Below are 144,179 nucleotides of genomic sequence, written 5' to 3' on the forward strand. Positions count from 1 at the left end.
GATGCTAGTTGTGCGAGGTACCCTCCACCACGCACCGTATGGTGGTTTGCGGAACATGTATGTAGATGCAGATGTAGAATTGCTTCTATGTCCTCCATCAACCGACCTGATAGGCATCCCAAACGCTAGAGCAGTACTCAAGATTATGTCGTATTAGTGTTTTATATGCGGTCTCCTTTACAGATGAACCACAATCTTCCCAAAATTCTAACAATGAACCGAAGACGACTATCCGCCTTCCCCACAACTGCCATTACATGCTTGTCCCACTTCATATCGCTCTGCAATGTTACGCCCAAATATTTAATCGACGTCACTGTGCCAAGCGCTACACTGCTAATGGAGTATTCAAACATTACAGGATTCTTTTTCCTATTCATCTGCATTAATTTACATTTATCTATAAGTAGAGTTAGCTGCCATTCTTTACAACAATCACAAATCCTGTCCAAGTCGTCTTGTATCCTCCTACAGTCACTCAACGACGACACATTCCCGTACACCACAGCATCATCAGCAAACAGCCGCACATTGCTATCCACTCTATCCAAAAGATCATTTATGTAGATAGAAAACAACAGCGCACCTACCACACTTCCCTGGGGCACTCTAGATGATACCCTCACCTCCGATGAACACGCACCATCGAGGACAACCTACTGGGTTCTATTACTTAAGGAGTCTTCGAGCCACTCACATATTTGGGAACCAATCCCATATGCTCGTAACTTAGTTAGGAGTCTGCAGAGGGGGACCGAATCAAACGCTTTCCGGAAGTCAAGGAATATGGCATCCGTCTGACACCCTTCATCCATGGTTCTCATTCCTGTTGCGCACTTCATTCTTAACTGCTGACGATAGACTAGCCATTGTGTTGTGCGACATACTAATTTCTTACTTTTCTCAATAACAACTATTTTATTCTCGCATCACACACTGTCAGTTTGGCAAACTGTAGGAGAGTAACCAGCAACTGGCATGTGCGTGTCATTCTACATCTACATCCATACTCCACAAGCCACCTGACGGTATGTGGTGGAGGGTACCCTGAGTACCTCTATCGGTTCTCCCTTCTATTCCAGTCTCGTATTGTTCGTGAAAAGGAGGATTGTCGGTATGCTTCTGTGTGGGCTCTACTCTCTCTGATTTTATCACCATGGTCTCTTCGCGAGATATACGTAGGAGGGAACAATATACTGCTTGACTCTTCGGTGAAGGTGTGTTCTCGAAACTTTAACAAATGCCCATACCGAGCTACTGAGCGTCTCTCCTGCAGAGTCTTCCACTGGAGTTTATCTATCATCTCCGTAACGCTTTCGCGATTACTAAATGATCCTGTAACGAAGCACGTTGCTCTCCGTTGGATCTTCTCTATCTCTTCTATCAACCCTATCTGGTACGGATCCCACACTGCTGAGCAGTATTCAAGCAGTGGGCGAACAAGCGTACTGTAACCTACTTCCTTTGTTTTTGGATTGCATTTCCGTACGATTCTTCCAATGAATCCGAGTCTGGCATCTGCTTTACCAACGATCAACTTTATATGATCACTCCATTTTAAATCACTCCTACTGTGTACTCCCAGATAATTTATGGAATTAACTACTTCCAGTAGCTGACCTGCTGTTTTGTAGCTAAATGATAAGGGATCTATCTTTCTATATATTCGCAGCACATTACACTTGTCTACATTGAGATTCAATTGCCATTCCCTCTACCTTGCGTCAATTCGCTGCAAAAAATGGCTCTGAGCACTATGGGACTTAACAGCTATGGTCATCAGTCCCCTAGAACTTAGAACTACTTAAACCGAACTAACCTTATCACAGAACACCCAGCCATCACGAGGCAGAGAAAATCCCTGACCCCACCGGGAATCGAACCCGGGCATGGGAAGCGAGGACGCTACCGCACGACCACGAGATGCGGGCTAATTCGCTGCAGATCCTCCTGCATTTCAGTACAATTTTCCATTGTTACAACCTCTCGATACACCACAGCATCATCTGCAAAAAGCCTCAGTGAACTTCCGATGTCATCCACAAGGTCATTTATGTATATTGTGAATAGCAACGGTCCTACGACACACCCCTGCGGCACACCTGAAATTACTCTTACTTCGGAAGACTTCTCCCCATTGAGAATGACATGCTGCATTCTGTTATCTAGGAACTCTTCAATCCAATTACAAACTTGGTCTAATAGTCCATATGCTCTTAGTTTGTTCATTAAACGACTGTGGGGAATTGTATGGAACGCCTTGCGGAAGTCAAGAAACACGGTATCTACCTGTGAACCCGTGTCTAGGGCCCTCTGAGTCTCGTGGACGAATAGCGCGAGCTGGGTTTCACACGACCGTCTCTTTCTAAACCCATGCTGATTCCTACAGAGTAGATTTCTAGTCTCCAGAAAAGTCATTATATTCGAACATAATACGTGTTCCAAAATTCTACAACTGATCGACGTTAGAGATATAGGTCTATAGTTCTGCACATCTGTTCGACGTTCCTTCTTGAAAACAGGGATGACTTATGCCCTTTTCCAATCCTTTGGAACGCTACGCTCTTCTAGAGACCTACGGTACACCGCTGCAAGGAGGAGCGCAAGTTCCTTCGCGTACTCTGTGTAAAATCGAACTGGTATCCCATCAGGTCCAGCGGCCTTTCCTCTTTTGAGCGATTTTAATTGTTTCTCTATCCCTCTGTTGTCTATTTCGATGTCTCCCATTTTGTCATCTGTGCGACAATCTAGAGAAGGAACTACAGTGCAGTCTTCCTCTGTGAAACAGCTTTGAAAAAAGACATTTAGTATTTCGGCCTATAGTCTGTCATCCTCTGTTTCAGTACCATTTTGGTCACAGAGTGTTTGGACATTTTGTTTTAATCCACCTGCCGCTTTGACATAAAACCAAAACTTCTTAGGTTCCTCTGCCAAGTCAGCACATAGAACTTTACTTTCGAATCCGTTGAACGCCTCTCGCATAGCCCTCCTCACACTACATTTCGCTTCGCGTAATTTTTGTTTGTCTGCAAGGCTTTGGCTATATTTATGTTTGCTGTGAAGTTCCCTTTGCTTCCGCAGCAGTTTTCTAAATCGGTTCTTGTACCACGGTGGCTCTTTTCCATCTCTTACGATCTTGCTTTGCACATACTCATCTAAGGCATATTGTACGATGGTTTTCAACTTTGTCCAGTGATCCTCAACACTATCTGTGCTTGAGACAAAACTTTTGTGTTGAGCCGTCAGGTACTCTGTAATCTGCATTTTTTCACGTTTGCTAAACAGAAAAATCTTCCTACCTTTCTTAATATTTCTATTTACGGCTGAAATCTTCGATGCCGTAACCGCTTTATGATCGCTGATTCCCTGTTCTGCGTTAACTGTTTCAAATAGTTCGGGTCTGTTTGCCATCAGAAGGTCTAATATGTTATCGCCACGAGTCGGTTCTCTGTTTAACTGCTCAAGGTAGTTTTCAGATAAAGCACTTATAATAATTTCACTGGATTCTTTGTCCCTGCCATCCGTTATGAACGTTTGAGTCTCCCAGTCTATATCCGGCAATTTAAAATCTCCACCCAGGACTATAACATGGTGGGGAAATCTACTCGAAATATTTTCTAAATTATCCTTCAGGTGCTCAACCATAACAGTTGCTGTTGCCAGGGGGCCTAAAGAGACATCCAATTACCATGTCTGAGCCTGCTTTAACCGTGACCTTCACCCAAAGTATTTCACATTTCGGATCTCCGTCAATTTCCTTCGATACTATTGCACTTCTTATCGCTATAAACACGCCTCCCCCTTCACTGTCCAGCCTCTCTCTGCGGTATACATTCCAATCTGAGTTTAGGATTTCATTACTGTTTACGTCTGGTTTCAGCCAACTTTCTGTCCCTAGTACTTTACGGGCGTTGTGGCCGTTTATTAATGAGAGCAGTTCTGGGACCTTTCTATAGACGCTCCTGCAGTTTACTATTAGCTCATTAATATTGTTATTCCCTGTTGCAATTTGCCTACTCTTACCTTGCCACGCCTCAGGAGGCGTCTTGTTGGGCCTAGGGAGGGAATTCTCTAACCTAAAAAACTCCCATGTGCACTCCACACGTACTCCGCTACCCTTGTAGCCGCTTCCGGCGTGAAGTGAACGCGTGACCTATTCAGAGGGACCCTACATTTCTCCACCCGATATGGAGGTCGAGAAATTTGCACCCCAGATCTCCGCAGAATCGTCTGAGCCTCTGGATTAAGCCTTCCACTCGGCTCCAAACAAGAGGACCACGATCGGTTCTGGGAACGATACTACAAATAGTTAGCTCTGATTCCACCCCGCGAGTGAGGCTTTCCGCCTTCACCAATTCCGCCAACCGCCTGTACGAACTGAGGATGACCTCTGAACCCAGTCGGCAGGACTCATTGGTGCCGACATGAGCAACAATTTGCAGTCGGGTGCACCCAGTGCTCTCTATCGCCGCCGGCAGGGCCTCCTCCACATCTCGGATGAGACCCCCCGACAAGCAGACAGAGTGAACACTGGCCTTATTCCCCGACCTCTCCGCTATTTCCCTAAGGGGCTCCATCACCCGCCTAACGTTGGAGCTCATAATAACTAATAAACCCTTCCCCCCGTGTGCCTGCTGGGACCTTGCTGAAGGAGCGGCCACATGTCCACTCACAGGCAGAGCGGGAGATGCCACACGGCTAGCCTCCAGATTTACCCTGTGCCTCGTGCGCCGCGAACGCCGTTGAACCCGCCACTCCCCTTGGGGAGAGGGTGGCCCAACCGCGCCCGGTACCCGCGAAGATGTCTCGACAGCAGGGACAGTGGGTGAGTCATGTAACACCTGAGGTGTACCATGCGACTCACCAGACTCCCCACTGCCGCTACACTCCGAGGCAGCAGCCTGAACACGGCTGACCGCGGCCATCAACACGCTCAGCTGTTCGTGAACAGTGGCCAGCTCCTCAGGCGTCCGTACACAGCAGTCACACATCCTATCAATTTACTGTAGAGAGTTAATCAACTTTTAACTAGACTGCTAATTCACTAAAGGCGGCTGATTGTTGACGAAACTGTGGTTGCTAGCCACTTCTTGTAGAAAACAATGAAAATAGCTTTACCTGTCTCTGGACTGTATTGAAAACAAACACTAGCACTACTGGCACTATGGTTGTCTAAAGGGACTCTCTCTGACTGTATTCAAAACAAACACGAAATCTATGGAACACTATTACTAGCACTCGACAATTAAAGCTTCCTAAAAGTAAAAACACACGGAAGAAGAAGTGACAAGTAAGAAAAATACAGTTAGTACTTAAATTAAGGTAGCTCGGTGCACAGCAGACGTGAAGCAGACGGCAGTTACGACGACATTTAAGGGTACGCTTGTCATTATTTTAATACTGCTCAGATGAAGAAAAGGAATAAAATCCTTTGGTAAGTTTCCATTCCAGTCATTCAGTGTTAAAAATACGATGGGTTATGGGGACTCGACCAAAATTCCAACAGAATTGGCGATTTATTTTTGTGTCAATTGTTAACCTTTATCCGGCCGCTGTGACGAGTGGTTCTAGGCGCTTCAGTTTGGAACCGCGCGAGCGCTACTGTCACAGGTTCGAAACCTGCCTCGGGCATGGGTGTGTGTGATGTCCTTAGGTTAGATAGGTTTAAGTAGTTCTAAGTTCTAGGGGGCTGATAACCTCAGATGTTAAGTCTCATAGTGGTCAGTGCCATTTGAATCATTTTGTTAACCTTTCCTCATTCGAAGAAGCATCACCATTTATGAGTATCGGCCACATTTCTCTTGTTGACAGGTTTATTGAACCTCTTTTGCCAAAATACAGTCCAATTTGCAGAAACTCAGTTTTGCAGCAGCTATCGTGACAGAATTCCGAAGCAGAATGTCCTATTAAACAAGAATTGGAGGCCAGAGAGCTCAAAAGCTTACGAAAAACTTAATTGTATCGGTTTGCGGCACCATAAGAGAAGAAATTTCATGTTTATTTTCATACTAGGAAACTATTGTTTCACTAGCTGTCTATAACTCTTAAAAATTACGGTCACTGTAGTCAAAAAAAATAAAGTAGGAAGTACAACTTCTGATATATCGCCATAGATAGGAAAGTTCCATGTGTTTACGATTTGGCAAAATACTCTCCTCCTTGTGTGCTATCATTTGCCAAAAACTCGTTTCGATATCTCGAGCAGTTTAGGAGATATGAGGGACGTTGTGAATATTTCATTCTCTCGGGCGTGAGATCGGGAGTGAACGCGCTACATAGGACCAATTTTCTCAAGATCGGGGACAGATAGAGACCTCCTCCCAAGTCTAAAGGAAAATACAGTATGTTAGCTAAATTAATACGCAGCAACATATGATGTAACACGCACCAAATGCGAACTCGTAGCAACCCCTATTTTTCATTGCAAACTTTTCGAATTTTGCGTAGTGTCTTACTAAAATGTGTATATCACAATAAATATGATTATTAGCGAAATGATGAGCACTTCACCACGAAGCTGACATATAACGTTACACGCACCTCGATTTGCGTTTAGCCTTTAGGACACATAATCTGCAAGCAGTACGGCATGCTGCTTAGGAAATCTCGAGAAAATCGCAAGAGAAGTTCTACGCGTAGAACATGTACCGTGTGTTCTGACTTTGAGCACGAGGGACGGTGGTCACGTGGTTAGCGTTCAAGCTCCGTAATAGGTAGATCGTTGGATCGCGTAGCTTTTAATGTATATATTTTTTCCAACACTGGTCATTTTATTTAATATATTTGACATTTAAAAGGTAATGCAGAGAAGAAACACGTATACTTACATGAATCTTTACTTAACTGTTATAAGAAATATTATATTTATAATTATCGACAAGCAGACGACAAAATGCATAAATGTTTTCTGAATACACACATCAGAAAAAGTTTTGCATCACCCCGGTTCCCAGAACTCCTGAAGATAGATGTTGACTGTGGATATTGTATCACAGACACAGTCCCTTTGACTGTTCAGAGGAGTCACTAAACCCGCCCAAAGATTTAAACAAACACGCATGAGCAGCGCCTATTACACGGAGGGAGTCCGATAGCCTATCAGTTCCAGTCATTCCACCAGGAAGGAGGTACATAGCTCATGTTGTCTGTAGTTCAACCATGTCTGGATGGCCAATACCGCGTTCGATCGCGTCCGAATTGTTACTCTGTACCAGGAAGGGCTCTCAACAAGGGAAGTGTCCAGGCGTCTTAGAGTGAACCAAAGCGATGTTGTTCGGAGATACAGAGAGACAGGAACTGTCGATCACATGCCTCGCTCAGGCCGCCCAAGGGCTACTACTGCAGTGGATGACAGCTACCTACGGATCATGGCTCGGCGGAACCCTGACAGCAACCCCACCATGTTGAATTATGTTTTTTGTGCAGCCACAGGACGTCGTATTACTACTCAAACTGTGCGCAATAGGTTGCATGATGCGCAACTTCACTCCAGACGTCCATAGCGAGATCCATCTTTGCAATCACGACACCATGCAGCGCGGTACAGATGGGCCCAACAACATGCTGAATGGACTGCTCAGGATTGGCATCATGTTCTCTTCACCAATGAGTGTCACATATGCCTTCAACCAGACAATAGTCAGAGTCGTGTTGGAAGGCAACCCGGTCAGGTCGAACACCTTAGACACACTGTCCAGCGAGTGCAGCAAAGTGGAGGTTTCCTGCTGTTTTGGGATGGCATTATGTGGGGCCGACATACGGCGCTGGTGGTCGTGAAAGGCGCCGTAACGGCTGTCCGATACGTGAAGGCCATCCTCCGACTGATAGTGCAACCATATCGGCAGCGCATCGCTCGACTAGAGTGGCCAGCATGTGCTCCAGACATGAGCCCTATAGAACACAACTGAGATAGATTGGAAAGGGCTGTTTATGGACTACGTGACCCACCAACCACTCTGAGGGATCAACGCCGAATCGGCATTGAGTAGTGGGACAAGCTGGACCAACAGTGCCTAGATGAACTTGTGCATAGTAAGCCACGACGAACACAGGCATGTATCAATGCAAGAGGACGTGGTACTGGGTATTATAGGTACCGGCGTGTACAGCAATCTGGCCCACCACCTCTGAAGGTCTCGCTCTATGGTGGTACAACATGCAATGTGTGGTTTTCATGAGCAATAAAAAGAGTGGAAATGATTTTTATGTTGATCTCTAATCCCAATTTTCTGTGCTGGTTCCGGAACTCTCCGAACCTAGGTGATGCTAAACTTTTTTTGATGTGCGTATATATGCCTGTCGCGATTTACGAAATCCGTTATATCTGCAGTAGGGTACCCAGAATTGCTTTGCACCCATACGCTTCGACTTGCAGACACAGAGACCCCCATTCGGCAGTAAACTTGCGTAGCGCTGAGACCTTGCTTATGTTCCAAGAACGAATAATATGAGTGCAAATTTTTCGAAAATCATAACTTTGTTATATTACCTTTCAAATGGCATGGATACGAAATGATATGACCAGTACTGAAAAAAATATATATTTAAAAAACAAAAAACTTTATAGTACTCAATCTAGCGATCCACCGATTATGGAGCTCGAATTTAACCACTTTTTGTGTGCGCGAGTGGTTTCCACAAAACGCAAGGGCTCGTCCGGTTTATGAACCCGAGACCTCCTGAATTCCAAGCAGGAGTCACCAATTGACCGCCGCCACCACGAGTCGCAAAGCACCGGTACATGTTCGACATGAAAAACTTCTGTTGCGATTTTCTCGAAATTGCCTAAGTAGTACGGCTTACTACTTGCACATTACGCTGTATTAATGACAACTAAAAGTACACCAAGTTTGAAGTAAATCCGTGATCCAAATGTCGTGAGCTCCCCTTGTGAAATAGAAGTCCAGCTCCTCGTTACCTCATGTGTCTGAAACGTCTATCCGGGAGGAAGAACCGTCATAGCCCCAACGTATGGACAACACATACGCATTTGTTGGCCGTAACTGTCGCAAAATGACCTACGCGAGATAGATAAATAAGGAATCACCGATCGGTCGTTAACGGTCAAGCATCACATACACCAATGCGAAGCCTTTTCGGGACAACACTCGCCCCGCTTCTTAAAGATACCAACCCGGCAACACCAACCATGCACAGAGATTAGACTGGCGTCCGTGCTGTCACAAGCAACGAACAGGCACAATATGCCGGCGAGCTGAATTATTTTTATTACACAACTAATGTATGCTGTTGAGGGCATCTGTGAGCTGCTGGATTTGCCCATACAGTCTTATTAACACAGTACGATATGCTGCATTAAACAATTTCAGCAATGCATTATATACAAATACACTCCTACTTGTAGACATGCTTCCTCACCACTTGAATCAAATCATCAGGTGTAAAGAGTTAGACGTTACAATTTATCATGAATCCTTTTCTCCCGTTTCTTCATGTGTCGTTTTTGTATCGTTAGAGCAGTAAGAGATCCAAGGACATCACGTCTATGACAGTGTCACTGAAAACGAAGCACAATTCGGCTAATACGGGAGTCAAACTCAGTAGCCCTGATGATTATGCCTGATGGCGCTGAGAGGAGATGCTTTTCTCGTTGTCTTGTAAGGTTGTAAAAGCTTCAAATTTCATCTGATAGGCGCCCGTAATCCTTGCATGTGATGATTTTCTGTCGTAGTTTGCAATCGGCTGGACATTTATTTAAGGGAACATACTTTTACGATAGGCTGCGTGATAATTATACCTCACACCACCTAGCTAGAAATCCAGCCTTACAAGAGTTTCAGTCTGATGAGCAAATCGCATCACCTTATGTATTTTATCGTAACATTTGACGAAAAATGCACTTGAAAATCAGAAGCATATCCGAAACGTGTTATACAAGTGATAAATAATTCCAGATTATTTCGATCATGACGCTTAATCTTAGATATTTTATGGCAGCTTACTGACATTAGGGCAGTGTGGTGGACCTCTAACACACAGGGGAAAAATTAATTACAGATCGCGAAACGAACTTAGAAGAATTCTTATCAGTAGTGGGATCGATAGATTTTATACAAGACGACGCGATAGCTGTGCTCAACAGTGGGAGATTCAGAGGCAACGAAAGAGGGAAAAAATATTTCAAGTCACGATGATCGCATAGGTCACAACAACGGTCGAAATAATGTTCTACAGGACCGGAACAATGGAAAAGCGAATTGTGCGCAAAACTAAAGTAACGCCTTTAATAATAATAGGGAGCAAAGACGGCATGATAACCGGTAGAACCCAGGTTATACGAATAACAATAACCACAAGCAGTGCGAGAAACTGCCCCAAGATGGCCAAGGTAACCCGAACTGACAAAATTCAACTCAAATACGAGAAGTGGAAGAGAGTAGAAGTTTTCCATCCACGTATTCACCAGTAAAGTAATCTCGACCAGTTAAGGCTACAAACGACGGTCGACGGATGGGATAGGGGCGAGAAGCCAATCAATTCAGCTGGTTAGACACAAGGATGGGCATGATATCAGGGATCAACTTTATTCGAGTGGTGGAAAATGTGACAGTCGGCACAATGCCGTGCCGCAATCAACAGTCACTAGGCCCTATATATGTAGGCGATGTATTAACTAAATTAGTGCTGGACCCAGTTGCCGCCGTGAATCCCCTACTAACGGAACAGAATTTGTGAAAGAGTGCGTGTGCCCACCTTTCTTGTTACTGATTGCAAGATTCTTGGATCGAAAGACACCATATCTCAAAATGTCGAGTGTCTGGTCTGAGTACAGCTTAGACTAGGAAATGTAGAGATATTGTGCACGTTCTTAGTAGTGGATTTTCTGGTTTTGGACTGTGCATTCGGGATGGAGTTTCTACGTGAAAGAGACGCAAGGGCTGCTGCTTGAATATTGTCGATGTAGGGGTAGAGGTAGAACTGCACAAGACAACCGAAATACATGGTAAATATTGCCAGGGGGTATAGATCGAGATAATAAGTTGTAGAATGGATGATTCAAAAAGGTAGCTACCTGTATCAGTTTCTGTGACTGATATTAAGGAGCAGATAACCGGAAAATCAACGTAGTCCACATACTTAACTGATACATAATGCAAAGATTTGAAATGTGTGTTGCTGAAATATTAAAAGGTATTTCACGGAAAACTCGATTTGATTCGAGGTATTAAATATCACCTGAATGTCATATCGATAGCTGTATCCTGCCCCATTCCACAAGTAATAGGCCTGTCGCCATTAAGGGAACCATAAAATATAATATTACCTGACCTAAATCCTAACCTGTTAAATAAAGAGAATAAAAAGTTAAACAAAAACAATAAAATGTGGCAGATGTTGTACATAGGTCCATTCTAATTACCTAACATAACCCAAGTTCGAGCATACCTACTGGTGTACCCTGCAACACATAAAATTAAGGTCATTGACCCACACCAGGACTTAAAGAAGTGCTTCGAGTAAGGAAAGTTAAACGTATATATCTGCACAAGTTACAAAAAGCTAGAAGTCAATGAAAACTAACCTCTAGACACCTATGATGAGGTTTTTTTTATGTATCATGATTGAAGAAATGAGAATCGCTTTCACGGAAATGTGCACTCTTCACTAGCACAAAGATGCATATAGACAAAAGTACATACACCACCGGAAAAAATCGCAACGCTAAAAATAATTAATGTAGAGTAATGAACAGTTCGGAATACGTTTATCTAGGCGATATACTTCAGTGGTTAACGTTACAATACCACAGGTTAATTTGAGCGCGAGATAAGCCATTGCAAATGTGAAATGCTGGTACATTAATAACCGGTAAATCCCAATTTTTTCACGGCCCAATGTTTTACACAGTCCAATCTAGCCACTGTCACGAATGATGATGATGATGATGATGATGAAATGATGAGGACAAACAAACACCCAGTCCTCGGGCAAAGAAAATCCCTAATCCCGCCCGGTTGTCTGAAGGAGGTATAACGTGAGAATGCGATATGGTCTGATTGATCTGTATGTGCAAATTGATAATATGAGAAAAATCATTAGATAATCTAACCACACACACGGATGCACTGGTGCTACGCTATGGACGTAGTGGAAAACTTGTAGAGTCCATCTGAACGAGAAAAAGACTGTGAACAAAACATCTTTGTAAGCAGCGACTTCAGTACTGAAGAGCTCGCTACTGATGTACAATGAGGGAAGTACTGCAGTCCCTGAGTACATATCGTGTGTGCTGAGAAGAGACATTCTGCATGACGTATGTGAATTTGAAGTACGGTGTCACTAGCCCTGAGTAACTGCCGCAGGGCGACAAAAAGGCTGCATGTCGACATTGTTGAGAAATAAACTGTGTGCTTCGTTCACTTGAAAAACTGTGTAACCTAAGCAAACAGTGATAGAACTGGAAGTGGCGAGATACATGGAAGTCCTGCGTATATATGTACAACAGTGCAAAACACCTGAAATGTAAGTAGTGAACAGACAGTCACTGTGTAACAAAAGGATAACTTCGGTTATAAAAAACTGTCTTATGACTGTCGTTCCCTAATCCACAGGATTATAAATTAACACGAATTAAATGTTTTAAAATTGAGAGTACACCTCTGGCTCATGTTTTTTCTGGTCAGGAAGCTGTAGTTTATTGTTGTAAATTTTACAAAAGTCGTAGAATAATCATGTAATTGTCAGTAAGGTACTGTGCATGAAAATTCTGTGTGAATGAAACTTCACATCGGATATGTGTATATATCTATTCAATTCAAAAAACTTTTAAATCATTCTTTGAGAATATGCAAGTGAAACAGCCTAACATGTACTTCGAGACAAAAAAATGCTTATTAGAAACGATTAGAGAAAAAAACGTGCTTAACAAAGAATAATATATTGTTTGGTAATTGTAAAATAATTATTGTTTGCTGTTTCCAAAAGTACTGAAAGTATTCAGGTAGACGAAAACAGTTCTACACAAAAGTGCTTACCAAATAGTAATATATTCCAGCTTATTGTAAAATAATCATTGTTTGTTGTTTTCAAAAGTAATGAGAAATACTCAGTGTAACAAAAGCAGTTGTAACGGTAGGTCGAAAGCCTCGTTCGTGGTTTCTCCCGATTTTTCCAGCGAACGTGAAAGTAATGATGAGGCTAAGTTAAAATTTATCCGGAACGAAAAAGAAGTTCTACTTTATGGCGCATAAAATACGTCGACAAGGATGGAGAACGCCAAAAAGCAGTATCTAAAACAAAAACCTCTTCAAAAAATAACAAAAGTGATGTAAACTGTCAAGTTCAGTTTAATCAAAATAAAACGTAAACAGGAAAGAACAATGTGGAAACCTATCCCCATATCACAGAACTGAAGATCATAAAAGTTCGTCATACAGCAGAGCAAAGCTTAACCTGATCATTCTGATTATTTCAGAGAACCAGAGTTATGTCAGAATGGCTTCAGTCTTGTTTATTGCACAAATGAAGTCTTCCGGCATTAGGGGCGATGTAACATATATCTTACCAAATATTACGAAATTCGCTTTACCTCTGGTGCTCGCCAGAGATTACGTAGCATTCAAAGGAATCGTAAGCGCGTAATATGAATCTTTGCCAATACTGACACGATTAGCTGGTCACTAAAAATTATTATAAAATTAATTACGGCCGTGTATAACGCCATTCATTTACAGTTTTTCAAGGAGTACAATCGAATTAGGAAAAAGGTATCTGTATACTTTACTGCAATAAAAATGATTGACTATTCAAATAAAAATAGCGTATGTGTCATTACATTCCTTTCAATCAAGGGAATTTGAATAAATGAATGAATTCACGGTTCCTGACGAGCTTTCATAATACTTTAAGAAATAATGTTATATAATCGAAATAGACTTGATCTGGAACGCTGTTACATGAAACAAGAATAGCGAATGAAGAATCTGCTGCATTATTCATTTATTTCAAAGATTAACTTGTTGTGATTATACGCTATGGAATTGAATTCCCAATTAGCCTTGTGCCAACAGGTACTGAGAGTGAAAGTAATGTCAGTCCTTTCGCAAAAGCGAAGATTTAAAAATATTTGATTATAGTTGGTGGAGGGCTCTAAATAACTGTTGGATGAGACAGAAACTAGGTATTGTATTCAGTGAGAAGATAAATACTCTTGTGCATTTACACATATAAAAAATACCATCCGAGCAAGCTTTGAAAGCCCAACGGTACCGACCGGTCGCCATGTTATCCTCACACCTAAGGCGTCACCGGATGTGGATATGGACTGGCAAGTGGACAGCACACCGCTCTCGCGGCCGTCGTCAGTTTTCGTAAACGCCGCCACTACTTTGTCAGTCAACTAGCTCCTCACTTATAAGGGCTGAGTGCAACCCGCTTGCCAACAGTACTCGGCAGATCCGGACGGTGACCCATCCAAGTGCTAGCCAAGCCCGATAGCACTTCACTTCGGTTGTCGGACGGGAACCGGTGTTACCACTTCGGCAACGCCGTTGATAAATTTATGCATATAATATGTATAAAAAAACAGAAATATGAAAATATATGGAAAACATGAAAAAATGTGAAAAATGTGGAATAAATGGGAAAAATATGGAAAAATATTAGAAAAGTGGACACGAAATGTGAATACAGGATATTCTGTATCTATACACAGGAAGTAAGCGAAATAGGAGATGAGTGGCACCACACATACACTTAGAAAAAGCGCTGTATAGAGAGGATAATCTGAATTTGCTGCATGACTTTTAATGTAACCCCTATATAGACATATAGCATGGATGGAACCACATATTGTTTTTAATAGCAGGAATATGTCACATTCTAAAGACATAAGATGTTAAGGCGAAACTACTGTATTCCCCTAGAAGTGGATCATACTTTTTTTTCATTTTTTCATGATATATCACGCACATGAAACCGCTGTTGACAAAGTCATGTTCTCTTTGATTGATATTCGAGAATATTGACGGCACATACAATTTTCCAGCCCTTCCGATTAACCAGCACAGCTGCTCGAAATTTAGCACTGACATGTCTTCTGCTCAATACTGGATGGCGCTGTTCTTTGTCGATATTGTTTCAGTTCGTATTGTGCTGAGGCCAAAAACCGTATAATAATCAACAATGAAATCGGTTTTTAACTGTCGTGAGACTGGCGCAAAACATGTTCAGTATGCTGTCCACCATTTCCGGCCGCAAGGCGAAATCGAGAAAAAGCATGTTCAACAAGAGATCGGAATGTCTCAGTTGCCATGTTCAGAATGTTTTGCACAATGCGTGCCTTCAGTTAAGCCACGTTTGCAATCGAAGCACTGGACACAGAATCTTTCAGACAACCCCACAGCCAGAAGTCAGGCAGAGTAATATCAAGTGATCTGGACAGTCATGCTGTAGGGAACTGGCAGCTGATTATTCTAGCATTTCTAAAATGCCTCTGCACGAGCTGATTCACTGGCTATGCCATGTGATTAGGAGCCTCATCTTGCATAAAAGTGATCCTACTCATACATCCATGCTGTTGAAGCTATGGGATGAAGTTGGTGTGCAAAAGACTCTCATAGCGTTTAAAAGTGACGATACAGGTAACAGGAACCGTGGACCCACCTCCTCAAAAATATTGCTCTGAGATAAACGATGCGGTCAACCCGCACCACACAGTTACCTATAGGATGTGCGAGCGAATTTTAGGTTGCCCGTAATCTGCAATTTTGTGTATTGACATGTCCTTGGAGATGGAAATGGTTTTCATCTGTCCGCAGAATGTTCCACAGCCATTCATTGTCCACTTCCATGCGAGCAAGAAACTCTAATGGCTCTAAGCACTATGTCATCCGTCCCCTAGATTGATAACTACTTAAACATAACTAACCTAAGGACATCACACACATCCATGACCGTGGCAGGATTCGAACCTGCGACCCTAGCAGCAGCGCGGTTCCGGAATGAAGCGGCTAGAACCGCTCGGCCACAACGGCCGGCTAAGAAATTATAGAGCAAGTGTTTGTCTCACGGGCAGGTCAGCAAGTAGCAAGTCCTAAACATGGCTAATTTTTAATGCTTAGCAACGGAGGATGTTTCGTAGAATTTTATACACCACGCTCGTAGGAATGTCCGAAGTTCGAGTAATTCCCGATGTAATGCATGTTTGTACACTCCCCTCGGCTCCTTCTGCAGTGTTGTGGCCACATCTTCTACTGTCTCCCTCTGCCACATTGCACTTACAAAGAACTTTTCTTTTCCAGTTTCGAAACATTTTTCTTTTCCATACCCTTGGCAGACATGAGACCAACGTCTTCTTTCATACCCTTGAGTGTCAGGAACTTCTGCAGAGCTACTGGAGCACAGTCATCGCTCTTGTAAGGGAGCTTTACCAGACGCTTGCGATACAGCATTGAGAGTCATGCCGAACGTCTTAGATGCCAGTAGAGGAACAATCGTGTATCTCTTGTCTTTTATTTTGCATATTCTGCCTCTTCCAGCGCTATCTAGCGGAAAAATTCAAATTTGGCGTCATTCTGAGCTAAAAAGATTCTAAACCAAGATCGCATAAATATTCCTGTATTCAAAACAACCGGTTTCGACAGACTTTGCTGTCATCTTCAGTTCTTAAAATATCTTTTTAAACGCGTTCATTTTAAATTGGACCTCTCGCCAAGATTTTTATGTCCTGAAGTGACAGCGAAGTCTTTCGAAACCGGTTGATTTAAATAAAGAAATACTTATGCGATCTTCGTTTTAGAATGCTCGTAGAGTGTACGGACGCAAGGTAAGAAGACGGCCACGTGTCACTACCGAGAGGGAAGACCATAGTGTTCGGCATAGGGCTCTGGCGCATCATACTGCATCTGCAGCAGCAATTTGAGCAGCAGTGGCATCAAAGTGACACAAAGAACTGATAAAAATCGGTTACTTCAAGAACAGCTCCGAGCCAGATGCTCTGTAGCGCACATTGCACTGACCACAAACCATCGCCACTTGCGACTTCCGTGATGACAAACGAGAGCTCATTGGAGAGCTGGATGGAGGCCTGTCCCGTCTGATGAAAGCTTGTTCTGCCTCGGTGCCAGTGAGGGCTGTGTATTGGTCAGAAGGAGGCCAGTTCAGGACCTGCAACCAGCCTCTCTGTATGCGAGACATATTGACCCTACACCTCGAGTTATTGCCACGAATGCGATTTCTCCTGGTTATCACACCCAATATAACTGCAAATTTGCACATCAGGCTGGTGATTCGACTTGCTGTGCTGGCATTCATAAACAGAACTCCAGGGAGTGTTTTCCAACAAGATACCTCTCGTCCACATACCGCTGTTGTAACCCAAAATGCTCTACAGAGTGTCAACATGTCCCTAGGCCTGCTTTATCATCAGAGCTGTCTAGAAACGGGCACATGTGCTACGCCATCGGACGACATCTACAGCGTCATCCACAACCAGCATTAACCGTCCCTGTAGAAACCGACCAAGTGGAACAGGCATGAAACTCCATACCGCAGTTTGACGTCTGGTGCATGTACAACAAAATTCATGCGCGTTTACACGCTTGCACGCTTGCATCCAACATTATGGCGGTTATAAAGATTATTAACGTACCAGCATTTCACATTTGCAATGAATTATCTCGCGCTTACATTAACTGTGGTCTTGCAATGTTAATCACGTAAATATGTTACCTAGACAAATGTATTCCCGAAATTTCGTTACTCTGCATTAATTATTTTTCGGCGTTACGATTTTTTTCCGTCAGTGTATTGTCCCTGTGAACACCGTGGACGCATCGTACGCTACTGCAGATGGAGGAAACGAAAGTTCTTCGTCCACCGTCACAACAGTCCTATTCATGCCAGTGAACTGTAGGAAATTAAAGTCTACCTTTGGGTTGAGGCCCATAGTCGTACCCTGAACGAGGGCACTCCGTAACACACCGTAGCCGTTCCCTGTCACCATACAGAGCTACAGCCGTTTGTCTAGCCGCCGAACTCATAACTAAGCGAGGCTACCAAATATGCAGCTGCGGTCACCACGGATCAACATCTTCCATGGACAACAGTTACCAAAATGTCAGGAAATGTCATCGAGGTCATCATCGACGGTCAACCTGTCCAGGCGCTAGTCCACTCAGTGGCTTACTTTCTCTGTAATGTTAGATGCTTGTCGTCGTCATCTAAAGAGGATTATGTTCCGAGATACGACGGTGATTGTGCTGAAAGTTGCAAATGGGAATTACGTCCAGCTGACAGGGACTTGTATTGCAAAAATAACTGTCAATGGTAAAACACGTATTTACGAATTTGTCGTTTTAACAGAATAAAATCTTTGTGTTATATTTCGGTAGAACTTCTTGCAGGCATCACAAGCGGACATAGACTATGGAAGATCAGAATTCCAGACTAATGAAGCTAAGCGAGCAAGCACACATAAAAAAATTGCTTCAGGCTGTTGTTTGCCGTTGAAGACGTTGTTATGCGCCATCATCAGCAAGAAAAATTCCATTCGTTATCTGAGATGTTCAGTTAAACTGTGAAGCTTTTATCGATTGCTAAAAAGCTATTCAGTTTTTCAAAAGAAATCTACATGTCACCGACGATCATAAGCACTATAGGTGGTCAAGGAGCAATTTGGATAATTGACTGTCATGTGCAGCCACAACTCATATTTAAAGTTATGTGCATAGGGACAGCTGAGCCAGTTTGGGAGGGCAGTTTAGCGTTATCGACGAAGAATCGTGCTCCGCTACCACTAGCAACATATGAAAAAAAACTACTTTAGAATTACCGATATGATGTGACCTGGCCAAGGAAGAACGTCAGGGTGCGATAGTCATTCTACGTAAATTTTCAAATCCGAAGTGGAGAAACGATAGACCAAGCGGCCCATTGTAAAATATAGAATCAACATTGAGAATCATTTAACAATTAGCCAGCACTCATACAGAGTGTCGCCTGCTGAACAGCGGATGGTGCTGGAGGAAGCGGAGAAGATGCTACAGGATGGCATCATCGAACATTCAGAGAATCCTTGGTCCTCTCCTGTTGTCCATGTGAAATAAAACATGGTACACTGCATTTTTGCATTGACGAATGACGACTGAAAAAAACCACGAAGAAAGATGTCCATCCATTACCGCACATTGATGACACTCTACACTGCTTGAAAGGAGCAAAGTATTTCTCAACTACCAACATGCAGACAGCTACTGGCAAATCAAGTTTGTTGAGGCTGACTGAGGAAAATTGCTTTCATAAACTTGATGGCCAATGTGAGTTTAAAGCTGTGCCATTTGCAGCCACCTTCGAACGAATGATGGACAACCTGCTTCGACACCTTAAAAGAACGACGTGTCTTTGCTATCTGGATGACACTCCTGGTTTTTAAAGACATTTGAAGAACAGCTAAGCCACGTAACGGCGGTGTTGAAGTGTGTTCACACTGCAGGCGTCTGCCTGAATGCGAAAACTTTCCTCATCGTCGCACCTAATGCATGGCGATTGAGTCTGTCCCAGTAGAGAGAAAATAATGGTGGTCACAGATTATTCGACTCCTTGGCGCTTATTTCATGCGTGAATTGTGCGCTGAATGTGCGTGTATACCGGAGGGTGGCAAAGGACTTTGTACCAAGCGCGTCCCTTGCAAGAACTGTCGCTGAGTGACGCTAAATTTTCCTGGAACGAGGTGCAGGGAGGATCTTTACTTGTCATTAAGGAGGCGCTGATATCTTCTGCAGTCCTAGCGTTGTATGAAGAGCTTGCTGAGACAAAACTTTAGACTGACGCTAGCAGTTACAGCATAGGTACAGTCTTAGTGAAAATTCAGGAAGACGTTGAAAAGCTGATGGATCATGTTTCCAAATACTCTCCAAGACCGAGTTGAACTACTTTAAACTGAGAAAAAGTGTCTTGCAGTGTTTTTGGTCCATCAGTAAGTGAATAATAAAATCAAGATGATAGATCATCCATAAAGTAAATTCAAAGTCAGCGATTTTGTTAGAATTAGTAAATATGAATGAATGTTCAAGAAATGATACGCCCTCAACTGGTCTACTAAGACATTCAAAACATTCGAGCAGCTCAGGTGACGAATTGAATAATGTATCTCCAGCAAGATTATATGTCACGATGTAGGAGATACATACAGCACATAAAAAAGAAAAAAACAGATATCCATCCACATATCTACTTGAAGAAATCATTCAGAAAGAGGAAAACAAAGCTTTTTCAAAATGGCTGTTTTCTGGTAAAATAGCTAAATGCTGGATAAATTTGTAAGAGAGGGCGGCAAGGAGGGATTTTCATTTGTGTAATGACTTCTATCCCTGCAGGACTATAAGAAGAAGTAGCTACAGTGGCTGACAACTGGACCAAGGTCTCTCTCTCTCTCTCTCTCTCTCTCTCTCTCTCTCTCTCTCTCTTTCTGTGTGTGTGTGTGTGTGGGAAGGGGGGCGGGCTTAACGTTAGTGGAATCACAAGGTTCAATATGACATTTAAGTGCTAAATGCACCAGAGTCACTATAGATAAAGTAATTGTTTGTAATAACCGAAGATAACCATCTTACACGAATTATTAAAGACTCCTTCAAAACAGAACGTTTTTAGTAGAATTTGAAGGTCAATACAGCCGATGGAGAGACCAGTTACCAGAGAGCTGTGTTTTTGCTCCTGTGTTATTTAACATTTATACCAACGTTCAGTCCCTGCCTAAGGACACACGAAGTTTCTTCTGTGCTGATGATCTCGCCCTCTCTTCCTGAAGTGAAACATTTGAAGAGGTGGAATTAAACCATAACGCTGCTTTGGAGGAGTTAAACAAACACTGATGTAAGGAATAGAACAGTTTCAACTAAATTTCAGCGAAACACAGATGTGCGCATTCCATCTGAGGTAGTAATAGGCCTGAAGAGGAATGCCTTTGGGCTTAGAAAACATCGTTCTTGTGAAACACAACTAGCTCTTTATTCACACCTCGTGATGATTGGGTGTTGTGTGATGTCCTTAGGTTAGTTAGGTTTAAGTAGTTCTAAGTTCTAGGGGACTGATGACCATAGCTGTTAAGTCCCATACTGCTCAGATATTAAAATCTTTATTCACATGAAGTGCGAGTTCTATTGACAAGGGATTTCAGACCGATTCCGTACTTCTGTATTTCCAGAAGGCTTTTGACACTGTACCACACAAGCGGCTCGTAGTGAAATTGCGTGCTTATGGTATATCGTCTCAGTTATGTGACTGGATCTGTAATTTCCTGTCAGAGAGGTCACAGTTCGTAGTAATTGACGGAAAGTCATCGAGTAAAACAAAAGTGCTTTCCGGCGCTCCCCAAGGTAGTTTTATAGGCCCTTTGCTGTTCCTTATCTATATAAACGATTTGGGAGACAATCTGAGCAGCCGTCTTCGGTTGTTTGCAGATGACGCTGTCGTTTATCGACTAATAAAATCATCAGAAGATCAAAACAAATTGCAGAACGATTTAGAAAATATATCTGAATGATGCGAAAATTGGCAGTTGACCCTAAATAACGAAAAGTGTAAGGTCATTCACATGAGTGCTAAAAGGAATTCGTTAAACTTCGGTTACAAGATAAATCAGTCTAATCTAAAAGCCGTAAATTCAACTAAATATCTAGGTATTACAATTACGAACAACTTATCTTGGTAGGAACACATAGAAAATGTTATGGGGAAGGCTAACCAAAGACTGCGTTTTATTGGCAGGACACTTAGAAAATGTAACAGACGTACTAAGGAGACTGCCTACACTACGCTTGTCCGTCCTCTATTAGAATACTGCTGCGCGGTGTGGGATCCTTACCAGATAAGACTGACGGAGTACATTGAAAAAGTTCAAAGAAAGGCAGCACGTTTTGTATTATCGCTAAATATTGGAGAGAGTGTCATAGAAATGATACAGGATTTGGGAGGGACATCATTAAAAGAAAGGCGCTTTTCGTTGCGACGGAATCTTCTCACGAAATTCCAATCACCGATCTACATAGAGAGGAACGATCACCACGATAAAATAAGGGAAATCAGAACTCGTACGGAAACATATGTGTTCATTCTTTCCGCTCGCTGTACGAGATTGGAATAACAGAGAATTGTGAAGGTGGTTCGATCAACCCTCTGCCAGGCAAATGTGATTTGCAGAGTATCCATGTAGATGTATATGTAGATGGAACACAGCTTCCAGCCCAAGTCTCTTGGGGTCACACTTAATCGTACACTGACTTTCAAGCAGTACTGTCTGACTGAAAAACAAAAAGCACCTGCAAGAAACCATCTGCGCACAATTACATCTACGTCTACATGGTTACTCTACAATTCACACTTAAGTGCCTGTCAGAGGGTTCATCGAACCATTTTCATACTACTTCTCTCCCATTCCACTCTCTAATGGCGCGCCGGAAAAAGGAACACCTAAATCTTTCCGTTCGAGCTCTCATTTCTCTTATTTTATTGTGATGATCATTTCTCCCTACTTAGGTGGGTGTCAACAAAATATTTTCGCATCCGGAAGAGAAAGCTGGTGATTCAAATTCCGTAAATAGATCTCGCCGCAAAGAAAACCGCCTTTGCTTCAGTGACTTCCACCCCAACTCGCGTATCATATCAGTGACACTCTCACCACTATTGCGCGATAACACAAACGGGCTGCCCTTCTTTGAATTTTTTTGATGTCTTCCGTCATTCCTACCTGGTAAGGATCCCACACCGCGCAGCAATATTACAGCAGAGGTCGGACAAGTGTAATGTAGGCTGTCTCTTTAGTGTGTTTGTCGCATCTTCTAAGTGTTCTGCCAACAAAGCGCAGTCTTTGTTTCGCCTTCCCCACAATATTATCTATTATGTGGTCTTTCCAATTTAAGTTGCTCGTAATTGTAATTCCTAGGTATTTAGTTTAATTGACAGCTCTTGTATTTGTGCGATCTATCATATACCCAAAATTTATAGGATTTCTTTTAGTACCCATGTGGATGACCTCGCACTTTTCTTTGTTTAGTGCGAATTGCCACTTTTCGCAACATACAGAAATTCTCTCTAGATCATTTTGTAACTGGAATTGATCGTCTGATGATTTTACTAGACGGTAAATTACAGCATCATCTGCAAACAATCTAAGGGGGCTGTTCAGATTATCACCTAGATCATTTATGGAAATCAGTAACAGCAGAGGGCCTATGACACAACCTTGCGGAACGCCAGATATCACTTTTGTTCTACTCGATGATTTACCGTCTATCACTACGAACTGTGACCTCTATGAGAGGAAATCACGAATCCCGTCACACAACTGAGACGATACTCCATATGCACGCAGTTTGATTAACAGGAAGGGGAACTTCTAGGAGTGTAGCAAAAACAGTTGAAACTACAGCTTTATGTTCGTGGTACTCAGCAGGAGAACATGATAGCTCTGTTTGGTATAATTCTGTCCATGACAAAGAAGTCGATATCGATTTTAATGAGTTGTATAGACTCGTTACTGAATGCCTGAAACTTACACCGCGAGATAAATTCCACTATTTATCTGGTATTGCCTTTCCAGACATCAGGAGTGAGGTAGCTGTATGTAGTACAGGTCACCATCCTCCTCCTTCAAGACCGACACACAGGAAAAGTTTCATACGGCACTGTTTCCGATAACACTGACAAACAGACGAGTTCCCTATTAGCTTTGTGGAACAGAATTACATGACACACTCGCAAAGTTCAGCTGCTGGTTTCACAGAGGAATGACCGTGTGGGAAATTCTGAACAGACTCAGAACAGAAGGTGCAAGGTGAAAAGACAATTTGTAGAAATGCGTTTATTCCACGCCACCAATCCCTTGTGCCCCTGGAGTTCAACGAACTACGGAGTACGTACACCAATATAGACTATGTTCTGCAAGATGTACCATTGGTGACCTGATATAGGCATGCTCTGAAGCCGTATTGATTGTCAAATACTAGGCTAAAGTTGCTTACATTGTCATCTTTGTCTTTATTTCTTTTGTTTCAACAGTTCTTCAATGTATTCTTTAATATACGAATTAGCATTAGTTCATAAGCGACTGTGGCTGCGGAATTCAATGCCCTATACCGATGTTTCTCCTGAGAAACAAAACTGACGTTCTGCGGGTCGGAACGCGGAATGTTGGATCCATTGATCAGGCAGGTAGGTTAGAAAATTTAAAAAGGAAAATGCAAAGGTTACAATTACATATTGTGGTCATTAATCAAGTTCTGTGGCAAGTGTAACAGAACTTCTGGTCAGGTGAAGGGGTTACAAATATAAAAACAATAGGGGTAATTCAGGGGTAGGTTTAATAATGAATAAGAAAACAGGAATGCGGGTAAGTTACTACGAACGACATAGTGAACGCATTATTGTACCTAAGATAGACGCGAAGCCCACGCGCACCACTGCAGTACAAGCTTATATGCCAACTAGCTCCACAGATGATGAAGAGATTAAGGAAATGTATGATGACATAAAATAAATTATCCAGATAGTTAAGAGAGACGAAAATTTAAAGTCATGGATGACTGGAATTCGATAGTAATAAAATTGAGAGAAGGAAAAATTATAAGTGAATATGGACTTGGGGAAAGGAATGAAAGAGGAAACCGCCTGGTAGAATTTTACAAAGAGCACAGTTTAATTATCGCTAACACCTGATTTAAGAATCTTGAAAGAAGGTTGTACATATGGAAGAGACCTGGAGACACCAGAAGGTTTCAAATTGATTATATAACGATAAGACAGAGATTTAGGAGCCAGACTTTAAATTGTAAGATATTTCCAGGAACAGGTGTGGTCTTTGACCACAATTTATTGGTTATGACCTGTAGAGTAGAACTGAAGAAATTACAAAGAGGTAGGAAATTAAGGAGATGACACCTGAATAAGTTGAAAGAACCAGAGGTTACTAAGAGTTTCACAGTGGGCATTAGGCCACGATCTCCGAGAACAGGGGAAAGGAGTACAGTAGAAGACGAGTGGGTAGCTTTGAGAGATGAAATAGTGAAGGCATCAGATGAGCAAATAGATAAAATGACAAGGCCAAAAAGAAATCGGTGGATAACACAGGAGATACTGAATTTAACTGATGGAAGGAGAAATCATAGAAATGCAGTAATTGAAGGAGGTCAAAGGGAATACAAACGCCTGAAAATTGAGACTGACAGGAGGTACTAAATGGCTGAGCAGGAATGGCTAGAGGACAGATGTAAGGGTTTAGAAGTATGTATCACTAGGGGAGAGATGGAGACAGCTTACAGGAAAACTAAAGAGACCTTTGGAGAAAAGAGAAGCAGCTCCAAGAACAGCAAGAGCTCACACGGAAAATCAGTCCTTCGTTAAGGTGGGAAAACTGAAAGATGGGGATATATAGAGGGTCCATACAAGGCAGGTAAATTTGTAGGCAATATTACAGAAACAGAAGAGGACTTGGATGAAGAAGAGATGGGTGACATGATACTGCGAGAAGAATTTGACAGAGCACTTAAAGCCCTAAGTCGAAACAATGCACCTGGAGCAGACGATATTCCGTCAGAACTGCTTATAACCTTGTGAGAACCGGCCTAAACAAAACCATTTCACCTAGTTTGCAAGATGTATGAGACAGGTGAAATACCCTCAGACTTCAAGAAGAATATGATAATTCCAATTCCAAAGAAAGCATGTGCTGACAGGTGTGAATATTACCAGCTTATCAGTTTCATAAGTCACGTTTATAATGCTGTACATAAGAATGGAAAAACTGCTAGAAGCCGACCTCAGTGAAGAACAATTTGGATTCTGGAGAAATGAAGAACCACGTGATGGAGTGCTGACCCTACCGCTTATGGTAGAAGGCAGATTGAGGAAACGCAAGCCGAGGTTTATTGCGGTTGTAGACTTAGAGAAAGCTTTTGATAATACATACTGAAATATTCTCTTTGAAATTTTGAAGGTGCCAGGAGTAAAATACAGAGAACGAAAGGCTATTTACAACGAAAGGTTTGCACAGGATAGAGTAGCATGGAGAGCTGCATCAAACCAGTCTTCGCACTGAAGACCATAACAACAAACAAAATACCGATGCAAAGTACGCACTGAGGTGACAGAAGTCATAGGATGGCGATATGCACATATACAGATGGCGGTGGCATCGCGTACACAACGTATAAAAGAGGGGGGGGGGGGGGGAATTGGTGGAGCTGTCATTTGTTCTTAGGTGATTCATGTAAAAAGGTTTCCTATGTGATCATGGCCGCACGGCGGGAATTAACAGACTATGAACGTGGAGGGGTAGCTGGAGGTTGGCTCGTGGGACATTCTATTTCCGAAAACGTTAGGGAATTTAATATTCCGAGATCCACAGAGTCAAGAGTGTGCCGAAAATGCGACATTTCAAGTATTACCTCTCACAACAGACAACACAGTGGCCGAAGGACTTCACGAAAAAGAGCAGCGGCGTTTGCGTAGAGTTGTAAGTGCTGCAACACATCCTGAAATAACTGATGTGGGATGCACGACGAACGTATCCGTTAGGACAGTGCATTGAAATTTAGCGCTGGTGGGTTATAGGCAAAAGAGGATTGACGTGAATGCCTTTGCTAAAAGTACGACATAACGTGCAGCGCCTCTCCTGGGCTCGCCACCATGTCGGGTGTACCCTAGACGACTGGAGAATCGTGGCCTGGTCAGACAAGTCCCGATCTCGGTTGGTAAGAGTTGACGGTATTGTTCGAGTGTGACGCAGACCTCGGGAAGCCATGGACCAAAGTCGACTTGCGCCATAGAGTGGTGGGGTTTCGGGTTCCGCTGGATAGATCAGGAGTCCACTACACGCAGCAAGCGGCTACAAGGGTAGCCGGGGTTGTGTGGCGTGGACTGGGCGGTTTTTTAGGTTAGATGGCCTCGGGCAAGTACCGAAAGGGCAACAGCCTCAAAGGGTGCAGGGCAAAGTCAGGACATGCGGGGACCAAGCAGCAATCGGTATTGTAATTGTAAAATGTCGAAGCTGCATTGGTAAAGCACCGGAACTTCAAGCGCTGATAGAAAGCACTGAAGCTGAAATCGTTATAGGTACAGAAAGCGGGCTGAAGACAGAGATAAATTCTGCCGAAATTTTTACAAAGCCGCAGGCGGTGTTTAGAAAGGATAGATTGAATGCTACCGGTGATGGCGTGTTTGTCGCTGTTAGTAGTAGTTTATCCTGTAGTGAAGTAGAAGTGGATAGTTCCTGTGAATTATTATGGGTGGCGGTTACACTCAACAACCGAGCTAGGTCAATAATTGGCTCCTTTTACCGACCTCCCGACTCAGTAGCATTAGTGGCAGAACAACTGAGAGAAAATTGGAATACATTTCACATAAATTTTCTCAGCATGTTATAGTCTTAGGTTAAGATTTCAGTTTACCAGATATAGACTGGGACACTCAGATGTTTAGGACGGGTGGTAGGGACAGAGCATCGAGTGACATTATACTGAGTGCACTATCCGAAAATTACCTCGAGAGCCCGCACCTCGTGGTCGTGCGGTAGCGTTCTCGCTTCCCGCGCCCGGGTTCCCGGGTTCGATTCCCGGCGGGGTCAGGGATTTTCTCTGCCTCGTGATGGCTGGGTGTTGTGTGTTGTCCTTAGGTTAGTTAGGTTTAAGTAGTTCTAAGTTCTAGGGGACTGATGACCATAGATGTTAAGTCCCATAGTGCTCAGAGCCATTTGAACCAATTAGCTTGAGCAATTAAACAGAGAACCGACTCGTGGAGATAATATCTTGGACCCACTGATAACAAACAGACGCGAACTTTTCGACTCTGTAAGTGCAGAACAGGGAATTAGTGATCATAAGGCCGTTGCAGCAAGCCCTGAATATGGTAGTTAATAGGAATATAAAAAAGGGAGGAAGGTTTATCTGTTTAGCAAGAGTAATAGAAGGCACATTTCAGACTACGTAACAGATCAAAACGAAAATTTCCGTTCCAACACTGACAATGTTGAGTGTTTATGGAAAAAGTTCAAGGCAATCGTAAAATGCGTTTTAGACAGGTACGTGTCGAGTAACACTGTGAGGGACGGGAAAAACCCACCGTGGTTCAACAACAAAGTTAGGAAACTACTGCGAAAGCAAAGAGAGCTTCACTACAAGTTTAAACGCAGACAAACAGAACCTAAACGATGTCAAAGTTAGCGTAAGGAGGACTATGCGTGAAGCGTTCAGTGAATTCGAAAGTAAAATTCTATGTACCGACTTGACAGAAAATCCTAGGAAGTTCTGGTCTTACTTTAAATCAGTAAGTGGCTCGAAACAGCATATCCAGACTCTCCGGGATGACGATGGCATTGAAACAGAGGATGACACGCGTAAAGCTGAAATACTAAACACCTTTTTCCAAACCTCTTTCACAGAGGAACACCACACTGCAGTTCCTGCTCTAAATCCTCGTGAGAACGAAAAAATGGCTGACATCGAAATAAGTGTCCAAGGAATAGAAAAGCAACTGGAATCACTCAACAGAAGAAAGTCCACTGGAGCTGACGGGATACCAATTCGATTCTACACATAGTACGCGAAAGAACTTGCCCCCCTTCTAACAGCCGTGTACCGCAAGTCTCTAGAGGAACGGAAGGTTCCAAATGTTTGGAAAAGAGCACAGGTAGTCCCAGTCTTCAAGAAGGGTTGTCGAGCAGATTCGCGAAGCTATAGACCAATATCTCTGACGTCGATCTCTTGTAGAATTTTAGAACATGTTTTTTGGTCGAGTATCATGTCGTTTTTGGAAACCCAGAATCTACTGTATAGGAATCAACATGGATTCCGGAAACAGCGATCGTGTGAGACCCAACTCGCTTCATTTGCTCATGAGACCCAGAAAATATCAGATAAAGGCTCCCAGGTAGATGCTATTTTCTTTGACTTCCGGAAGGCATTCGACACTGTTCCGCACTGTCACCTGATAAATAAAGTAAGAGCCTAAGGAATGTCAGACCAGCTGTGTGGCTGGATGGAAGAGTTTTTAGCAAACAGAACACAGCATGTTGTTATCAATGGAGAGACGTCTACAGACGTTAAAGTAACCTCTGGCGTGCCACAGGGAGTGTTATGGGACCATTGCTTTCCACAATATATGTAAATGACCTAGTGTATAGTGTCGGAAGTTCCATGCGGCTTTTCGCGGATGATGCTGTAGTATACAGAGAAGTCGCAGCATTAGAAAATTGTAGCGAAATGCAGGAAGATCTGCAGCGGATAGGCACTTGGTGCAGGCAGTGGCAACTGACCCTTGACATAGACAAATGTAATGTATTGCGAATACATGGACAGAAGGATCCTTTATTGTATGATTATATGATAGGGGAACAAACGCTGGTAGCAGTTACTTCTGTAAAATATCTGGGATTGTGTGTGCGGAACGATTTGAAGTGGAATGATCATATAAAATTAATTGTTGGTAAGGCGGGTACCAGGTTGAGACTCATTGGGAGAGTCCCTAGAAAATGTAGTCCATCAACAAAGGAGGTGGCTTACAAAACACTCGTTCAACCTATACTTGAGTTTTGCTCATCAGTGTGGGATCCGTACCAGGTCGGGTTGACAGAGGAGATAGACAAGATCCAAAGAAGAGCGGCGCGTTTAGTCACAGGGTTATTTGGTAAGCGTGGTAGCGTTACGGAGATGTTTAGCAAACTCAAGTGGCAGACTCTGCAAGAGAGTCGCTCTACATCGCGGCGTAGCTTCCTGTCCAGGTTTCGAGAGGGTGCGTTTCTGGATGAGGTATCGAATATATTGCTTCCCCCTACTTATACCTCCCGAGGAGATCACGAATGTAAAATTAGAGAGATTCGAGCGAGCACGGAGGCTTTCCGGCAGTCGTTCTTCCCGCGAACCGTACGCGACTGGAACAGAAAAGGGAGGTAATGACAGTGGCACGTAAAGTGCCCTCCGCCACACACTGTTGGGTGGCTTGCGGAGTATAAATGTAGATGTAGATGTAGAAGGCTCTGTGCAAGCTGGTAGTGGCTCTACAATGGTGTGGACACTCTTTAGATGGCTTGAATTGGATCCCCTGGCCCAACTGAACTGATTACTGACTGGAAATTGTTTATGTTCGACTACATGGATACCATTTGAAGTAAAAAAACGATGGAATTATTATAGATGACATGTCAGCGGACCACAATTATTCGCAATTTGTTTGAAGAAAATTCCGGTCAGGTCAAGCGAATGATTCGGCGACACAGATAGCACGACATGAATCCCATCAAATATTAATGGGACATAATCGAGAGGTCAGTTCGTGCACACAATCCTGCAACGCAACACTTTTGCATGGCTCAATATGTGTGCAGGGGACTTCCAACGACTTGTTGAGTCCATGCCAGATCGAGTTACTGCACTACGCCGGACAAAAGGAGGTCATACACGAGACTGGGAGGTATCCCATGACTTTTGTCAGCTCAGTGTATAAGCAATGAGGCATGGATTGGAACTTTGTGGGTAGTCACACGAATCTCAATGCAGAATCGAGAGAAAATGAAATCGTCCTAAATGATATGGGGACAGTAAGGTTATTATGTAACACTCGCCAGACTGTCATGTAATTAACATTAAATTTCTTGCGCTGATACGATGGTCGTCATCAACTACACGAAGAATTGCTCCCTCCAGTTGCGTTGTGCTTGCCGCAACCAGTCACAAACGGCAGTCTTAAACATTCCATAATTCGTAAGTCGATAACCAACTGACCTCTCGCGGAAATCTCTCTCGATGCATACGCTGAACGACATGTCCATTAGCGTTTCGTAATACATACATGAAATGGGCATCTGCCACATCAGTGTTTTGGTACACTTTCAGTTCTCTGTATCGGGAACTAAATTCATAATGAACTCTTATGTGATATCTGAGACTGTAATAATCACTTAAACATTTGATATTTCGCGTAAGTAAGACAATGAACAAGTTTGTATGGTTAACGTTACCTTCGGTGAAACTGAACATTAAACACTCTTGGTGAACCGAAGATCCACAGTTTTGAACAAAATAGTTTTGAGTATTAGGCCACATCAGAATAAAACACGTAGTTTCGATCGATTTTGCGGTGGTCCTCTTCAGGGCGGTTAACTGTTGGAGAATGGTGGATTTCTCCCCGTAAGTACAGTCTATTTTGATTATATAGTGGCTACCGACGTCACATATCTGGTCTGTCACTGGACAATTTGAAGAGAGGTTGCTATTGTGGGGGTCAGTGGTAATACCGGTTCTCATTAGATCACCGAAATTTAGCGCTGTCATGCTAAACTAGCCCTTGGGTGGGTCATCGTATGGGTCTACCAAGTGCTATTGGCAAGCGGGGTGCAAACAGCCCATGTGAGGCCAATTGAGGAACTACTTGTTGAGAAGTAGTGGCGCTGGTCACGAAATCTGACGACGGCGGGGAGAGTCGGGTGCTGATCACATGCCCCTCCATATCCACATTCGGTGACGCCCTAGGGGGTGAGGTTGACACGGCGGCCGGTCGGTTCCGTTGGGCCTTCAAAGCCAGTTAGGGTGGTGTTTGTTTCTTTGCCATGGAGGGGGAGGGCTGTATCGTAGGCTGTTGCCTGTGTTCCTCTAGTTAGTGACTGGAAGCCAACTCTAGTACTCTAGTAAAGGATTCGTAGGCAATACTATACTGGCCGCGGAAGTCTTTACGAACTTCTGTGAAGATGTAAAAGTTAACCAGATGCTACCAAGTGGCTATTTTGTACATTTCATGTAAGAAGGAGTTTTATGTGGTATACTGGGAGTTTACGTTCTGTTGCTGTATATTTACTATTATTTGTTTATTACAAAGTCGAAAATGAGATTTATAGTGGAAATGAAGCGAATCAGGACCTATTTCTATATGACAGTCTTTACCCTTCTGTTCGTGAGGAAGTCTAGTAGTAACAATTCATTATACCCTTTATATTGCACCTTTGCGGCTGTTTCATACGCTATATTCGCCACTTTCAGGAACATGTCTTCCACAAATGTTACGACGGCAAGATGACAAAACCTTGATTTGGCGGTGAAATACTGAAGTTTGAGTAAAACATGTGCTTATTTTTCGATGTAGCACCCTTTTAGTCACCTACACTTTTCCCAACGTTTTTGTGGCTAATAGCTCCCAAGATGTTGCAGCCACAAAAAGAATAATTGAATTTTCAGCAAAAAAAAAAAAAAACATATTTTCGACGTAGTACGCTTTAAGGTCAATAAACTTTGTCCACATATTTTGTAACAAGCAGTTTCCAACATTTTACAGTCTCTAATTTCTGCAGTTGTGGGAGCAATTGGATGTTAGAGGGTGCCACATATGGTGTACAGAATGAATGTTACAACATAGCCAATGAGCAGATGTCAGCAGACGAAGAACTCTGGTGAACTGTTTTTTCCATTTTGCAGTCCACGCCGCCTCTAATTTTTCAACCAGTTTGTCCAGAATGTTTGCCGGCCGCGGTAGCCGTGCGGTTCTAGGCGCTCCAGCCCGGAGCCGCGCTGCTGCTACGGTCGCAGGTTCGAATCCTGCCTCGGGCATGGGTGTGTGATGTCCTTAGGTTAGTTAGGTTTAAGTAGTTCTAAGTTCTAGGGGACTAATGACCACAGCAGTTGAGTCCCATAGTGCTCAGAGCCATTTGAACCACTTGTCCAGAATGTTTACCGTTTGCAAGGTAGTCAGTCAATATGAATACGTATTACATCCGATAAAACAACGAAAATAGCTTTCTCGGCAGTTTAAATCTATGGGTGTCGTTCAATAATTATTTTTTTTCTGAAAGTTGGTCGGTTTCATTCGGGAATCTAACGCTATACTATTCTCCAGCATTTTGGTTAAAAAAAAACGCTATTTTTGAATCAATGCGACGACCGAACGCCACCTTACTGGGAGGGTCTGTACGCCCACGTGGCACCACCTACTAGTCGAGTCGGAGCCAACGTCTTCCCTGATCAATCACCTCCTCATCATCCACGTACTGCTGCAGCGGAGTGCGTCCTTCATTGGGTAAAACAGTTGGGAATCGGGAGGTACGAGATAAGGGCTATAGGACAAATGAGGAAGAACATTACAGTGGAGGTTTGGTGCGCAGACTTGTGTGAGGCCTTGTGTTGTCACGGAGAAGGGAAAGTTCGTTTACATTTTTGTGGCAACGATCACACTCCAGGAGTCACAGCCGTGTGCGGCTGCCCAGCACGCGACACATCGGACGACAGACGTCTCGCCCAGTGACTCACCGTGCTTTAGTGCACTGCTAGGTCTCCGTAAACATTCTGAAGGCGCATACGAATATCTGGGATGCTGTGGCTTTCCGCCAGAAGAAGCTCAACGACAGTCCGCCTGCAATACACCTCCGTTGCAGATGCCATTTGAAGGCTACGTAGAGGGCTCTCACCTATCGGAGCTTCATTTAACTATAGGGGCTGAATTAATAATATTACGCAATATCCCACAAAAAATTTCGCATTTTTTCAATCGAAAGTGGCCGAGAAAAAAAAACTGTTACGCATTGAATGGCCGTCGTTCTCCAACTCCACTAGTGTAGCTACCACCGCTGTTTGAAGAGTTTTTTGTTTCTTGTTAGCACGTTCGCCTGTAAGATACGATCGCAGACTTCTCGCAGGTACCTAAGAACTTGATCAAATTATTCTTGATACTATCGGATATGTATCATCGTAATCACGTTAAGGCCTTATGAATCTGGAAATTCTACCTATGGCCAATGAGCAGAGTGTTTTCAGGAGCTTATGTAGCAAGCATAGTTGTAATTCTCACAATCACACTTTGATGAAGAAACAACAGGCTTGAAGGAGGGAATGTAACTATATATTACCTGCGATCCCACCTTCGCCACTGTGTCTAGCGATGGAGTGCTATAGTTAAGATAATTTGTCAGTAATTAGGAGCGAAGTTCATACGCTACACTGAGCCACGTTTTCTGCGTTTTCTTTATATCACTTACACAAAGTCGTTATGGATTCCTCAGCATGACCACGGCTGAATCCTCCATTACTTGCTCTATACACTGAGGTGACAAAAGTCGTGGGATAGCGATTTGTACATACGGAACTGGAGGATGAGATTACTGGTTAACGTCCCGTCGATAACGAAGTCATTAGAGACGAAGCAGAAGCTAGGATTTGGAAAGGATGGGTAAGGAAATCGGCCGTGCCCTTTCAAAGGAACCATTCCGGTAGTCGCCCTAAACGATTTAGGGAAAGCACGGAGAACCTAAATCAGGATGTCCGGACGCGGGTTTGAACCGTCGCCCTCCCAAATGCGAGACCAGTGTGTTAATCAGTGCGCCACATCAGTGGATACAGAGTAGGCTATCGCATCGTGTACATGACGCATAACAGGGGAGTAAGTTGGCGTAGCTGTTATTTGTACGCAGATGATTCATGCGGAAAGCTTTCCGACGGGTATTAACAGAATCTGAACGCGGAGAGGTAGTTGGAGCGAGACGCGTGAGACATTCCTTTTCGGTAAAATTTTGGGAGTTTAGTATCGGAGATCCATCGTGTCAACAGTGTGCCAAGAATACCACATTCCAGGCATTATCTCTCACCACAGACAACACAGTGGCCAACAGCCTATCACTTAACGACCGAGAGCAGCGGCGTTCGCGTAGAGCTATCAACATGGCACTGTGCAAGCTGGTGGCTCTCCCATGATGATGTGGGCTGTGTTTATACGGAATGGACTGAGTCCCCTGGCCCAACTGAGCCGATCATTGATTGTAAACGATTATGTTCGGCTATTTGTAGACTATTTGCAGCCAATCATTGACGTAATGACAATGTGCTGTGTTACCCGGCCACAATTGTTCGCGAATGGTATGAAGAACTTTTTGAACATTTCGAGCGAATGATTTGGCCACCCAGATCGCCAGAAATGAGTCCCTTCGAACATTTATGGGACATAATTTGTAGGTCAGTTCGTGTACAAAATCCTGCACTGGCAATACTTTCGTAATTATGGACGGCTATAGAGGCAGCATGGATACATATTTGTGCAGGGGACTGCCAACGGCTTGTTAAATCCGTGTGACGTCGATTTGCTGGACTACGCTGGGAAAAAGGAAGTCCGACACGATAATAGGAACATCTCATGTCTTTTGTTACCTCAGAGTAATTGGTGAACAAAAGCAGTTAGCCGTGAGTAACGACTTAGGTGTTCATGGGACATTAAATTCCAACAGAATGTTCTTAGCACAGGAATGAGTAGTCAGAATGATCTGCAGTGCCGGTTCATGCTAACTCTGCCTCACCTCTTCATATATTTCATCCTAGAATATGTTGTTGGCTATATTGACTGATTCAGAGGAACATTTATCCAGTGACCACTAGAAAAAATGATCTGCACTTGCATAAAATTTTCTTAAGCATTGCGCAGAAGGGTGTGCACTACACAGTAGTTTTCGTTTTCGATACGCTACCAGATGAACTGAAAGAACTGAATAATAAACTCAGATATTCAAATTCAAGTTGGAAGTTTTCCTGATGACAAACTCCTGATCTGTATAGGAGTTCCTCGCAGTAGTTCTGATCTTTTCTTTCTAATTTGTTGTTTATTCGTATAAATTCTATTTCTTTCGTTTTCACTAATTTTTGTTAATAAATTTTCTAATCAGCGTTCACAACAAGTAGCTTTGGCTCGGATGGTCATACGGAATTTCATAAATAAATAATTAGGTAAATAAATATCTCCCTTCTCCTTGCTATTACTATCACCGACAACGTCTGTCATAGGGAGGTTGAAATGTTTGAGAATCTACCTCTCTTCACTTACCTAACAGCACGGTATTCGAAAAGGCAATGCTCATGTTCATGTTTCCTGGAATGGAGTAAGTTCTCCACAAGATAGTGAGAAGTGCTTCGTTACTGGTGTTGTTACGACAAATTTAATAATTGCTTTACATAGACACATAAATTACATGCTGCTCTAGCGGTTACTTCGTCGTGAAACTATTTTTACGGGTATGAGGAACTTCTTATTTGTCAATTGGGAATAAGGGTGTGAGAATAAATTACAAATAACATTGGACATGTATACATGCACTGCTTAGTTTGTATAAAGGAACGACGATATGCGTTAATTACCTACCACTTTTTATTTCGTTAAATTGTACAAAGACCACACCGATAAAAAACGATACCTGTAGTCACACCACGGGGGAAACACACACAACACTTCATAATACTTAGTTCAGATATAATTTAATATCCTGCCAACGAAGTTTTCCTCCAGGACAGATTTAAGTAAGAACTCGACCTTTCAACGACTTTCAGTATTATCATCGTTTTCGTCACGAGCAAATGACTTTCGTGGCTGATATCATGTGTCGTTTTATAACCTATGGTGAGTGTGTGTGTGTGTGACTGGCGGACATACGAGGAGCGCTCAGTAAGTAATGAAAAACATTTTTTCTAAAATAAGGTTGATTTTATTCAGGATTACATTACACCATATTATTCCCCACTATTTTGGCTACGAAATCCCGTTTTTCAGCATTATCTCCGTTCAGTGAGACGACCTTACGCCACCTTACTGGGAGGATCTGAATGGCCGCACGGAATCACTGCACTGGTCGACGTCGGAGCTAACGTCTTGCTGCATCGACAACCTACCCATCATCCACACGCTGCTTCCCGCGGAATGCAACCTTCATTGCGCTAAACAAATACTCTATACGGTCTTGTGTTAGGTGTCGAGGAACCCAGCGGGCACATACCTTTGAGTACCCCATCTGCAAGACGAGTGTGTCAGCACTATCAACGAGAGGTCCCTTTAAGCAGCGACATGTTTGACTGTGTACGTCGATCACCTTGAATGAGAGTGTCTGGACGTGCAAATATTGCAGGAACCACAGCTGTGTACAGCCAGTCGGCACGAGGGAGACCGAACTGGTTTGCGCTACCGTTTTACGATGGTGACAGACACCTCGCTCAACGACTCACCGTGCTTTTGTTGACAGCCAGATCTCTCTAGACATTCTACAAGAGCAACTGAATATATGCGATGCTATGGTTTCCCGCTAAAAGAAACTCAGTGACAGCTCTCTTCTTGGAATGCACCCCAGTCAGAGAGGCCATTTTGATGGCTACATGTAGCTCCGCCTACAGCAGGAACGTCATGAAGCTGCAGGGGCTGAAGTGGGAATTTTCCACAATGTCCTACAAAACTTTTGAACTTTTTTCAACCTAAATTCTCCAAGAAAAAGGTGTTGCGGTACTTACTGAGTGCCCCTCGTACATGGGAATGTGGGAATTGCAGTTTGTGTGACACTCGCGCGCTCACTAAATGCAGAACGCAGCCCTTCTTACATCTTCTCTGTATCCTCCATTAACTGAACTCGACGAAAGTCCTAGATCTTACAATAACACTGAAGGGTTCGTTAGATGACTCAACAACGCTTCCTGAAGATTCTACGTGTAAGTTTAAGTCATATATTTGCCTTCCAGTTTTGTAGATTTTGTGGTCTTCCTACCGCTTCTGCCTAATTTCAGTGAATGTTCGCTGGTTACATAGTCAAATAGTATCGGCCCCTCAAAATTCCTTACGCGTAGTATGTTACATGTTGACGGTAACTTTCATTCTTTGCACCAGATACTGACAATAGGCAAGTTCCACAGCATTTCACATTTGCAAATGATGCCACATAACTATACATAACTGCGTCATATGCGAGGATTTATTTACGCTGACGCGAAGAAATCACAACGCCAAAAAATAATTAATATAGAGTAATGAAATTTCGAGAATAATTTTTTCTAGGTAACATATTTAAGTGATTAATATTACAAATTCACAGGTTAATGTTAGCGCTAGATATGCTATTGCAAAGCGCTGGTAGATTAATAACCGGTGTAACGGTCAGAATGTTGAATGTAAGCATGTAAACGTGCGTGCATTATGTTGTACATATGCCGGATGTCAGCTTGTGGGATGGAGTTCCATGCCTGTTGCACTTGGTTGGTCAATACAGGGACGATTAATGTTGTTCGTGGATGACGCCGGAGTTCTCGTCCGATGATGTCCCCTATGTGCTTGATTGCAGACAGATCTGGTCACCTGCCGCGCGGGATTAGCCGAGCGGTCTGAGGCGCTGCAGTCATGGACTGGGCGGCTGGTCCCGGCCAGGGTACGAGTCCTCTCTCGGGCATGGATGTGTGTGTTTGTCCTTAGGATAATTCAGGTTAAGTAGTCTGTAGGCTTAGGTGCTGATGACCTTAGCAGTTAACTCTCATAAGGTTTCACACACATTTGAACATTTTTTTTTTAGATCTGGTCACCGAGCAGGCCAAGGCAACATGTTGGCGCTCAGAAGAGCATCTTGAGTTACAACAGCGGTATGTGGGTGTGCGTTATCTCTTTGGAAAACACCCCTCGGGCTGCTGTTCATAAACAGCAGCACAACAGGCCGAATAAACAGACTGACGTCAAATCTGCATTTAGGATGCATGGGATAAGGAGGAGAAAGCTTCTCAGACCAGAACTCCAGATGTAGATCCAATGTGTCTAGCACGCAGTCAGGTTCGTCGCAGGCTCTCAACTGGCCTCCTTCTAGCCAGCACATTACTGGCGCCGAGGCAGAATCGGCTGTCATCAGAAATCGCAATAGCCCTTCTATGAGCACTCACTCGACACTACTGAAGTCGCAAATAGCGGTGGTTTGGGATTAGTGGAATACACGCTGCAGGGCGTCTGACTGTGAACTGTCCTTGAAGTAAGTAATTTGTAACAGTTCATGGTGTCACTGAGGTGCCAACTGCTGCTTAAAGTGCTGCTACAGATGCAGTACGATGCGCTAGAGCCATACGCCGTACACGACGGACGTTCCTTTCGGAAGTGCCACGTGGCCGTCCGTAGCCCAGTCTTCTAGCGACAATACATTCTCGTGACCACTTCTGCCAGCAATCATGTACATGGGCTATATTCCTGCCAACTCTTTCAGCAACATCTCTTCTCGTAGCCCTGTTACACGACTTCATTCGAACTGAGTTACGTGTTAATAGTGGGACCTTTGTCGGCTTAAAGTCATTCTTGACTTACAACAACTCACAACGTCCACTCTCAAACGTGATTAACATTCACGACCGTTACAACGTGTACTTAAAGTAAACCTGATTTTCATCCTCATAGGGCCCCTACTTGCACCACTCTAATGCGACTGGTCCGAAATTTAAATATAAATCATATTTCAGATGCAGAAACACGCCTATCAACTTTCGTTTATGTCGCATGACTCCTCCTTGGTGTTCCCATTTTTTTTGCGTAGCGTCTTTAAACATAGTTATTTATTCGTTCTACGTACACTACTGGCCATTAAAATTGCTACACCAAGAAGAAATGCAGATCATAAACGGGTATTCATTGGACAAACATATTATACTACAACTGACATGAGATTACATTTTCACGCAATCTGGGTGCATAGATCCGAAGAAATCAGTGCCCAGAACAACCACCTCTGGCCGTAATAACGGCCTTGATACGCCTGGGCATTGTGTCAAACAGAGCTTGCATGGCGTGTAGAGGTACAGCTGTCCATGCACCTTCAACACGATACCATAGTTCATTAAGAGTAATGATTGGCGTATTGTGGCGAGCCAGTTGCTCGGCCACCATTGACCAGACGTTTTCAGTTGGAGAGAGATCTGGAGAATGTGCTGGCCAGGCAGCAATCGAAGGTTTTCTGTATCCAGAAAGACCCGTACAGGACCTGCAACATGCGATCGTGCATTATCCTGCTGAAATGTAGGGTTTCGCAATGATCGAATGAAGGGTAGAGCGACGGGTCGTAACACATCTGAAATGTAACGTCCACTGTGCACCCAGGTTCGTCGTTGAGTACACCATCGCAGGCGCTCCTGTCTGTGATGCAGCGTCAAGGGTAACCGCAGCCATGGTCTCTGAGCTGATAGCCCATGCTGCTGCAAACGTCGTCGAACTGTTCGTACAGATGGTTGTTGTCTTGCAAACATCCCCATCTGTTGACTCAGGGATCAAGACGTGGCTGCGCGATCCATTACAGACATGCGGATAAGATACCTGTCATCTCGACTGCTAGTGATACGAGGCCGTTGGGATCCAGCACGGCGTTCCGTATTACCCTCCTGAACCCATCGATTCCATATTCTGCTAACAGTCATTGGATCTCGACCAACGCGAGCAGTAATGTCGCGATACGATAAACCGCAATCGCGATAGGCTACAATCCGACCTTTATCAAAGTCGGAAACGTGATGGTACGCATTTCTCCTCCTTACACGAGGCATCACAACAACGTTTCACCAGCAACGTCAGTCAACTGCTGTTTGAGTATGAGGAATCGGTTGGAAACTTTCCTCATTTCAGCACGTTGTAGGTGTCGCCACCGGTGCCAACCTTGTGTGAATACTCTGAACAGCTAATCATTTGCATATCACAGCATCTTCTTCCTGTCGGTTAAATTTCGCGTCTGTAGCACGTCATCTTCGTGGTGTAGCAATTTTAATGGCCAGTAGTGTATTGACCGTTTAAATAATGTTCTACCGTAGGCCACATTTTGTGACTACGACTTTGCTTTCCACATTGATATTACTTTGTGTAAACACGTCGCTACAGTTCCAAATACAGCAAAACACTACAATCACCGTCGCTGCTAGTATTACTACTACTATATCTGTTAGATTTACAACTCGTATTAGTACTACTGTTAATCACACAAGCTAAGAAAATTTCCTGTCGTGTCATGTAAATATGTCGTGAAGTTCTATCTGTTTGACGCGAAGAGATTAATCCATTCTGCTACCTGATCTAGTTCTCTGCTGCACGTACTTCGTTGTTAAATACTGGTACGGAATTGCATCAAAGGCTTCTTGGAAACATAACCTCAGCCTTCCGGACCCAATGAAGTAACAGATTTTGGGTTTCAAATCACGCGTACTTGAGTAACTCTCTTTGATTACTGTGGATGTGTTATTCGGTCTCTGGAAAAGCTTTGACGAAAAGGACTGTGTCTATTAGGGAGGTATTTTTGTAATGAAACATGTTATTGTTTACTTTTAGAAATCTGAATATGTTGTGTTGTTACTAATAACCAAACGCAAAAACTCGTTCTACGTTGGCTGCGATAATTTGTAAACAAATAAACCAACGGTATAACAGAAAATATGATGGTCAGAATCTCTTAGCATAAAGATTAGGTCTACTCTCAGCCAGTTATTCTGCATTTTAAATGGTGCAATAGTCATAACAAAAGTACGACATGCCAACAGAAAAAATAAAGATATTTCAACATACCTGCGTCATGATGCAGTGGCTTGTTCGATGATGAGAACTGAAAAAGAGATGCAGACATTATAGCTTGCTATATTTAAGATACTTGTTCTCTTATTAAAAAGATAAAATAAACCACACAAACCTCTTCATTATGTATTAAAACAAGTTAAAGCTTTGTAATCGAAAGGTCTGAATTTTAAATTGATCATATATTGCAGACTATAGAAATAAATACATTTTACGTGGTACGGCATCTATCCTGAAAGTAATAAAAGGATATCTTAATTCGTTGACAGAAGGCAGAATGATCAATAGAATCAAAAGTTCATCGCCGTATTAAAATGCAGTCAGTTTTCTCACCTTCATTATCAATATTCCAAAAGAAATCTCCAGTTATTAGATGATACATTAATTTTTATAAAATCGTTATCGCCAAAGATTTGCACGAATAACTGAACCGACTTTTATGATGTTTCATCTTGTTTTGGGAAGGGTACGTCCTTCCCAAAAGCGTCAAAGTATAAAACAATGCACAGTTACTGACTTATAACATGTTATGCTACGTTATGTTAACCGGGGACCTAGAAAGGACGGAGAGGCTCCGTCTCCGCAACAGCCACAGTGGTCCACAACCTCACGACTATTGCAGTTCACTTCACCCCTCCGCCGCCCCACACCGAACCGAGGGTTATTGTGCGGTTCGGCCCCATGAGGACCCTCCCCCCCCCCCCCCCCCCCCAGGGAACGTCTCACACCAGACGACTGTAACCTAGAAACGTGATAGAGTAATGGTGTAGTACGCGTACGTGGAGAACTTGTTTGCGCAGCAATCGCCGACATAGTGGAATAAGGGGAACGAGCCCGCATTCGCCGAGGCAGACGGAAAACCGCCTAAAAACCATCTACAGACTGGCCAGCTCACCGGACCTCGACACAAATCCGCCGAACGGATTCTTGCCGGGGACCGGCGCTCCTTCCCACCCGGAAAGCAGTGCGTTAGACCGCACGGCCAACCAGGCGGGCTGACTTATAACATTGTGATAGTATTACGTCATGTATTTAACGAAGCAAGTACGTAATTACACTGAGCAACACAATTAAAAGTATTAATTCTTCTAAACCCCGTAATTGTTTCCCATTGCGATGCAGAAGTTTGAAGTTTTGATCAGAAGTACCTAAATCCTTCCTCTGTAATGGTGAAAAAGCTTGGCACCTAATGAAGTCATTCTTGCGCTCGACGCTGCTTCAAATAGTGAGCTTTCGCCAGATGCGAAGGAAACCCCAAAACTGAGAAGTTTCTGTGAAGTGTAAGATGGATTAACGATGTCACATTGCCAACAAATTTAAGCACAATAGTTCCGAACACCACTGTGGACGAGTCTCACCATAGGAAGGTCCTCCCACCCGCTCTTACCCAGTTTTCACTCCTTCTTTTTACGCCTCCGCGGTGAAGGTCAGAACCGCAACGCTCAGCATTGAAACTACGCGGTTGTTGGCCTAGAAAACGTTCCTGACACACCGTCGCTCAGAATCGACACGAAAAGGCCTCACGGGGTATCATAAACGGCGTCAACGAAACCACTTCATTCCTTGGGGCTTCGATTACCTCACATTTCGCGGTCGGAAACGACAGTTCGCTGTGCCTTGAGCAAAAGGAAGAAGTTCTTGAGAACCTTGGTCACTGAGATCCCTCCCCCCCCCCCCCCCACCTCCCTCCATACCGGACGTTTTAACTCTTCTCTAACGACACCGTGGGCCAGCAACCCTATTGAACGTGATCGCACTCCTTTGGAATGCAGTGCAACTACAAGTTTTGCTAAGATGTTCAGGACGGGACCACTGGGGACCATTAAAAACCATTCGATGAAATTTGAACGTGATCCGAAACAGTAAAAAGTGCTTATACATTTTCAGTCCTCCTGTTTCGCGCCCTCCTTTGGTGTAATCACGGAGGGCTGAGACAGTGACACATGCGTGTATAAAACGGAAAAGTCTCCTTCTAAGGACATCCAGATTGGAAACAACCTCGATGCCACCCACCCACCTTTGTTGAGCACTTTAAGAATGTTCCTATACGCAGACAAACTGCAACGGAGTTCTAGGCACCTGCAGGCAGCTACCCTGCTACTAGCCATGCTGAGTCGGAGAGGTGTCAAGCAATTGTCTGTCTGCAAGCGCCTAGGATTCTATCTCAGGTTGTCTCTGCACAGGTACATTTTTAAAAATGTCAACAATGGCGGGCAGTTGGCACCGAGCGTGTTACCCAACAGAGGGAATCTTTTCTATGTTCTTCACGCCTGTGTCAATGTCGCACCCCTCTGTGACTACACCAAAGGAGAACGTGAAACAGGAGGGTTGAAAAAGCATTAGCACCCTTCGCTAATTCGGATCACGTTCAAATTTCGTCGATTGATTTTGAACAACTAGTGGTTTCAGCCAGTGCATCAGAGCAAAAACTGTGGCCACACTTCAATTGAAAGGGGTGCCACCACATTCAATGTGGTTAATGACTCACAGTGCCCTTAGAGAAGGATTGGACCGTCTGAAGAGATCCAGCATCGTCAAAGGTTGTAACAATGCTGCCTTGTTGTTCATCACCCCTATATCTACGTCTAAATCTACATACCTAATCCACTGTACGGTTCATGGCTGAGGGTAAAACGTGCCAGTATTAGTCATTTCCTCTCCTGTTCTGCTAGCAACAGGAGTGAGGAAAAAAGCCTCCATACAAGCCCTAATTTCTCGAGTATTATCTTCATAGTTATTAAGCGAAATATACATTGGTGGCAGTTGAACTATTCTGCTGTCGGCCTCAAATGGTACTCCTCTGAATTTCAGTAGTAGTGCCTCGTGAAAAGAATGTCTTCTTCCCTCCTGAGATTCGCATTTGAGTTCAAGAAGCACCTCCGTAATACTCACCTGTTGATTGAACCTACCGGTAACAAATCTAGAGACATGCTCTCAATTTCGTAATAATCCGACCTAGTGGAGGTATCCAACGCTCGAACGATCTGAAGAATGGGTTGCACTAGCATTCTATGCATCGTCTCCTTTATGGATGAGATACACTTTCCCAAAATTCTCCCACGAAAACGAAGTCAGGCATTCGGCTTCCCTACTAGCAACCTGATATGTTTATTCCATTTTACATCGTTTTGTAACGTTATGTCTAAATCTTTAATCGATATCACTGTGTCGAGAAGCACTCTACTAACGCTGTATTCGAACGTTACAAGATTGTTTTTCCTACTCACCCACTTTATCTTACATTTTTCTACATTTAGAGCAAGCTGCTATTCATATCACCGCCTAGAAATTCTGTCTAACTCATCTTGTATACTCCGAGAGTCACTCAATGACAACACCTTCCCGTACACCACGTGTCATCAGCAAACAGCCGCAAACTGCTGCTCATCTGTTTGTTAGATCATTCGTATCTATAGCGAATAACAGCGGTCCTATCACACTGCCCTGCGTCATTCCTGCCGATGCCCTTGTCTCAGATGAACCCTTGACGTCGAGGACATCATACTGGGTTCTGTTACTTAAAAAGTCTTCGAGCTGCTCATATACAGCATAATTTAGCTGCCCCTGCCAGTGGGTTTTACGCAAACTGCAACGTCCTCGAGAACGAAGTTCGAGATTGTCTCATTTTGTCACTCACTATGTGCAAACTATTAATCTTACATAAAAAATTAACAGGATCTTTTTGTAGGAAATTTAATATAGTTAAATTTGGTACTGCAATATTCAAGATAATGCGTTTGATTGTCACTTCTGTACGTTTCTCTTGAATAATTCGTGAACTACAACCTCTAGAGGAAACATACCCCAGTACAAAATTAAACTAAATTAAATTTCCCACAAAAAGGTCCTGGAGAACTAATAGTTGTCATGTAGCAAGCGAGAAATGTTGTCCGTGATAACTGAAGGCGTTTCGGGTTGCATAAAACCCATAGGTAGGGCAGCTGTGTCACGCTGTATGTGGGAACCTAATCTGCATGCTTGGACCTACGTCAACATTCTGCACTGGGGAACCCTGTCAAATGATTTCCGAAAATCTAGGAATATGGACTCCGTCTGTCGCCCCCCATCCTTCATTTGTAGGATATCATGTGGGAAAGGAACAAGCTGAGTTTCGCATCAGCAACGCTTTCTAAATCCAAGCTCATTTGTGGACAAAAACTTTTCTGTCTCAAGAAAATTAATTATATTGGAACACAGAATGTGCTCAAGAACTCTGCAGAAAACCGATGTTAAGGATACTGCTCTGTAATTATGGGAGTCGTTTCTTATACTTTTCTTATATACGGCAGACACGTGCGCTTTCATCTAGTTGCTTGGGATTTTGCGATTGACGAGAGATTAGCAATAATTGAGAGCTAAGTAAGGGTCCAATGGCGCAGAATACTGTCTGTAAAACCGAATTGGGCTTCCGTCTGTATCTGCCGACTTGTTTGTTTTCGACTCATTCACTTGCTTCCCTTCGCCACGGATGCTTATTTCTATGTCCTCCATGCAGGAGTCTGTACGAGAGTCAAACGATGCAAAGTTTGTAGGATCCTCCTACGTGAATGATTTCTTAAATGTGAAATTTAAAACTTCAGGTTTCCTTTTGCTGTCTTCTGTTGTCATCCCAGGCTGGCAGACGAGTGAGTGTATAGAAGCCTTCGCTCCCCTTATTAATTTTACGTATGACCAGACTTTTGTCGGGTTGTCGGCAAGATCTTTACCTAAGGTGCGACTGAAAGCTGTTCTATGCTTCGTACACAGATCTTTCTAGGTACGCACGAATTTCTACTAAGTTTCACCTGTCAACATTTGCGTGTTCCTTCTTGAATCGAGAGTGCAACAATCTCTGTTTCCTCAGCATTTTTTGAATTTGATTTTTAAACCACGGAGTGTCCTTTCCATCCTTAGTACACTTACGCGGCACATACGTCTCCAGAGCGCGATTTACGAACAGTTTAAACTTTGCCGATAAAGTCCTCAACGTCAGTCATATTGGAGCTATACGCATTCATTGCCTAAATGGGATGCTAACAACTGCTTATCTGCTTTTCCTAGGATAAATACCCTCCTAGTCTTCTTGGCGGATTTATTAACTGTAGTAAACATCGCCGCAGCGATGACACCGTGGTCTTTGTACTGACACTGTCGATAAAGCCATGCCTGTTTGTATTAGCAATGTCAAAAATATTTCCTTTTCGTGGTGATTATCTATTTGTTAAAGACAGTTTCGGAAAAGTGTTCAAAAGTACTTTACAAGACTGTCCGTTCGTATCAGCACCGGCGAATGTATTGATGTCCCAGTCTGTACTCGGTAAACTAAAGTCACCACCAACTAATACTACATGATTTGGGTATTTCCGGGCCACGGAGCACAGACTTTGCTTAAATGAAGCTACAACTGTTACAGCAAAAGCAGGTGGCCGGTAAACTACACTGCAAAGTGTATGGGAATCAACTCCCCAACGAAAGGGGTCGTTTTATTGACCCATTTAAGCCACACTCTGAGGACTTATGGTATCGATTCTCAGCGGTGATGTCTGAAATTCCGAAATGTTTTCCTCGTCCAGCTGTAAGGACACTGCGTGATTCCAAGACTGGGCGTCGCAGTTGTGACCCCTACCACGGAGGCGGCAAAGAGTAGGAGTGAAATGTGGGTAAGAGTGACACGTCCACGGCGGCTTTGGGCAGAATTGTGGAGAAATTTGGTTTCGAATGTGACACCACTACCCACCTTACAAATCGCATAAACGTCTGAGCATTGGCCTTTTCTTCGCATGTGTCTATACCTCGCTGTTTGAAGCAGCACCGAGCCCGAGGGTGACGTCGCAGGGCGCCACACTTTTTCACCATGGCAGAGGAAGTTTGTCGGGATCTTTGAGAGACATTTCAAACTTACGCGTCGTAGTGGGAGAAAATCAGGGGTTTCGAAAAATATTATTTTTTAAATTGTACTACACGGTGTACGTATATGAGCAGGGCACTCCATGCATCCGAGTGAATCTTCCCATAGGGCGTGCTATTAAAACCCAATTTCAAAATTCGTTACTCATAAATTTATACTCCTGCTCAGATTAACAAGACATAGAGGAGGTCTGTGACGTTTACATAGGCAATCTGTTACACTTATTCAGTAATCTACATATGCCAATTTCCTTAGGGAACAACCAGAAAAAGTGGTTCAAATGGCTCTGAGGGACTTAACGTCTAAGGTCATCAGTCACCTAGAACTTAGAACTACTTAAACCTAACTAACCTAAGGACGCCACACACATCCATGCCCGAGGCAGGATTCGAACCTGCGACCGTAGCGGTAGCGCGGTTCCAGCCTGTAGCGCCTAGAACCGCTCGGCCACTCTGGCCGGCAACGACCTCAAATATATCATTTGAAGAGAAGATCAAACTCCCAGATAAAATTATTTTGATCAACTTCACACACCGATAAGGGAACTGAATCTCTCAGACACCCGGCAACTCTTACTGTCCCTTACACGTACAGAACAGCAGTAGTGTAGCAAATTCCATAAGTACCCAATGATTTGTGACCCTTATGTAAACAAACATCATCCTTTTGTTTCGAGGTCACTCAAATCCCTCCTCTCTCTAAGTAGCCTACTTGCAGTCTTATATTAATGGAAAACAAACAGCACACTTGTGCTCTCAAGTTACGCTTGCGTAAACTAAATGTCGTTGGCCAAATTTTAGTGACTATAGTTTAAGAGTCAAAATGACCACCTCCCTCCCATCTCCTCAAATTGTTTCCCAGTATTCATATCGCTATTACATTGTCTCTCATGTTGGAGAAATTGTAGTTTTTTTACCATTACATCGTGTTACTCAGAGACGTGTCAAATAATTGCAATTGACTCTAGGAGCTGAACAAGTGCACATAGCTCTTAAAACATGTACTTTAAAGCCATGTTTACTGGACTATTTTACTAGTGTTGGTGTAAGGAACCTGTCTCCAAATTTTTGAAACGTCATTCTGTAACAACCTGTGTACATACATATAAAGCGCCGGCGCCTATAGCTTCAACGTTCTGTAGCGTCGTTGTATGACATTTTCGGACGCAGTTTCGTATCCTCATTTTCCTCCTCAAGACATCTTCTAAATCCCCTCGATGTTTGTCGTTGTGATTTTCAAACACACTGTATATGCAGAGCGTTCCGAAATTACTGTTACTTGCTTCTTCGTCTTGCAAAGGGCAATGAGTACAAAATATTTTGACTATAAATCCATGTCCGAAAACGTACGGCTCCGTTCTACGAAGGTTTCAATTCCGGTGTGTATCACGTAACGCGTAACGCTCCTTGTGTACGGGGAAGCTCGAGGTAAGCGAAGAGCTACTAGTCTGCAATATGACGAACGATTTCCGCAACGTAACATGCCATCGCACAAACCTTGTGCCCAAGTTACGCCGAGGCTCCGAGAAAGAGGTAACTTCTCCGTGAGGAGGCAGGACTGTGGTGCTGCGCGGCAACGCCGCACGCTCGAATTTGTAGAAGATGCACTGCAATCGCGTCGAAGAGAACCTGTCAACGAGTAATGAAACAACTGCACGAGTTTCGTTGTTTCCTTTCGAACTGTTACCTAGTAACTGTACTGCGTCATGCCTAATTCAATTCCTGAAGCAGAAATAGATGAGCTACATGCGTGAATTGAAACTGTCGTAGAACGGAAACGGTTCGTTTCCGGACATGGTTTTCTCTTCAAAATATTATGTACTCACTCCCTTCTACAAATCATAGAAGTCTGCAACGGATATTTCGTAACACACTGTACATAGGGCGAAACAGCTAAGAGAGGCCACCGAAGTATATCGAGAATGAATAAATATATCGAGGTGCGGATTTCACCAAGCTCTGGCGTGTTTTTTGACGTTCGCAAATGATTTTTACCATTTATGGTGGTTGAATTACGACGCCGACTTCGTTTCTTTTCTGCCAGAACTACACAGTTTTTTCTGTGACATTTAAAAGAAGCTTCGAAAGGCGCTTACACACTAGGCCAGCGAAGGCCATCGAACGACAGCCAGCCGCTGGCTGATACTTGGTCAGTGTGTATGGCCGGCAGTTCGGAGTCAACGAAGCGGTTGGCGTCGGCTGCGGTTCAGTCTACTGGCGGTAACATCAAAGCGCTGGCGGTTAGTTGGTGTTGCGACACCGGGTCTGATGTTCTTACTCAGTACCGATTTGCTGTGTTTTTAGAACGAGTGTTTGTTTAAGTATTCACGACAGTCTCAAGTCGACAAACTATTAGAGCAGCGGTGTGATTGTATCTGAAGAGTATCTAGTTCGTGCCAAACACTCACGATATGTGTTTGGAAACATTGTGCAAAAAGTTCTGGAAACTGGAAGAGTTAAGAAAGAAATACGCCAAAGAAAGAGAAGAGTAACTGATTAAAGAAATAAAGCAAACATTTTAGTAGCATTAACACAGTGCAAATGTCACTAAGAAGCATCTCGGAAGTACGACAGGGATCAACTAAACGGATATTTTGCGAACTCTACGTTCCATCGCATTTTATCGTCTTCATATTTCTGCAGCTTCATCTCAATGACTTCCCAAATTGGTTGCAGTTCTCTGAATGTTATCTATGAAAACTGCAAAGTGGTGCGGCATACCTATGCAAAATTTTGTTTAAGCAAGAAAAACATTCACAAACCATGAGCAAGTCAGTCTTCGCTATGTGCACTAATAGTCAGTTGTAAATCCACGTCTAGTCAAAGAAGTGAATAGAAACAACGCTCTAATCCTATCAGTTTTGGTACGTGTTTTTCAAGACACGCGTCATTAGTTTCTGTTTTATCAATTGGAATATAAATACACTCAAGTTCCCGAGATTTGCTGCTGCCTTAGTTATCGGGAGACATCCCACTGGACATAAGGCAATTTGTGTGGTATCATTATGATTGATATCCCACCAATTCCGCATATGTAATGACAAGACACTCTTCACAGAACATTTGGAGAGCATTGGAACGATCGTTCAGGGAATAGAAAATGGTCTCACACTCAACAAACTTAACAGTCCTATAAATCCATCTGTCGAGAAAAGTTAAAACAAGAAGGCTGCTACGAAACACCGACGACACCCGGAGGCATAAAATGCCGCAAAACACAGGGCTGTGCTGCCTTTAACTCCAGACGAAATTCAACTTGCAGTATTGTTTCTCCAGAATCACTTTACAACGTGTAGCAATGCTCAACCTGAACATTTTGAGCAACTGGTATGACAGCCGTGATAATAAACACACGAGCACTACCTGAGTTATGTGTTTGCTTTCATTTGGTATAACAGGGCAAAATTTGTGGAACGTCTTCTTGTGACGGCGAGACAGTGGACTGCGTCGCTATTTTTTCGATAGTACTTGGTCGAGTCCCTTACATGTTATATCGTTGAAGTTCTCTTAGAAGCTTCTTTTAAATGCAACAGAAAAAGTGTGCAGTTCCATTAGGAACAAATGAAGTCAGTGTCATAATTCAGCGACTATAAAAGATAAAAATGACTTCCTAACATCAGAAAATTTACCACATTGTCGGCTGTAACTTGGCGAAATCGGTACCTAAATATGTGAACTTATTCTGAATATATTTGGGGTGGCCTGTCTTAGCTACCTCACTCTCTGTTTATTACAGTGGTATAATGTTCAGTAAAATGAATCGCACTAGAATAATTTGGGAAGACTATCGAATGAGTATGTAAAAGTCTATTTTAAAATAATTTTGTCCGTAATGGGAAACAAAGTGTCGCTTTCTTCTGACAATGGGTACCGCATTAAAGACGCGATGACCAGTATTTGTTTTGTATCGATTTCTGCTACAATTTGCAAAAACTGAATTGTCAGTATATACATAAACACGAGAGAAAATGCATCTGACGACCCTGAGGTGGGACACACTGTATCTCTGGTCGCTACGTTTGTGGAACTAAAATGAGGGGAAAGCCATTTGCCGTAACTGGAATTTGGATTCCTAGAGTCAGGTGCAATTGTTTGATATGTCTCTGAAAAGATGACGTCACGGTAAAAATACCCTTTCTCGTACATGAGAGGAAAAATGTGATAGCGATAGGAAAAGTGAACAGCATTTCTCGAAGATATAAAAATCCTACTAAAGGCAAAAGAGATCTTAATACGTCTATGTGGGAGCACTAGTTGTAACACCTGAAAATGTGAGTTCCCATAGAAAATTTCAAAGTAACGCCCCCCCCCCCCCCCCCCCCCCCCCGCCACTCACGCATGGCGTGGGGCAGTCGATCAAGTGTGGTATTATTGGATGAACCTTTCCGAGACAAATAAATAGAAATTATAACAATTCTTGATACAACGTGTATTTTGAGATATTTGAATGTCTTCATTAAAATGAATAAATGGACACCATACACACACACACACACACACACACATATATATTGAGGGTCATTCAGCTACCGTCACCGATCCGTATTATGCAACCCGCACCACATCTATATCAGGAACGGTAGCCAGACAGGCGATATAAATTCCCTCTCAGAGCTTTCGGGGACTGTCAACAAAGAATCATACTGTAAAAAATACAAGTGAGGACTGACCATTAGTGAGATCGTATTTTTGGACCAAGATATATCTTACGTCTGCCATATTTATTCAAGGGTCTCCAGTCTTTCTTTGTATAACTAGCGGTGTAGTCATAGAGGTTTTGAATGCATCACTAAGTTTATTACATTGACAGTACTTAATCCTCTCTAAACGGTTCATAAACGATGCCTTCTAATGTGTGTTTCACGAACAAAATTAACAGGGGCTTCCAAAATGGTGGCCGCGTGGGGTAGCCGCGCGGTCTAGGGCACGTTGCCACGCTGCGTGCGCGCCCCCCGTCGGAGGTTCGAGTCCTCCCTTGGGCATGGGTGTGTGTGTTGTCCTTAGCGTAAGTTAGTTTAAGTAGTGTGTAAGCCTAGAGACCGATGATCTCAGCAGTTTGGTCCCATAGGAACTTACCACAAATTTCCAATCATAATGGGAAGTGTGGAAATAACAGCTTTCCGGTTTATAACCCAAAGAAAAGATTAGTATACAGGGTGATTGAGCTGCTCCTACGGCTGTCATTTTATGCTACCTCACATGACAGAACAATGCTGTTGGCCAGTTGGCTCCGAAGATGTGAAGTACATTGTCAAAACGTCGCAGAATAGCTGCTTAAATAGTCAAAGACGTCTTAATACTATTGCAAAAATTTAGTTTATGGAACTACTTAAACACGGCTAGTCATATATTTGTCTTTTCAATGGGTTTATACTGGAAAGTTTTTATTTTAACACTTCCCATCTTGATGTCTCTTCTTAATTTCGTTGTTTCCGATGGTGAAACACACTTTATAAGTTAACGGTTGTGAACCACTGACGAAAAATGTGACAACGACAGGAAAGCTGAATAGCATTTCGCCTAGATATAAAAATCCAGCCGGCCGTTGGTGGCCGAGCGGTTCTAGGCGCTTCAGTCTGGAACCGCGCCACCGCTACGGTCGCAGGTTCGAATCCTGCCTCGGGCATGGATGTGCGTGATGTCCTTAGATTAGTTAGGTTTAAGTAGTTCTAAGTTCTAGGGGACTGATGTCCTGAAATGTTAAGTCCCATAGTGCTCAGAGCCATTTGAACGATTTTTTTTATGAAAATCCTACTAAAGACAAAAGAGGTCTTTATACGTTTATGTGGGAGCAATAGTTGTATAATCTGAGCTCGTGTATCAAGGGTGCTAGACTACACTGTTTAAAATGTGCAGACATCGTCTTTATGTACACAAGACAACGCGACGGCGTACACTGCGTGGCACGCAACTATAGGTGATCTGTCTGCTGTCAGAGAATGACGAGCTTCAGTACATAGTACATCCAGCATAAAAAAGGTTACAGGAACAGAGTCATCCAAAACCTGCAACACTGCACCGTTAATTACATAAAGAAATATCGGAGACACTTGGATAAAGTGAAGTATGCCTTGGTCTAAAAGTACCGCCTAACTGAGGGAACTCTGATGACACAATGGTATGTCACGGCCATTCTGGATTCTCATTTGCTACCTCTCATGTGATAGTATCGTGGTGTCATTTTCCAACAAGACAATGCTCTTCCATATATGGCACGTCTCTTTATGAACTGTCTGCGCTATGTTGAGCTATGCGTGGCCAGATAGTTCCCCAGGTCTCCCCGCAATAGAACATGACGGTGATGTTGACGTTTGGATTGTGGGGCTCTCAACGGCGCGGTTATCAGCACCCGTACAAGTTCCCAACCTCTGCTCAGTCCAATCTCACCACTTGCATGAATGATGATGAAATGATGAGGACAACACAAACACCCAGTCACCATGAGGCAGGTGAAAAACCCTGACCCCGCCGGGAATCGAACCCGGGACCTCGTTATCCGGAAGCGAGAAAGCGACCGCGACACCACGCGACACCACGTGTGGGACCAGCTTAGACATCAGCTGTCCCAGACATCAGCACTGTCCCAATGCCAGTATAAAAGACACCAAGGACCAGATACAACAGTTGTGGGCCCTCTTGCCTGAGGAGAGGATTCAGTCACTGAATTAACATCACCATCCTTTATGAGTACTTCTTTTCTTTTGGCAGGCAGTGTATTTTATAGGAGATTTAAAACGATATTTCATGTGTACGGCATATTTTAAGTAGAAATAACAAAAATCTAGTGGTGGCCTTTCGACTTAGGCTTCTCAGACGCCATTATTTTGCTCATGAGCGACTGAACCATTGATGTCTAAGAGTATTGTAAATGTGCAAAATATTGTGCCTTTATGTCAAGCTAAATTAAAAATATATTGTGTAGGTCGTATTGGACAGCTTCTATGAACGTTAAGAACTGCATTACACAATAAGCAGCTATACTACTTACTACATATTTTACTATCGATTTTGCTGAATGACGAAAATCACAAGGACAGCTGTGTATTGTATAATGTAGTTCCTAACACAGATTAAAAAGAATAAACTGTCTTAGCGTTATACAGAAAACTTCCATACCTCCACAAAAGATTGCGGGATATATCAAGTTGTAAGAGGGGAAGTCAAAAAGTATAGGGACCTTTGCAGTTTCTCAATTCTGCTCAACGTGCCATTCCTATTCCCGCGTTAGTCATTGTATTTAAGCAGACTGTAAAACATGAATGCTCCATTGTCGATCTGCACCAAGGAGTAAATGAGGACAGGGATTAGTTTTTGTTTGCAGAATGAGTTAAACCTGCAAAAAGTAAAGTATTCGTAGAATGCAAGCGCAGTATGATGACAGCTGTTTGTCGCGAAGCAAGACCTCCCAACGGACAGGGCACTTAACATGGGGGAAGAACTTCTCTATGTGTCGAGGAAAGATCGGACAGGCCATCGACGTCAACAGCTGAGGACAATTTGGAAGTAGTCGACGGTATGATGATGGAAAACAGACGAATCACAGTGGACGAAACCGCCAATTCTTTACATATCAGTCATGGTTCAGCGTATTCCATCTTACGCGAGAGGCAAAGTGCGTACCGAAAGAATTATCAGTGCAGCATAAGGCGCAAAGTATGTGCATTTCTCGTAAACGTTTGTACCGTTATCATCGCGAGGGACATGGATTTTTACAACAAATCGTTACTGTAGACGAAACATGGATGCATCATCACGAACTGGAAATTAAGGCTGCGAGCATGGTTTGGAAACGCCCATCATCACCAGAAGTTAAGGAATATCAAAGTCAACCATCAGCTGGTGAGATTATGCTAACACTATTCTTGGGCATGGAAGGTGTGGTAGCCGCTCATTTCATCCCAGGAGGCGAAACTGTGAACAGCGAGAACGATTGGGATCTGTTGCGAACTAAACTCAATCTTGCAATCAGATTCAAACCCCGCGGAAAACTGCGAAAAGGTGGCATCCTTCTGTAAGATAACGCTCGGCCTCACATTGTCAAACGGATGGCTGAAACAATAGAAGAGTTGGGCTTCGAGGTGCTGGAACACCCGCCATACAGTCCAGACTTTGAGTCAAGCGATTTCCACCCTTTTGGACCATTGAAGGAAACGCTAAAGAAGATTTGTAACCTACGCAGAAGTCACTGGTGAGGTGCAAAATTGATTGCAGGTGCAACCCAAAAACATTTTTTCCGACGGAATCAAAAAACTTGTGAAACACTGGACAACGTGCGTTGAATTGCAGGGAGGTTATGTAGAAAAGTAACGTATGTTTCAGTTTTCTATCATTAGAATAAATATTCCTTTTCTCAAAAGTCCCTTTACTTTTTGACTTCCCCTCATGTAAAGAAGGCATTATTAACTAAGAATTAGTTCCCAGAAAGGTAAAGGTGACTAATAGTGTTTACTGACAAGAGCGCGGTCTGTACAGCAAATAATATACGCCTGACCGACATTAAAATGGAACTAGCAACGGTCAAGAATTTGGTTGGCTGGTGATTCCACACACCATCATATTTGTCCTTTTCCCCTCACGTAGCAAACCACAAATCCATTCCTCTTTTCGAAGAAAATCGTGTTCTTAACAGGCAATTGGTATAACTGAGTTGTAAGAAAAAACTTTTGTCGATAAAACTTCCACTATTTTGCCTAAGGCGTTCAGACACTCATCGCTGTTCGTTCTGAACGTGTTAGTCACGTAAGTAATAGCATGTAGAAACTTCACTAACTACTACAAATGCATATTTTTCTTCGAGAAAGTTTTTCCACTACCCATTTACACTGAAAACGTAATTTGCATCCATTGTGCATATTGAATAATTGCTATATATCTGTATTAATTTTTATAGCATGCAAGTGCTCCTCTAACTCAAGGCAGAGTGTTGGATGTGGGTTGCTACGTGCTATCCAGTCCACCAACTGGTTTCTTTTCAGATACTGATGAAATACTAACAGGAATGTCATTACGCTGATATAAGAACTAACTGAATGGAAACTGTATCTATAGCGTAAAATTTTATCATAAGCATCAGGCTTCACGTCCCATTGACCAACAATAATGATCCGAGCCAAAACCAGGAAAACAGTAGAGACCACCATCAAATTTCATTGCCGTCATAGCAAACCTAAACATATCTGTTAAATCCAAACGTATGTTTCAGATCATGAACTTAGTCATATTGCCTCTCAACAAAATTTTGTTTACTGGGTTAAGTTTCTGATCAATAACGGAAGTGCCCTGGAATAGTTCAAAGTAATAGCTGACCATTAGTTCGTTCGTTCACTTTAGAGTTAGGTTGTTCCCATCGTATAATGTCCTACACTTTCCTCTTATTTGACTCGCTTGAGAGTTTTTATAACAAATCCGCTTGACAATTACATCACCTAAACCAAATGTGTAACTACAGTGGAATATTTCCAACACAACACTCGAATTTGTGCGATCCTGTAATCGTGTCGCACTGGAACAGAACCACTTCTCCGTTGGTCGATTCTGTCACAAACCACATCTACGAGAATGACATTTTTTTGTTGCAATTATAAATTCAGGGATGCATAAAATGGAGGGCGTCCAGTAAGTTGGATGGCGGTACTGGCTCACGAAGTGCACATTCAGCAGGACTACACCACTTTATTATATCAAGAACTACAGCAACCACTCACTTTACGTATTTCAATATATTGTCTTCAAATTTTGGTATGAATGAAAATACATAAAAATGGCTGATTACTGAATTTCTTAAAGTAATATAATCCACAGCCACTGAGCCTAACATCCAGTAAAATGGATAAATCAATGTGTACATTACTCTATGTGGAAAAAAATACGATCTGAGAAAAAATGAACATTATACTGCTGTGGGTGAGAAATGAAAGAATGAAACGGCGATAAGTCATACCTGGCCGGGCGAAGACGAGCAGCGGCGGAAGGGTGCAAGCGTGACCGGCTTCTTCGACTGTCACCTCTCGACTGGCTAGCGCGCTGTGAGTCAGGAGCAGCTGTGTTGCCGATTTGCTTCAACACTCCCACGCAACACACTCTGCACCCCGCCTAGCGCAACGCTCGCCTGACGCTGAAATACCCTTGTATCTGTAAGTATTCAGTTGATAAAATACATGCTAAAATAATAAATAACAGACTCAAAGGCAGATAATAATTCATACAGCGATTGCAATTGACGTCCAGCGAGGTGAGTGGTGGGGGCCAGCCGTCAGCCAATCGCGGCTGCTTCTCGAGAGCTACGCGCTCGCTGTGTTTTCTGATTGGTCGCTACATGTACAACTTCGACAAGCGTGCCTGGCTGCTCCCTACGCGCCGCGCTCCCCCTCTCCCCCTCTTTTTTCTGTTTTCTCGCCACCATCCTCCACCAGACGCTGCAAATTGTCTACTACAAATATCAGAGGTATTTGATTCGAGCTGTGGCCTCAAACAGTTATTGGATAAAAGAAGAGAAACTAACCTAAGAACGTACATTACCTTTGTTGCCTATGAAAATGTTATTGATGACCTAAATCGGGAGCAGCTATTAGGGCGTAATGGACAATACAACGGGATAGGCAACCTACACTCAAATAAGTTTAAATGACCTTGTAATTAAGTTTGACGTAATCTCGTAATGTTAAACCGAACGAACGTGATTAACGTCAAGAGTGATTAATTCCACGTGTAGGATCGTGGGCTGAAAATGAATGAAATTAAATATACTGTTCACCTCAAAATCAATAAATCTGTACTCATATAATCGTCCTGTACCTTTAGTCAAGCATACAAAAAGCAGTATTAAGAACGGTAAATGAAAGTCATTGTCTGACATTAAATCCAGCTCCTACAAGTATACAGAATCACTATTGTTGAATAATAAGAGTGCATGCACCCAGAAATGTATTCTGTCATTTGAAATACACTGACGTGACTAGTCCATCAAACTTAAGTGATTTAAACAAACCAACCCCAAATACCTGTACACCAACTGTCAGATTTAAATGCACTCACAACAAAGTACATTGGTGATAGGCTGGGGTGCCCTCTGTATAATGGCGGTTTCAAAATCTGTCTGCATCACAACTTAAATTGTTTATTATGAGAGAAATCAGAATCTGCAAAACATGTCAAATGCACTGAATGAATGGCAGGATGTGCGTCTACAGAAAAATTGTACCTAGGATGCTGAACAATCACTAAATTTACATGTCGGTAGAGTTGTGGCAAATCGCTACAATACTGGCGATATTCTATTCCCAGATGATCAATTTAGTCTACAGGAAGATGAAGACGAACTTCAAAGATCATTTTATGCGTTAAATTTCAATAGTAGAAATTAAAATCTGCAGATATCTAGGAAGATAACAAAAGTTAAGGCTTGGCAAGGAAATATTCTATCACAACGAAAATAATGAAACACGTCCAACCTACAGAACAAGTTTCCAGCTTTGCTTAACAAGCTTATGAACTATCTTCTAATGACGGCGAAGAAGTGAAAGACTTCAGTATACGTGCAGAACAATTCGACAAACGCTGAAAGCTAAAGTAGAAGAAGAGATCCCGACTAAGCACTATGACCGTACTGATTCTGCTCTGTGGAAATGAAAAGTGGGTAAATGAAATAAGTAAGAAACATGAAATGCTCTTATCTGAAAACGGACTTCTGAGAGCACTAAATGGTAATTCCCCAAGGTATAGAAAACGGAATGAAGAAATTAAAAGGCAGTTAAAATATTTTCTTCCAATATGTCACTCAGAATGGTGTAAACTGGAAATACGACGTATAAATGAAAGGCAGCAATAGATTCCCTAAATTTGCACTAAATATCAGCCTTATGGAAGAAGAAACGTTGGTTGTCCCATGGAAAGATGTTCCAAAATCTGAGGCTGGAAAAGACTACAAGCCTATCCACGGAGTAAGAAAGTATTCAGCTATATTAAGAAACAGTAACACGAATGATGAGTTTCCATTTACTGATAATCACATTGAAATAGTTAACAAATCTTCAAATATTACAATTTCAACCCTAATATGAGTTACATTATACTAACAATGTCTCGTCCATACTACCTCTTCTTAATACACGAAATTCATTTTCTCGAGAGACTCAATTCTTCAAGCTTCTGCTGTGCTTTCTTAGATTATTTCAAAACTAATGGACGAGTCCATCACTGGTATAAATAATAATAAGTTTATTGCAGCCAAATAGCGGTACTAGTTCAAAGTACAATGATAATAATACACGAAATTAGAAATTTTACATATTGTTATTTGCACAGTCACTTTTTGACCGCTTCCTTTTGGCACAGAGTTCTACATGGTAGCGTTTGCATATTTGATGACACACTTTACGCTCACACATTGCGTTTGGTTTATGATACGACGTGTTGTTGCAAATAAGGTGGTGGAAACCATGCTCTGACATTCTGGTGATCACGTGTCTCATTTTGAAGTTTTCCTTTGGCCATGTTCGGTCAATCATAGCGCCTGTGCTATAAAATTCTGGCGCTACGTTTTCTCCTTTTTCCTTAGATGTTTTAAGTAGACTTTCCAAAGCACTGTTATTGGATAGCATCAGGTTTGTCCGTAGGTCTTAAATGAGGAAGGGTTCCTTCGCCAGCAGGTATACAAGTTTGGATCGTGTTGTCTTGGACACTCCTATTGCTTTCTTTAAATAGGTCACCTTCATTCTTTCTAATGTTTTTCACTATAAGATGTGGTCCGATAATTTCTTTGCCGTATGCAAGAAAACATTCGACTCAAACCAACATTTGTCCTGGAAAGCGTTACTATCGCTTCCTGTGTTGCTGCTAGAAGGAAAGAAAGCAAGAAGAGAGGTTACGGTTTATCGAGCAGTAAACTACTGTGGTTGCTGGTACGATTGTGCAGCAACGTATGAAGAATTCCTGTTACGGCTTTCCTGGATCAGCCATCTCGACGTTCTCCTGAAGTGATTTATGGAAAGCACGTGGTAGTTAAACCAAACTGAACAAAAAGAAATTGTAATGTTATTCTTCCCGAGGAAGGACCCAGTCCCTTAACCGCTTCGATCGTCGCATGATGTTCTCTTCACTGCTGTAAACATGACGAAAGCTGTTTGAGACCTTACATACTGACAATTTCCTTGTATCTACTGTTCAATGAGAAGGAGATTTTTTTCTGCTTACCACCTAAAATTTTATTCAGAGCATAGTTTAAATATTTGCAACAAATATATTTTTGATCTGGAAGCTATACGCTAACAACGGTTAGCCACATTCTCTAGGTGCAGACTGTGTCATGTCCTTGGATCACAGACAAACGTTTTTCAGGAATACTTTAGTGACGAAGAATCTTCGGGAATGTGTATTGCTTGTTAAGAACGTCCGTGTTGGAGCCCAGATGACTTCTCTGGCGCAGGACTAGGCTACCTGCAATAGCCAGACTTGAGTCTTCCATGCTCACATAATGCAATTTTTTTGTCTTAACAATGTAGATGCTTAAAGTAACTTTGATATTTACAGACGTTCTGCTAAACCAATCACAGTCGAATTACCAAGGAGGCAGAGAGTTCCGGAAGAATAAATATAGCTTCGGAATTAAAATATGTTAACGAGATTGAGCTTCCTGTAACTGTGTAAAAGAAAAATCCTTATGAAGCGTTCGCCTCAATGTGCAAGCATTTAGGACTAAACCGCACACGGCATTTATCTCATGAACTTGAACACAACGTTTACCCCGACAGAACTATATTCCACCTCTTATAACTAGTAAAATGTGATGTAGTTTCTTCTTGAAGATGTTGAATGGAACTCAATTTGCGATATACAAGCGTGTTATATGGTTCAAACAGTAAATAGTGCGACGCAGACACCAAATACAAGTTGGTATTCGATGAAACCCCGTCATATATTTATCACGGTTCCGGAAATGTAAGAACAGCAAATTTCTCTTGACAGAAACACTGACAGTGGTATAGGGCACAAACAATACACGCAGCCAAAGCGAGAGATTGCGATCGTCAGTGAAGAGGTAGCGTGTTATGCAGCGCCGTCAAGTCGTGAGTTACGGCCAATAAACGGCCCAGCGCTGGCTATACAAAGCAGTCCTCACTTCCCTTTCGTTGTCCGAACTTTACACTCGATTAGCAGTAGCACCTGCGTCGAGTTCTGTAATTCCATGGTGACTCATAAGTTCAGGTATGACTATTCTGTTATTCAAAGTTTCCTTATCTCGTCGAATTCTATTTACTCACTGAACGTCTGATGTATTAAAATACTAGCTTCATTCAAAATGGTTGCTCGGCGATGTTTCGACATTGGAAAACTATGGTCAGCAACAATTCTACTGCTGTTACTTGATTTTCCTTGTTGACATATTCGATTAAACATAAAGTATATTTCTGTATTTTCTCTTAAGTAGCACTTCAACAATCACCGAAGTCAGATCACCGAAGGTAAGCACTGTCGGGCGTGGTTGGCATATGGATGGGAGACCATTCGTGCCGCAATGGGCTGTTACCTGTCGGCGTTCACTCAGTCTCTTCATGCCACCTGAGGACTTACTTGGCCGAATAGTAGCGCCTCCAGCTCACGAGAAATGACAACGACTGGAAGAGCGGTGTGCTGAGACGAGGCCCGTCCATATTCGTATCCAATAACGCCAGTTATTGAGGTCTGTTAGGACTGAATTTAGAGAGCTAGCATTTTTTTCCTTTCACAATTAAGCAAACGCACACGAAACACCTTCGGAGTGATTTAAACGGAAAAAAAGTCATAGCTGCCCATTGACTTAGTCTTCCAAATAACGTCGAAGAGAAATCACCTATACGAAGTATGTGAAACTAATTAAAACAAGTGTTTACGCTCTTCAGCTGATTGCTGATTTTTTTAAACCGCTACTTTCTGTAGGAAGGACAATCTCTTCATGAAATCTGATCTATTTCAGGTTATCGTAGAATTCAGGTCCACCAAATAAATTTGCACACCCAGTTGAGCGTATTTCTGCCTAACAGCCCTGGGTTATTTTGCATTTCGGTAATTATTAAACAGTTTTTTGCCTTTTATTTTGCTTACGTAGTTTACCTATTGTGGTAATTATGGATTTATTTTCTTTTTTTTTGCAACCACTGAAGTGTTTTCTTTGTTGTTAACAATACGCAAAAAACTACGCATGCTGAAAAGTAATGCCTCCGAATTTTTTATGAGAAAACTCTTAAAGCCTTTTAAATAAAACAAACGTTGTTAACATTTTATATCTTTATTCTTCATGTCTACATATTTATTTGTCAATATAGTCAATTCGGCGACGAACTCTTTTCTCCCAACGAGAGACCAATTTGTTGATACCATTACTATACTACATTTGACTTCGTTGACGGAGACACAACCTCACCTCTGCTTGCACCGCCTCATCACTATCAAAGTGAAGTCCTCGAAGGTGTTCTTTAAGTTTTGGAAACAGATGAAACTTGGATGGGACGAAATCAGGACTGTATGGGAATTCCAACCTCGGTTACAGCACGCTGTTTCTCACGCACCGACATAGTTGTTACATGCCGCCATATTATATACTGTAATTCAGACCCCTCTAGCGGCAGAGGGCTGCAAATATGTAGATACGAAGAATAAATACGTACAATGATTAAAAACATTTGTTTTATTTCAAAAGGTATAACAGTTTTCATATAACAATCTGAGGCATTACTTTTCAGCACGCCCTCCTATCTTCGAGCGGAGGGGAGGCGCTTGTAACGATTCTGCTATATTTTTACGTTATATTTTTTCATCAGAGTTATCTAATATGGCACAATACTGTTGAATTGGATAAAGATGGGCGCCTTCTTTTACGAAGCAAACAAGGACATGCGAGGGCTATTTTTTTTCCACCTCCGATAGTTCGCGAAATTAAAACCACATTGTAAATTCGGTGTGTCGTGCACTGTGTCTCTAGTATGCGCATTTCAGTCCTGAGAGCACAGTGAGCACGTCAGGCTACGTATAAAATAGTGTCTCCCACCAAGTTAGAATCCTGGTGAGGGATTGCGCCTGATTTCATGCAGCCTACAGAATGTAACTGTCATTCGTTTCCTTCTTCATGGTAACTCTCGGCCGCACACTGTAGGTGCAGAAAAGACGGTCCTCATGCAGCGTTTCCAACGGGATGTGTTTGATCACCCACCATACAGGTCAGACTTAGCTCCCTCTGATTTTCACTTGAACCGTTGTATACGGGGACGGCATTTTGCCACAGACAGCGAGCTGTAGACCATCGTAGGTAATTGGCGCAAGCCACAGGCGGCTGCCTCCAATGACAAAGGTATTAGAAAGTTAGGACCACACTGCGACAGATGGCTAAGTGGGAGGGGCGACTGTGTAGAGAAGTAGCTGGAAGGTGTAGGTAAATGTTTCAAATAAAACGTTTTTGATTTTCACCGTGGTTTCCGTTTCGGGACTGATCGGAGGCTGGAACAAAGCAGCCCTCGTAGAGGGCTATCGTCACTAAAATCAGGACAGAAGTCTGTCAGTGGTAGAAACCAAGGGAGAAAAATTTTAACAGAAACATTTTTTGTTATTATATAAACTTTTATATCGTTGTATTTATTATGAAATAAGATGGTAACATTTTATTTTAGCCAAAGAAAGTCAACACTAAATTTTTGTACTATTCTGAAACACCCAATGAAATAAGGTACTGACGTAAAGATGTATGTTGAAAGCGTATCTTGGGGGGGGGGGGGGGGGGCAACGTGTGATGGAAGAGACGCAGACCAGACTCAGGCAGAAAGTTGCCAGACGCATAGGCAGTGTGTGCGGGGGAAACAAGGTACGGACGGTGCAACAAGCAGGGATTCTTCAGAGAAGGAGAAGGCGAAATTCGTCTACACCTGACGCTGCCATCGGTGACGACCCTTCCGCTGCCATTTTGGAGACTTTACATCAAGTTACGGGCTGGATACTATTTTACTGCGCAAAATAAAGGCCTGGAACCATCTTGTGAAACGACACCTGTGACTTCAAGGACTTGCTACGAGAACATTTGACTAACTGAACTTAAAAAACTATATCGATGGTTCAGAATTGCTTGTACATAAACTACCCTGTTTGCTGGGACTACATCATTGGTCAAAGACATTAAAATCAGTTATATTTTGTCTACCTATGTTATTGTAAACTACTGCTGACTCTTCACATCATAAACTTTCTTCGGGAAATTTAGCGGAGAATGTTAACAGACCAACTATGGAGCTAGCTGGCATTATCTCGCCGAGCTCAGCACTTCGAAGACATCGCAGTTAAGTGAGCTTTTCGACAATCTCAAACTGTGACCAGCACAATTGCAAACAATATACTTAACTCCTTCAAGTACATTTCACTTGACTAATTCTCTCACTGTTGTGGCTTGCTGCTTGAACAGTAGTTACTTATTTCTTTCAGTAATGTTTCAAAAGCAAAATTAATAAGAAACTTTTATTTTTCACCTCATTCGTGTAGTCTATACAGATTGAGTCAGGAGGAATGGTGTATGCTTCGAGGGGTGACAGTATTACTGATTCTGAACAAAAAAATTCGCATGGTCGAATGCTCCATTCCGAATTATTTCCGAGATAGAACGCATTTCATGACAATTATGCACAAAAGTATCCGAAGGATACGAACTGCGTTTCGTTGATTTGTATGCAGCTCAGATAACGTTGCTATCTTGCAGGTCCTCTGCCCTCTTTTCGGCACAGTCGTTTGACTATACAAAATGGTACTTGAAGAGACCACGACAGATAACTACTAGGTATGGATATCAATCCAGATTCAAATTGGTATCACGATAAAGCCGATATCACATAATACGTTGCTACTGCCTAATGGAGCGTAAATATTGCTTATAAGCGTGCGGTTGACGGTGACAGCGATTCCTCTGCTGTTTGATAGTTTTTCAACGTCTGTTGCGATAACTCCTTCTTTTAGTACAAAGGTTGTCCCTAAATCCGTTCCATTGCCCGGATTGGTGATGACAGTGTATCCAGTTATTAGTTCCAGCTCAATGGCAGCTACTTCTTGTAGTAACATAATGTCTATATCCGTAGCATACAAGAAGTCTTGTAGGTTGCGAAGATGGAGATAAGATTGGATCTTATATATATTTAAAGTAGCTATTTTATAGGCTTGACGCTGGAGCATTTTGTAAGGTACATGTTGGGGGGAGGGGTTAATGTTCCTTACTTGGATGACAAGCCTTGGAAGGCCCACATTCCAAAGTCGGTGCGTCCTTGGAACTTCCTCTTGTAGTCGTGTGCTGCTTCGTTTGGAATGACAACGGTTCTTCCACAGTTTTCAGGATTGTAGGCATGTCGATATTCATATTCTTTTCTTCCACCCAATTGCTTGTTTGTGTGGCCTGGTACGGAGTGTGCCTCTTTTTGTCCAGTTCCTGATGATCTGACACTGGATGTTGTGACGGTTTGCAGATCATGGCACTAAGCGCCTATTGGTCTGAAGCAACTGCGGAGGCGTCTGTCGAGTCAACGTCCATTTGACCTGACGCATGTTGGCAGGAATCAGGAGTTTTAGGAGTTTCTTCACTCATATGACTGCCAATCCTTTACGTTTTTTGTGGAATACTGGAGGTACTTGATTAGCACTCTGGTGTGCCAGTCATCGTTTCTTCTGGGAGGAGCTCCATTTGGAATTTTCTCGCTGGCCGGTGTGGCGCTACGGTCGCAAGTTCGAATCCTGCCTCGGACATGGATGTTTGTGATGTCCTTAGGTTAGTTAGGTTTAAGTAGTTCTAAGTTCTAGGAGACTGATGACTTCAGATGTTAAGTGCCATAGTGCTCAGAGCAATTTGAACCATCTGGAATGTTATCTTTCGTCAGTATCCGGTTTCCACTGGTTCGTTGGAATTCAATCCTTTGTAGAGGCAATGGCTGTCTCTCTCTCTCTCTCTCTCTCTCTCTCTTTTTTTTTTTTTTTTTTTTTTTTAGGGGCTCCCTTTGGGATCTTCCATCACATTAGCATTCGTTTTCGACTGGTTTGTCTAGGTTCGTTCCTCTGTACAGGCATTGTCTGTCCTGCTTGGCGGCTTGCAATTCGCGAACATCAGTGCCGTGCGGGGTAGCGGCGCGGTCTCAGGCGCCTTATCACGGTCCTTGCGGCTCCCCACGTCGGAGGTTCGAGTCCCCCTCGGGCATGGGTGTGTGTGTTATCCATAGCGTAAGTTAGTTTAAGCTACATTAAGTAGTGTTTAGGTTTAGGGACCGATGACCTCAGCATTTTGGTCCTATAAGACCTTACCACAAATTTCCAAAATTTTCCAAGAACATCAGTCTGTTCCCGGTGGGACACCATCGACCCTTCGTCATCAGTCATAGCCATTGGAGTGCTTGCATTAATATCCTTAGGGAATGGGGCCTCGACAGCTGGAATCAAATGTCTGAGCCTGTGGCCACTGAAGCGTGTATCAGGGGCAGTGCTGTTGTTACAGGGGGGCTTGCGGCTTCACCAGCAGGTATCTATGCCACATGTTGTCGTATGTACTGTTCACGAACATGGCCTGGCGCACCACTTCCAGCGTACGTTCTCGGTTGCCCATCGTAGGTCACTATGCCACGGCGTCCAACGACATTGTGATACAGAAGTATGTGTTTCTGTAGATCAATTTTGAGTTGCCTCACCCCGTTTAGTACAGGGAATTTGTGTGCTTTCGTCCACCTTTCCACAAATGTATTGGTCTTGCCGTAAGGCGTTTGCACAGAATTTATTTGCTCAGCTCTAATTTGGAAGGTAAGTTCGAAAGTCTGCACTGTGCGGACGGCAAGTTCAGCGCTGATATTTCCATCTCTGTGTTTAAATTTCAATATTCTTCCACTAGATTCTGTTACTGTGTCACAAACATTAGAGCTCGTAAGTTTAACATAAACAATATTCCTTACTATAAGAAATGAATTCCCACCATGTCATCGGAAGTGATCATAGCGGTTTCCTCTAACCCTGACTCTACTTCAAATGAATTTGGTCTAGAAAGGTTCATATCAAACTGAAACTTCAACGTATCTTTTCTGTTAGTCTAAGTCATTATTCCATGTTTCCATGTTAGTCTGCAACGAGGGATGTGAGAAATACAGCTAAGCGAACGCTGTACGCTCGCGACTCAGAGCGCCGATGTAAACGCTTCCTGACACAGCGCGCTACACTCCAGGGCACAATCGCTGTGGCACGCGGACTGCCGGTTCCTGATACAGTCTTATAGAAGGATACTCCACACTGAAAGAGAATTCCGACTCTCTGGAGGTCCACTACAGCCTGTTCGATACATTCACTTTCTTGTTAGTCCACACTGGTATTCGCTAGCTGACTACCAAATGGTTAAAATGGTACAAATGTCTCTGAGCACTATGGGACTTAACATCAAACGTCATCAGTCTCCTAGAACTTAGAACTACTTATACCTAACTAACCTAAGGACATCACACACATCCATGCCCGAGGCAGGATTCGAACCTGCGACGCAGCGGTCGCGCGGTCCCAGCCTGTAGCGCCTAGAAACGCTCGGCCACTTCGCCGGCAGCTGTATACCCAATCGTGTTTTTGACTTGATTTTTTAATCATTGAAACAGAATCACATGACAATCAGTTGCACTAACTGGTAACACGGTAGAATACGGAAATTACTGCTGGAAGTGTTTCTTTCCACTTGTGATTCTGTGCTGATGTATGTATTGAGAATAGACCGGTTAAATTTTTGGAGAAAAAAAATTGTTCTGAGAAGCTTCCGCTACTTATCCCTGTGTTATTGGCTCCGATTAGTGAATTCATGCTACATTTCGGTGTTCCTACTCATATGAATCTGAGGGAGCTCCTCAGATATGTGTCCTGGCTTTAGTGACTAATGTATCGTACTCCACAATATTAAATTCGGAGAGATATGTTCACGCAACATCCTCTAATCTGGTGTGATGTTAGATTTCTAAACCATCACAAGTCCCAATATAGCCCCCGCAATATGATAATTCGGTAGTTATTTTCTATTAACAACTATGATTTTGTTTTTTATTGTCTGTCGCACAACGGATAAACGCTATGATTTTACACTTTTCCTTGAACTACTCAGTATTTACTTTAACTATGCCTGAGTCATCATAAGTAATGTTCAGTTGCGGGCCTCTTGTTCGTTAACCTAAACTTCTGCTCATGGCAAATAAACAGGGCAGGAAAATGGGAATGAGACTGAATTATTTGCACTGTCAAATTCTCACTTTCAAAACCATCCAAACATTTATTTTTAACTTCTTATTTAACTACTAACATTATAATTTAACATTATCTGCCTTTATCTCACGCGACACGAGGTGTCCGTGCTCAAATATGATTCTCTAAGGTATCATGCGACGTGAAGCGTCTGCGATGCATCAAAGGTATGTTCCTAACTTTATTATATTCATTTACTTAGTCCCAACATTAATTATGGAGTCTCTTTTTCTTTCTGTTATGAAGTCAATGTGCATGTGAGATAGACTGTGCCCTCGCAACCTAAGATTGTGACTGCTTTCAAATGCCCACAAACCGGATTATTTTCACTCGTACGCCACTCACAAACGTTTCTCGACAATAAAATTATGGTCATGCAGCTAGCAACTGCTCGACTGTCTACCAAATGGCCTCCTCCGGGCACATAGGGATTGTCAGTGACACAACTATATGAAACATTCTGTTACTTAAAAATCTGCACACGCCAGTTCCTAGCATTTAAATGAAATTCTTGGGATCGGTAAAGCACATCGTTCAGAGGACCATGAGATCTTCAGCGGACCGTGGATCGATGGCATACATATTCACCGTGGACTGACCCCAAGTAGACCCAGTTTTCTTCCACTGTGTTGCCTTCATTGACTAATTCTAACACACGTCACTGGCGACAATGTACACGATCACATTTCACGGTTATCGTGTGATTCCAGACACGGATGGCATGGAGACGATTCCAACTTAATTTCTACATTTGCATTTCCTCAACTTACGGTGTGGCTCAAGCACGTTATATTTTCCTTGCTGCCACCTCAGTGCAAATGTGTTACATACCCCGCAGAGCCATAGGCGCTAATACTACTCACCAGAACACGTACTTGTCCACTAAACAAAGCATCCGCCGCAAAATAAAAGAATTCTTGGATTAATGTACATGCATTTAAATATTTCAGTTAGCTCTAACACAAGATTAATTTTTGAAACCTGAACAAGGGAAGTGTATTATGACCTGAACGAAGGGCCCAAGTATTGCTCAGCTCTTGTAACAGAAATAACAGCCCATCAAACTGAAATGCCTCCCTTTCAATTTACACAAAATATTATCTGCAGAAAGAAAAATTTTTATTAGTATTCCAACTTAAGTATTTCACATGCTTACAGTGTTGGAGATGGCTTCTCATTTCGTAGCAGTAAACAAAGTTAACGTGCTCCGCTGTTCTACCAGTGCCTTCTCCCCAGCAGTCCTGATCCGCAGTGGCGCTAACCGCCAGTTTCTTCCACTTCCGCACAGTGGGGGTGGTGGTGGGGGGAGGGGGGTGGGTGCGCCAAACCAGATTGGCCTACTGCCGCTGATCGAACCTCGCCACCCGCGTCTTCGGTTTCTTTTATCAAGCTGCAGATCATCGACCTAGTAAACTTCCGAATACACCTGTACTGTCATTGCCAGACCCGTCTAACTAGTAGAAAGCTCACTCACAAAGACCCGACCATGCAAAAATTAAACAAAATTAAGTTATTGAATGAGGACACAACAAGGAAAATGTTACGAAATGCACGCATACATAAGAATAAAAAATGAAACGCAAACGTCATCTTCTTCTCTCAGTGCTTAGGGTAGTGTCAAATGAACTTCAGATGTCATTGCAGGTATAACTCGATGTTGTTGTTGTTGTGGTCTTCAGTCCTGAGACTGGTTTGATGCAGCTCTCCATGCTACTCTATCCTGTGCAAGCTTCTTCATCTCCCAGTACCTACTGCAACCTACATCCTTCTGAATCTGCTTAGTGTAGTCATCTCTTGGTCTCCCTCTACGGTTTTTACCCTCCACGCTGCCCTCCAATACTAAACTAGTGATCCCTTGATGCCTCAGAACATGTCCTACCAACCGATCCCTTCTTCTGGTCAAGTTGCGCCACAAACTTCTCTTCACCCCAATCCTATTCAATACCTCCTCATTAGTTATGCAATCTACCCATCTAATCTTCAGCATTCTTCTGTAGCACCACATTTCGAAAGCTTCTATTCTCTTCTTGTCCAAACTATTTATCGTCCATGTTTCACTTCACTCCATACAAATACTTTCAGAAATGACCTCCTGACACTTAAATCTATACTCAATGTTAACAAATGTTTCTTCTTCAGAAACGCTTTCCTTGCCATTTCCAGTCTACATTTTATATCCTCTCTACTTCGACCATCATCAGTTATTTTGCTTGTCTCATTTCCTAATCTAATTCCCTCAGCATCACCCGACTTAATTCGACTACATTCCATTATCCTCGTTTTGCTTTTGTTGATGTTCATCTTATATACTCCTCTCAAGACACTGTCCATTCCATTCAACTGCTCTTCCAAGTCATTTGCTGTCTCTGACAGAATTACAATGTCATCGGCGAACCTCAAAGTTTTTATTCCTTCTCCATGGATTTTAATACCTACTCCGAATTTTTCTTTTGTTTCCTTTACTGCTTGCTCAATATACAGATTGAATAACATCGGGGAGAGGCTACAACCCTGTCTCACTCCCTTCCCAACCACTGCTTCCCCTTCATGCCCCTCGACTCTTATAACTGCCATCTGTATAACTCGATACAAAGTGAGTATTACATTACTTGAAATCGTTGAAAGAGAACATACAGTACCCTTTCAGTATTTACAATATACTAATAAATCTGGAGAAATGTAAATTCAAAGGCAATATTCGAGCGCACTATCATCTTTACGTTTTTAAACCATATTTCGTCTCAGATCATTACTTAGATAAGGGCTTAGTGACCATTTCTCATGCAGCGCATTATGTGAAGAGTATTGATGTATGTAACTGGTCAGCGTAAAGTGTACCTAAAAAAGCGAAGAAGCGCGAATAGTACTCGTGCTCTGAGGATTCTCTACAAACACAATTATAGTAATAATATTCTTTTGTGGATCAATGCTTTGAGTGCAAATCTTTCTATTGGACGCCACTTCGGTGACTTGCGTGTACCTAACCTACCCAAATTATCCTGCCAGGCAAAAGGGACCTACAGTTTAACGTGGACCCCTCACACCATTGAGAGGTGATGAGAGGTGATAGATAGGTTAAAACGAAGTCCCACAAATCGGTGATACGAGCGAGAATTGATCCCTGGATCCTGTCGGTTTCCAGGCGTGGGCAGTAGCATTAGACCACCAGGATCACGATGGCTGTGCATTTACTATCGTTTCATGGGTGAATCTGCGAATATCAAAATACTTTAAAATATGTGACACATATGACCGTGTATTTTTCTCGCAGAGTCTTAGAAGCTTAAATTACTTACGTCGCTAAGGGACCGTAGATCTCAGTGTTTGGCATAAATTTCATCTCTATATCTCTACCCGATCATGGAAAAAAGAGAATTTAACAGATGACACACATACAAACGAGCAACAAATAGCAAAAAAGTTGACTTAAGGAAATAACGGAAAGCTTACATCAGGATGGTCAGTCGGGGATTTGAACCATTGCGTATTAACTTCATAAATAAAAGGTAATGTAGTGCGAGTCCTCAGAATGTAACGTTGTGCATCTAGTGTCACAAGGAAGATGTTTTGCTTTAAGAAGTGCATCCCAGAGGTGTGGCCATCGCAGTTGGCATCTGTTTCAACAAATGAAGTGCCTTACGGTCTCAAGATACGAAAGCGACTAAGGAAACTGCTTTTGCTACTGTACGAGAACGCCTATCTACACTCTGCTGGTTTCACAAAAGAACCTATGCAGGAGCTTGGCCAGGAACCAATCCCTACTATATTTATTCTGGGATGATACTTAAGTTAGTGAATTTAAGATCTCCTTAATGGTTTTCGACCCTGAAGCTCGGTAACAGGATATATGAAAAGCAGATAAAATGTTAAGGGTTTTAGGAGGGCTAGCACAGCGTTCCCCTTCAGAAGGCGTCGACGTTAGCACTTAGCTAACGACCCGGTGCTGCCAGCACTTCCTTCTCACTGTCATAGTGTTGATTAACAGAGAAAATTAGTAATTTTAAATATGATACCAGTTTTTGATTCTGTGTGGAATAATGCTCCCGCAATGAAATGATAAATCTGACAGCCCAGTGTTACACTTTAAATGAGAAACTTCCGTATTGTTTATCGAAAAAGGCAACAAAATATCAAGTGCATTTAGCTGGACAATTCTGAACTACACCAGGAATGTAGTTGCCAATTCTCCATTAGACTATCGACAGGAGGAATACGTTTTCTCAGCCGACGTGCTAAGCTGGCTGGCGGTTGGGAAGATAGCCTTTCCAAGGCGTGGAGACGCCGGCTGCTATCTCGTTGATTGACAGACGAAATCTCTCAAGTACAGCCCAATGATACTGATCTGAAGCATAGTTACGAATAATTTTCAGAATCATCGACTGTAGTTCAAACATCATAAACAAAGGGCAGGGGGAATTATTTAGACGACCTTCCTCTTTAGTAGCTGTCGTAATTATTTTTTTCCACGTCAAACTGATAAACTCATCAGCAAGACGCGATTCACCGCATTTTATTTTCCATCATCACCATTGGTTATCATATAAAGATTAGAAGGAGATGGAACTTTCTATTCTATTGGTCATCATGAAGCTGCAAACAAATTTTCTTAAGAACAGTTTCAGTGGTATGATGTAAAGTATCAAAAACGATGGAAGCGCAGTGGGCTCAAAACCTCGCAAAGAGATGGACCTGACGAGTGTGGGCAGAGCAAATCCGGTTTGTGCATATGCTGACAACGAAGGGAGAAGCAGCTCTCATCATCACATTTGAAAAGGAACATAAAACGCTTACAGTATTTTCAGTATTGCCCGAAATATGTCTTCATTAAGTGACACTGCTAATTAGTCTGCGATAATCAAAATAACGAGTAGTGTCGTATACTCGTATTAATTACAGTACAATAATTGATACTGCTTTGTTATGGAAAGCGAAACGGTCTGATGAATGGGCGTGTCAACATGTAGTACACTTCAGACGGGGGGAAATCAAAATATTAGTAAGAGGCTCATCGATCTAAGTGCAGGATGGCGTTTCTACGCAGCGCTTATCAGTTGGCGATGTCTGCTTGACAATTAGTTCCTGATTCGTTAAAGACTAAACAAAGTCATTCTCCATAAAATTCTGGTGCGTTAGACTGAAGCCACCCGTGAAAGCATCCTGAAGTTATTCGTGCAAGTCAGAGCAATATGAGGGAAGTAATTTTTTCGTCTGCCGGAAGAAGTGTAAATGACTTAGAGCCTAGTATGGACTGTAGGGCGCATGTGCAACTATAAGGGTACTGATATTAGGGCCCCCATAAGATGTTGTACTTGGCCTGCCACATTTCTACTAATTACAGTTAAACTTGTCAGCAAACGTAACAGTTTAGTATCACTGGGGCATGTAGCGACGCGCTGAAGCAGTCTATTGGAGGCATGTTCTGTCGCTGCAGCTCGACGAGTTGACTTGTACAGCGCTGCTGGCGAAGACTGCTTTGGTTCCACATGCCAGGGTAAGGGTGGTCGTGCATTTGAGACGCTGTGCCCAAGTTCCACTCGAAGTAGCTAGTAGCTGAACTACTACCTATCCACGGGTTGCTGTACAACCGCGCAGGTACAAAATGTTTCCTGTGGAAGACGTGGATGTGTTTGCTGCAGGTGTTGTCCTTATGAAGACACGCAAACTATGGGAAAATGTTCTTACTCTTCTCTCTTCATGAATCCGACTTTCAGAAAACAAAATTTTTACACAAAACATTTGGTGCGCCTATCCGACATCCATTGTCAGGAACTACAAAGCGAGACATAACTTGCTTGTTGCAGATGAGGATTCGGTTTGTCCACGAACATGTTGCGTCCTCTTGGTTGAAGAGGTTCATCTGTGGAAAAGGGGGTGTTTGACTACCATTCGTCTGGAGCATGAATATTATTGAGTGTTCATATGAAACATTATCCAGTAAGCAGAGGTTTTTTTCACCGAGCTTTCAATATCTCTCTCGGATATTTGGAAGAAACTATTAAATGTAGTATTGTACATCACAATTTTGTCCGCACTCACGATGGAATAAACTCTGAATTCTACAAACTTCATATCTATAGCAGCGAAAACAGTTCACAATAATTTAGAGGAGTTATTCTCTAAATTAAACCTGAAAGCTGTACAGATCAAGGTAGAAAATTTGTAACTTGTTGTCGTGACTTAGCACCGAAAGGACCTCGGAAGAATGCGCCAGTTACATACATTAATCAGCCTGTTATTATTACAACCAACAAAATAACCGGTATGTCCACCTTTAGCACGGATAACAGTGGCAACGCATCGTGGCATGGAAGCAATGATGCCTTGGTAGGTCGCTGGAGGGAGCTGGTTCCCCATCTGCACACACAACCACATCTGCACGCACAGGCCACCTAATTTTCCTAAATTCCGGGCCAGTACTTCAACTGGAACTGTGTTCCTTGAACCACTCCATCACACTTCTGGCCTTGTGACATGGCGCATTATCTTGATGAAGAATGCCACTGCCGTCGGGAAACATGATAGTCAAGTAGGGGTGTACTTGGTCTGCAACCAGCATACGATACTCCTTGGCCGACCAGTGTGGCCGAGCGGTTCTAGGCGCTTCAGCCTGGAACCGCGCGACCGCTACGGTCGCAGGTTCGAATCCTGCCGCGGGCATGGATGTGTGTGGTGCCCTTAGGCTAGTTAGGTTTAAGTAGCTCTAAGTTCTAGGGGACTGAGGACCTCAGATGTTGTCCCATACTGCTCAGAGCCATTTGAACCATTTTTGATACTCCTTGGCCGTCATGGTGCCTTGCACGAGCCCCACTGGACCCATGGGTGCCTACGTGAATGCTCCCAACAGTAAAATGGAGCCGCCTCCAGCTTGCCTCGCAGTACAGGTGTCAAGGAGCTGTTCGCCTGGAAAACGACGGATTCGCGCCCTCCCATCGGCATGACAAGGAAAGCATCGTGATTCATCTGACCATGCAAAGCTCTGACACTGTGCTAACGCCCAGCGACGCTGGTCACGTGCCCATTTCAGTTGTAATTATCGATTTCGAGGTATTAACACTAGCATATGCATGGGTCATCGGCTGCAGAGGTCCATCGTCAGGAGTGTTCGGTGAACTGTGTGTTCAGACACAATTGTACTCTGCCAAGCATTAAAGTATGATGTTATCTGGGCAACAATTCGCCACCTGTCCTGTTTTACCAGTCTGCTCAGCTTACAACGTCCAACATCTGTAATGAGGGGTGGCCGCCCAACCTCGCGACGTCTGGACTTGGTTGCACATTGTTTTCACCACATGTTGAAGACACTCACTACAGCACTCCTCGAATACCCGAAAAGTTGTGCAGTTTCCGAAATCCTCGAGCCGAACCTCCGGGTCTTCGCGATCTGCCTTCGGCCAAACTCAAATAGATCGTCCACCTTTCCCATCCTACACACGGACAGCACACTCACAGATACTACATGCACCGTACGTGTGCCTCACTAGCAGTTATTTCTAGTTAGGTGACGCTGTTATCGTCTGGACGGGTTCGTATCGATAGTAGGTTCAAAATGGTTCAAATGGCTTTGAGCACTAGGGACTTAACATCTGAGGTCATCAGTCCCCTAGACTTAGAACTACTTAAACCTAACTAACCTAAGGACATCACACACATCCATGCCCGAGGCAGGATTCAAACCTGCGACCGTAACAGCAGCGCGGTTTTGGACTGAAGGGCGTAGAACTGCTCGGCCACAGAGGCCGGCTACCTTGCTACAGATTAATGAAAATTATTACAAGTATTTGTCTATCACTTTCTTCTCTTGAGGAGGCAGGATATCGTACTCTACAGATTAATGCAAATTACTAAAAGTATTTGTCTATCACTTTCTTCTCTTGAGGTGGCAAGATATCGTACTTCCTGTAATATAATCTGTATATTTCATTGCAAGTTTTAGATTTTTAATTGGCATGAAATTGTCCCACACTACTGGCCTATTTTGTGTTTCCACAGAGAAACTATCTGCGTCTAATATAGTCACTGTTTTCTTCAACATCAGACACTCACGGAAAATCTTGAATATACTGTACACTAATGGCGAACAGAGGCCAGAAATAACAGAGCTGCTGATTTGAAAATTTGTACCGAAACTGCAAGCGAAGAGCGAAGCAGTGACACCATGGCTGACGGCAAGCAGCTCACTGCTCACCTTCTGAAGGCTCCCATTCGAGTCTGTGTTTAGAGAGTAGCGGCATTTGTCACGCTACAGGTCGGCTACAGGGAACCGCAGACGAAGCTTCTCTCCCTTCGTGTGAAAGGCCGCCTAAGTTCAATGTAAAGCGAATCGCTTTTACTCTTTGCATCCATATGAAGGCCTCCCGTGTCAAAAGGATCTTACGGTGTGGTTCGTGTCTTCCAACGGGCGGCAGCGGCTGTTGACACAACGTACTGTTCCATTTGAAAGTATCGGGAACGTTTCCTTAGCAGCGTCTACGGGCTGCGGTGAGAGGTGGGCCGCAACAGCCGTGCGGCTTCATCGCTCTGACAGCAGTCCAGCCGCAGCTTGCAGTACTGTGCTGTTACCCGGGAGGCCCTAGCCACACGACATTTCATTTCACCGAAATGACAGCTCTGCTAAAAAAGTGTCGTTTATAATTGTAGAATACGAAAAATTAGCGGAAATGGTATTGAAGTTTCCTTGTACTTTGATGTAGACAATCTTATGTATGAAGATCAAAAAGTGGAAGACAGTGCTTAGAAGGAGATTGGAGAACCTGTCCGGAGATGAAGTGTGTTCACGCCGTTCAAACTACTGAGACCAGATCTGAAGAAAGATGAGGAAATGACGTCATTGCAGATGGTTTTCTATTTGGAAAATCCTAATGACCTTCTTCAGAATTTTCATTCAGCATGGTCAGCATCCCCAGATATCAACACTGACTTGCATCAGTACTGACTGGCACATCATTATCCCAAACTCAATTTTACTAACAGCGATGCAGTGTTATTGAATCTACATCTACATCATACTCTGCAAGCCACCTAATGGTGTGTGGTGGAGGGCACTTTTGTACCACTACCTGAGCCCTCCAACACTGTTTCCCTCGCGAATAGCGCGTAGGAAGAATGATTATCGGTAAGTCTCAGTGTTGGCTCTAATTTCTCGCATTTTCTTCTCTAGGTCATTGAGCGAGACGTGTTGTTGTTGTCTTCAGTCCTGAGACTGGTTTGATGCAGCTCTCCATGCTACTCTATCCTGTGCAAGCTGCTTCATCTCCCAGTACCTACTGCAACCTGCATCCTTCTGAATCTGCTTAGTGTACTCATCTCTCGGTCTCCCTCTACGATTTTTACCCTCCACGCTGCCCTCCAATGCTAAATTTGTGATCCCTTGATGCCTCAAAACATGTCCTACCAACCGATCCCTTCTTCTAGTCAAGTTGTGCCACAAACTTCTCTTCTCCCCAATCCTATTCAATACCTCCTCATTAGTTACGTGATCTATCCACCTTATCTTCAGTATTCTTCTGTAGCACCACATTTCGAAAGCTTCTATTCTCTTCTTGTCCAAACTAGTTATCGTCCATGTTTCACTTCCATACATGGCTACACTCCAAACAAATACTTTCAGAAAGGACTTCCTGATACATAAATCTATATTCGATGTTAACAAATTTCTCTTCTTCAGAAACGCTTTCCTTGCCATTGCCAGTCTACATTTTATATCCTCTCTACTTCGACCATCATCAGTTATTTTACTTCCTAAATAGCAAAACTCCTTTACTACTTTAAGTGTCTCATTTCCTAATCTAATTCCCTCAGCATCACCCGATTTAATTTGACTACATTCCATTATCCTCGTTTTGCTTTTGTTAATGTTCATCTTATATCCTCCTTTCAAGACACTGTCCATTCCGTTCAACTGCTCTTCCAAGTCCTTTGCCGTCTCTGACAGAATTACAATGTCATCGGCGAACCTCAAAGTTTTTACTTCGTCTCCATGAATTTTAATACCTACTCCAAATTTTTCTTTTGTTTCCTTTACTGCTTGCTCAGTATACAGATTGAATAACATCGGGGAGAGGCTACAACCCTGTCTCACACCTTTCCCAACCACTGCTTCCCTTTCATGCCCCTCGACTCTTATTACTGCCATCTGGTTTCTGTACAAATTATAAATAGCCTTTCGCTCCCTGTATTTTACCCCTGCCACCTTTAGAATTTGAAAAAGAGTATTCCAGTCAACATTGTCAAAAGCTTTCTCTATGTCTACAAATGCTAGAAACGTAGGTTTGCCTTTTCTTAATCTTTCTTCTAAGATAAGTCGTAAGGTCAGTATTGCCTCACGTGTTCCAACATTTCTACGGAATCCAAACTGATCTTCCCCGAGGTCTGCATCTACCAGTTTTTCCATTCGTCTGTAAAGAATTCGCGTTAGTATTTTGCAGCCGTGGCTTATTAAACTGATAGTTCGGTAATTTTCACATCTGTCAGCACCTGCTTTCTTTGGGATTGGAATTATTATATTCTTCTTGAAGTCTGAGGGTATTTCGCCTGTCTCATACATCTTGCTCACCAGCTGGTAGAGTTTTGTCATAACTGGCTCTCCCAAGGCCGTCAGTAGTTCTAATGGAATGTTGTCTACTCAGGGGGCCTTGTTTCGACTCAGGTCTTTCAGTGCTCTGTCAAACTCTTCACGCAGTATCGTATCTCCCATTTCGTCTTCATCTACATCCTCTTCTATTTCCATAATATTGTCCTCAAGTACATCGCCCTTTTATAAACCTTCTATATACTCTTTCCACCTTTCTGCCTTCCCTTCTTTGCTTAGAACTGGGCTGCCATCTGAGCTCTTGATATTCATACACGTGGTTCTCTTCTCTCCAAAGGTCTCTTTAATTTTCCTGTAGGCAGTATCTATCTTACCCCTAGTGAGATAAGCTTCTACATCCTTACATTTGTCCTCTAGCCATCCCTGTTTAGCCATTTTGCACTTCCTGTCGATCTCATTTTTGAGACGTTTGTATTCCTTTTTGCCTGCTTCATTTACTGCATTTTTATATTTTCTCCTTTCATCAATTAAATTCAATATTTCTTCTGTTACCCAAGGATTTCTAGCAGCCCTCGTCTTTGTACCTACTTTATCCTCTGCTGCCTTCACTACTACATCCCTCAGAGCTACCCATTCTTCTTCTACTGTATTTCTTTCCCCTATTCCTGTCAATTGTTCCCTTATGCTCTCTCTGAAACTCTGTACAACCTCTGGTTCTTTCAGTTTATCCAGGTCCCATCTCCTTAATTTCCCACATTTTTGCAGTTTCTTCAGTTTTAATCTACAGGTCATAACCAATAGATTGTGGTCAGAGTCCACATCTGCCCCTGGAAATGTCTTACAACTTAAAACCTGGTTCCTAAATCTCTGTCTTACCATTATATAATCTATCTGATACCTTTTAGTATCTCCAGGGTTCTTCCACGTATACAACCTTCTTTCGTGATTCTTAAACCAAGTGTTAGCTATGATTAAGTTGTGCTCTGTGCAAAATTCTACTAGGCGGCTTCCTCTTTCATTTCTTAGCCCCAATCCATATTCACCTACTATGTTTCCTTCTCTCCCTTTTCCTACACTCGAATTCCAGTCACCCATTACTATTAAATTTTCGTCTCCCTTCACTATCTGAATAATTTCTTTTATTTCATCGTACATTTCTTCCATTTCTTCATCATCTGCAGAGCTAGTTGGCATATAAACTTGTACTACTGTAGTAGGTGTGGGCTTCGTATCTATCTTGGCCACAATAATGCGTTCACTATGCTGTTTGTAGTAGCTTACCCGCATTCCTATTTTCCTATTCATTATTAAACCTACTCCTGCATTACCCCTATTTGATTTTGTGTTTATAACCCTGTACTCACCTGACCAGAAGTCTTGTTCCTCCTGCCACCGAACTTCACTAATTCCCACTATATCTAACTTTAACCTATCCATTTCCCTTTTTAAATTTTCTAACCTACCTGCCCGATTAAGGGATCTGCGAGACGTATATGGGGAAAATAATATGTTGTCCGACTCTTCCCGGAAAGTGCTCTCTCAAAATTTCGATAGAAAATCTCTCGATGATGCATAACGCCTCTCTTATAACGTCTGCCAATGGAGTTTGTTGAGTATCTCCGTAACGCTCTCGCGCTGGCTAAGCGGTCCCCTGACGAAACGGCCGCTCTTCGTTGGATTTTCTCTCTCTCTTCCATCAGTCCTGCCTGGTAGGGATGCCAGATAGATTAACAGTACTCAAGAATTGGTCGAACAAGCCTCTTATAAGCCACTTCCTTATGATTGAATCTGACTCTGTCATCTGCTTTTCCCACTATTTGTTTTATGTGGTCATTCCACTTCAATCGCTATGCATAGTTACTCCTAGATATTTTACGGTAGATTCTGTTTCCAGCGGTTTGTCATCAGTAGTGTAGCTGTACAGTAGTGGATTTATTTTCCAATGTATGCGCAATACTGTACATTTATTTACGTTCAGGGTCAGCTGCAAAAACCTGGACCATTCATCAATTCTCTGGAGGTGATTGTGCATATCGTTACTATCTTCTGGCGTTGCTAGTTTGTTATAGACAACCACATCATCTGCCAACAACCTTGAAGAGCATTCGACATTTTCTACGAGAACATTTATATTTCCTTGGTGTACACCGGACCTTACCTTTACATCTGTCGATTTTGTTCCGTTAAGAGCGACGTGTTGAGTTCTATCTGCAAGAAAGTCCTGAATCCAGTCGCAGATCTGCTCGATACTCGATAAGCTCGAATTTCTTTTTTCACTAAATGGCAGTGAGGGACAGTGTCAAATGCCTCCCTGAAGTCAAGGAACACGGCATCAACCTGAGCGCCGTTTTCTACGGTGCTGTGGGTCTCATGGAATAAGAGAGCGAGCTGAGAGTTTCACAGGATATCTGTTCGCCGAATCCATTTTGATTTTTATAGAGGAGACTTTCATTCTACAGAAAGGTCAGAATTCTTGAGCATAATGCTTGTTCTATAATTCTACAACATATTGACGTTAACGATATAGGTCTATAATTGTGTGCATCTGTCCTACTGCTCTTCTTCAAATCTGGAATGACCTGCGCTACCTTCCAGTCGCTAGGTACCCTTCGTTATTTAAACGATCTAACATATATAATGCTAGAAGGGGAGCAAGTTCTTTCGCAGAATCTTTGTAGAATCTTGTAGGTATCTTATCTGGTCCTAACACCTTTCCACTACTAAGCGATTGTAATTGTTTTTCTAATCCGCTATTGATTAGCTCAATATCAACCATTTCGACGTTCGCACGACGACTGAAAGGAGGGACCGTGTTGCGATATTCCGCGGTGAACAATTTCAGAAGACCGAATTCAGTATTTCGACCTTCCCTGTGTTAGCCGGCCGCGGTGGCCGTGCGGTTCTGGCGCTGCAGTCCGGAACCGCGGGACTGCTACAGTCGCAGGTTCGAATCCTGCCTTGGGCATGGGTGTGTGTGATGTCCGTAGGTTAGTTAGGTTTAAGTAATTCTAAGTTCTAGGGGACTTATGACCTAAGATGTTGAGTCTCATAGTGCTCAGAGCCATTTGAACCATTTGAACCTTCCCTGTGTTATCTTCCGGTTCGGTGTACGTATGGTAACTGAGTGAATGAATAGATGATTTTGACCTAGTTACTGATTTTACCTTCCCCCATGAACCATGGACCTTGACGTTGGTGGGGAGGCTTGCGTGCCTCAACGATACAGATAGCCGTACCGTAGATGCAACCACAACGGAGGGGTATCTGTTGAGAGGCCAGACAAACGTGTGGTTCCTGAAGAGGGGCAGCAGCCTTTTCAGTAGTTGCAGGGGCAACAGCCTGGATGATTGATTGATCTGGCCTTGTAACACTAACCAAAATGGGCTTGCTGTTCTGGTACTGTGAACGGCTGAAAGCAAGGGGAAAATACAGCCGTAATTTTTTCCGAGGGCATGCAGCTTTACTGTATGATTAAATGATGATGGCGTCCTCTTGGGTAAAATATTCCGGAGGTAAAATAATCCCCCATTCGGATCTCCGGGCGGGGACTACCCAAGAGGACGTCGTTATCAGGAGAAAGAAAACTGGTGTTCTACGGATCGCAGCGAGGAATGTCAGATCCCTTAATCGGGCAGGTAGGTTAGAAAATTGGAAAAGGGAAACGAATAGGTTAAAGTTAGATATAGTGGGAATTAGTGAAGTTCGGTAGCAGGAGGAACAAGACTTCTGGTCATGTGAATACAGGGTTTTAAATACAGAATCAAATAGGGGTAATGCAGGAGTAGGTTTAATAATGAATAAAAAAATAGGAGTACGGGTAAGCTACTACAAACAACATAGTGAACGCATTATTGTGGCCAAGATAGACACGAAGCCCACGCCTACTACAGTAGTACAAGTTCATATGCCAACTACCTCTGCAGATGATGAAGAAATTGATGAAATGTATGATGAGATAAAAGAAATCATTCAGGTAGTGAAAGGAGACGAAAATTTAATAGTCATGGGTGACTGGAATTCGTGAGTAGGAAAAGGGAGAGAAGGAAACATTGAATGTGAATATGGATTGGGGCTAAGAAGTGAAAGTGGAAGCCGCCTGGTAGAATTTTGTGCAGAGATTATACAGAATTTCAGGGAGACCATAAGGGAACAATTCACAGGAATGGGGAAAGAAATACAGTAGAAGAAGAATGGGTAGCTTTGAAGGATGAAATAGTGAAGGCAGCACAAGACCAAATAGGTAAAAAGACGAGGGCTAGTATAAATCCTTGGGTAATAAGAATAAATATTGAATTTAATTGATGTAAGGAAAAAATATAAAAATGCAGTAAATGAAGCAGGGAAAAAGGAATAAAAAAATTCTCAAAAATGAGATCGACAGGAAGTGCAAAATGGCTAAGCAGGGATGGCTAGAGGACAAATGTGAGGATGTAGAGGCTTATCTCACTAGGGGTAAGATAGATACTGCCTACAGGAAAATTAAAGAGACCTTTGGAGAAAAGAGAACCACTTGTATGAATCTCAAGAGCTCAGATGGAAACCCAGTTCTAAGTAAAGAAGGGAAAGCAGAAAGGTGGAACGAGGGTCTATACAAGGGCGATGTACTTAAGGACAATATTATGGAAATGGAAGAGGATGTAGATGAAGATGAAACGGGAAATATGGTACTGCGTGAAGAGTTTGACAGAGCACTGAAAGACCTGAGTCGAAACAAGGCCCCCGGAGTAGACAACATTCCATTATAACTACTGACTGCCTTGGGAGAGCCAGTCCTGACAAAACTCTACGGTCTGGTAAGCAAGATGTATGAGACAGGCGAAACACCCTCAGACTGCAAGAAGAATATAATAATTTCAATCCCAAAGAAAGCAGGTGTTGACAGATGTGAAAATTACCGAACTATCAGTTTAATAAGTCACAGCTGCAAAATACTAACGCGAATTCTTTACAGACGAATGGAAAAACTAGTAGAAGATCAGTTTGGATTCCGTAGAAATGTTGGAACACGTGAGGCAACACTGACTCTACGACTTATCTTAGAAGATGGATTAATGATAGGCAAACCTACATTTCTAGCATTTGTAGACTTAGAGAAAGCTTTTGACAATGTTGATTGGTATACTCTCTTTCAAATTCTGAATGTGGCAGGATTAAATACAGGGAGCGAAAGGCTATTTACAATTTGTACAGAAACCAGATGGCAGTTATAAGGGTCGAAGGCCATGAAAGGGGAGCAGTGGTTGGGAAGGGAATGAGACAGGGTTGTAGCCTGTCCCCGATGTTATTCAATCTGTATATTGAGCCAGAAAAGTTGGGAGTAGGTATTAAAATCCATGGAGAAGAAATAAAAACTTTGAGGTTCGCTGATGACATTGTAATTCTGTCAGAGACAGCAAGGGACTTGGGAGAGCAGTTGAACGGAATGGACAGTGTCTTGAAAGGAGGGTATAAGATGAGCATCAACAAAAGAAAAACGAGAATAATGGAATGTAGTCGAAATAAGTCGGGTGATGCTGAGGGAATTAGATTAGGAAATGAGACACTTAAAGTAGTAAATGAGTTTACTACTTGGGAAGAAAAATAACTGATGATGGTCGAAGCAGAGAGGATATAAAATGTAGACTGGCAATGGCAAGGAAAGCGTTTCTGAAGAAGAAACATTTGTTAACATCGAGTATAGATTTAAATGTCAGGAAGTCGTTTCTTAAAGTATTCGTATGGAGTGTAGCCATGTATGGAAGTGGAACGTAACGATAAATAGTTTAGACAAGAAGAGAATAGAAGCTTTCGAAATGTGGTGCTACAGAAGAATGCTGAAGATTAGATGGGTAGATCACATAACTGATGAGGAGGTATTCAATAGAAGTGGGAAGAAGAGGAGCTTGTGGCACACTTGACTATAAGAAGGGATCGGTTGGTAGGACATGTTCTGATGCATCAAGGGATCACCAATTTAGTACTGGAGGGCAGCGTGGAGGGTAAAATCGTAGAGGGAGACCAAGAGATGAATACACTAAGCAGATTCAGAAGGATGTAGGCTCCAGTAGGTACTGGATAATGAAGAAGCTTGCACAGGGTAGAGTAGCGTGGAGAGCTGCATCAAACTAGTCTCAGGACTGAAGATCACAACAACAACAACAACAACAACAACAACAACATTGATTTTACATAGGACAAAAACCTCTTAGGTCTTTTACTCACATCGGTTGACAAAGGTTTACTTTCAAAATCATTGAACGCATCTCTCATTGCTCTCCTTACGCTCATTCTCGCTTCGTTCAGCTTTTGTTTGTTAGCTGTGTTTTTACTTCTCTTGAATCTGACATGAAGTTCTCTTTGTTTACCTAGCAGTTTCCTAACACGACTATTACTGTTCTTTGACCAGGTCAAGGACATAGTTAAACTGGGCAATATTTAATCTGAGTAACTCAAGGATTTTTTTCTCGTTGTTTGATAGATGACATCCGTTAAGGGTCGTAAGGGAACTTTGATGTAGCCTTGTCCTAAGGATGGAATGTATTTCTGTTATTCCATTACGTAACTGTTGAAATAACAGGTCTTCTTCCTCATCAGCTTCTTCTTCTTCGACATTGTCTTCCAGCAGCAAGTACAACACTAAATCGGGATCACTCATTTTGAGAATCCTGTGTCTATTTCCACTAACTGCTCACGATTGAAGCTATGATCTAAGCTGAACTGCGTGCTTCTTGGACTTGGTGGACTTAGGCAGTGCGATCGGCTCTAGTGTTCCCAAATAAAACACTTCGAGTTCTGTTTTCTCCATGTTGTATTGAGGTACGGCTTTTCCACCTACTTTAAAAACAATTTCGGTATATTAGCTAGAGTTAGTACACAACAATGAATCACCGAAAATGAATCAGAGGCATAGTATCAATTGAGGACGTTTCTCACTGCAGACCCTTTTTTGGGGGAAAAAACTGCAGACCCTCCGAATTTTATGCGATAGGTTTACTTAATTTCCACGTATAATAATAAATTTGACCAACACCAAAGAAACCGACACCTCGTAATCAAGCTGTTATGTCAAATTATAAAAAAGAAAAAATCAATTTAGTGTTCCAACTAGTACCATCAGAATCGGATGAAAAGTATTCCATGCTTAAGAAAATACGCAAATCAGAAAGAAATGGTTTTTAATTTTTTAATAGGAAAAGAGAACCTGTGCCGAAAAACTAACCCCAGAAGTTGATGAAGCTTTGCTTAATTTACATACAATATTTTTTACTGGAAGAAAGTCGAAAAACTCTTTTTTCCACGTGCACTAGCGTCAGCCAAAAGCCACAGCCGCTTCGTGAGAAATGCTTGTGCAGTGAATATCAGTCGCACTGCGATGAACACAGCGGTCAGCCGCCTCAAGGGCACCGCGAGTTAGGCGACATGGCGTGCGCCTGAGTTGCGTTCACACTGCGTGCCAAGCCGTCGTCCAGGGTGTGGGCAGTACTCGTCGTGCCGGGATGCGCGACTGCTTGTACAGGGAGAAATATCTGCTTCTGTTTTCACGCTGTACACACTCTTGGAGGCATATAAGACTACATCACATAGTTTTCTGAACTTATTTTTTCATTAAAATCTTTGCTGTCCTTGTGAAAGAAAAGCACTTACTTTTCATTTTGTGTGATTTTATGCATGTTCCGTACGGTTTCTCACTCGATTTTGAAGAGAATACGTGGTTAAAAATCTGATTTTTGCACACGTGCCATTGCAGCATCTTAGGTCCATAATAAGCTGCTTACTTACCTTTCCATTGATTCGTTATGGTCATTGCGAAATGACGCTGTTTGTCATCCACGTGTGTCTGACCTACAAATCGTGTGTTGAAGACATGTGATAGTGAGTAGTTTACCGTTTTCTACACATAATACCGTACATTACGGTCAATGAAAGATAAAGAAAAGTGCAAGAGAGATTTTGAAATGCTAGTGACACTAATATCTGCCTTATTTCACAAGTAAATGCGAGTTATTGAACGGAGTCAGTGCCGCGATTGCAAGCCGGTGTATTCTGCACAGGTTGAACATCAAACACTGCACGACATAAAAAAAAGTTACTAGAGGTCATTGCTGGCGTACTGTTGGACCTTCGTGTGACATTCAACATCCGTTTCCAGAAAATTCAAAAAATATGTCAATTATTCGGCAATATTTTCAACTGCACGGTCTTCAGCTATGGTCTTGCAGTAGGTCACACTTCACATTATAAAAAGCAGGTAATTAAGTCTTGTCCATATGCCGCGATTAAGTGGCATGTACGCAGTGTATCTGAGGTAAGGAGTGGAGAATATTCCACAAATAAATTAATTGGAAGATGACACATAAATGTGGACTGACTCTAGTAAAAACTTGCGACATTCTACTTAATCGCCTTCGAGTTAGAGATGAAAACCGCAGATATCAAAAACACAATTACATTGATAGATGTCTTTACATCTACCACGTGTAAACTGACTAATAGGTAAAATATTCCTTTCTCAGATATTCGCTTTTGCAGCTCTGAAAAAATGTGGTACCACAAGCTGTAAATAATTAATTACATACTTTAGACTGACCTATCTTAACTTTCAAATAACTATGCATAGCTTTTAAGAACAGTATTTACTTTAGTGTAATTAATTAACGAAACCAACATAAAGTAAAAGTTGATTTTAATGAACGTGTTTCTGGATCACCTGATTGGAAATTTTTTAAATTCTCTTTCTCTCTAAGGTGTTTCCACTTCGCTTTTTCTACTGCAACTTAAAGAAAAATGCGCGGGTTCAACGTAGCCTCACAGTAAAAGAACTAATATCTGCCGATGAAGGTTAATGTTGGAGCCTCATACAGTTTAAACAAGCTTAAGCGATGAGAAGTGAGTTTCATTATTTGTTTTTATTTCACCGTTGTTTTTTCTTTTCCCCACTAGCAACGGAATTTCCACTGTTTGACAGATGACACACAAGGATGAAGATAACACAGATGCTGCCAAAACTTGTTCGCCGCCATACAGTCTGAGCGATTTTACAGAGCAGTTACATGATTGTTTTATTGGTGTTGCTTTTAAATTATAATCACTCATCGAGTTTTCAAACACAGAAGAAATAGGTGGTTATGGATCAACATTTGGCTGAATTTTTTTCCGCATATGAAGAACTATAAAACATTACCGAAATTTTTTATTCCTATTACAGAATTAGCAACAGTGCGTTTCATAGTCTTCTGGAGAACACTGAAGACCAGCTTTCCAAACAGAACGTATTTTCGCAGGACTAAAATAGCGGAAGCAAAATTGTTCGCATAAAGAACTAGTAGTGTGCTGCTTCACACAGCCACGACAATTAAATACACTCTAACAAGAAAATAAGTAAATAAATAAAAAAATAAAAATAAAAAACGACGCATCACGATGGAATTATCCGAAGTGGACGAAAATCGGTAGATGTGATGTACAGATACAGACAAACAAATGATTACAATTCGGGAGAATTTGGATGATTTATTCAAGCGAAAAAGCTTCACAAACTGAGCAAGTCATTAACACGTTGTCCAGCTCTGGCTCTTATGCAAGCAGTTATTCAGCTTGGCATTGGTTGGGGTAGGGTTTGGCAAGCGCGAAGACAAGCAGTAGAAACTCTCACCGTGTGCGGGTGGGCATAATGTAAGATCAGGTTGGCTTGCCATGAAGGCCAGTAAAACGGAGCGTAGAATCTCGACGCCGTAACGCTATGCTGTAAGGGTGCTGCTGATGGAAACCAAAAGGATTCTCCTATGAAAATAAAAGGCACCCCAGATCAAGTTTTACAAAAATTTGTCTCTGAAGAGCAAGGTAGTTTATTGCACTCCTAGCCATCTTCGGTGACATGTTGGTGTGCGTTCGTCATAGATAATTTGTCCTTTTCATGTTGCAAGAATTCTTCGTTAGATTTCCAATTGGCGTATACTGAAGGAGTCTCCCTGCAGATTGATTGTAAATTATCGGCAATCAGAAGTGTCGTGGATAATGTTGGCATTATGATAAATACATTCAACATTAAAGGATTATCCAGTAATAAGGAAATTTTATTACATAACATGTGTAAAGAAAACTTAAAGGTAACGTTCTTTCTGTGCAAGACACACATCGTGGAACAAAAAATAACAGACCAAAAACTGAAGGAATAAGGCTGGTCCTAGGAAATATTGGAACACGTGAGGCAATACTGACCTTACGACTTATCTTAGAAGAAATATTAAGGATAGGCAAACCTACGTTTCTAGCATTTGTAGACTTAGAGAAAGCTTTTGACAATGTTGATTGGAATACTCTCTTTCAAATTCTAAAGGTGGCAGGGAGCGAAAGGCTATTTACAGTTTGTACAGAAACCAGATGGCAGTTATAAGAGTCGAGGGACACGTAAGGGAAGAAGTGGTTGGTAAGGGAGTGAGACAGGGTTGTAGCCTCTCCCTGATGGTATTAAATCTGTATATTGGGCAAGCAGTAAAGGAAACAAAAGAAAAATTCGGAGTAGGTATTAAAATCCATGGAGAAGAAATAAAAACTTTGAGGTTCGCCGATGACATTCTAATTCTATCAGAGACAGCAAAGGACTTGGAAGAGCAGTTGGACGGAATGGACAGTGTCTTGAAAGGAGGATATAAGATGAACATCATCATAAGCAAAACGAGGATAATGGAACGTAGTCAAATTAAGTCGAGTGATGCTGAGGGAATTAGATTAGGAAATGAGGCACTTCAAGTAGTAAAGGAGTTTTGCTATTTGGGGAGGAAAATAACTGATGATGGTCGAAGTAGACAAGATATAAAATGTAGACTGGTAATGGCAAGGAAAGCGTTTCTGAAGAAGAGAAATTTGTTAACATCGAGTATGGATTTAAGTGTCAGGAATTCGTTTCTCAAAATATTTGTATGGAGTGTCGCCATGTATGGAAACGAAACATGGACGATAAATAGTTTGGAAAAGAAGAGAATAGAAGCTTTCGAAATGTGGTGCTGCAGAAGAATGCTGAAGATTAGATGGGTAGATCACATAACTAATGATGAAGTATTGCATAGAATTGGGGAGAAGAGGAGTACGTGGTTCAACTTGACAAAAAGAAGGGACCGGTTAGTAGGACATGTTCTGAGGCCTCAAGGGATTACAAATTTACTATTGGAGGGCAGCGTGGAGGGTAAAAATCATAGAGGGAGACCAAGAGATGAATACACTAAGCAGATTCAGAAGGATGTGGGTTGCGGTAAGTACTGGGAGATGAAGAAGCTTGCACAGGATAGAGTAGCATGGACAGCTGCATCAAACCAGTCTCCGGACTGAAGACCACAACAACAACAACAACAACTAGGAAGGCCCAATGAAGAATAATGAACTGCAGCGTCTGCAGTTTCAGGAATCAATATTAAGTCTGCAATCCTGACATGCAGGGAGAACGTAGAGTTACTAACAATAGAAGTAGAGGCCTGCAGAATAACATCGGTCTACAAACCACCTAACGCCGTCTTCAATTTCAGTAAACGCAAGAGTTGCAGCTCGAAGAGTATCAAGATTTTATTGTGAGATTTGAATCGTAGAAGCACAAACAGGGGGCTATGTTACTACAAACAAGAATGGAGATGAGTTGGATCTCTGGGTGGAAAGGGAGAGCCTGAAGTCATACTCAACGCTATGCTGAGACCATCGTTCGAAAAGCAGCATGGCGCAACGGCTATTAGTTGGAATTATTAGCCCAGAAGAAGTTTTCGATAAAAGACGATTTAACTTCAAAAAGGCACGCTGAGACAGTTTCTCAAAAGAACTGGACTCTGCGGTTGCAACACTGAAAGCGACTCCAGAATCACACGAGGATTTCATAACTCTACTAAAAAATATCTCTCGGAAATACATACATGTGGGCACAGAAGTCAATACATACATACCCTCAACAAAGACTCAGTTAGCCAACATAGGATATATCAAGAAAAATACGAAAGAGACTAAGTAGTTGAAGTCACCATTCAAGCAGGTGAGGAGCTGATGTTAACCGTCGCAGAAGGCAGAAGGGAAAAACGGAGAAATGAGCTAGATACGGCCCGAAACAGTAGAAGGGCGTGAAACTAATTGAAAATCTAAGAAATGACCACCTCAGAAACGGCAAATGAAATAGCTCATCAAGTACTTAAGAACGGTAAACAAAGAAGAAGTGACGATTCTCTGAGGAAAATAACTTTTTGAGCTTGCCTTTTAAAGCAGAGTAGGTAAGTACCATAAAGTATATGAAAAATAACAGTGCTGCAGACCCAAATGATCAAAGAACAGAGCATCTGAAGTATTTGGGACCAGAGACTATAAAATGGTTGGTTAAATTAATGAATGAATCTGCACATATACCCAAATTTTCCAGAAAAACACAGGTCGTAGCTGTTATCGAGCCGGGGATTAAACCTTAAGATCGAAAGAATTTTCGCCTGATCTCGCTTTTATATCAACTGTATAAAGTGTCTGAGAGAATGATACCGACTAGAATATCATCAAGTGTAGAAGAAAAGATTATTTCAGAGCAAGCTGGCTTTAGATTGGGGAAGTCATGTTGTAGTCACGCTATGTCCTCAATCTTATCCAAAACATCGAAGATGGGTATGAGAAAGAACTAATCGCTGAAGCAGCTTCTATAAACCTCAGTGTTGCATATGACACGACGAAACACAAAAGCCTTATCCAAAATCTATACGAGATAACAAGAAATATCAGGCTGACTAACATAATAAGAGGCACACTACAAAGCAGAAGAATTTACGTAACGCTGGAAGGCAAGAAGAGCTGCTGGAGAAACCAAAAAAATGATTTCCTGACGGCAGTGTGTCACTGACTCTCTACGTCGTTTATAAGAATGATCAGCCAGATTTTTTCCGATGCAAGGAGATTTATCTATCATACAGCTATGACGGCCCTACGAAGGATATCTGAGTTAGTTGAAATCAAAATAAGCAACTCAATTGAAAGGTTGGGAGTGATATTATGATCTGAACCATCTCGATCCCAATACAGGAAAGACTCGAGTACGTGCTTTCCACTTAGGAGACAGAGACGGTAAAAGAAAACTGATCACTAAATGGAGTGGATCGGAAATTCAGTACTATCATGCCACGGTATGCTGAAATTACTCTGAATGCTGTCCAACGTTTTAAAACACAGTGTACGTGTCTGAACGGAAGTCTCTGCAGTAGAAACAACTTGTCAGTTTGTACGTGGGGAGCAAATGCCCGGCTTCTCTCCTGTCAACTGCGTGGGACTCCGTCTTTCTATGGGAGAGTATGGAACAACAGTTTGGGGAACATCGGTCAACACCAGGCATGTGAGCGTGGCCTTAAACAAATCAGTCCGCTTAGTTACGGTTTGCCTTGTACCGACCCCACCCTCCCTCCTAAAAAAAAAAAAAAAAATGTTCAAATGGCTCTGAGCACTATGGGACTTAACATCTGAGGTCATCAGTCCCCTAGGCTTAGAACTACTTAAACCTAACAAACTTAAGGACATCACACACATCCATGCCCGAGGCAGGATTCAAACCTGCGACCGTAGCGGTCGCGCGGTTCCAGACTGATGCGCCTAGAACTGCTCGGCCACAGTGGCCGGTGGACCGGCCCCACTGCCGAAGTTCTGCTCCTTGGCCAGTACTGCATCCCCATTTATAAGAAGCAGTACGGCGAGAGAAATAGAACAGAAGAAGCAGACTGAAAACCCACAACACACGTGTACAATTATACACTTGCACCCCTTTACCTTATGTCCAGGAGATGTTTTTTGTAGCGCACGTTACCATTAGACGTCAAGTCAGATATTAGACGTGGTTTCCTAAGGCAAAGTAAGTAGGCTCCACTCCGTGAGAAGCAATAAGCTTCGGTTATCACCTAACATACAGTCCTTGGAGTATCCTTAAAGGATTAAAAACAGAAGGCCCAAGATGCAGAAAACACATAATATGACACAACATACACTAATCTTCTAATCAGGAAGATGTTTTAAATGCCGCTGTAGAGGGCACAAAGATTGTGGAATTCTGGAGAGGAAAAGTATGGCATCTTCCGCCTGGGGATGGAAAGTAATTAACTAGCTTTTTTCTCTCTTCTTAATGATTCTATACGTAGTAGTGACGATGGTTCACCGACTGTAGCTAATGACGACCTCTCAGAATGATCTTCTTCATCTTGTGACCCAAGCAGATTGAAGGGCGAAAATACCTGATACACTTCAGCTAGGCTCGCTGCTTCTGTTTCTGCTGACAGAGAACTGTGCATAGCTCTTAGAACTAAAATATCTTTTAAGAAATTCACGTGGCGAAATCAAGAGCAAGTGGAATTGCGTCTCGGCGGACGTTTCCCTGGATCACCTTATCTCACTTTGTCAAGGTTTACAAGAGTTCTCCTTAACTGTCTCTAAGGTGTTTTCATTTCGATTTCGCGGTTTTTACTGAAAAAATAGTAAAATGTTGTAAGGAAGTATGTTTTCTTAGTTCATTATTGCTACAGAATTATGACAATGGGTAGACTAAGTAAATGTCTGTTATACTAACAGACTGTTTCAACTTAGGTATCCCATTATTTAGAATAAGAGTGTCGACTGTATCATTGGTGGTAAAAGAGATTTGAATGACTCTCGCTCCAGTTCTTTGTATAGCGCCAACAGTTTCTGGATTAAAAAATAAAAAAAATACCAGTGAAATGTATGCGAGATGTAATTTCCCAAACTGCGTGTGAATACAGACACATATTCAGCTTCCTAAGAATCCTAGCGTCATTTTCTACCGTTACAAGCAATATTATTGCATTGTATTGTATTCGAAGCAGTTGCTGATGATAACTACAAATTTGTAGTCGAAGATGTTGGACTCTACAGTTAACAATCTGATGGAAGTGTGTTCAAATGAAGTATGTTCTTCTAGAAACTTACGAATGGGAAACTGTTATTACCGCCACCGACAAAATCTTAAGGAATATGTCATGAACTACCACATATCATTTTGGGAAGTGAAGCTTATTCCTTGTTACAGAATTTGATGAAAGTTTTTTCTCGCGATTGTTTGCACAACGAGAAGTGACTGTACACATGTAAGCATTACGCATCACAAAACAAGAAAAGTTGTTAATGTGTGTTTAGTACAATGAGAAAAAATGGAGACTAACGAGGAAACAAATAGAAACATCAATCGCCGTAGTTGATCACATTCGTAACTGCATTTGCTTTCGTAATATTTTCAGCGCCAAGTAAGAACACAATTTTGAAGCTTAATATTTTTGTAACAATGCTGATATGCAAATAGCTGGTACCATAATCAATATGAATTTCTCATTACGTTTGAAGGCAGTCATAAAATTATTTGTTGGATAGTTAATTGCAAACAGAAATTAAAAAATATTCAGTCACTTGAAAAATATCTTAAAAATACTTACAAATTTACTATATACTAAATGTGCTTATCAATTCATAGTAAATCACCCAAATTATTTATAGAGGAGGATAATTTATATTTATGCTTACCATCTGAAAAGTATTCTTTTGCCACTTCATTACTTAATCTGCAAATTGAGCCACGGGTGTTGTATTTACACAGTCTCTAATCCGAAATAGCTGGCCGGAGCTTAATTTCATTTATAAGTAGTTCCACTCCCACGATCACAAGAAACTGTGAAGGCACATCACGAAAAACAGCTGATCATGACCTGCTTTCTGCCTGACTTCGCAACGCATTTCTAATTGGACGGTTGCTTAGCCCCCACTCCCCACCCTTACATGCCTCAGATGAATCCCACACGTACGGGAACCGCAAACAACATAAATGCAGGAAGAAGCGATAGATGCATGGCAGTACACACGGTGGTTCATGCAAAGTGGACTACACTGATACATCGTAAATGGGTCAAGGTACCTGAAAGAGCTTCCCAATACACAACGTCACACAAAGGAGAAAATATGGCTAATATTAGTAATTTTTCTCTGCTGAAACGTTAAGAAACTTCTCCTTTGTTTTAAAAAGCAAGAAAGAAGTGTTTTTCATCCCCTCGAGAGAGACTGACGAAAAGGGTACAATGATAGAAGACTTATTAAAATTTGATGTGACGCTTCTCAAAAAACGGACATGAGATGTCTGATGCGTTTACTGTGTCAAAAATGTTAAACATTCTGAATTCGCCATACTGGCTCGGCCAGGTGAATAGATTTCGCTGGATGTACCATTGCTCTTGATAGGAGGGTGATTGTTAATCGTCCGCTGCAGATAACGAATTAATAAACCGTTTAATAAACATCCTGCACCACTGCTGCCCCTGCGATTCCCCGAAGTCTTTCTATAGTTGTTTCACCAGTTGCATAAAATACTAACATTTCCCTAATTAATTCTATATCAATAGAGCATGTGTTATATTTAACGAAAGGAATCGAAGCTTACTGCCAAAATTCCCAAGCATAGTATTTGCACATTTACTAGGCACAACGTGAAAACCTAAATGCTGCTACTCCGATTTCCCCACGCTGATGCACCACGTTGGAACGTAGCAGTGTTTTCAAACTGCACCAGATACTGTACTGATGATAAAATACCTAAATATTACTAACATTACCGTGAGTATTTTTCCTGGCCCTTATCCCCTATCCTCACAGTGACAGCATGTTAATTATTGGTTTTGGCAATGTCAGTGGTAGAGGGTGGCCGGATGTCTTTCTAGTCGTCACCCAGGACGGAATTTGTGTAACCCAGCTGTCTGCGTCTAGTATTATCCGCGTAAAAGTTGTCAATCGTATTCTAAATATTTGCAGATTGTGTAACTGAGGCGGGAAATGGATAGCAGCCCGGTTCTCACCTAGTTCAATGTGCGTAACCACCTAATAACCACGTTCAGACTGGCCGGCGTATCTGTAATTTCCCCTTAGAAAAATTTATACAAGACTGTGCTTAAACTGACACACAAGTTTTTAGCGCAACGCAATCTGACATTCCATAACCCTATAAGAGAATGGCCCTGACTAACATTAACCTATATGCTTCACAAATCACTTACCTCACAAAAATCTTCGTTACTCGAACTACTGCAATACAGCGAGCGCCACTACTGCCAGCTAACTAAAATATTCAAACTACGGAAGTCACTAACTACTGATAGGCACAGTTAGCAAATGAAAGATTTTAATAGAGAAGAAACAATGTAGTTACCTTAATAGTCATAATATATATATCAGTTCATGACACCAATTCTTACAAATTTCAAAACTCCGCCATCTCTCTCTCCACGTCCACCACTGCTGGCGGCTCACCTCCAACTGCCAACGCTACGCGCTGTTAGCATCCAGCTGCCGCTGCCCAACACTACAATGGCAGACAACAATGCAAACCAGCCACAGACTGCACACGGCAGAACCAGTGATTTTCATACAGAGCGCTACGTGGCGGCGGCGTTACCAATAAAAAAACCTAAACAGCCTACTTACATAGTCCCCATGCTCCCCACAAAAAAATTTACAAATTGTTTTGGGCAGTGGCCAATACAGATTTGAAAATTTTTTTCATAATTACAATAACAAAGAAATGAAATGCACACACTTATCGATACAATGTTGGTCAAAAGCTAAAATTTTCTCACAGTCCATAAAGACAGTCCTGATCATTCATCAAAGTAAAATTGCAGTGTTTTTCTCAAAGTCTGAGTAGTAAAAGAAAATGCACACGGAAATAGTGGATTTCCATGCAGTCTTGAAGAAGTAGCGTTGTCCTTCCAACGGAAAGACAGTGCTGACTCTTGACATGCAGACAGGTAATGGGCCACAACAGAGCAAACCCACAGCAGAGTCAGTCGAAGTTTTAAAGAATATTGGTAGGTAGGTCGTCACAGAGTAGACCCATTGTAGTCCTGGTAGAGATTACGGTATTGGTGGGCCACCAGAGGTGCAGACCCACTGCAGTCCATGTAGAAATAATGGTATTGGTGGGTCATCAAAGGTGTAGACCCACTGTAGTCCTTGTAGAGATGGCCAGCAGCCATCTGTTTGACTGTGCAGGCGCGCAATCACCATTGAAGAGTCTTGCGGATAATAGAGCAAGTCCATAACCACGACTTGTGCACTCACAAAAATTGTTTTTGAAATGTTCTTAGAACCAGCAATGGTGTTATCCAGTCCCTTACTGAATTATTAACACACGTGCAAACACTATCAGTCCCTACTTCTCACATATTGTCCATATACTATGACCAACAGAAGCGTGTGCAGTGAAATATAACTTACAAGTTACTTAATTTGATGAACTGGTGTCAAGTACAATTTTATAACATAAGAATACAATAACAAAGGTACAAAATACATCATAAAGAACATAACAATATAGATAACATTTGTAGTAATAAGGGCTTTACAAAAGAATAGAAATAAACATATACATCAGTGTTACAGGAATTATGAAATAAGTAAATAAATAAAATAATGAGAATAGTTTTCGAAACATTAATTTCACACATGAGCATTAAAACAAAACAGAATAAATAATTTCTAAACATATTTACAAAGAAAATGACATATTATTAATGCAAATTATATTTGAGGATAACAGTATTCCTCATCATAGTGAATGTAACTGAGTATTAGAAAATTCTACAACATGAGTCTTATCAGATAAACATATAAAGACAGGAAGATCATAAATACACAAGGGTACAAAAACACATAGTGGGATAACACAAAAGGATAGGACAGGGTTTTTTTTCAGGGTAACATTTGGTACTGGAGTCCAACCCAAAACTTCATTCCATAGATCGCCCCTCTTATTTCAACATTTGCTCCAGCCAAAAAAAAAAAAATCCTATCCAAGTATGCTTTCTGTATTCTGTTCTCATCCTCTTTCAAAAATAGTTTTCCTCCACTGTACACTACTTTTTTGCCCAAACCATTTTCTTATAGCTTCTCAATGCTTTTCTTCCAATTCATCATAGTTAGTTTCTTATATAGTCTACCCCCTCTTAAGCTAACTTAAACCTACTGAGCTCAGATGCTAAACTAAGGGACGAGGCAATACAGCAGCACAAAACAAATTAACACAAACAACAATGAAAAAAATCGAAGTTGTCAAAGCAAGCAGCAGTATTAAAACTAATATAAGGCAATGCGCAGCAAACAAGAAAAATAAATCCGTAGTAAAACTGGCTTAACAGAGTAATACAAAGTCAAATTCAGTAACATTATGCCTGGCACACAGCAACAGCAAATGCAATAGCTTCTAACTAAACATGACAAAGCTCAAGCAGAAAAAATAGTATACTAAAGACAACAATGCAGATAAGGGAAAGTTATAATCACATCTTAATGTCTATGTAATTAAAGTGGTGCACCACAAAAATTTATTGTAAAAAAATATTACCATGTACTTGAAAAGACAATTCTGTATGCAATTTCTGTGAAGGGAAATGTCTTTTTGTGCTACTTCGTTTTTTTTAAGTACATCATAAAGTTATTATTTACTGGATCTGTGGGCATAAAATATTTATATTAGTACATCCATAAAATTTATTTTAACCAATGCTTCAGTGCAGTTAGAAACTAGATATTAAACAAAATGAGTAAATAAATGCATAAAGCAGGCCACATGGCATTTCTCTCAACTAGCAGGGCAATAGCCATGAAATGTTTCTCGTCATTTCATTAGGCATTTTATTAAATATCATAAATTAAGAGCTCCACAGTGTAATCATATGTTTTCAAGTTTTGGCGTGTAGTATTTGCGATGCTTTCTACAAAGGAATCTCAATAGCGAGGATAATGGCCTCTTTTTTTTCTCTCCACCTGTGCCTCTGACAGGCACACACTAATGGCTTTCTTTTGTCAGGTGGTTGTCACGCAGCAGGGTGCCCGCGACGCATTACGTGCAGGTGGTCACTTAACTGTCTTATCGAAATATTTACGACACCAGTTTCCGCTACAGTGGCAGTCTCATATAAAAATATTTCACAGGTCAAGAATTTGCGTTACAAATCTGTAGAAACAAAATCCTATAAATATAACAGTGTCCAAAAAATTTTCGTCGGCATTGTAATACATTCACGCATTTACATACATTTCATAACTCTTAAAGTACGATTTTTTGTTTCCAACAACCTTTTTCACAAACCAGAGTCCGTAACCACTACATTCCTTACCTTATTCGTCGACACTTCTTCAATATTTCATCATAACAGATACGTAGCATAATCAAATAACTCTTACACCATCAGCTTATTGATCATAAACATACCGCAACAGCATAACACACATTGTCATCGTCATAATAACATCATAAAAACTCAGCTAAATCTCAAAATCATGGTAGCTTTCTGCAATAACTTCAAAACCTAAAAAAATATTCTCTGCTCATTTCAATAGTGTCATCTACCTCAAACGTACTTTAAAAATCATGATCCCATACCAAATACATCATTCAAAGCTCTCATAATATCACAATGGTTCCGAAAAAATATGAACATTTCACAAAGTACAGACAAAATAGAATTTCATAAGTGTGAAATTATCCAACTGTGTGATTGCGTAAACATGTATCACTGACGTAATCAAAAAATTTTTGTCTCTCAGTTAAATGATTAGATAGCTGTGTAATTTATGTGTTACAGAAATATGGTACCGATGTGTAAAGTTGTATAAGCAAATACTATATTAGCTAGGGCTCCTTGTGCTTGCTAAACACATGATACACAAAGTAAGCGTGTACCCCCTTGAGGATTAATGTATTTATATCCTCAGGTGCTGCAGATTACAGCAAAGGAATGAAATGTATCACGGAAAACCTTTGTATCATTGTACTTCAAATATCTTTAAAAATAGATGATTTCAGTACAAAATTAATCATTCACCTACATGTACTGTAGCGCTAAACTGTGCGTCGTGTTGTAAGATAATCTCTGTGGAAGTGTCGTAGTTATTGTCCTCCGAAAGCTAAGTTCTGCAGAAGTCAATGTACTGACCTCATGATAAACAAAAGTGAAATGCTTTGCGTATAGATATCATAGATACTACGCTTCTTGCCGTGATGAAGTAAGTACTGTACTATAACGTATTGTTGTGCTACAGAAAAGGCTGTCTCATTGTAGCTATACCACAAAGTTACTACTAAAACATGTTCTACTTTCCAGAATAATACAGAAAAACTGTGCAGATATAAAACAGATACAGTGCAAAAGCAACATTGTAAATTGTCACTCATTAGTAGCGTCGTGATAAAATCGTGTAGCTGTTACATAAACTAACCACTGAGTCATCTGGTATCTCACAGAAAGTACTTTAAATCCAGAATTTATTTTCAAGTAAACCAAAATGTTGCATTAAAATCTCATTAGCAGTACTGGTAAATGTTCTAAGTATGTCAGCCTTATAGTCGTTACGTAATCGTGCAACTAACAAGCAAGAATGTACACGCACAATAACACTGTGACGACTGTTCACTATAACAATGCATTCCTAATTTCTGTTTAAATAAGTTTTCTTGGTTCTTGACTGGATGTTTAACTTCAAACATGGTTGCATGTTAACAGATTCTAAGTCTGACAAATTGTACTAGTAGCGTGAAGTGAAAAATTTTATGGCAAAGACAAAGTTAAAAAGCAGATTATCTTTCAATAAACGGTTTTACTTGTGAAATGTGGTGTAAACCTTTACTCTTCCTAGTACGCAGAGTTTCAACTTCAACACAATTGTCATGTGGTATACGTCGAATTCTGTAAAGTCCATTGTAAACTAGGAAGAATTTGTGACTCAAGTGTTTTTTCTTATGTGACAATGAATGAGCTTTAATGAGAACTTTCTGACCAATAATAATTTCTTTGCATTTGCTTTACCGTGTAATTTTCTCCTTTTGTCTGCAGCAGAATTTATATTTTTAATAGCCAAATCAATTATGTCTTTGTGTCGAAGTTTACGTGTATTCGGAAAAGGTACAAGCTCCCTGATTCTGTTCGGTGGTTCTTTATTCTTCAGTACAAGAATAGTTGGTAAAGCAGTGGAGTCATGAGGTATTTCATTCAGCACGTTTTGAAATAAGTGTAAATATCTGTCCCAATGCTGATGCTTTCTGTGACAATAAAGTCTGCAAAGCTTATTGATTTCTTTCATAATCCGTTCAGATGGGTTACAATGTGGTGAGTACAATGAAATAAAAACAGATTTGATTTTATGGTTACGGACCATACGTGACCAAACAGCAGATCTGAATTGCGGTCCGTTATTTGAAATGACTTTACTAACGTGTCCAACTTCACGTAAGAAATTTTTAACAAAGGCGATGGATATAGACCGTCCAGTGGCTTTACGTAACGCAGTGAAAGAAACAAATTTTGAAGTAAGTTCAACAGCGACTAGAACGTACGAAAATCCATTATATGTTGTGACAAGCGGTCCCAAGAGATCAACAGCAGCAAATTCTTTTAATTTAGAAGGAATGGTAGGAAACAATGGAGCACGATGCGAGACAGTAGATGGTGTCGCATTTTGACAAAGTTTACAAATAGACAAGACTCTTCGAATTCTCTTTTCCATATTGTTAAAATAACAAGTCGTTCGAAGAATATGATAAAATTTTCGCGGACCAAAATGTGCATAGCTGAAATGAATGTACCAAATGAGCTTATTAACGAAATCGTCTGGAATGCAAAGTACCCATAGCTTGTCATCAACAGTGTAGCGTTTGAACAGTATGTTGTTCCTAACCAGATAATAATGCCGAATCTGTGTGTGTGTCTTTTCATGCCATTTACTTTTGATGTCTTTCCAAATCGGATCTTTATCTTGTTCATGAGCAATGTCCTTTAAAGATGTGGTGATGAAGTTTTCAAAGGCGACTTTCTGAATGTAAAGAATGCTGAAATTTTTATCGACGTTGCTTTCTGTGTTACTTTTCTCACGCCCAGCCGGTGCACGTGACAGTGCGTCCGCAACAATGTTCTCCTTGCCGGGAATGTAGACTGCTGTGAAGTGGAATTCTTGCAGAAACAATGCCCAACGTTTTAACCTGTCATGATTTAATTTTGAAGACATAAGTAATTGTAATGCACGATGATCACTGTATACTTTTACGTGCTTACTATAAAGAAAGAAACGGAATTTGTTAAATGCCCAAACGATAGCTAAAGCTTAGAATTCAGTAACGGAATAATTTTTTTCAGATTTTGTTAGCACTCGGCTAGCAAAAGCAATGGTTTTCTGAACGGTAGTGTCATGTTCTATGGCTTCTTGAAATAAATGGGCACCAAGACCGACTTTAAAAGAATCTGTGCTAAGGCAAAAATCTTGTGAGAGATCTGGATGAGCTAGTATTGGCGCGTTAAGTAGCGATTCTTTCAAAGAATTGAATTCCAACTGTGCTTGTTCGTCCCAGTTCCAAATAGTATTTTTTCCAGTGAGAGAACAAAGTTTTGGTGTAACTAGAATTTGCATATTCAGAAAACGACGGTAAAAGTTTACGAGACCTAGAAAACTGCGGACTTGTTTTTTTGTGGATGGAACTGGAATGGCTCTGATTGCTTCTAACTTTTCAGGATCCGGCTGAATGCCTTCAGAAGAAATAATATGTCCCAAAAACTTCACCTTTGTCCTACCGAATTCAGACTTTTCCAAGTTAACTGTCATTCCAGATTCTGCAAAAATATGTAACACGCTGTTTAGGATGCGATTATGTTGTTCCGATGAGGCTTCTGCTATCAGAATATCGTCCACATATAAGGTGATGTGACGTTTTAAGAACTCAGGTAATACGGAATTTAGCCCGCGAATGAATGCTGCCGAAGAAATGTTCAAGCCAAAAGGAAGTTTCCGAAACTGATAACAAACGCCGAAACAAAGGAAAGCTGTGTATTTTCTACATTCTGGATGAAGTTCGATCTGATAAAAGCTGGATCTGAGATCAATGGGAGACAACACTTTTACACCATTAAAATTTTGAAGAAGTTCTTCCAACGTTTGCGGCCTGTCTGTTTCAGGAATAATGCTAGTATTGATTTGTCTCGAATCTAAGACAAGCCTGATCGACCCATTTCTCTTCTCAACAACGTGTAATGGATTATTGTATGAGCTTACTGCAGGCTCAATAATGCCCTCGTCAAGCATAGATTGTATTTCTGTTCTAACACGGTCCCTATAATGTGCTGGAATTACGTATGGTCTAACACAAAATTTAGTATGCTCACGAACACGAAATTGGTACTGAAATCCCTTGATTGTTCCTGTTTTGTTAGTAAAAACTGTGGAATGTGCTTGTAAAATCTCAAAAAGGTCCTGCCTATCAGTGTCATTACAATTCTGAATTGTTTGAATTTTATTCTGAATTAACTCATTAGTTTCAAATGTGCCGTCGATATCATCCCTGTCAGTACTTGCAGAGCGACTGTTAGTGTCTAGTTCGTAGAAAATTTCGAACTGTTGTCTAACAGAAGGTAAAGCCGATTAATTTCCTCGTCATGGTTTGAGAGCCAATCTTCAAATTTCAAAGCTATTGACTTACCTTCTTTCTCTAAACTTATTTCAGCATCGTGAAAGTTTAAGATTGCTTTGTTTTCATTCAAAAAGTCTACTCCCAGTATAATTTCCGTCGACAATAATGGAACAATAAGAAAGTTCATAGGGAAGCTGTGGCTTTGACAAAAGAATTCTAGTTGGTTTGTTGGCGTACATCTACACTTTTTACAATGACTGCACCTTGTAATTTAATCTTGCGTAACGGAAGTGTGGGGCAATCTTTCGATTTGCTGCATTTGCTAAAAGCTGTTTCACTAATTACTGAAATGGGACTGCCTGAGTCAAGTACTGTCGTAAATTTTACGTCATTTACAATAATGTGAATCACAGGATATGGAATGTTGTTATGTTTTACGTCGTGTTCCTGGAGTAAGATGTCCCTAATGTCTTCAATTTTTACGTAATTACTAGCTACGGCAGCTGCGTCGTCAGTTTCATACGTACATTTTGTGGCTGCCAGCGCTACGAGTCATTGCCTATTGTGTCTTTGTTGGCGCGCGTCGTTATTGGGATTTGGAGACCTAACTTCTACAAATTTATCTTGTCGAGAGGGCCCCGCTCTGTTTGAATCCCGCCAGTTCTGCTGCAATTCAGGTCTGTCGTTACGATCATATCGTCTGTCGTCATGTCGGTAGATTCCATAGTTTCTTTCTTGTCGGTCACGTGGTGGAGAATTTCTCCCTGAATCGTAACTGCGCGCTGGACCATTGCGTCGTAAGTTATTCTGTCTCCCTTGATAATAATTATTTTGGTTTCCATATTGTCTGTTTCTCTGATTGTCTCTGTGATAGTCATTACTACGGAAATGCGATCTTTCTCTGTAACTATTATTATTCCGCCAGTGGTTGTCATATGGGTGGTGTCTGTTTTGGTCACGATTTGCGATGTAAGAATAGACTTGTCGTGTCCAGTTATTGTTTCTGTCGTCACGGAATTGTGACGGATGTGAACTGTAGTGATTGTTTTCCTGTTTTCGCATTCCGCGACTGTCTGTGTCAATTTCTAATTCTTGTAAGAGTCCCTGAAAAGCTTCAATGTCGTCTTTGCAACGCCTTGCCAAAATAATATTCCTTAAATGTTCAGGAAATTTCATTATGCAAATGCGGATGAGTTCTGAAGGGCTATATGGGTTTGAAAGATATTGATTCTTATGTAACACGTCTTCAAAATATTTGACGAGACTGGAAAATTCAGATTGATGAAAGTGTTTCATCATCATGATGCTATGTTTTACTTGGTCTTGTGTAGCTTGAGACCAATATGCTGAGAGGAAGGCATGATAAAATTCTCCTTCACTGTGACAATCGTGAATGACCGATCGCATTCTTACAGCTGGTTCATTCTCCAAGTAGCCACAAATAAATTCTAATCTGTGCTCTAATGACCAGTTGGGAGGAAAACAATGAGAGAATTGATGGAGCCACGCTTGTGGATGAATGTCGTTGCCAGAATTCTTAAATGTTTTGAATTTACGTGTAGTAATGAACAGCTTATAGTCAAAATCATCGTGTCGGCAAGTAGCATATCGGTCATTGTTACGTCGTGTCGGCGGTTCCATCTCAAAATTCGGTGCACCTTGCCAATTTCTTTCATGATTTCCGAAATGCCCTGTGTTATTATTTTGTGGCTTTTCCGTATTTCTAAGTTCCTCTTCCCGTGTTGGAGCGCGAGTGTCCTCTGAAATATGTAATTTTTGTATTACCTGCGTCAAGTGATCTTGTACTTCCCGGATTTCTCTTTTGTATTGCGTATTAATTTGATTCTGATTTTGTTTGAATTTCTTAATTTGTTCATACTCTTCTGTGTCAGTGAAGGGTACAGGTTTTGTGTCATTCAGATCACCATCAACCTTTGTAGATAAGTTAGTGAACTGATCTGAAAGTTCGGCTACTTTATCCGATAGTGAAATTATTTCCTCTGCGTGTTTTTCTGAACCAAGTTTCAGAGTGTCCATTTGTGTTGAAATCGAATCTACTGTGTCCTTTAAGTTTTCCTGAGTTCTTGCAAGTTGCGTAACCGAATCGGTGGATGCAACTGAGTCCATTTTAGCTTGCAAGGTGTCGTGATTTTCACGAACAATAGTTTGTAATTCTTTTATCGCTGCTTCGTGATTCTGTAATGCGTTTTCATGCCGCAAAAAAATAGGTTGAAAATGTTCACAAATTTGTGTTTTTACGTCATTACAGATTTTTTGACATTTCGATTCAATGTAATGTAACTCAGTAGTTAAATCTTCACGTGTTTGTTCAAGTGTGGTGTCTAACTTCCGAAGATTTTGTTCCATTGTGTCTAACTTTTGAAGATTATGTTCCATTGTGTTCAACTGTTGCTGTGTTTGTCTCTGGTGTTGTTCCATTGTGTCTAACTTTCGAAGATTTTGTTCCATTGTGTCTAACTTTCGAAGCTTTTGCTGTGTTTGTCTCTGATTTTGTTCCATTGTGTCTAACTTTTGAAGCTTTTGTCCCATTTGTTGCATAAATTGTAATAACAATGCACTGGTGTCTGAGACATGTTCCTTAGTACTATTCGGCAATGCATTTGAACCGGCAATATTCGCAGTCTGAAAAACAGAAAATGTGTCTTGACTTATTTGAGAAAACGGTGAGGACCCATAACCTAAGTCTACAGTATTTGCAATATTGTGTTCTGTCATTTCGGATTCATGAGGCGAGCTGTTGCCGACTGATCGATCGATAATTGTTCCCTGTTCACTACTTGTTTCATTGTCTACACCATTATTTGCCGCTCGCTCCATTTCCCTATGCACAATTACCAAATTACTACTTCGAATGTCTGTTAATTCACTACACAGTAGTGCTGATAAGCGACGCTCGTCGTCACTATTATTTCTCAGTTTACTTTGGAGCCTAGTGTTACGTTTTTCACACGCCATTATTGTCACAATATTTCACACGATAACACATAAAAGCACAATTTGAAGAGCAAAAATAAAAGAACATATTAACATACCACTGAAAATAATATCTAGTTAATTGCAAGCGAAACTGCGAAATACTTGGTGCAAATCTACATGCATGCCACAACTGTTTTACCGTACAACAATGAAAGGCTGCAACTACAAAGGAAATTCTCTCTATGATTACGTGCTAGCAATAAACACTAATTACACAAACTACAAGAAAAAAATTAGAAGATTCCAGTGAGGTATCCTGGCAGGGTTGCCATATGAAACGTCCCCTTAGAACAATTATACAAGACTGGTCTATGTGAAACGCCCTCTTTGAACAATTATACACGAATGTGCTTAAACTGACACACAATATTTTTAGCGCAACGCAATCTGACTTTCCATAATCCCTACAAGAGAATGGCCCTGACTAACATTAACCTATATGTTTCACAAATCACTTACCTCACAAAAATCTTCGTTACTCGAACTACTGCAATACAGCGAGCGCCACTACTGCCAGCTAACTAAAATATTCAAACTACGGAAGTCACTAACTACTGATAGGCACAGTTAGCAAATGAAAGATTTTAATAGAGAAGAAACAATGTATTTACCTTAATAGTCATAATATATATATATCAGTTCATGACACCAATTCTTACAAATTTCAAAACTCCGCCATCTCTCTCCCCACGTCCACCACTGCTGGCGGCTCACCTCCAACTGCCAATGCTACGCGCTGTTAGCATCCAGCTGCCGCTGCCCAACACTACAATGGCAGACAACGATGCAAACCAACCACAGACTGCACACGGCACAGCCAGTGATTTTCATACAGAGCGCTACGTGGCGGCGGCGTTACCAATAAAAAAACCTAAACAGCCTACTTACATGGATAGCAGTTCGGTTCTCACCTAGTTCAATGTGCGTAACCACCTAAAAACCACGTTCAGACTGGCCGGCGTATCAGTCCTCGTTATTAAGCCACTGGGAGGGTTCGATCCGGACCGGCGTGACTCCCCGAATCTCGGAAGCGGCGTGCTAACACGCGCGGCTACCCTGGGTTGGAGGGGGGAGTGGGGGTGTTAGTAACATGACTGTGATTGGTCTCACACTGTTGGCGCCTTGCTACCTACACCAACAGAGATGGCAACGTGGCCATAGACCTACTATTGTGGTGAAAGCTCTGTAGGTGTCTTAATAATGACAAAGTAGCCTCAAAGCTCCGCTGCGGCCTCGACATACTACAATCCCGACAAAAAACTGCAAAAGACAACCTGGAGAAGAAATGGTTAGCTGCTGGTATGATATAATTGAGAATAACAATGAAAGTTTATTTAATTATTTTTACTGGTGCTTCTTCCAGTCCTCCCGAAATCTTTAATGTGTTGGAAATAAGAAATTGTAAGAGTTACAGGTTTGGACGCAGCTATCTCATGAGTGCACGTGCGCGAGCCGGCTCTATCTTGAAATGCTCACGAACTGTGGTGTCAGTATAAAGCCGGCCGCAGAGCGGCGCCACACACACAGCAGTGGAGTCGCGTCGGTGGCTGCCTTTACGGGCAGAACTGTTTTCAAAGCGCTTGGTTTCGACGCGGAATTTATATATGTCTCCGCTCTCAATGTAGTCATGATAAATCCGTATTATTTGTCGTAGGACTTTAGACACAGTTATGACGGATCGGCATAGCGAGCGCGTTGCTATATCAGTTCTTATGGAAATAACGTGGTGATGGTTAATTACACGGTGTTCACCTATTTCTGTATATCATAGACCCAATTCCTGGATAATCCTGACAAGTATCAACAGAGGCCCTCAGCCAAGGACGCAAAATCCTTAACCGTCTTATAGAAGGGGTGACAGCATCGGAATCACTTATCGAAATCCTACAGCGATAAGGAGGTGCAGCGATGTGTGAACTTCGGAGAATTTCAGAGTTCCTGTCATATCACCGTGGCAAATCTACAGCAGCAGCAGCAGCAGCAGCAGCAGCAGCATGGACGTCATCCGACAACACGAGGTCATCCAACGCTGGAATTAAGATCAGTCTGCTCCAGTTTGGTTACAGAAGGAAATACAGTGATGCATTTTAAAACTTTTCTTCTAGAATGATTTTGCTGACGTACGATAATTAGTACACAAGCTTCTTATCCTATTAACACTCCCGATTTCCAAACCGCTATAAACCATTTGTGGAACGAGATCCAGCTGTTGACAACAGAGAGAAGTGAGCGCAGCCTTCCACATGATTTGTCAAAAAAAAATCTCTTGCAGTGAAGGCCCCATAAAGAATTTCTCGTTATTGCCTTTGGTACCAGTGTTTAGCGGGAAACCCGAGGAAGACGTAGATGTGTTCTTGCGGAAACTCCAAGAACCTGCCTTGCTGAGTTCGTGAACTGATTCAGACGCTTGCTAAATTAAGAATCCAGGAAGCCACATAAGATTTCATTAGCGCGAAGCCCACTTTTTGAAATCAGAAGATTACAATGAATCCAAAGCGACAGTTGTTCAGAGATTCAAACGCAAAAATGCTAACAAATTCTACAGAGAGCAACTTCACAGTCTGCTGATGCGACGGAACAAATTTACTGAGCAGTCTGCCAACAGAATTTCGAACATTAGCGCTCAATCGAACGAGCTGGTAGAAGACGAGAATGAGAATCGCATTCAGTTGTTCGAAACCTATCATAGAGCTTTAGACACACCGATCCACTTGTTGTATGGAGAAGAAGTAAGCAAAGCAGTCAGACTGGCATGGTGTAAGACATTTCAGGAAGCAGCAGAAGCAGTTGTTAGCTTCGTGGAACCATTAAGACTTCAGAATAATATATGAAAAGAAGAACGTCGCGTGTTCAACGAAAACGTTGAATGTTACAGATGTAAGCAACCTGGTCACAAACATAAACATTGTAACGAGAAACGAATATGCTACAATTGCGGGACTCAGGCTTACGTATTGAGAGATTGCCGCAAAAGAAGAAAAGGTAATGCGAGCAACAGACAAACTGGGAGATCGTTGAACTAGTAGAGGAACGTACCTGCCATCAAACCGTCGGGCCCCAGCCAGAAACAGTGATTCCTGTTGGCTCCACCGAAAACCAGATTGACAATAACCCTCTGATAGGTACTGTACATCGTGGACGACAGAACAAGCTACTTATTGATGCAGAAGCACAATCTTCACTAATGCGGTGTTATATTGCCAAAAGTGATAAGTTAAGATTGCCACAGTTAAAGGTACGCAGGTTAAATGCTGGGAAGTTACGTTACCATGGAGAGGTTGACGTAGAATTAAGTTTAGGCTAAGAGAAATACACAGGGAGAGTACAAGTAGTTCCAAACGATGAAACGTGCTATGAAGGTGTACATGGGTTTGATTTCTTTTCCGCTAACGGGGCAGAGATATTTGTCGCAGAGAGGAGCATCAGACTAGGCTGTACAAACTACGACCTAGCAAATCATTCTTTAGATCGTACTCAAAGGAGCAGCAACACTGAAGTCGTGGGACTGATCAACCCAACCGCAGCAGTTCAAACATTCCGAGTCGATATACAGGTTGATAAGCCTCAGAAAATTCTGCAGGGAACAGGAAAATCGATCTATGACGAAGTCAAGTCACCCAGGTGCAAGGAAGGGTTCTGTTATGGACCGAACGGTCGGATAAATGTGAGTTAGTGGACAGAATGCATTGTTATGACTCCAGACGTGTAGGCATAGCTACAATGGTGAGACGGAATGAAGTTAGAGCCCCAATAACTATAACGAAGACGTTAAAGTTTGGAAGGTAGGAGACGAGGCACTGGCAGAAGTAAAGCTGTGAGGACAGGGCGTGAGTCGTGCTTCGGTAGCTCAGTTGAAAAAAAAAAAAAAGAAGTTGGTAGAGCACTTGCCCGCGGAAGGCAAAGGTCGCGAGTTCGAGTCTCGGTCCGGCACACAGTTTTAATCTGCCAGGAAGTTTCATATCAGCGCACACTCCGCTGCAGAGTGATAATCTCAATCTGGGAACGAAGACGTTGTATTGCCATGAGGAATGAAAGATGATGAAGAGTTGAGCATAAGAAAAGGTGATGTTATACAGATTTCAAATGAAGTTTCAAACGTCGCACTTACGAAGACAGGTTTTTTAGTGATACGTAAAAATTGCAACAAGGAGTCGAAATTAATAGTGAACTAAAGAACAAGATTTGGAAGAAGTCAGAACATTTGATAGTTGAAGAGCAGAGGATTTTAATGCATGTTTTGCTGGGGTTTGCAGATCTTTTCAGAGAGCGTTCAAATTTACCCGTCACGCATCTCGTTCAGCATCGTATACATACTGGAAATGTGGCACCAATCATTCAGAAACCTTACAGAATATCATTCAGTCTAAGGGAGCTGATAGAAAAATGGTTAAAGAACAACTGGAAGCCGTATTTATAGAACAAAACATTCTGCATATCCACCATGGTCTTCACCAGTTGTTATTGTTACAAAGAAAACTGCTTCTCGGGAACCACAATTCTGTTTCTACGTGAACTACTGAGTTCTTGATGCAGCTCAACTCCAGACATTTACCACTCACCAACAGTCGTAGAAACCCACGATTACTTAGGCAGATGTCGAATTTTTTCGCTTTGTGATCTAACTTGTAGATACCATCAGCTGATAGTGCATCAAGATGATCAAGTTAAAACTTCATTTGGACTTCGCAATGCGCCAGCCACCTTTCAGCGCCTGATGGGTTCAGTTTTACGAGGGCTCACATCAACAAAAGCTCTTGTATACTTCGACGACTTTATAATTCTCAGTGAAAACATGAGGCTGCTGGGAGACTTCAAGCTGTTTTTGAGTGTATAAGAAGTGCAAATCCGTCTCTGTCAATAGATAATTGTCATTTTGTACCAAATCAAATGACATATATTTATCATGTTGTAGCCAGAGAAGGTTTACACCGTGATCCAAAATTAATTAAAGGTGTCAAGAACTTTCTTGAATCACAGAATTTAAAAGAATTACAGTCATTCTTGGTTTTAACGAATTTCTTTAGACGCTTCATAGGCGATTATGCAAATACAGAATGCAAAAAGGCAATGGAAAAACTTAAAACTACCCTAACTGCAGATCCAGTGTCAGCCTATCCAGATTTCAGCAAGCCTTTTATTCTTTCAACAAATGCTTCAAATTTTGATTTTGGTGCTATTTTATCTCAAGAAACTGATGGTCACGAATAGCCAATATAATTTGCTTCCAGACAATTAAACAAAGCGAAATGTAATTATACCACAACAGTAAAGGAGTTTTTGCTTCGGTTTTTGGTATAACTCATAACAGAAGTTCCTTGACACTAAGAGAATTTACAGTGATTGCAGACGGTGCCACACTTAAATCTGTATTGACCTTAAAGGACCCAAGTTCCAGACTAACAAGGTGGGCTATGGACTGAGATAGTTCCAATTTAAAGTTAATCACAGACCTTGTAGACTACACAGTTGTAAAGCTGACCTTTTTGAGTTTGTTTCACAGTATGATTCCTGTAACATACGGGATAATTTGGGAAAAACTAGGGCATCATTGCAAAACGTGCCAGAGACTAGTGTACCATTTGAAAGAGTAGGAGTCGATGTCGTTCGACCTTTGCATAATATAAAGATGGGAATAAATACGTATTGACCATGTTAGATCATTTTTCCAGATATCTTCCGATGATACCAGCACCTAATCAGAGTGGGAAGACTATAGCTAAAGTGTTTGTAAGAGAGTAGTTACTAATGCTCCGATTACCATTAAGCATAGTCAGTGGTCGAGAATGAAATTTCATGAGTGAATTACTTAAACAGACTTGCAAGCTAATGCAAATAACGCAACTAAGAACTACACCAGCACACCCTGAAGGAAGTGGATGTGTCGAGCGGATTCACAGAAAACTCCAAAAAATGGCTCTGAGCACTATGGGACTTAACATCTATGGTCATCAGTCCCCTAGAACTTAGAACTACTTAAACCTAACGACATCACACACATCCATGCCCGAGGCAGGATTCGAACCTGCGACTGAGCGCGTAGAACCGCTAGACCACCGCGGCCGGCCAGAAAACTCAGTAAGGTGGTTCACCACTACGTAAGCAGCAATCATTACTATTGGGATGTGTGTCTTCCATACTTCGTGATTGCTTACAATGTAAAAATGCACACGTCAACTGGCCTATATCCATATGAAATTGTATATGGATTTTTACTTTGGAAGATCGACCACGCCACGGTGTCAAGTCGGAGATCTTGTCTACCTGAGCAACATAGTGTTAAAGAAGAGTCAGATCAAAATGTTTAAGAAGTTTTGGAAAGGACCATACTCGGTCTTGGAGGTGTTTTCGCCAGTCATTCTTAACCTCTAACTACCATTTCGTTCTATTGTCGTTGATGTGAACGACATTTCTAAGTAGACTTCCCGTGGATCCCCGAGACGACGACGAGGACCGACTCAGGGGTCGACTAGCTGTTTCTAAATCTAGGAAACGAACAGCAGGAGGTCGCAGTCCAGACTTCGCGACCAAGGCGTCGCCATACGTCGAGCGTTGCAGTCCCAGGCACCCCTGCAATCTTCTTGGACGTGTGCTGTGTGGATGAGTGTAAAGCGTGTGTTTTTTATCACCCATGTGCATATGTGAATATGTTATGCAAATACAGATTGCAGCTATTACATAAAGTGCGGAAGTGTAACTAAATCTTAATTAATGGGTTACCACAAAATACGCGTTTCTATTACGTTAATTGCTCAGCTCTAGTGTTTAGAACTAATTAACTGCTGCAACTGTACCTTTTGATATGGAAATGTGTTCCACTAACGCTATAGTAATAGTATCAGAGGCAACAGCTGTGCTATTTGAACTAATGTCAGACATGGTAGTTTCAACGGATAATGTTAAACTTGTACTTAAATACAATCTTAGCGAGAGTCAACAACAATTAATTTCTGTGAAGAAGCAAATTGATTTAATACGTCCATTCAAAGGTAATGACATAGTTTTGGAATTGGGAACGTCTTGATATAACAATTGGATCACAGCCAAAATACAGGTAGAATCCATATTTGCTAATTATGAACAAGAAATTAACTGTTTCTTAAACCTTTTGTGCCGGCCGCGGTGGCCGTGCGGTTCTAGCGCTGCAGTCCGGAACCGCGGGACTGCTACGGTCGCAGGTTCGAATCTTGCCTCGGGCATGGATGTGTATGCTGTCTTTAGGTTAGTTAGGTTTAAGTAGTTCTAAGTTCTAGGGGACTGAGGACCTAAGATGTTAAGTCCCATAGTGCTCAGAGCCATTTGAACCATTTTTTAAAACCTTTTGCCATACATAACCTTGACTAGGCGTAAACGTGCCTGGTTTGATTTTGGGGGAAGTATCCTTGGTACTGTATTTGGTACTTCAACCAGCCGAGATCTGTTGGACGTTAAAGACAAAATTTTAGCTCTTGAAAACAATCTAGTACGAATTAAAGTAACTTCTTTAATGAAATAATTGTATTAGCACACTCTTTAATGACTGAAATTGAATTAAGTGTTCTCGCTTATATTCCCATTGCTACATTACATCTTAATTTTGAAATGTGTAAGGTTTATACTCATCCTGTCATGTAGCAACAAGCAGCCTTCATGTAATATGTCAGCTAAGGGATTATTTACTAATCAGTAAAGACCGGAGGTATTTTTTTTATCTCTGAATGAGCATGGTCTGTATATATGTATTTTTAGCCAGTTGAGTGTACAGCTGTGAGGAAGAACTGTTTATAAATAATCCGAGGAGAGAAGTTTAATGCATCTGTATCAGTCATTCTTAAACGATGTTCTGAAGGTATGATGTACTCTTTCAATTTGATTCTCGATGTTACAACTTCTAGTACACCTAAACTGCTGTTCACACTCAAATTAAATGGTAGAGGATTAATTTTATATGGCACCCATTATGATTTATTATTTGATCTGTTTGATATGCCTTCTTTACAGTCAGCTACTTTTCATGCGGCTGGAAATTATACATACTAACCTATACAAACCATTCTCTGCCCAGCTCTCCCAAGGATAATGATTTGATTATGGATATCCAATAAAATGTAATGATTATTAACATTGAGTTAAATTTCATTCAAGCAGCAAACATGATTAAGACTTTTGAGTCTTCCAGTATGTTAATCCACACTTAATTGCAAGTATTACGTTGCACTTACTTTTATTAATTTATCTTGTGTCTACAACATATATAATGTAACAAATTGTAATTTGGAAAGCCGGCTCGTCAGTAGCAATCCTAACTATGTTGCAAATGAGATAAACGTTGCGATGCTTTCTGACGTCACAACAGGCGAAACAGATCCATGACACCCAGGTGGTGGTCTTGAGTCACACTTTGTAGCTCATCTTCTTTGTGGGGGTGTGATGTAAGGTTTGGATGCAGCCGTCTCGTGAGTACACAGGCGCGAGCTGGCGCTATCTTTGAACGCTCACGAACTGCGGCATCAGCATACGTCTGCCATAGAGCGCACCACACACACACAGCAGTGGAGTTACGTCGCTGGCTGCCTGTACGGGCAGAACTGTTTTTAACGCACTTGGTTTCGATGAGAAATATATATATTTTTTGGCTCACGATGGAGCCTTGACAAATTAGTATTATTCATGGGAGGACGACAGACAAAGTTACTACGGGTGGATGTAGCGAGTGCGTTATTATAATAGTTCTTATGGGATTAAAGTGGTGATGGTTAATAACTCGGTTTTCACGTATTTCTGTATCTCATAGACTCAATGCCTGCATAATCCTGACAAATATCAAGGGAAGCCCTAAGCCATCGATTACACGTCTCGGTCACCTCTTGTTCGCACCGACGGCACTTTCAACAGTGCACGTTACATTTCAGATGTGAAACGTCCCGTGGCTCTACCCTTCATTCGATCCCTGCGAAACCCTACATTTCAGCAGGATAATGCACGACCGCATGTTGCAGGTCCTGTACGGGCCTTTCTGGATACAGAAAATGTTCGACTGCTGTCCTGGCCAGCACGTTCTCCAGATCTCTCACCAATTGAAAACGTCTGGTCAATGGTGGCCGAGCAACTTGCTCGTCACTAAACGCCAGTCACTATTCCTGATGAACTGTGGTATAGTGTTGAAGCTGCATGGGCAGCTGTACCTGTACACGCAATCCAAGCACTGTTTGACTCAATGCCCAGGCGTATCAAGTCCGTTATTACGGCCAGAGGTGGTTGTTCTGGGTACTGATTTCTCAGGATCTATGCACCCAAATTGCGTGAAAATGTGATCACATGTCAGTTCTATTATAATATATTTGTCCCATGAATACCCGTTTATCATCAGCATTTCTTCTTGGTGTAGCAATTTTAATGGCCAGTAGTGTAATTAGAGAAATATGTGGCGCCTGACTTGCGAAAGCTAAACAACACTAAAAACTAACGCAGAAATTACTTACCTGTACTATAACGGTAGCATCATGAATTAGAAGCACGTACGACCGTTGTTCTGAGTATCATCGCAAGGGAAAATTGTACTGTGTAGCCATACTATTGTATATCTGACTGTCTAATGCGTTACTGCCGTGTATTAACACGGATTTGATTTCCGTAGGCACTCGAAATAAGCTTGGAACATTTGTTTATTTTGTATTCTTGAAGAAACGCAACAGTAGCCTTCAGACTCACTCACTCACTCACTGGTAATTCTCGTAATTCCTCAAAGATACCTGTCAAAGGATGTACTGCCGCCGAAGTGTACATTAACACTACCAAGTCTAGAATCCCAAGACGAGCGTTGCTCAAGACTTCCGTTCACTTTAACGTCTAGCCAAGACCAGCGCGCCGAAGCACTACCATCCGTTCACCACCCTTACTTTGAGGTACGAATACCCACCAACACTGAAACCAGAAACAACTGACATAAAATTAACTGTAAATGTACAGATGAGCTACTAAATCCTTTTCGACATTTCCTAGTGTGAGATTACAGAAACGTAAATTAACGTGAAGACTTTATTGCACACGTACTACTCGTAGGTAGAGATAAGGCAACCCATAACGCTACTTCTGGTGCCCCTAGCCTGCCAAGGCCCTAAGGATTTTGTGACAGTTGCGAATAGTGTGAAACCTCGACGGAGATGTGCTCACAGTATTCTCTGTTTAGATTTAAGTGCTCCTAAGCATCATCAGCATAGCCAGACAGCGTACTGAGAACGTGCCAATAGCGACTTCATGTCGGTATTGTCATTTAATAGTCAGTACTTACGTCTCTTGTTATATAATGTTGCAGTGCTCCTTCAGACATGCAGTTTGAGATTTTTCTCTGTAACGTATAATTTGTTCATGTATCCTTTCACAACTTCTTCGGGCTTTATTTACACTTTTGTTTATAAATTTTTTAATCATCGTTTTGTAAACTAGGCACGGCTCATTCCTTGACCAAGTAGCTTTCCCTCCCACAAAACTACGAAACCTGATACATAAATAAGTAAAGTTGACAGAATATCATAAACAGTCGCAGTAACCCAAATCATAGTCCAGCATGGACAGAACAAATTTACGCCAATATTACGATATGCCTCGTGTGACCAGGTTAAGAATTGTACAAATGTGAATTACGAAGTATATAACTGCGAACGCGTTGAAGCAACAGTAACTGGGTGGTTAACAAGAAGACACGTAGTCACGTTGGCACTTGTACAACGCTACGCAGCGTAATCGTCAAAGACGGTCCGCATGCAGGAAGCACGAGCAGTTAGCTCGTAAAGCTCGCAGTCTAGACCTGACGCAAGCGTTCCAGACCTACTTATGAGGTATGAGTGTTTTCGTTATTCATCAGGGCTCAGAAGATTTGGAAGGACGCAAGAAACGTATTACTCAGACGTTCACTGCAAAAGTACTTCGTAATAGTTGCTCTCAAACTGATATCTCTTTTCTCTGTAATCAACAACGTGTATTTTTCGTTGTTGCTGGCTGTGGATCGCCGGCCGGAGTGGCCGAGCGATTCTAGGCGCTACAGTCTGGAAGCGCGGTGCTGTTACGGTCGCAGGTTCGAATCCTGACTCGTGCATGGTTGTGTGTGATGTCCTTAGGCTAGTTAGGTTTAAGTAGTTCTAAGTTCTAGGGGACTGATGACCTCAGGAGTTAAATCCCATAGTGCTCAGAGCCATTTGAACCATTTTTTGACTGAGGATCTTTACTGGGGCTTTTTGTGCGAGAAGTGGAATTTGCACCGATAACGCGTTCCACACTTCTTTACTTCTTGTGGCCTATCAGGTTTTGTGGACGTCGGGACGGTCGTTGAAATTTGTGCAAGGTAGAGCCTCTGATGAATACCTGGAAGTACACCATCAGAGAATCATGTCTATTTTCAGGACCTTGCGACGTTACAACTCTCTGTGATTTTATAGAAATAATTCTTTATGGCACTAATAGTTACGGCTATCTGGGGGCCCAGAAAGGAGGTATACGCTTTTACATTCGTGCCCACCGAAGTTTAGTAAAGTTATCATGTTTCTGAACAGTGTTGCATTTTCTTGATAGAATACGGTGACGATGATATGATTTAAATAAACGGTTAATGGTATCTACTGAGTTTATTAGTTCCTCAACACGTGCTTGTCGCACGTAGATTAAATGACGACTGATCAACACATGAATTGTCCAACTTCCTGCCATGTTCACGCTTTGTCAAAAAATGTTCATTGTCTGAATGTCGACCGAAATATTTTAAAATCCCCACGACATCGAATGGGTACGAAATATTTCGTAGTTCAGTGACACTCAAAGATATATCAAAGATCAACTACAGTCGGGATATTTCCTAGCCCCACAAACTAGGGTCTGGCAGAAATTTTCCAAGTTCAAATGCACAGTCGTTTCATCGCTCATCTGCCGACACTCGTTAGCACGACCGTCCTCAACTCCGACCAGTAAAAGACAGCCCCACGAGCGACCCTCCACCCCTATTTGTAGATGATCTGACCGTTTCTCTGTGCCATTTAAATTACATGTTGCTTCACTATTTAAAAGTTTATCAGTTTGCATACGTGTTGTACATGTCAGATTACGCGAGTTTCCAGCTCGTCTCGTGATATGTTTATAAATTCTCTGTGACTATTATTTCTCCCATTATCTGTGCAATATTGAAATCACAAGACTTACACTACTACGCTCAAAAATAATATGAAGTTGCAATATTATTACATGCCAACAGCCTTTCCGCAGTGTTAATACCGGTTCCCGTCAGATCACCAAAGTTAAGCGCTGTTGGGCTGGGCTACCACTTGGATGTGTGATCATCCGATCTGCCGAGCGCTGTTGGCAAGTGGGGTGCACTCAGCCCTTGTGAGGCAAACGGCAAACTGAGAAGCTACCTGATACAGAAGTAGCGGATTCGGTCTCGTAAAGTGACATACGGGGGGGGGGGGGGGGGGGGGGGGGGGGAGCGGTGTGCTAATATCAAGCCCCTCCATATCCGCATCCAGTTATTTGTTTTTGTGAGGTACCCTTGGGGCTTCATGGCCTGCTCGGGTGGAGTTTAGTTTTTTTAATATTATCACATGTTCAAGAAGGGCAAAGCACCAGCTAGCGGGAGCCATTTCTATGTGCTATATTAAGATATCACAATTGCGATGACGCCTTTTTGATACTCCTAAGATTAAGTACTCCTAAGATTAAGTACACCAGAGGATTCGACACCTCAGTCGACTCTTATGCAGCCCTGCGGCATCGTGCTGAATCTGTTCTAGTACCCTCAATTAACATTAACAGTATTTTTCACTAAAATTACTTGCTGAGAATGAAAAAGTTATAATAACAGAAAAATAAAGATTCATTACCAACTTCTGGTGTCAGATGAGCACACTATCACGAATTACGTTTATTTTGAGCGTTCGCTCAGCTCTGTACAGCTGATACCACAAGTTCTTAATCATCATAATTTATTATAACTTGTGCGTCGGTATGTTGTAAAATAATTTTGTCACAAGGTTCAACATAGAGTCATCTGTTTCACCTTGGCAAGAGCTTTAATATGATATGCTTAACTCTTCGATAGCTATGACGCATAATTTTATTTATTTATTTGAACTGATATGATTAGGACCATCAGGCCCTCTCTTATATCGAGCGAAGGTTTCACACATGCAGTATATATTACATCATAGCTACCTAAGAAAATAACAGTTTTAGAATGACAACTAGTATTAAAATGATTTCAGAGTCTCCAGTGAAAAAATTATACTGATTATTAACTAATGAAATTAATTCTGGCATTACTTGTGCTACTGCAACTGCACCCACTAATAGTGATAAAAGTAGTAATATTAATAACTTAAAATAATTTTATAATAATTGTAATAATAATAATAATAATAATAATAATAATAATAATAATAATAATGACAATAATAGTAGAATAACAATAATGATAGTGTCAGATAAAAGAAGTATTTACGGGTCCACAAAATGCATCTTTTCTGATATAGCGAGTCTGGGAAAAGAAAATTTAAGGAGACTACGTTGGCTAAGAATACTGGGAAATGAGATAAGTTTGGAAAGAGGGCTGTAAAAGGGCAACGATTCGTTTCCTTCCTGCCACAAGCAGACGTGTTACTGCTTGCAGTTCTCATCCAGCAAGGTGGCGGAGTGGTACACACCAGTCTCACACTCAAAGAGGCGGCAGTTTCATATCACCTTCCGACCACCAAAATTTAGGTTTTCTACGATTGTCCTAAACCGGTTAACTCAAATGCCAGGATGATACCGTTGAAAAGGATCCATGAAATGTCCTTCCCTATCCTTGCTCAAATCGAACTTGCACTCCGATTCTTAATAACCTCTTCGATGATACGTTAAACTCTTAATCTTCCTTCCTCCGCGGTCCTAGTTTATGGACCAGTTACGAGTTGAGAGCACTTTGCAACAAAAGAATAACATATACTTCCTTTAGAGCTCACAAGGAACAAAATTAACAGTATCGTTCGTTGATGAATACGGTGCATTTCTACAAGTGAAATTCACATTTTTTATTGAAATAACTTGTGTTGTACCAAAAGTGACATATCTTGCATTTTTTCACGGTCAGTATATGCATCCCTGGGAAATTCTGTTTTTTGAGCATTTGGCTGAAGTCCAAGGCACATTTCTGTGCCTAAAGTTTCGTCTCCTAATGCTGCAGACATCATTAGAGAATATGAAGACAGATGGCAGTTTCAAACTTCAGCAAACCGAAATGAACGCACGCAATAGCCTTATCGCGGAGTCATCAAACCGCCCGTAAGTTCGAGAAAAAATTTTGGAAATTTGTGGTAAGGTCTTATGGGACCAAACTGCTGAGGTCATCGGTCACTAAGCCTAGACACTACTTAACCTAACTTAAAGTAACTTACGCTATGGACAACCCACACACACACGGCTAAGATCGAGAACTCGCACCCATAGGCCTTATGGAACATGTAGTGGAAAGAGTTGGGCTGTTTGCTTTGTTTAACATAAGGCTCACAACTTGTCTACTTTCAGTTGCTCTTCTTTTCTGTAAAAATTATTTTTCTGCTTTTGAAATTTCAAGGCTTTTCTTTGTATCCTAACACAGTATTGATTGGATTTTGATAAAACTTTAGTAGAGGAAGGCAACGGCCTTACCGCAGTGGATACACCGGTTCCGAGGTTAAGCGCTGACGAGCATGGCCGGCACTTGGATGGGTGCCCATCCGGGCCGCCATGCGCTGTTGTCATTTTTCGGGGTACACTCAGCTTCGTGATACTAAGTGAGGAGCTACTCGACCGAATTGTAGCACTTCCGTTCAACGAAAACCATCATAACGACCGGAAGAAGTTGTGCTGACCATACGCCCTTTCTATCCGCATCCTCAGCTGAGGATGACACGGCGGTCGGATGGTCCCGGTGGGCTACCTGTGGCCTGAAGACGGAGTGCTAGTAGCGGAGACAATAATCTGGTGGTTGAGTGAACTAAATCCATTACCTGCTACTGCTGACTTTCCTGTGTTTTCCAGACGACACGTCGGCGCGACTCTGCTACCTTAGGCAGAGAACTGATGACGTCACGACCCGATCGTTGTGTGGTTACGCAATAACAATTCTTCTTCTTGAGTGGGTCCTTCTAGCCTCTGATGATATCTCCAACATTAGGAGACTAAGCGTTGGGCACAGAAATATGCGTTCGACTACGACCTAATGTCCACAAAACATAATTCACCAAAAATGTTCAAATATTCAAATGTGTGTGAAATCTCATAGGACTTAACTGCTAAGGTCATCAGTCCCTAAGCTTACACAGTACTTAACCTAAATTATCCTTAGGACAAACACACACCCGTGCCCGAGGGAGGACTCGAACCTCCGCCGGGACCAGCCGCACAGTCCATGACTGCAGCGCCCCAGATCGCTCAGCTAATCCCGCGCGGGCATAATTCACCAAGTGACACACAGGGAGTAGACAAAAACACGTAAACACCAAAAGCGTGACAAACTGCCGTGCCTAATATGCTGTAGGAAAACTGTTGGCATTCAAAACAGCTTTCAATCATCTCGGGACGGATAAATATAGCTCCTGTATGGTTTTCAAGGGAAGCTTATACTGTTCTTACTGTAAAATAAAAGCAAGTTCAGGCAACGACAGTGGAAGCAGTTAGCGAACACACTCCTTTCTCTCCAAAGTCGGCTACAAAGGCTCAATAATACTGAGACCTGCTGGCTGTGGAATCCCGGGGAGATGCGACAGTTCATCCTCGTGCACACAAAACCAGTCCCGACGATATGAGCTGCTCGGACAGGAGCCTTGTCGTCTTGGAACATGGCACAACCATTGGGGAGCAAACACTGACCTTGAGATGGACCTGATCAACAAAAATGGTTACATAATCTTTGGAAGTAATGAAACCTTGCAAACTACCGATGAGGCCCCTGGAATACCACGATATGTCTGCCCAAATCATCACCGAACCCCCGCCTTGTTTCACCTTAGGGACGTTACTCAGCCAGAAGTCGGAGGCAATGAGCAACAAGATTTATTCGACCAAATAGATTTCCTCCATTGTGCCATGGTAGAGGCTATAAGGCTGTTACCGGCATTATTAATGTGCAGTTTTGGAATTCCAGTTCGCTCTGCAGTTCCCAGCTTCCGGATCTTCTTTCGTGTTGTTTTGGAGATGACAGGGTACACGAGTGCGACATTCAATTCTGCCGTGACTTCTGCAGCTGTCGCTGTCGTATTTTACGTCACATTCGTCTTCTAAGATCGTCTGTCACGATCACTCAACATTTATTTTCATCCGGATTGCGACTTAGCAGATGGTGTTTTCCCGCTTTCCCTGTATGCGGTATAAATCATCATGCACTTCGGTTACCATGGTTTGGCAAGCACCCACGATACGAACAAAAACAATTTGCTAGCGTTCGAATTCCAACACAATGCAGTCAAATCTACACACAACACTGTTCTGACCACAACTGAACTTTGTGAGCCTACAAGCTGTGGGGTGAGATTAGAGTGGCAGTTTCCCGCCGCTGAGCACGTGGCTGGCGGTTGCTACGGGGCCGTGGCGAGCGGCTAGCGTGCACGCGGCGTTGGAGGAACCCGAGTGGACGCTTGGCAGGGGCACATATGGCCGTGTTGGCGCTCTTGGAGAAATTTATTTGCCAGAGAAAAATTGATAAAAACAGAACTAAGAGTGACACGGAGGTGAGAGTTGACACTCATGGACAGAAAAATATGCAAAGCTAAATCATCTAGGCGCGCCACAAAAATATATAATAGTTTACAAGTTATTGTCGCCTTAAAAATTGTAAATTTATGAAAGTTCAAAAGCTAATATCTCGGCAATGCTTTGGCCGGTTTATATGAACAAAGTGTCTACGGATGCGACTAGTAGAGCTTCATCGAGTAATTATAGCCGATTTAGCATAATACGTACCGTTTTTGAATGAGAGGTCGGAATATGGGATTCGATAGAGAGAAACTATGTTTTTGGTAATAAATAAATTTAAAGAGACGAAACTAGAGGCAGCATTCTAAAGTTAAAGAGGTAGATGAGTAATTAAGTATGTATTTTTATTTGTTTATTTTTGTTTAGTATCAGAAATCTGGGAAAAGCAAAATCGCGCCACAAGAACATTATTTGTGAAAAAACTGTGGCAGATACAAATAAATTGGACTTTAAATTGTTATTTCCCGGATAATTTCCATATTTTTTAAATATATCATACATGTTTTTGTGTTTAGTTTTAGAATATTCTTAATTCCTTTTGTCAAACATTGTATTGAGTTACGCAGTCGATTCGAGGGTGCATAGGATGGTTGGTTTTGAGAGATGCTAAGAGCCGGACGTGCCTCGCATCTGGGAGAAGTAGTGGGTTGGTAACCACGTTCGGGGACTAGTATGTTAGTAGCGACGTTCGAAAGCGATCGAGTGAAGCGCAATATAGTGGTTTATAACAGCAGAAAAGAGTGTATTTCGTGAATTGTGAACAGACTGCCGAGTGCGGTGATTGCGACATATGAATTTTATAGTGAAGAGTAGTAGCATCAGTTATTAACGGCCGCCCTTACGTAAAAGCCCCTCAGACTGCATTTTTAGTGTTTAGTGAATATATTGAAGAAAAATAAATTGCCTGTTCAAATTATAAATCCACATGAGCGGCTCAATATTTTAAATTTCATCGCAATACCTGCCTGCAGTGATTTGTTGCATTTTATTTCAGCTTCAAAATTGAGTTTACGACAGATGTGAGCTGGCACCCTAGGACGAAAAACCTAGCCAAACATTGAGACCAGCCACATCTCTGGGCCACACAATTAAGCAGCCTTTAACAAATGTATATATTTTTTCGTGCCATAGCACGTGGGGGCTCGAGCTAGTCTATTCAAACTTCAATGTGTAGTGGCCAGTACAGTCGTAACTTGCAACCTATTGAGGACGTTTCACAGACGCAGTCCGTGCTCAAATATAACAGCGGAACCTGCAGGCTTAGCTATTATCTACTTTTACATTCAAGCATACATTTCTCGCTCTATTTTCATGTATTTTTTCCAACATCTGTATGTCTTGTTCATTTCAAAGTATACTATCTTTGACGTAAATTCTTTTTGTCGAATTATATTTCAATGTTATTTTATAAGGTGGTGAGTGTTCTCCACATTGATAAGTCTGCAAATGTTCAAAAAATTCGCTACTAGCAATACCATTACTTTTGGTGTATTTACTTCGATACATGGAAAATGTAGTATTCTGGGATTTTTAATGTTGCGTGCTAAGAGAAGTACCTTATTTGCCTGTTTCTGATTGTAAAGAACAGACTACACTGAAAGTTTGCACTGGACGTTGGTACAGCGGCAGAGCCTTACACCTCTGACCCTTATGCAAGCAGTTATTAGGCTGCTTTGGCATTGATTGACAGAGTTGTTGCATGTTCTCCAGAGAGATATCATGTCAAATTCTGCCCTGCCTACTAAGGTCCAAACGTTTTCAATTGGGGAGACAACCGGTGACCTTGCTGGTCAAGATAGGTCTTGGTAAGCACGAAGACAAGCAGAAGAAACTCTTGACGTGTGTGGGCAGGCATCATCTAGTTGAAATATAAACCCAGGATGACCTACCACGAAGGGCAACAAAACGGGACGTAGAGTATCGTCGGCGTAGCGCTGTGCTGTAAGGGTGCAGTAGATGACAACCAGAGGGATCCTGCTATGAAAAGAAATAGCACCCCAGACCATCACTCTTGGTTGTTGGGCCATATGGCGGTCGACAGACAGGTTGGTATCCAATTGCTGTCCAGTGCGTCTGCAGACACGCCTTCATCCTGGAATCTCATTGATTGCAGTAGAAGAGTCTTCAGTGATGAGTCCCGCATCGAACTGAGCCCCGATGATGTTTTCTGGAAGATGCTCTGCTAATCTGTCCTTCCACCTCCTATTCAGCACAGATATAATATTTTATTTCAGTCAACGCAATTTTCTCAGCTGTGGCTGACAGCTGTGTTAAGCCATGGCTGGTCATGGCGCTGCAAACCAGACGAGTGTGTGCAGTTGCTGCTCCTATTTCCTCTATGTCATCTTTAATACTGTACTCGTAGTTGCTAATCGAATTGATTCCTTCTCCCCCTACTGTAACTACCTGATCTTCAGCAAAATCTGTACAAAACCCCTGTGTTTTCTGCTATTTGGCTAAGCTTGGCACTAGGTTTCACGATTCTTGTGATCTGGTATTCTACACATAGCTTTTCCTGTGGCACTTGCCCTTCATTCCTCCCGTGACTGCTATCTACCAAAAGGAATCTCTTCTTTCTATTTGAATTTTCTACAGACCTAGTCTTAAAGCTGACCCCTACGAGTCTGCTGAACTCCACTTTCTTCAAAAACTGATTGAATCCCTTACCAAATTCCACGTAACGAGTCAAACTGATTTCTAACTAGAATTTAAAATGTGATTTCTGGGGTTTTCTCCTTTAGGTTATTACTGATTACCTTCTCCCAGTTCGCATTATCTGTTTTGTCCTTCAAGTTGTCTAATTCAAAACATTCCATTTAGAACTCTGCCTGAAGGAGGCAAATCTTTCTTTCCTGTTCATACGAGTTTCTTTTCTTGGCTGCATAGTACACAGCTGCATGGGAGAACGTAATCTAATACTTTACTAGTCTCCTCGTTACAATCACTCCGATGAAACACCAACCCACAGTCCTGACATGTTTTTCGCATGCTATATAACCTAAGGCAATATCCATGTTTATTACAAATGACGCAACTTTTAGAGTAAACTAAAAAACGCTAACACACGTACGAACTGCATGAAAGTTAGAACTAGTGAAAACTTACCTTCTGATGACCTTCACAGCAAACTTCCAGACAGCGAGCGGAAGTAAACATGAGAATATAAACACCGCACTGATATTGACTCAACATAAGTTTCAGATCGCAAAAGACACGAAATGAACGAAAACTAAAATAGCACAATATTTTTAACGAAAGTATTAAACAGAGGTTATCTGGAAATAAGGAACAATCACTGTGATACAATCAAAACAACACGTATCATTCCGCTCTGTTAGCGTGACATCAGAGCGCTTAGATCGTGTGATCAGCCGCCACGACTGTCAACTGCCAATTACAAGAATACCTCCCAAATCATCATGAACAGTGTAAGAACTTTGTAAAGTAATATCGTTCGTTGAAAAAACTGAATAGAAGAATGGAGGTTGGAGTTTAATGTGTCACTGAAGTTGGGATCATCAGTGTAGATCTTTGACAGGGCACCAAATGTTGTAATCTTTGTCCTATGTACACTACTTGACACAGTTTCTATGAATTCCCATTTTTCTTAAGTAGAGTACAATGGGCATATGAACTTATAGGGATATGTCCAAATTATTCAGAAAATAAATAGACGGAGACGGGACCTGTTGCCGTATTCCGCGCTCTACATTGCGATAAAATTCTTATTACTTCGCCCACGCCAGTGGATCAATAAATGGGATATGTACCACTCGAGCAAATATTGGATCAACCAGTATATGAGCAGTTAACTTTGTGGTTATTAAGACAATCCACAGATATGTTTTCCCATTTCCGCGTGAGTGGGATTTTTCTGGCCTTGTAGGTTTGGACTGATGGCATACTCGGCACATCTCGCAAGACTAGTTTCTAGACTTCAACCTAATTATTAAGTATCCCACTCCATTCACGAGACAGACGACGTAACTTGAATTCTGACAGCACCAAGGGGAAGTCAATCACATACTCGAGCAACGCAGTATTCTACTGTTCCGCTTTCCTCCAACTTCTTGTACGCACATATTATCGTGATCCTGAACTGATCTTAAAATGTGCTCCGATCATATCCGCTTGCTCACTGGTATCATAACTTTCCATTAGATTTTTCATACGTAAATGTGCTCAGCGTTCTTTCAAACACCAGTCTGTGTCCTGAATAGCTCATTGCACTGAACCGGGAGTCTTCTGATTTCGTTGGCTAGATATAATTCTTTTGGTCCTCTTCACGATATTCAACACACCATATCAAGATTATCGACACACCAATACCTTCTATCGTCGCCATTTTCTATTAACTACGCAGTTGAATGCCTTATCGAGACATCTGCATCTAAACTCAGTTTCGCTTCGGACGCTCTAAATCGCATTATCACGCATTGTTCCTGTTATCTTTCATACCGTTATCCCATTATATTTTTTCAAATGTGACTGGAAGTGTGCTATCAACGTATGTTTTGGAGGAGACTCAGTGAAATGTGAGTACGGTCTTGTGACTACAGTCTTGTACCTGTCTTCACAGACAATGCCATTCGCGCACTTGGATCCCGCCATCCTTCATTTGAAAGTTTCCTATCTCAATTCTCATGCTAGGTTTGTTTTTTCCCTTCAGAATGTCGAGCGAAGAACGCATGTATGATATAGTTCGACATCAGTATATTGTTTGAAACGCTTAGTGCTCTTTGCTGTGGCATAAAGGTAACGGTAATCCTTCTTATCAACAGAATGACCGTTCCGTGTCACTCCAAAAATGTGGGCTATAAATTAGGTGTCCAAAAACATTCTGTTTTCATCAACGCAACATTTCTTGTCCTAGATGGACAGGCTGTGGAAAAACATTACACTGGAAAGCAAAAATCCGTGATGCTTCTTTTAAATGGTTCTTTTCAGTATTTTGCAAAGATGTCGACCTCTTCATGTTCATGATCAGTGATTGTGCTCCCAACGCTTTAACTAAGACGAAATAGCCCAAGGCGCTATCATGATGGGCTCGTGGCGATCTCAGGCGACCAAATTTTAAGAAGCGATATGACAAACGCTTAGAAAAGAATGCTGATCATGTAGAAAAGTAATAAAAAGGCGTAATACATCCTTTATAGATTCAGAAGGCATCTATCAAACGAAACTCAGCTTGTACTCTGTGTAGACGATGAGTGGGCGAGCCCAATCTTTCCCTGCCACTTGTTTTTTTTCTTTTTTGTTAAATGGGAGGTTTACGCCATCACTTTCACAAACTGATATGCTGAATGTCAAAAGTGCTAATTAATTAACGAACATAGCGCTCTCATTTAAATATATGGCCGAAAGAGTCAGCCTACAGGAATTGCGAAACGAACCCTGTCGTCCAGGACCGTGTGCCACAGAGACCGCAGATTCACCACGAGATGGGGAAATAGTTACTTTCGTTCTTTATTTATTTATCAGAAAGCACATTGGTGCTGGCCGTGACATTCAAAGTTAAGAAGGAAATTGTATTGGTTTTATTATGTAATTGATATTACTGTTGTGATTCTTGAGTTTCTCCCTGCGTATTTGATAATCAAAATATTCACGGGTGTACTGCCGGTCTATAGTGTCCAACGGGCACAATATTTCGGCGATCAAACATGTCGCCATCATCAGGTGAACTGACGGACTGAGCTCCTGTGAACGTGCCAGCACGGAGATCCGAGCAAGTCGGCGGTCGCTGAACATTGTTTGTCGGAAAATCACGCTATGGAGTATGACCGCACGAGGATTCTGGTACAGACGTCGAGATACTGGGACAGCGTTGTTAGAGAGGCTATCGAAATTCGCACCAATGACGACCTCATAAACCGTGACTGTGGCTATAATCTTAGCAAGGCTTGGGAACCAGCGATTGGGTTAATCAAGAGTAAATCGAGCAAACGCGTAGTTGTGACGACCACGGCGGACAGAGCCATCACACCGACGTCATCTCAGACGCCGTCGCAATCTGTTCCACCGCGCTACCGTGGCGCGGGGCGCGGACGGCGGAGGGAGCGCGCCGCGGGCGAAGGGTATTTAAATCGGCTGCCGCCGCGACCGAACCCAGTTCTCCCTGAGCAGCCATAGCGTACGGATCTCCGTGCCGGCACGTTCACAGGAGCTCAGTCCGTCAGTTCACCTGATGATGGCGACATGTTTGATCGCCGAAATATTGTGCCCGTCGGACACTATTCAACTAAGTACCTGGGTGTTAAAATTACGAACAACTTCAGTTGGAAAGACCACATAGATAATATTGTCGGGAAGGCGAGCCAAAGGTTGCGTTTCATTGGCAGGACACTTAGAAGATGCAACAAGTCCACTAAAGAGACAGCTTACACTACACTCGTTCGTCCTCTGTTAGAATATTGCTGCGCGGTGTGGGATCCTTACCAGGTGGGATTGACGGAGGACATCGAGAGGGTGCAAAGAAGGGCAGCTCGTTTTGTATTATCGCGTTATAGAGGAGAGAGTGTGGCAGATATGATACACGAGTTGGGATGGAAGTCATTACAGCATAGACGTTTTTCGTCGCGGCGAGAGCTTTTTACGAAATTTCAGTCACCTCTCTTCCGAATGCGAAAATATTTTGTTGAGCCCAACCTACATAGGTAGAATGATCATCAAAATAAAATAAGAGAAATCAGAGCTCGAACAGAAAGGTTTAGGTGTTCGTTTTTCCCGCTCGCTGTTCGGGAGTGGAATAGTAGAGAGATAGTATGATTGTGGTTCGATGAACCCTCTGCCAAGCACTTAAATGTGAATTGCAGAGTAGTCATGTAGATGTAGACCGGCAGTACACCCGTGAATATTTTGATATTATTGTTACTTTATTTAGAACGTGAAAGTGATCAAGCTTTGATTATTTAAATATGTTAAAATTTAAAGTAATATAGAATAAGCTGTAGCCAATCAGATGGACGGCTTCAGGAAAGGGAACTGGCTTAGTCAGTTGAGCGAGGATATTCGGCGCGAGGGATGCGCGGCCGGGGACGGACAGCGGACAGTGTTGGTGCAGACGCGGAAGCTGACAGTTCGGCTGGAGACACCAAAGGGTACAGTTCGGATTGAGACCCGAAAGCGGACAGTCGGCCAATAGGCAGCTAGGAAGTGAAACGACTTAGAAAATTTCGCGTTGTGTGGTAACGCAGGACTTCGTCTCTGTGCGGTGAGCAGCCGCGCGCCTGGAGCGAACTCTTAATCTTCGAGGTGGAGTATTGTGTCTTGCGATGAGATTGTGAATGATCTAACTGTGTCAAATGGATATGCGCTCGGGTGTAATAGTAATTCTAAATACGACCACTTTCGCTATTACTTTTCTTTCTGAATAAACATTATTCTAACCCAATCGTAACAGTGTGGCCTACATCACTTATGGCTCGTTAATTTAGTTCCCGATATTATTATTACTGTTATTGTATATTATATTAACTTTGTGTTTCGCAAACTTTCCATCAGCCAGACAATTTAACCAAAGGGTCACAAGTGTCTAATTTAGGGCGACACGTGCAGTTCAACCCCTAGACGAGTTTGAGCCAGGACATTTCGACGAAGAGGATCCGCACGTGAACCCCGAACATCTTTGGGATGTTAGCTCGCATGCTTAAACGAAAGGCCATAGAATACAGAATACAGATTGATGCAGTGCTTCGCCAATTCAGTTTCCTCTATCTCAGAAAATACTATCTTGAAACGCCCAAACGCCCCAATAATGCCGCTCCATGGGTTGCTTTAAGTCTTTTACGTAATTTGTATTCATTACATCCAAGGCTTTTAGCTGCATTTGTAATGGAAGATCCATTTACCATTAGATTTTCTGCCTCCTCCAACGTTTTAGAAGACAACAGCTTGGATGACGTTTGTCTACCGTAATTCCTGTAACATGAAGTTGAAGTAATTTTGTTAATACTGAAATAGTCAGTATGAAATAGTGAATTTTAAATTAAGGCACATTAAATACGTTAAATAGACTTACGCGTTCAGTGTTAAAACCGAAGAGAGAAAATATAAACTTTTGGGGAAAAAGTACTCATGCGGACATTTGCCCCAGCTGGTTGTAGGATCTTTGTCCCATGGCGCTGATTTCTGGACTTCTGGTATCAGCTGCCACATATAGCAATTTGTTAAATTAAGAACTAAGCTCAAAGCGTGAGTTACGTTATGTACTTACATGCGAGGTGTTGGTAATTATAGAAGACGAACAGCCATCAGTTACATGGTGAATACTTAGATCTAAAGTTTCAAAAAACTAACTCACCTCATATATCGAAAGGTTCAAAGAGCAAACCACTAGCACAATACATCTGACTCCTCCACCATAAAAGATCTCAAGTGAAGGCTGCCACACTAGAGTCACAAATAGGAAAAACACTAGATTCGGATATTTGCCCCTTGCGCACCTTTGGCCCTACCTACTCTAATGTATGTGCATGTACACACGAGTGTGGTTCAAACAAGAAATAAGTGTAAAATTAGCGTCCAAGATTTGAGGACAAATCTTTCCCCAGTATGGGCGATATAATGACAGAATCATGAGGGATTTCCAGAAAAAAGGAGAAGAGTTCTAGATCGAGCAGCCTCGAATTACCAACAGATGACAGCAAATCATATGTAAGTGAGCATTGTCTTCAGTTAAGCTTGTACACAAGGACTTGTATAGCTTCCTTGTCCGCACCTCTAGACTGGGGATATTGGTTTCCGTTGCACATTTGTCTACATGTACCTATGACTGTATGTCAGTTGCCTTGTGACGAGTACTTGAACCTAAGGTTTCGACTAGAACAATAGAATCTGGCAGTTTCATGGTTCGTGGTCACCAGTACCATACATTACTGTGTATACCCGAATCTTAATAAAGTTACAGGTCAAGATGGCCATTTGTTCTGGTAAATGACTGACCCGTCGCCGTTTCTCTCCTGCACAAAGCCGCTCGTGTAACAAGAAACAGATGGCCAAAAATCCCACGCACCTCTGCTTCTAAGTATTTATGTTGCGACCCACGTCGGGTAACAACAACATGTTGGAAGTGTATCATTTGTATATTATTCCTATCGGATTCATTTTGGTAAACTGTTAACATAGTATTACACATTATATTTGGCAAGAGCCGGGACAACAGTCAATGGTTACATGAACTTCTTTCCTTACTCTTATCATTCCGTTCTATGTTACACAAAACATATGCCCTACAACTATGACAAAATCGTCATTTAACTACGCATAGACAATTAAACAGTATTATAAAGTATTCATAAGGTGGCTGACTATTTCGTGTATCTGTATAAAACTCTTTTTTTAAACCCCGTAGCTGTAATCTATGATTCTGTTTGTAATAAATGGGTTGCTTCTGTTATACATATGTCAAAAATGTTCATTTTATGACGGATTTCATGTGCTAACAGATGGCTATCGTGCGCTCTGGTAGTGCATTTTTATCTGTCGCTTTCCTTCTTATAACTGTTAATAACTTATTTGATAAAAATGGTACAAACATGGTAATAAAATTATGCCAACTGCATTTTTATTGCGATTGAAGCACTATCTTAAGATTTTCTGTAGCTCTTTTGGAAGTAATTGTAGAGGTTTTGGTGAATATATATATATATATATATATATATATATATATATATATATATATATATATATATAATTTAGTTTCAAATACAGCCATATTTTGCCAAGCTACTAGCGTTCATTGCCGTGCAATTCCTTAGTTCAGCCTCTTTCCCGTCTTCGAAAATCACAGGAAACATCCACTCACTGGTGGAACACATTCTTCCTCAGATACTCACCATACTTTCTGCGGCCTTTCTATCCTCGCTTGCTTGTCTGCCCCAGCCGTCACCTCACAACTTGCTTCGTACATACTCCTCAGCTAAGCCCTTCACTCCTCGATAAGTTTATGTATTATTCCTACAACTTCTAACGTCCAATACTCCTAGTTTGAGTAATATTAATCTGCTAGATGTAACCAAAGTAATACCAGTAAGGCAATTATATACTGTAAGGTGTCAGGCAAATCCAACACCTTACATGAAAACCCTGACATGATGAGCAAATCCAGTAGTATGTCACATAGCTCCGAATAAATCGTGACATTAAATTAACCAAAGTAATACGAGTAACGAGTGAGCAAATGGAATACCACAGACTAACACAAGAATGCCTAAAAGCATGTCGTACCTTCCCACCGTGAGGCAGACGCAGTTCCGAGGGGAGAAACGAGGACAGAAGCCGAGAGCAGAACCGTGTTAAGCTAGAAAGCCCTACGATAAGGGAAGGTCTGGACACCTACGGCGCCAGCTGACCAGTAGGGCCACACAACCAGCACGTTTTAGCGTGAGACTTTTTAGCGTCTCTGTTACGTTGCAAACTTTAAAAACATTGCCCCACCACGAAAAGTATAACGTTTCTCATTGTATAGACAGAAATTTTGTAGGCGGAGCTTAAGGTTATCATTGAGACCCTGATTGGTCAGATGAAAACACAGCCAGATAGTTTTTTTTAAACCAACTTCGGTAAATTGTAGTAAGGAGAAGTTAGGAGAGTTAGTTCCGAGACGGCGAGCTGGATGGCTGGTGCGCCGGCCGCTGTCGCCCTGACGCTGCCTAAACACCGACAAGGTAATGAATGCACGCGATGCCGCATTTTTGAGTGCATAAGGCTTCACTCAGAACTGCAGAAGACTCATCTGTTACACCCCTTTTTTGCGTAATACTACTGTCGATCGTCAATTAAAACTCATGGTGTTCACATTTGCCACTTGAAGTAAAAATCTGAAACGCGATAATTTTTCTATTTTATAGTTATTGAGAAGCCACATCAGCCACTGTAATTTACGACAGGTTAGATAAGTAATTAAAGATAATTGAGGGTCACTGTAGACCATTTTGATAGTTTTCTCTTTTGTGAAACTTAAACTAAATCTAGATTACAGATGTGATATGGCATAGGTCATCCTTCAATCGATTGTAGAACTTGGAAACCCATTCAGGGAATATTCGTTCACATTTTTCTTGAACGCAGTTGGTTTTTACCATCGTGTATTAAAACATCTCCTTTTATCAATAGTGCAATTTATAAACAATGTTTTGTGAGTAGAATAAAGTTTCCAATGGTAAACTTAACTGCTTTTTCGACGTTATTTTACCAGCTAACTAAAAATAGGAAAGCCTTGAACCCTTTCCACTAAATTTAGTTAGTATTAAGATTCTTTTACAGGGAGTGCAGTGGAGCTGACGCTGAGATCATTTAGTATTTGGTTATATCATCGTTAGTCTTACTGAACTCTTCTGAATTCTACCTGTCATGTGTGGTCTGGCGTCCTCTTACCAGCAACAGGTCCCAGGTTCAAACTAGTTAATTCCCTAAAAAACACGCTCAGAGCGTCGTTGCGCGAAAGTGTTAGGGAGACACGATATAGAACAATCAGACACCACCATGAATGTTTAGAATACTCATCACTTCGTAGTGTATTATTGTGCCAAAACATGTGTATGACATCTGTGGTGGTGGACTAGCCTGTATGATCAATATTTGCATAGTCATAAACGTAACATAATCACTAACAAATTCATAACACAATTACATCTATACGTTATCATTCAAATTATGTGTCCATTTCATTTGGTACTGTATTTGTGTGTTCACAAATGTACAAAATCATGAATTTCAACCATACACGCGTTTGTATGTTATTTGAACCACAGTTTCATCATGTAGTTGTGTTTCCCACGGTCATATCCAGCAGAGTTCCTCTATTTATTGGATCAGTGCAAATGGAGATCTTCCGCCAAAGCATGGGTTTGCAGGCAGCAGCGCTGTGCATCTATAGCCAACCAAATGTTCTTGTAAAACACAACGAAATTCCCAAGTGTGTGATTGTTCAGACAAGCAGATCCATGTTTCTCATTGAGCAGCCTATATGAAACTTTCCCTTTAGTGCCGAGAGGTCTAAGGCGCTGCAGTCATGGACTGTGCGGCTGGTCCCGGCGTAGGTTCGAGTCCTCCCTCGGGCATGGTTGTGTGTGCTTATCCTTAGGATAATTTAGATTAAGTAGTGTGTAAGCTTAGGGAGTGATGACTTTAGCAGTTAAGTCTCACAAGATTTCACACACATCTGAACATTTTGTTTGCCTTTGTTCTCGTTTATAAGGCAACATGGATACGCAATTACATACCGGGTGATCAAAAAGTCAGTATAAATTTGAAAACTTAATAAACCACGGAATAATGTAGACAGAGAGGCAAAAATTGACACACATGCTGCTCTTCATTCTTATGCAGATAAACCTTTAATATTCTCACACCAGCTGTGCTCATTGCATCACACGACATACATACTAACGTAACTACACGTACTGAAAGAAAATCCAAAATAATTACACTACACAGACATGAAAATACATCTACAGTAAACACATCCAATACCTCTCTTAAATTATATTATTTTTCTATTTATCTGCATCACATACATTCTCAGCAAGACACTGTATGATGCATGGCGGAGGGTGCTCTGTACCACTACTAGTAATTTCCTTTTCTGTTCCAGTCGCAAATAGAGTGGAAACGACTGTCTACATGCCTTCGAATGAACGCAATTTTTTCGCATCTTATCTTCGTGGTCTTTACGCGAAATTTATGTTGGTGACAGAAGAACTACTCTTTAATCAGCTGTTCGAACTTACCGGTAACAAATCTAGCAACCTACCTCTGAATTGCTTCGATGTCTTCCTTTAATCAGACCTGATACGGATCCCAAACGCTCGAGCAGTATTCAATGTTATGTTAGAGTCTTGTATGCGGTCTCCTTTGCAGTTGAACCATACTTTCCCAAAATTCCACCAATAAACAGAAGTAGATTTCTCCTTCCGTACCACAGTCCTCACAATCTCGTTAGATTTCGTATTGCTTTAGAACGTTACGCCCATATATTTGAACGACGTGACCGTGTCAACCAGGATACTACTCATATTCTCTCCGAACATTACGGGTTTGTTTTTCCTTCTTATCCATATTTCTACATTCAAAGCACGGTGCCATTTATCACACCAAATAGAAATTTTGTCTAGGTCATCTTCTATGCTTCTACAGTCACTCAGCTACGACCCCTTCCCATACACTACAGTATCATCAGCAAACAACCCCAGACTGTTGCCTACCCTGTCCGTCAGATCGTTTAAGTATAGAAAAGATTATCACACTTATCTGGGGCACTACTGACGATACCCTTGTTTCTGATGATCACTCGCCGTCGAGGACTACATAATAGGTTCTGATAGTTCTTCGATCTACTCATATGTGGAAACCTATTCCATATGCTCGTGCCTTCGTTAACAGTTTGCAGCGGGGCAACATGCCAAATGCTTTCCATAAATCTGAAGATATGGAATTAGCCTGTTCCCCTTCACACACAGCTTCCAGTACATTATCTGTGAAAAGGGCAAACTGAGGTTCGCACGAGAGATGCTTTCTAAAACCGTGCTGATTCGTTGACATGAATTTCTCGCTCTCAAGAAAATTTATTATGTTCGAACTGAGAATATCCTCAATGATCTTACAGCAAGCATATGTTATTTTGCTGGTCCGTTTTTTTATCCTTATTATACAATAGTCAACTTCGCTTTTTTCCAGTTGCTTGAGGCTTCTTGATGGGAGAGAGATTCGCGATAAATGCAAGTTTAATAAGGAGCCAGTGCTGTAAAGTGCTCTTTCTAAAGCCGAATTAGGATTACATTTGGACCTGGCGAATTATTTGTCACTAACAGTTTCAGTTGTTTCTCTACACCAGGGATGCTTATTACTACATCGTCCATACGGGAGGTTCTTCGGTGGTGAAACAACGTTACGTTTGTATGATTCACGTGTGAGAATCTATGCTGTTTTCTTTTTCCAACTAATGCTGAAATCCTTATCCCAAAACACACGACAAGCAACTCCCACAAAAACCTGTGCTTCTAGTTCTACCTCAGGGCAAATTTCATTGAAGCGCTTTCAGTACAATAATAGCTTCCCAATTAACTTACTTATTCAACATTTGCACAATAATTACCACACAGTAAACCCAATGGTACTTGCATTATCCTCTGCATCATCACCAATAAACCTTAGTACTAGACCCATGCTCCTTTGGAATAGGCCCACATAATAATAAACGAAGAATCCTCATACCATCTGCTGCATAATTACTAAAAATACCTAAATACCAGACACATGTCTTCTTTGAACTGTCCCGTTTAATTCAGAAAGACCGAATAAAACGTTTATCACAAACTTACCAGCACATGTTTTCTATGAGCAAGTCGACATACATAATTTCGTCACTAATAACCTCTATGCCACTAACTAAGTATCCCCTCAGCTCAATTTTCTATACGTGCTCCCACTACTGGCAACACTACTGCCTCTCTTACAGAAATCTGAATAATTCCAATAGATACCAACTCACTGATGTTAACTTTAGCTCCATCCTCCTTACATCTGCCAATCAATTTAACATAATACGAACATAATATGTTACTTCTCTATTACTGTGTGTTGTTGCGGTCTTCAGTCAGAAGACTGGTTTGATGCGGTTCTCCACACGACTCCATCCTGTGCAAGTCTCTTGATTTCCAAATAATTACAGCAACCTGCTTCATTTCGAATCTGCTTGCTGCATTTATCTCTTGGTCTCCCTCTACACATTTTATCCCCTACACGTCCCTACAACACTAAACTGTTGATCCACTGAAGTCTGAGAATGTGTCCTATCAACCGGTCCATCCTTTTAGTCGAAGTATGCCTTAAATTTCTTTTTCCCCACTTCTTATCAGTACATCAGTGGAAGGCAACGGGAAACTACCAGTGGAATCACTTCCCTAGACGCTCATGAGGCGGACCTCTCTGACGAGGCTTCCCCCATGACAAGACCTTCCGTAAGGCAGAACACAAAGTTTTCTCTTATCAGTACCTCCTCATTGGTTATATGGTCTCCCCATTGAACCTTCAGGCTGCTTCTGTAGCACCACATTTCAAAAGCTTCTATTCTCTTCCTGTCTGAGCTGTTTTATCGTCCACGTTTCACTTTCATACAAGGCTACACTCCAGACAAATCCCTTCAGCATGAAATCTGTATTACATGTTAACAAATTTCTCTTCTTCAGAAACGGTTGTCTTGCCATTGTCAGTCTACATTTTATATCTCTTCCACTTCGGATATCAGTTATTTTACTGTCCAGATAGCAAAATTCATCTACTACTTTTAATGGTTCAAATGGCTCTGAGCACTGTGGCACTTCAACATCTGAGGTCATCAGTCCCCTAGAACTTAGAACTACTTAAACCTAACGTAACTAACCTAAGGACATCACAAACATCCATGCCCGAGGCAGGAATCGAACCTGCGACCGTAGCGGTCGCGCGGTTCGAGACTGTAGCGCCTAGAACTGCTCGGTCACTGCGGCCGGCTTACTTTTGATGTCCCGTTTCCTAATCTAATTCGTTCAGCATCACCTAATTTAATTCCCCTACATTCCATTACCCTTTTTTGCTTTTGTTGATGTTCATCTTATATCCTTTTTTTCAAGACATTATTCATTCCGCTCACCTATTGTTCAAGCTCTTTGCTGTTCTGATATATTTACGAAGTAATCAGAAAACCTCAATGTTCTATTTTTTTCTCCCTGAATATTAATTCCTTCTCGAAATTTTTCTTTTGTTTCCTTTACTGGTTGATCACTGTACAGACTGAATACCATCGGTGATAGGCTACAAACCTGTCTCGGTTCCTTCTCAACCACTGCTTCCCTTTCACACACCTCGACACTTATAACTGCCGTCTGCTTCCTGTAAAGTTGTATATAACCTTCCGCTCCCTGTATTTCACCCCGCTATCTTCAGAAAGCCATAGACTGTATTGCAGTCAATATTGTCAAAAGCTTTCTCCAAACCTACAAAAGCTATAAACGTTGGTTTGCCTTTGCTTAACCTATCTTCTAAGATAAGTCGTAGGGTCAGTACTGCATCACATGTTATCTATTTCTCCCGAATCAAAACTGATCTTTCCTGAGGTCGGCTGCTACCAGTTTTTCCATCCTTCGCTAAATAATTTGTGTTAGTATATTACAGTCCCCCTCGATAGCTGAGTGTTCAGCGCGGCATAATTCCATGCGAGGAGCATGGGTTTGATTCCCGACTGGGTCGGAAATTTTCTCCGCTCGGGGCTGAGTGTTGTGTTATCATCATCTTCATATCATACTCATCGACACACAAGTCGCCAAAGTGACGTCAACTAAAAAGAGTTGCACCAGGTGACCGGTCTAACCGACGGAAGGCCCTAGTCACACGTTATATCGTTTCAGTATATTACAGCCATGACTTACTAAACTAATAGTACAGTACAGGACATACTGGAAGACAAACCAGTCTGGTATCTACAAATTAACCTGAAGCTGCCTTCAATCTGTGTATATATGCGAAACGTGTAGGAACTTCAGAACCAGATACGCAGAACATCTAAGAGCACAAAAACGTAAAAACTTCTACTCAACATTCGTGGACCATCTAATGGCACAGAACCACAATCCAACAAACATATAAACCGATTTGAAAATTGTTATAACTAGTAATAGGTTGCACCAGAAATCGACAACACAGCAGAGTTGTCATTTAAGAAGATCAGTAACTGAAGGAATAAACGTACTAAATGAGTACAGTCCACGTTCCAAAAACACTATTTGCCGCAGTAGAAGAAATGTTACCATAGAATAATTGCCAGATTGGATAATAGAAAGATCCCACTGAAGACAGCACCAAAAGCCCTGAGAATTGTTAGAATCAAGGAAAACAAACATTGTCTTGCATAAGGCAGAATATCTCTCCAGTTTTTACATGTAGCAATTTATTTGGTAGGGAAATTTTGCCTTGCATATTTTCTTTATACTGTAGCTTTAACAAACTATGCAGTCACTAGCAGCCCTGGAAACTCACCTAGTTCGTACTCTATGTAGCCATTTCCACAATTTCACCATCCATTCTGGAACATTTTATTTTATTTTAAATAATCATATTGGCCTTAATTCTGTGTAACTTTCTTCCCTGTTTGATTTATGTCATGAATATATGGCTCCATTGCGTATTATGTGCATCGGAAAAGTTGAAGTTTCTCTATATTATGAAAATAAGTGTGTTCTTTATTCACAATTTATCCGATTCTTTCTCACCATTGCCCTTTCACCCACCCCAATTACGTGTTTTGCTAACGATAACAAATAAGCTTAGTCATCGCATACACTGTATACAAGTGTGATACAAAGAACATAGAGACGACTAGAAGCGCAAATTAATCACAGCCTTGGCCAGATTTTCGGCATCATATCCGCTTACTGGACCAGTTTTCCATGTCCACAGAATCAGTGATGATAGTATTGTCCACACAGTAGAGAATTACTCTGGACATTTCTGTAATATACTGGCACATTGAAACGCTGCTGCATTGAGGAAGAAAGCACCGACTTACATAACACTAGGGAGGTACTTCTGATTCAGTGATAGTATACTCTATTTATATGTGGAAACCTTCTAATTATCTTATAGCGTCCATAGTAATGGAAGATGGTTGGGCGGCAAAAAGTATAGTTGTGCGGCATTGTTGACTGAAGACTGCAAGAGGGAGACTCAGCAGCCTGGTCACAAAGGATTTTCTTCCAATGTGGACAATAGTCTCTTTTCTTGCGGATATGTGAGAGTCATGTTGTAAGTGTATTTGCTGATTGCAGGTGACTGTAATGAATCTGTGTGTAGTGTGATGTTGTGTTTGTGTTTTATGGTGACAATAGAAGGGAGAGGGTGAAACTAGGTGTCGTCACATTGCCTAATCATCTCGAATACAACCAAGGGGACCTCTGGAATTAATCTCCCCATCTGATGGATCGTTCACCATCAACAGTGTCGCAGGCCATAATTTCATGAGACGTTGCAGAGGGATATGGAATTTAGTCCAGGATGTTGGAGAAAGATCTGGTGATCAGGAACTTTATGCCATCATCTCTCCTTCCCTTGACTGCCAAATACTGACAGTGAAAATTTCATCTACCATCATGATTGGAACCAGATGTTACATCCCGTAATAGTATTCCTGGCAGACACAAAAAATTCATCCACGTTATACCCTGGGAGATTACGGAAGGCGAGCCGCTTATGTCAACAACCAGCAGCCTGCCAGCTAAGGGGAAATGCTGAGCGAGTTAACAGCAAACAGGGAAGCTTCCGCAGCACAGGGCAATTACTGAGCGCCCAAGCCTGTGAGTCAAGCATAATGACATCATGCAAGCTGACAGATAACGTCGTACCAGTGACAAAGCAGAGTTTCGTAATAAAATCTAGGTGCATCTAAATCTACATGTACATCTACATGATTACTCTGCAGTTCACACTTAAGTGCCTGGCAGAGGGTTCATCGAAGCATTTTCATACTACTTCTCTACCATTCCACTCTCGAATAGCGCGTGGGAAAAAGGAACACCTAAATCTTTCCGTTCGAGCTATGATTTCTCTTATTTTATTATGACGATCATTTCTCCCTACGAAGATGGGTGTCAATAAAATATTTTCGCAATCGGAAGAGAAAGTTGGTGATTGAAATTTCGTAAATTGATCTCGTCGCAAAGAAAACCGCCTTTGTATCAGTGACTGCCACCCCATCTCGCGTATCATATCAGAGACACTCTCACCCCTGTTGCTCGATAACACGGAACGAGCTGCCCTTCTTTGCACTTTTTCGATGTCCTCCGTCAATCCTACCAGTTAAGAATCCTGTACCGTGCAGCAATATTCCAGCAGAGGACGGACCAAGTGTAATGTAGGCTCTCTCTTTAGTGGATTTGTCGCATCTTCTAAGTGTTCTGCGAACAAAGGGAAGTTTTTCTTTCGCCTTCCCCACAATATTGTCTATGAGGTCTTTCCAATTTAAGTTGCTCGTAATTGTAATTCCTAGGTATTTAGTCGAATTGACAGCTCTTAGATTTGTGCGATTTATCGTATACCCCAAATTTATCGGATTTCTTTTAGTAACCATGTGGATAACATCGCACTTTTCTTTGTTTAGTGCTAATTGCCACCATTCGCACCATACAGAAATTCTCTCTAGATCATTTTGGTATTGGAATTGATCGTCTGATGATTTTACTAGACGGTAAATTACAGCATCATCTGCAAACAATCTAAGGGGGCTGCTCAGATTATCACCTAGATCATCTATAGAAATCGGGAACAGCAGAGGGCCTATGACACTACCTTTGCGGAACGCCAGTAATCACTTCTGTTCTACTCGATGATTTACCCTCTATCACTACGAACTGTGACCTCACTGAGAGGAAATCACGAATCCAGTCACACAACTGAGACGATACTCCATAAGCACGCAATTTGATTAATAGTGGCTTGTGAGGAACGGTATCAAAAGCTTTCTGGAAATCTAGAAATATGGAATCGATCTGAGATCCCTTGTCGACGGCACTCATTACTTCATGGGAATAAAGAGCTAGCTGTGCTGCAACGCAACTTTAAATATTCACGTATCGAGCCAGCAGAAAAGAGCGTCTGAAAGGTGAACCTGGAAAAGTCTGAAGTCACTAGGAAAGCCGAAAGCTAAGGAAAAACCAGGACACAAGATGTCATAGTCATCTCCACCGCCGCAGAGCGCACAGGAAGCGCCACCATAGATACCCTGTCCTTAACAAACGTCTGACTGCTAAGTGCTGGCTGCTGACTGCACAATGTGTTGTCTTAGCCCTAGCGTCAGCTGAAGCTATCCAATGTGTGTGAGTGGGGGAAGGGGGAGAGGGGGTTTGGAGGTCGACCCTCGGCATGTCGGGCTGCCTTCGATCATCCATAGACCCACTACTCTGGCTGGAAGAACGCTGCTGCCTACTTCCGAAGCCACACTGACGGGGAGCGGAGGCCACTATGGCCCTCAGGTCTGCCGGAGGCCTCACCTGCGTGACCTGGATGCTGTCTGTCTACCTCCTTCGAGTGGGTAGGCTGCTGCTGCTGCTCACCGCATTCCTGTGGCAGACACCGAAGCTGCTACCTCCTGTTTCCTAAACGGGGGTCGATAGCCAAGCCCTGTGAGCCAACGAGTACTTTAGGTGGCCCTGGGGCGAGACTCGGCAGTGCAAATCGGATTGCACTGTCGGTGGCAGCCCGTGACGTAGCAGCCGCAACCAGAAATTTTGCTGTGCTGGCGATACCGCAAGACGTGCGCAAGCCGGCCTTTCACCGCTGACGGTACACGACTCCGACCGCCCGCCTGAGGAGCGGCGCTTTGGAACACAATCCTGTATTACTGCCTAATGAACGATGTTTTCTTGGCGCTCTAGGGCGTAAGTAGGGTCTCACCACCGCATCCTGCCTGGTTCTTTCCTGACGACAATAGGAGACTGGGACCGGACTCCTATACAGCTTTCCGGCGAGTCAAGTGACACTTCACAGCCGTACGTTAGCGATAGTGTCTGTAAGGCGGGTGGTCGAAAACAAATTGCTAAAACATTAACAAAGTAAAATGATTACTGTTTATAACCTTTCTAAAAGGTATCAGATTATATAATGGTAAGACAGAGATTTAGGAACCAGGTTTTAAATTGTAAGACATTTCCAGGGGCAGATGTGGACTCTGACCACAATCAATTGGTTATGAGCTGTAGATTAAAACTGAAGAAACTAAAAAAGGTGGGAATTTAAGGAGAAAGAGCCAGAGGTTGTACAGAGTTTCAGGGAGAGCATAGGGGAACAATTGACAGGAATGGGGGAAAGAAGTACAGTAGAAGAAGAATGGGTAGCTTTGAGGGATGAAGTAGTGAAGGCAGCAGAGGATCAAGTAGGTAAAAAGACCAGGGCTAGTATAACGAATTGTATTGAATTTGATTGATGAAAGGAGAAAATATAAAAATGCAGTAAATGAAGCAGGCAAAAAGGAATACAAACGTCTCAAAAATGAGATCGACAGGAAGTGCAAAATGGCTAAGCAGGGATGGCTAGAGGACAAATGTAAGGATGTAGAGG

The sequence above is a fragment of the Schistocerca gregaria genome, chromosome X (genome assembly GCF_023897955.1).
Source record: "Schistocerca gregaria isolate iqSchGreg1 chromosome X, iqSchGreg1.2, whole genome shotgun sequence".
Classification (NCBI taxonomy): Eukaryota; Metazoa; Arthropoda; class Insecta; order Orthoptera; family Acrididae; genus Schistocerca; species Schistocerca gregaria.